This window comes from Perca flavescens, chromosome 20 (genome assembly GCF_004354835.1).
Source record: "Perca flavescens isolate YP-PL-M2 chromosome 20, PFLA_1.0, whole genome shotgun sequence".
NCBI classification, from domain to species: Eukaryota; Metazoa; Chordata; class Actinopteri; order Perciformes; family Percidae; genus Perca; species Perca flavescens.
Genome location: NC_041350.1, coordinates 19,042,523 through 19,181,852, shown reverse-complemented (window position 1 = coordinate 19,181,852; position 139,330 = coordinate 19,042,523). Strand labels below are relative to the sequence as shown.

General features: G+C 39.9%; 11 protein-coding genes and 1 long non-coding RNA gene across 24 annotated transcripts; 6 read left to right on the top strand and 6 right to left on the bottom strand.

Moving 5' to 3' along the window:
* Nucleotides 1–27,725: 27,725 nt before the first annotated feature.
* On the bottom strand, nt 27,726–30,165 carry LOC114546324 (uncharacterized). Of its 2 annotated transcripts, XR_003691034.1 has the most exons (3): nt 29,327–30,165; nt 28,633–29,045; nt 27,726–28,035 (listed from the first exon to the last, which is right to left on the bottom strand). It is a non-coding gene; the product is annotated as an uncharacterized LOC114546324 (long non-coding RNA). The 2 variants fall into 2 exon arrangements; XR_003691035.1 differs by having other exon boundaries at nt 27,726–29,045.
* Nucleotides 29,382–31,318, top strand: LOC114546849 (uncharacterized). Its single transcript, XM_028565960.1, has 3 exons — nt 29,382–30,192; nt 30,375–30,439; nt 30,892–31,318. Exons 1-3 carry the CDS (start codon nt 29,698–29,700, stop codon nt 30,992–30,994), a joined length of 663 nt encoding a protein of 220 aa, XP_028421761.1. The 5' UTR covers nt 29,382–29,697; the 3' UTR covers nt 30,995–31,318.
* Nucleotides 31,319–32,085: 767 nt separating this feature from the next.
* Nucleotides 32,086–38,183, bottom strand: LOC114547019 (kelch domain-containing protein 1). Its single transcript, XM_028566242.1, has 14 exons — nt 38,069–38,183; nt 36,869–36,985; nt 35,998–36,068; nt 35,617–35,734; nt 35,261–35,373; nt 34,532–34,619; nt 34,125–34,208; nt 33,892–33,972; nt 33,695–33,753; nt 33,476–33,585; nt 33,320–33,392; nt 33,147–33,231; nt 32,937–32,989; nt 32,086–32,475 (listed from the first exon to the last, which is right to left on the bottom strand). Exons 1-14 carry the CDS (start codon nt 38,177–38,179, stop codon nt 32,334–32,336), a joined length of 1,305 nt encoding a protein of 434 aa, XP_028422043.1. The 5' UTR covers nt 38,180–38,183; the 3' UTR covers nt 32,086–32,333.
* A 1,708-nt stretch (nt 38,184–39,891) lies between these two features.
* On the top strand, nt 39,892–45,656 carry pole2 (polymerase (DNA directed), epsilon 2). Its single transcript, XM_028566119.1, has 19 exons — nt 39,892–40,007; nt 41,163–41,263; nt 41,400–41,475; nt 41,586–41,663; nt 41,826–41,919; nt 42,041–42,115; nt 42,214–42,297; nt 42,388–42,444; nt 42,546–42,594; nt 42,948–43,020; nt 43,207–43,379; nt 43,468–43,557; nt 43,678–43,732; nt 44,162–44,221; nt 44,306–44,383; nt 44,551–44,659; nt 44,927–45,103; nt 45,281–45,348; nt 45,467–45,656. Exons 1-19 carry the CDS (start codon nt 39,937–39,939, stop codon nt 45,483–45,485), a joined length of 1,587 nt encoding a protein of 528 aa, XP_028421920.1. The 5' UTR covers nt 39,892–39,936; the 3' UTR covers nt 45,486–45,656.
* Nucleotides 45,657–47,077: 1,421 nt separating this feature from the next.
* Nucleotides 47,078–51,210, top strand: klhdc2 (kelch domain containing 2). Of its 2 annotated transcripts, none has more exons than XM_028566080.1 (14): nt 47,078–47,167; nt 47,817–48,101; nt 48,201–48,280; nt 48,368–48,485; nt 48,683–48,795; nt 48,923–49,007; nt 49,295–49,378; nt 49,636–49,716; nt 49,840–49,898; nt 50,256–50,365; nt 50,452–50,524; nt 50,691–50,778; nt 50,883–50,935; nt 51,022–51,210. In XM_028566080.1, the coding sequence occupies exons 2-14, from the start codon at nt 47,844–47,846 to the stop codon at nt 51,143–51,145; spliced, it is 1,326 nt and encodes a 441-aa protein (XP_028421881.1). In that variant the 5' UTR covers nt 47,078–47,167; nt 47,817–47,843; the 3' UTR covers nt 51,146–51,210. The 2 variants fall into 2 exon arrangements, with proteins under 2 accessions (XP_028421881.1, XP_028421882.1); XM_028566081.1 differs by lacking the exon at nt 47,078–47,167 and adding an exon at nt 47,198–47,580.
* A 1,523-nt stretch (nt 51,211–52,733) lies between these two features.
* Nucleotides 52,734–62,662, bottom strand: nemf (nuclear export mediator factor). Its single transcript, XM_028565428.1, is given in 33 exon segments — nt 52,734–52,956; nt 53,691–53,770; nt 53,855–53,898; nt 53,979–54,085; nt 54,297–54,332; nt 54,449–54,649; nt 54,836–54,913; nt 55,404–55,545; nt 55,722–55,771; nt 55,875–55,917; nt 56,054–56,318; nt 56,942–57,062; nt 57,141–57,199; nt 57,322–57,379; nt 58,130–58,242; nt 58,340–58,402; nt 58,502–58,605; nt 58,730–58,818; nt 59,033–59,096; nt 59,182–59,355; nt 59,447–59,655; nt 59,846–59,970; nt 59,973–59,985; nt 60,117–60,192; nt 60,288–60,358; nt 60,462–60,535; nt 60,656–60,745; nt 60,844–60,911; nt 61,037–61,185; nt 61,319–61,444; nt 61,779–61,881; nt 62,251–62,319; nt 62,436–62,662. Coding segments are annotated over 33 exon segments (3,201 nt in total). The 5' UTR covers nt 62,495–62,662; the 3' UTR covers nt 52,734–52,878.
* On the top strand, nt 62,650–69,404 carry mok (MOK protein kinase). Of its 4 annotated transcripts, none has more exons than XM_028565431.1 (12): nt 62,650–63,032; nt 64,840–64,954; nt 65,311–65,400; nt 65,509–65,579; nt 65,708–65,786; nt 65,895–65,925; nt 66,030–66,208; nt 66,491–66,592; nt 66,731–66,904; nt 67,084–67,243; nt 67,332–67,529; nt 67,780–69,404. In XM_028565431.1, exons 1-12 carry the CDS (start codon nt 62,852–62,854, stop codon nt 67,855–67,857), a joined length of 1,458 nt encoding a protein of 485 aa, XP_028421232.1. In that variant the 5' UTR covers nt 62,650–62,851; the 3' UTR covers nt 67,858–69,404. The 4 variants fall into 4 exon arrangements, with proteins under 4 accessions (XP_028421232.1, XP_028421231.1, XP_028421233.1 ...); XM_028565430.1 differs by having other exon boundaries at nt 65,877–65,925; XM_028565432.1 differs by lacking the exon at nt 62,650–63,032 and adding an exon at nt 63,263–63,472 and having other exon boundaries at nt 65,877–65,925.
* Nucleotides 69,405–70,478: 1,074 nt separating this feature from the next.
* On the bottom strand, nt 70,479–77,311 carry wdr20a (WD repeat domain 20a). Its single transcript, XM_028566549.1, has 4 exons — nt 76,951–77,311; nt 74,226–74,408; nt 72,195–73,538; nt 70,479–70,924 (listed from the first exon to the last, which is right to left on the bottom strand). Exons 1-4 carry the CDS (start codon nt 77,212–77,214, stop codon nt 70,871–70,873), a joined length of 1,845 nt encoding a protein of 614 aa, XP_028422350.1. The 5' UTR covers nt 77,215–77,311; the 3' UTR covers nt 70,479–70,870.
* A 605-nt stretch (nt 77,312–77,916) lies between these two features.
* On the top strand, nt 77,917–80,257 carry LOC114546969 (uncharacterized). Of its 3 annotated transcripts, none has more exons than XM_028566170.1 (5): nt 77,918–78,213; nt 78,418–78,473; nt 78,623–78,694; nt 79,068–79,160; nt 79,261–80,257. In XM_028566170.1, the coding sequence occupies exons 1-5, from the start codon at nt 78,174–78,176 to the stop codon at nt 79,897–79,899; spliced, it is 900 nt and encodes a 299-aa protein (XP_028421971.1). In that variant the 5' UTR covers nt 77,918–78,173; the 3' UTR covers nt 79,900–80,257. The 3 variants fall into 3 exon arrangements, with proteins under 3 accessions (XP_028421972.1, XP_028421971.1, XP_028421970.1); XM_028566169.1 differs by having other exon boundaries at nt 77,927–78,213; nt 78,620–78,694; XM_028566171.1 differs by lacking the exon at nt 78,418–78,473 and having other exon boundaries at nt 77,917–78,213; nt 78,620–78,694.
* Nucleotides 80,258–81,265: 1,008 nt separating this feature from the next.
* On the bottom strand, nt 81,266–114,126 carry dync1h1 (dynein, cytoplasmic 1, heavy chain 1). The gene is made up of 78 exons (XM_028565442.1): nt 113,734–114,126; nt 112,573–112,660; nt 112,199–112,372; nt 111,806–112,061; nt 111,506–111,692; nt 111,080–111,351; nt 110,669–110,896; nt 109,845–110,498; nt 109,291–109,713; nt 108,987–109,166; nt 108,414–108,563; nt 108,134–108,280; nt 107,771–107,911; nt 107,280–107,456; nt 106,911–107,021; nt 106,655–106,774; nt 106,295–106,534; nt 105,954–106,109; nt 105,663–105,776; nt 105,455–105,565; nt 105,139–105,348; nt 104,843–104,989; nt 104,585–104,751; nt 104,301–104,474; nt 103,795–104,149; nt 101,874–102,068; nt 101,492–101,774; nt 101,261–101,361; nt 100,959–101,118; nt 100,438–100,678; nt 100,166–100,349; nt 99,836–100,048; nt 98,205–98,443; nt 97,927–98,083; nt 97,611–97,835; nt 97,276–97,506; nt 96,999–97,139; nt 96,599–96,832; nt 95,007–95,213; nt 94,722–94,843; nt 94,443–94,608; nt 94,103–94,266; nt 93,762–93,891; nt 93,497–93,630; nt 93,268–93,382; nt 93,009–93,170; nt 92,647–92,861; nt 92,316–92,520; nt 92,059–92,232; nt 91,763–91,882; nt 91,425–91,545; nt 91,035–91,230; nt 90,169–90,286; nt 89,861–90,076; nt 89,548–89,760; nt 89,154–89,281; nt 88,860–89,013; nt 88,599–88,745; nt 88,261–88,411; nt 87,848–88,101; nt 87,547–87,681; nt 87,363–87,457; nt 87,092–87,266; nt 86,846–86,921; nt 86,552–86,712; nt 86,356–86,467; nt 86,201–86,261; nt 85,993–86,116; nt 85,750–85,863; nt 85,486–85,656; nt 85,035–85,252; nt 84,813–84,916; nt 83,235–83,443; nt 82,808–82,961; nt 82,504–82,646; nt 82,211–82,379; nt 81,884–82,008; nt 81,266–81,727 (listed from the first exon to the last, which is right to left on the bottom strand). Exons 1-78 carry the CDS (start codon nt 113,981–113,983, stop codon nt 81,599–81,601), a joined length of 13,923 nt encoding a protein of 4,640 aa, XP_028421243.1. The 5' UTR covers nt 113,984–114,126; the 3' UTR covers nt 81,266–81,598.
* Nucleotides 114,127–115,059: 933 nt separating this feature from the next.
* On the bottom strand, nt 115,060–119,665 carry tmem30b (transmembrane protein 30B). Of its 3 annotated transcripts, none has more exons than XM_028565440.1 (8): nt 119,384–119,665; nt 118,681–118,878; nt 118,283–118,390; nt 118,053–118,160; nt 117,679–117,769; nt 117,452–117,589; nt 116,953–117,159; nt 115,060–115,635 (listed from the first exon to the last, which is right to left on the bottom strand). In XM_028565440.1, the coding sequence occupies exons 2-8, from the start codon at nt 118,867–118,869 to the stop codon at nt 115,457–115,459; spliced, it is 1,020 nt and encodes a 339-aa protein (XP_028421241.1). In that variant the 5' UTR covers nt 118,870–118,878; nt 119,384–119,665; the 3' UTR covers nt 115,060–115,456. The 3 variants fall into 3 exon arrangements, with proteins under 3 accessions (XP_028421241.1, XP_028421242.1, XP_028421239.1); XM_028565441.1 differs by having other exon boundaries at nt 119,392–119,665; XM_028565438.1 differs by having other exon boundaries at nt 119,318–119,664.
* Nucleotides 119,312–133,946, top strand: kdm1a (lysine (K)-specific demethylase 1a). 4 transcript variants are annotated; one of them, XM_028565436.1, is made up of 22 exons: nt 119,312–119,833; nt 120,926–120,977; nt 121,536–121,826; nt 122,175–122,340; nt 122,835–122,968; nt 123,075–123,153; nt 123,267–123,359; nt 123,622–123,728; nt 124,017–124,098; nt 124,341–124,435; nt 125,371–125,388; nt 125,674–125,816; nt 125,957–126,047; nt 126,344–126,478; nt 128,292–128,365; nt 129,194–129,305; nt 129,511–129,643; nt 129,944–130,131; nt 131,524–131,638; nt 131,781–131,908; nt 132,456–132,602; nt 132,930–133,946. In XM_028565436.1, the coding sequence occupies exons 2-22, from the start codon at nt 120,933–120,935 to the stop codon at nt 133,128–133,130; spliced, it is 2,577 nt and encodes an 858-aa protein (XP_028421237.1). In that variant the 5' UTR covers nt 119,312–119,833; nt 120,926–120,932; the 3' UTR covers nt 133,131–133,946. The 4 variants fall into 4 exon arrangements, with proteins under 4 accessions (XP_028421237.1, XP_028421235.1, XP_028421238.1 ...); XM_028565434.1 differs by having other exon boundaries at nt 119,313–119,833; nt 122,172–122,340; XM_028565435.1 differs by lacking the exon at nt 119,312–119,833 and adding an exon at nt 120,065–120,083 and having other exon boundaries at nt 122,172–122,340.
* Nucleotides 133,947–139,330: the final 5,384 nt, after the last annotated feature.

Genomic DNA, 139,330 nt, shown 5'->3' with positions numbered 1-139,330 from the left:
TTTTTAAAGGGGGACCAGAGGGTGTGATCACAAAAAAGCTGGAAAGGAATCTTGTAGTATATTTCTTTTCCTGGATACTGGGAATTCCTGCTCTACATTATTTTTCCTTTGGTCAGTATCACACCTAAAGATACTGTGGGAGGTGCTGCGGGAGTATGGGGTATTTTCCGGGTTCTCATACATTCAATCCTGTTTGTAATATTTATGGACAGGATATCATTTATTCACTATGGCCCCAAGCAACAACACCAGGGAAAATGTTCTTTAATAAAAAAAGTGTCTGTCAAGTACCTTGGGGTTTTTCATGCAGTGAGGGGACAATGGAGGGGGATTGGTGAATGAATTCATAAAAACCATTTAATCTCCCTTAGAAATTGAGAAGCTAGCAATGCTAGGTGGAGGGGATTATATCTCAACCTGGCCTGGGAACATCTCGTGTTGCTCGGGAAAGGGAAGTTTGGGGTCCCCTGCTGGAGCTGCTCCCCAACCCGACACACGGATAAGCGGACGAAGATGGATGGATGGATAAAGTTATTGTATTTCTGTCTCTGGTGGGTTCACCAACTCTGCAGCCCCCAAAAGTCATGTTTCTATCTTTCTATCTCTTTATCCAGTTTTACTCAAATGTCATTAAGTCCGAGGCAGGATGCCGTTAAATGATCTTGCATTTATTTTTGACACACTGGCAGATGGTGATCCTGGTTATAGAATAAAGCTGACTTTACTAAAAGCTCAAATACAGAAGCTCATCACTGTGACTAATGAGAAAAGGTTATCGCAAAGGTTATACATGCAAGTTAACTTTTGACCCCTAATGCTGCTTCCATGTACACAAGGTTTCTACTACACATGCATCACAACCTTTTCTTCTTGTAGTCCATTTCTTTTTACTGTCTTCCTGCTCACATTTATTTTTTCCTTTGGTCAGTATCACAATGGCACCAAGGAAATATTTTATACATTCAGCTCATTATTCACTATGTCTAATTAATGCTACACTCGAAACAGGGAAAATGCAATTTAGCACCTCCTGTCTGTCCCTGTAGGGGAATCCATTTAGGTGCAATGTAAAATCCTCTTTGATGTAGAAATCTATTTTCATTGGTATCCAGAACTGTTGATGCATAACACAACAGCTGACCCTCTGTTTTATATCCCAAAAGGAATTCATATTTGCTGCAGCCCCTATGGCTATTTATACTTTACTTTTTCTTGGGTTTCATTGAATGGTTTTGAATTTGCTCTAGTATGCATTTACCAACTCTTGTACCAGTTGATAGATGTCTCACATGTTAAAGCAAAAACAGATCCACCATCAGGAGTATTTACAGCATGTTTTGATTAATAGTGTAATATTTAGTCTACAAAACAGAAGATAGAAATGTGTTTACACTTAAGCTGTCTCCTTAATGCCATTCAAAGCTCAAAATCGGTACATTAAGACAGTGAACAGTTAACAGTGGTGGCAGAAGTAATCAGATCCTTTTCAATAAGAGTGTCCCACTTTTTCCAAACCTCTATGATCAAAAGTATTAACGGAAAAATGAAGCACTCAACTGCAAGATGAGGATAAGTAAGCAGCCTTCTTGTTGTTGCATGAGCATAGCTTCGCCCCATAGCAGGCTGTGGTGTTTTAATATTTAATGATTTCCTCTGACTCCTGGAGCAAACCTTGGCAATCCCATCATATCCTTATACAAAGAACCCCCAATTAAATGCAATGTTGTTTGAAACTGGACTCTTATAAAAAATTGCGTCACATGAGAAGTCGATATAAAGTAGTTCTGGTGAGGTTAACAGCTGTTTCACATTCAAATTACAAATTGTGTTGGTTTTTAGAGTTTTTTTTCTTTCTTGGCCAACAGCGGTCCAGTGAAAAGCACCGATGACCCAGATCAGGGCCAGTGGAGCTGTGCAGAAAGCAAAGAATCACTGTGGATCCCATCTGGTCTTCTATGTGGACACATGAAGGACCTCAGCTGGATCTGAGTTTACTACAGCATGCAATCACAGGACAGCCAAATACACTAATTAGTGACATAAAGAGTTACTTTCCAAATATCCACCATCATACAAAGCATCGTTTATTCTTTCAAAACGATTGTTCCCATCGAAGTAGAACTCCCCGTGGAGGCTTATTGCAACAGTAGATGTCTGCTTACAAAAACGTGACATTTGTAAATATCAGTGTTGACATATTCAGCAGTTAAAACTCTACATTACTACTTTCTGTAGGGTATACAATGTGTGTGTGTGTGTGTGTGTGTGTGTGTGTGTGTGTGTGTGTGTGTGTGTGTGTGTGTGTGTGTGTGTGTGTGTACTTGTGTAAGTCTGTGTATATTCACAAGAGTGAATTAGCATGTCTTAGGCTTTACGGTCGCCTATAAAATAGTCAGCTGATTTGTTGTCAGAATAACTGTGGTACATCTGCATTTTCTTGTATGGACAACTGTTTTGCCATCATTTTGTTCACCTGAAAGCTGAAAATCCCATTAAATCTTTTTCAACATCTTTTATGTTAATGTCTGTGCCATATTGCAGGTCCTGCCCTAAATTCCTGACAGGCACTATTCCCAAGTAATTAGGCTGACGCCAGCTCAGCTATGAGATTCCATGTGAAAAAGTGTCAAAGAGTGTCAGGTATAAATTATATTTACAAATAAACTCAGCTATGTGGGCCACGTTACAACATAATTTAGTCTTTCCTGTCCCATAGTGCAACATGCAGCATTGACAAAGAAATTGATGTTTTTTTGTTATTTGGTGGTTTTTGGCCCACTTGTGGACATTTATCCATTACTAGGAGCCATACCTCTTTAGTCAGTGACTTCATTTTGTTTTAGATATTAATAGGAGTAGCTTTCTATTTGTCTTTTTCTGTCCTTTTATGTTGTGTCTTGTTTCTAATTGTTATGTTTTTGTTTGTATATGTGCAGCATTTGTACTTAATGCCTTTTTTTGTGTTTTACTATTATAAGCAAAAGCAGGGTGTGAAATCTTTGGTCTTTGTTTCAAGAGGTAAAACATTAACTCCCTGGTTCACATGTTGCCTCTTGTTGAACCCAGTGTTGTCACACAGCATTAAGAAGAAAATTATGTGATGCAGATGAAGCCTCTGAGAGCCGTCTCTATCAAAACATTTGTCATCCAAACTAATCAAGGCAAAGCAGCTACATTCATTAGCTCACCTCAGTTTCTTGCCCACTTATCGGCAGACTTCAAGCTCCATTATTGTTACGGGATAGCTTGGTGACATTTGGCTACCACTCTGAATATTCATAATGCCCAAAGTGGGCTGTGAATGATTAGCAGGCCTGACATGCTCAATGTACAAACATAAATTGTGACTGTGCTCTGAATTTGTGAATGGAATTTCAGTGAATGAATGACATGAATGGCATGGTATGTGTTGCTATTTCTAGAAGACTTACAATACATGGTGTTTGGCTGTGTGAGACTTTCTGTCTCCGAGAAGATAGAGAAGTTGCGCGCTAGAGATTGTCTGTTCCTTTAAGAGATTTTATTAGGTGCATTCTGTTCCAATTGTTTATTAAACAAATCAGGAGCACTTTTGCTCCACTAAATTTGAACCCGTCTTATCTTACACATGCCAGACAGGAGGAGACAGCGAGGCCATCCCAGACTACAGGACATTCTTATTTTAAACCCAATATATTTCTACACTTGTGATCCCTCACAACAAAGCTTGTGACCTCTCGTCACTGGCTGCATGTGTACCTGAACATCATGCAACAAAAAATAGAATTTTTAAGTGACTGATGTTTTTGTAGTGGAGATTTATTATTTACTTGTGTTACGATTAAGAAAATGTGATTTTCTTTTTTTTAATAGAGATTTTTCACAGCACAGACTAAACATTGCATTATCACTTGGTGCAATCAAGCAATAAAAGCTGTGGTTCACATTTTCTTAACACGAAAATAGAAAGGGAGGTGCCCATCAGACGTGTCTCTCAGTGGATGACTTGCTAAACACTGCAGAATTTCACAGGTGGGTGGGAAGCTGGTAAACAACAATAACCCCCCCTGTTCGTATAGTGAAGATGAAAGTAATTTTCTCTGTCAATATAAGGGGAGAGAGCCTGACGGTTTTCTTAGTAATGATAACTATCAATGAGATGTAAAAGATTAATGACAGGACCCTGTCGGTAACAAATCAGTCAAGTTTAAGCTCATTCATCACAGGCAGAATTGGTCTGTCTTTTCTTTTTTTACATCCTGCTTGTGGTGGAATGTAACTAAGTACATTCACTCAAGTACTGTTCTTAAGTACAAATTTGAGGTACTTGTACTTTACTTGAGTCTTTTCTTTTCATGCCACTTTCTACTTCTTTACTTTACAAATTAAGATTTTTACACACAAAACACATGTAGTTTATAAAATACGATGTTTTATGATAAACTGATCAACAATATACATGCCTACAAGTACAATTGAAATGATTAGCCGATTAAACACTTAGTTGATCAACAGAACTGTTTTGTCGTTTCCAGTTTCTAAAATGTATATACTTTTACTTTTAATACATTTTCCTGATGATACTTACCTACTTTTACTTAAGTAATATTTTTAATGCAGGACTTTTACTTTTACAGTGTGGTATTAGTACTTTTACTTAAAGGTCCCATGGCATGACAATTTCACTTTATGAGGTTTTTTAACATTAATATGAGTTCCCCCAGCCTGCCTATGGTCCCCCAGTGGCTAGAAATGGCGATAGGTGTAAACCGAGCCCTGGGTATCCTGCTCTGTCTTTGAGAAAATGAATGAAAGCTCAGATGGGCCGATCTGGAATCTTGCTCCTTATGAGGTCATAAGGAGCAAGGTTACCTCCCCTTTCTCTGCTTTGCCGGCCCAGAGAATTTGGCCCACCCATGAGAAAGAGACATCATGGCTTTCAAACAAGCAAAGTGGCAGTTGGTCCACTTCAGTCCCCCTACAGGTTGTCTCATTGGAACTACAGCTGTAGCTAAAAGTTACATAGTGTTGCTTTAAAGGAACACACCGACTTATTGGGAATTTAGCTTATTCACCGTAACCCCCAGAGTTAGACAAGTCCATACATACCCTTCTCATCTCCGTGCGTGCTGTAATGCTGTCTGACGGCTTCAGGCCAGCACAGAACATGCAGGTGAATGGTTCCAGCAATCCTACTGCTCCGAATAAGTGACAAAATAACGCCAACATGTTCCTATTTACATGTTGTGATTTATAAGTCTGGCGTGTACAAAAACAATGTAACATGAGACACAGCCGTCTTCTAACTGTAAACAAACCGGGAACTTTATTCTCAGGCGGAAGAATATAGTACTTGGGTGGAGTGATATGCTCGCAGCAAGCCTGTCTGAGAATATAGTTCCCGGTTTGTTTACTGTTAGAAGATGGCTGTGTCTCATGTTACGCTGTTTTTTGTACACGCCAGACTTACAAATCACAACATGTAAATAGGAACATGTTGGCGTTATTTTGTCACTTTTGTCACAATTTGGAGCAGTAGGCTAGTTGGAACCAGTTACCTGCAGGATCTGTGCTGGGCTAAGCTAATGCTGGAACCGTCAGGCAGCGTTACAGCACGCACGGAGATGAGAAGGGTATGTATCGACTTGTCTTACTCTGGGGGTTACTGTGAATAAGCTAAATTCCTAATAAGTCGGCGTGTTCCTTTAAGTAAAGGATCTGAATATTTCTTCCACCACTGCATATTAACAACTCTTTCATTCTAGTCGGTCATTCTGTGTCTTTTTTCAACACAACAGACAGGATGACGTCTCAACAATGACCACAAACTGCATGACTAATATACTGTACAAAACATGTACCGGGACCTCATGATGTAACCCTGCAATCAAATCCTTGCATGGTGATTGGTGTTATCCTGTGAAGCGACACACAGCGAAAGGTCAACCACGAAAAGTCCTAGACAGCATGCAATACTAAAAGGCTGCCATGACCTTCAGGCAGTGGCATTCTGGGAAAAGGAGAGTAGCGGTATGGGGGTAATTGAAATACAGTGCTGTGATTAGTGGAGGTTTTTATTTGTGACTTCATGATAGTGAAAGGTCACAAGAAATCCAAGGTTGTCATTTTGATCTTGTATCTTGCACAGCTGTAGCATCTACTGTATATATCACAGGTGGCAAAGACTGCAAAAGAATGATCTAAGTTAAATGTAGTCGTCAATGAAACAGGTTTTTTTTTTATTTAATGACATAGAAGAAATGTAGTTACAGGAAATCATCCATTTTCACTTGAATTATCGCGGCAGATGGTTTTTCAACCCTGATGTTATCACAGTTAAGAGGATCAATAGTTCACAGCTTGCTCCTTATCAAGAGATAATCAAGTAGTCTGAATACACTGGCTTTACTCCCCTCATGTTTTTAAATTCAAAAAAATTGTCCACAGGCACACACTATAAAATAAGGTGAAGTAAAGTTACACTACAGTAAGGTTAGTGTCTTTCAGATGGATAAACAACTTTGCAGATGTAGACAGAACCCTTTTCATTTTTCTAAAAGCAGAAAAAAAGTAATGACAACAAATTATTCAAACTGTGATAATTTAGTTATATAGTTTAGTAAGTAGTAAGTTAGTCCTTTAAAAGCTCAAATTAAAGTGTGAATATGCATTCAGGAATCTACCAATGTGAGAGAATGTGGTCATTTTAGTGAGGTTTTCATGTATGAGACCGAAAGTGTTCAATATTAAAACATAGATAAAATATAGACTTCATGAAATATGAATAAAACATTTGAACATGAAACTGCAAAAAAATCCAATAATTCAATATTAATAAATGTTATATAATTTATTATTTATTTAATGAGAATCTGTTACTTTAAAACGTTCTTTTTTCCAAGGTCTGTTTTTATATAATGCCGCTATTATTTCATCACCACTTCAACTTGAACTTTCAACTACAACTTTGATTGTTTTGACAGGAAGGACATTTTTCTTGTGGCCAGATGAAATACAAGACACGGAGACCATGCAAACAACCTATTTTCCCCATACACCTGGGGCTGGTTATGCTAGGATTTAAAGTGGTGAAGGTTTGTGGTAATTTCAATTCATTCCAGTGGAATTGCTGCGATTTACTTGCTGGGACGAATTAAATCCATGCAAACATTTGGTGTCAAGTTCAACTTTGGTGAACTTTGAACCGCAAGCTCGACCATTGACCAATAACAAGCTGTCTTGACAATACTGACCTTTGAGGTGACAGAGAGCCCAAAATAAAGAAAAGGAAGCTGTCATAGCTTATTAGCTGTGTTGCACTATTCACTTTTATTAAACCTCCTCTGTCAGAGTGAAGACAGCTCCGCAAAAGAGGAATAGTTTGCAGCCAGTTATGAGACAGGAGTAAATGTTTCAAAAACATCTTTTGAATAAACTGTGTAAACCTATTGTCCCATTTCTGATCTAAACTAATGTAGAACCCTGCTAAATTTGTTTATATATTGTTCTATATTTTAGTTTATATATATGGGCTGGTTCAATTATTCCTGGTATATAATAATTTTTGCATAAATATAGAGAAACACATAGTTTGGTAAGATACTGAAATGTCCTCTTTTGTAAGTAGCCCATGAACCTCTCAGGTGCTTTTCTTCTGTATTGGGTGCGGTCAGGTGTCAATATTGTTAATAGCCAATCAGAGAGGAGTCTTAACCTACCAGGTCACAAAATTACGAATCCCACTATGGCCACACCAAGACCCGCCCTACGAAGCAGCTTGATTGGTTGGGGTTAGGCTTTTCACCTCGAGTGGTTAAGGTTAGGGTTAGGGGATTGGTCAGGGGATAGGACCTGTACATGTAAGTATGGACGCCTGGCCAATAGTAGTGTGTGAACGCTATTGAAGGGCAGGTCTTGGCGTGGCCATAGTGGGATCAAGGGTTAGGGTTAGGGTTAGGGTTAGGGGTTAAAGAATTGGTACCGGGTTCTTTTTAGGGGGCGGGACTTAACGGAACAAGAAACAGACAAAAAAAAATAAAAAGAGCCAGAGAATCGGCGAACAGTCAGAGAAACGCGAAGAGTTGGTTGTAAGTTCAGTACATACATATATTCGGTTAAATTAATGTTCATTAAAGTTAAGACCGGGGGATTTATGTCAGTGTGTAACCCTGCTGAAACTGGAGCGTAAACTGTGGTTTGTAGCTGTTTCAATCAGCTGAAACCCATTTTCCACCAAGTTTCTGATTGAGTATGTACATTGATAACGATAATGATATGGACATTTATAGTTAAGCTTAGTAGGCTCATTAGTGTTTGTGAATTTCTGGATAGTGTAGGTTACGTCAGATGCTGCCACACGTGATGCTACAGTAGAGGTCCTCAGGACTTGCCGCTGCATGGCAGAAGAGCGTTATGCACACGAACAAAGACTCAGGATAGGTTTCTTCATCATGCAGCTTTCTGAGTTGCCAAGGAACAGTGAGTACAGGCCATATTTTCCTTGAGGATTTCAAATGAGCTCCAACAAGCGCGCCAACGTTGTGGTACAACAAACCCGGGTTAAAAACCCCAGGTGTAGTTTTCTTTCTTTTTCTTTTGGGTCATTATGACATTTTAAAATTGCCTGATTCTGGAATAAACCTTTTCTTGTATGGCATTCAATCAATGTAGTTTAATGTTTATTCAGGTATATTTAGGTTGCAACCTCTGGTTTTAAAACACTACATTAGATTTTGGCCTAAATAACAAAGGCGGATGTTGGGTTTTTTTCATCTCTAAATGTTCAACCAGAGAAATCTATGTACAAATCAAAGCCTAGATGAGTTGAACTACAACAGAAGGCCAGCTTGCTCTGTTGCTGCTGACGCAATTGCCCTGCTCCACTGCTGAAATGTCACGGCTGCTCTTATCCCAGGTGTGCTATTCCATCAACTAATAAATGCCATTGCCCCTCTCTCAGTACCAACACACCATAACATAATATGGCACAGCACTCGTAAAAATCTGCAGATGACACACACCTCACAGCAGATGTAATTAGCTGCACTTCAAGATTTAATTTAATCACTAACATTGGGACTAATTTGGTATGTGATTGGTGTTTTATTGCTCTTTGTAATCAGATAGCTTTAAGGGGATTAACAGGATTTTAAATTACGCAGTTTATCAATGTTAATGTTTTCATTTGCTCTTATATTCAATTCAATTCAATTTTATTTATAGTATCAATTCATAACAAGAGTTATCTCGAGACACTTTACAGATAGAGTAGGTCTAGACCACACTATAATTTACAAAGCCCCAACAATTCTAATAATTCCCCCAAGAGCAAGCAAAGCGACAGTGGCGAGGAAAAACTCCCTATTAGCTTATATGTTTAATCACTTTATGGTATTAAATCAGATTTTTCTGTTTAGGAATATCTTGCAATAGACAGAAGTTTAAGTAAACACTGCCATGATGCCATGATATAGTAGATTTCTACCTGTTTATCACACTTTGTTTTAACAAAGACAATAGCTGGGGCAAGTATAATCTTATAGTCTTTTAAGAAATACATTACATCAAGAAATCCCAGTCAATCTACTGTAAGGCATCACAATTTCCTTCCACGTGCAGACAAACTGTCTCCAAAGCATTATTATTTGGCTTTAATTTCAGCCAGCAATTACCGAAGACCTTATCTCATTTATATGGTAATAACACCTCTGATGTCAGCCCTGGCAGTGCAAATCGCGAGCTAAGCAGGGAGTTGTGGCCGGGGCTCGTTCACTTCATTCTCCTGCATGACTGCACTGACCGGCAAAGAGAGGTCAGTGTCTGAGAGGATCAAGCAGCAGCTCCAGCCTTTGTGCTAGGGGGAATTTAATTTACTGTGACATATTGTTGGTACCACTTACAGAGGTAATATGTAGTCTTTTGTTTTGGGATGCTGGCACAAGAAGTAGCTTGACCTTCAGCTGTGTTTGTTAGAAGCAGGGATGTTGTTATTATGGCAAAACAACAGTGAAAATGACATCACACCAGAAAACTTCATGAAATGCTAAAAGTTGACAAAAAACGGATCACTATTGTAATTGTTTTGTCATTGCTGAGCCATAAATGAAACCATACTTGCAACTGACTGCTACTGTAAACCGAAATAGTTTGAATAGCTATAGATATCTTCTGGGATCTGGGATTTGTTCTTTGAACAGAAGCTACACACACTCAAGAGTACTCTTATGCACAATTGAGAGCTAACATGTTTGTAGTTATAATAAAAATAAGTAGTTATGCCGTTTTCATCAGTTCTAATTTAAAATGTAATATTTCTCTCCTTTATAATTTTGTAACTAATTATTTTACACATAATGAAATATTTGTTTGTTTTAATAAATACACACTCCACTTACACTTCTGCTCATTTGTAAAGCACTTTGAATTGCCATTGTGTAGGAATTGTGCTAGGCCTATATACTTCATCAGTTCTGCGCCATTCTTCGGATACAGTGTTCACTGCATGAGTAACTGCATTCCAAGCAGTTTTATTTGCTGTTTTGTATCCACTGCTGATGCTACTAAATATGTCTTGTTTTTCGCTAACTTCTTGCAGCAGTATCTCTACTTCATAATTACTAAAGTTTTTCTTTCTTTTGGAGTCGAGGCCTCCACCGTCTTCACCACGTCTACACGGCCCTGCCATCTCATGCCTTTTTATGGGAATTAATGGGGCGTTTACTTAGAACACACCTGCGAACAATTCTGCTGTTTAAGAACACGTTATGAATCAGACGTAGACTTTTCTTAGGAACTTTCTTCAGAACAAATTTAAGAAAAACCTTAGGAAGATATCGGTGGATGAGGCCCAATGCTCTTTCTTTATATGGATCATCAACTGGTGAGGATGTTGGAACATATGCATCTTTAGACTTACTCTTTTAGCGCTATATCACGTATGTAGCCATCAAGTGCATCTTTCAGACCCTTTTACTGGGTTCTAATGTTAAAATGAGCCAGCTTAAAACATTCAAAGTCAACCAGAGATGGCGTTTCCAGCCAAGTCATGGCTTGCTACAGCTGTTAAAAACTGCCAGTGACCGTTGTTTCAACCGGCAAAATCAACAGTCACCAATTAGAAATGTGAAGCCTAGTTTTGTTTATCTCGGTTGGAAATCAATGACTCATTTATAGAATATTGAGTGACTTGACAGGCATAGCAACTGTAACTAAGAGGGGACTAATTGAGTGATCAATTGCTAATGGCATCAAAGGAAATTAAAAGAGAAAATGTAATGTCTCTTAGAAAACATGTTTCTTATATGAAAGTGAAAACAAAAACCATCTGTATTCCAGAAATCAAACATCTTCAAAGAGACATTTTCAGTTATATTGGGCCACCTGATTTCTAATTTCTCACTTCTAATCAGTGTTCCATAAAAAAATCTTGCAAGGGTCTTAGGAAAGAGGTTTTTTTTGGCAAATGGGGAGATAATTCTTTCATTTTTGCCTAGGATGGATCAACAGAAACTTGGCAGGGGATGCCACTCTATATCTGCGGTGTGATTTGAATATTGACCTGAAGCAGTGATATTCATGTAAGACAGTGATAGCTGTTGCTAATGGGAGATCAGCCAGAGGTCAAAAGAAAATTGGAACTGTGCTGCAAACATAAGAGGAGTTTGTTGAAACTTTTAAGTTAAAAGAACTCTTTTATTTTTCTCTCCTGTTGTTTTTATGGCAACATATTGTGTTGTTAGTGTATTTACAGCAAAAACTGGTGAAGCACGGACCTCTAACACCGACATAGACTGCACTCTCTTTCCGTCCGTTTTCCCTGCATGTTAAAAAATCTGACCTGTCTTCTACACAGCAGTATGACGACATTAATGAAAAGCACAGTATTGATTTTCAATGAAAACACTGCACTGCTTTGTTTCATTTCCTTAACCTTGGCTTCCCTGAACCTGAGTCTGCCCAATTACATTTTTCTTAGTTGGATTTTTCATCTCTCTCTCTCTCTCTCTCTCTCTCTCTCTCTCTCTCAGAAATTTCATTAACTCTTTACTCCGGTGCTTGGCATCTGTTGCTCCACCCTTAGTTTAGTTAAAAAAACAAAAAGCAAAACATGGGAAAAGTCTATTTCCTCAAACTGAAGTGCACTGCACTAAGTAATACATGCATTTACAATTCCAATAACGTTCCAAAACATGATTTTGCGTGACAGATCTGTACTGTCACCTCTCAACAACTCTTCAATCCGGAGCTTGTGGCGAGCAGACTCCCACTCACAGATGAGTGTTGACAGCCTGTGTTTCATGCTGCGTTTTAAGCTCATTTGGGCTCAACAGTCTTGGCAGGTCAAAGGAGAGCTATGAGCACCATCAGGCTTGTCACTGAGCTGAGCTTTCGGATGTTGGTGGTATGTTTAACAGGCGTAACATTTCTCCTTGTCAGCCTGGCAGGTGGTTGAACTAACACTGTGCCTCTGCATGGAGCTCAAAGTAAAGTCCTATTTGACTTCTGAAATTGTGCCGCTGTGACTGTCGTTTTTAGTCCAACTCTGACAGAGGGCATTACCAAAAATGTACATTAATGGCGCTACAGTGTGACACAGGATAATACATTATAACTTTAATTTACAAGACTGTCAAAGGCTGATCTTGTATACAGAGGGTTTTTTTTCAGACCAGGGTTGATAGCCAAGGCTACAGGGTGGTAAGTCTCCAGCCCCCTGCCCAACCTGGAAACTAGGTCAGTACGAAGAAAGAGTGAGAGAGAGAGCGGGGCTTCTGGGAGCATTGAATTATTCAGCCAGTCCGCTGAGCTCTGATAACACAAGCAGAACAACAGCAGCGTATAGAGCTCTGTGCAAGGCAGCCGGAAAGCCAAATCAGTTCATATGGGCAATACCTCGCACCCTGAGTTGGCTCCATTCACTCTTTTTAAATCAGAATATATGAAAAGAAGAAATGTCTTGAATGGCTGGCCATTCTTATAGGTTACATGGGCTCAAGAGGGACTCATTTGCTTCAAAAATTTAACATTTTTGCAACATTTTTGTAGGGCAGCTTCTTATAAAATCATACAAACATCTTTACATATATTTCATAAATCACATACAATATAATTTGTTTGACATTACAAGCTTTGCGCCAGATTCACATTTAAAAAATGTCATAAAGTGAAGAAATGCTTAAATCTTACTGCCCTCCTGCTTCCCCTCATCTAAGCTCCATCGGAGGGCTTTGATCAGCATAACCTGCCATATGTCAGAGTATGTTTACTGCATTCCTATTATATGCAGAGGTTGTTAACTTTTCCAACCTCTTTTGAATGACGGGGGAAGTGCATACGTCTCCACAAAAAAACGTTGAAATCTCCTTTTTTTTCATCATGGACTTTCTGCCTTGTCTGCCAGATCCAAGTGAATAAGATGTGTATTCAGACATGCTTATACATCTTACAGACACTGAGGTAACATGTTTCAGACTTGCTTACCAGGTGTAATTTGTCAAGAATGGGTAACTCTATTCCACACAGAGCACAGCCTTCTGCTTCAGTGGCCCGGTGCAGCCGTTAGGTTTGTTGTTCTGTGTGGCATCTCTACATCAGGCCATGACAGAGTTGTTATCACGACAGAGACAAGACAATGCAAGGTGTCTTTACTCAGAACCAATGCCACAAAAACGATAGCATGCCAATATTTTGTGTTATTATATCATGATGCTCGGGATCTTCACACAAATTGTGTACACACAAATCCTAAAATTCCAAGATGTACTGTATGCTTTAGATTGTAACCTGCCAACAGTGGTGGAACAAGTATATTCACTTAATTACTTAGGAACAGTTTTCAGGTACTTGTACTTTACTCGAGTATTCCTATTCTATACTACTTTGTATGGATACAGTACTACTGTACTTTTTACTCTACCAAAATTATTTGACAGCTATAGTTACTTTGCAAATTGATATTTAAATACAAAACCTATCATCTAATAAAATATGATACATATAGATAAAAGTAAAATATGTGAAACTTGCTTTACCTTGACTAGCTACATTAAATTGATGAATCAGTAATTTATTATTAATTATATTAATATATTAAAATATATGTGTGGATATAAAATAAATATAAAAAATTATAATTAATACTAGAATACTATATTGTTGTATTGCTTCTTTTACTTAAGCAATGGATCTGAATTCTTCCACAACTGCCTGCCAATGGACAATGAAAATTAGCTCAATAAGTCTTATTTCAAGTGGCAATGTTTACTGATAATATTGCATATGGTGAAAGTAATAATAACATAAATATATAACAACTTGATCAAAATGTCAGTGGAAAGTTTAAGACCAGATTTGAAATTCTAAAAGATGCAATTTTGTAATGCCAACACCATAAACTGCTCTTCCTCCAATCAGTCAATCAAAAGGTCAATTAGGAGGTAGATCAAAAGCTCATTACCTAATACAACTGTATTAGGTAATCCTTTTCTCGTCTGTATACAAAGCTATGACAGATAGCCTATCTCTATAAAAATGTATTTCTTTTGACTGTATAAGTGTGTATGCCAGCTTGTCAAGGATGTTGGAAATGAAAGGAGGGGACCAGCAGGGCTTATGAATGCTGCAAATGACAATGAGGTCTTATAGTTGACTTTAATTGCATGTTAATTAGGGGAAACGTTTAGTCAATAATGCTGCTCTAATCACACTTGAGTAGATTCCCTCCCCGGAATCTGATCTGTAAGCACAAGATGCTGCAGAAGGAACGAAGGATAGCCTCTCTCTACACAAGGAGGAATTACCTCACTGCATCCAGATGCTTCTACCTGATAGTAAAGGTTTATTTGTGATGTTTACAATGTCACAAAACTGTTTTATTTATTTTATTGTTCAAGTGAGGTGATCAAGAGGCAAAGTGGTGCAAATGCAATTAAAATGTTATTGAATGCTTACTACAGAGGAACTTGGAAGTTCGATTTTTCCCCTGAACAAGGCTTTTTCTAACGTAACTTGTAATCCCACTAAATAATATGCTCTTACTGTAGGCATCTTACAATTGTGGTTTATGTTAGAGTAGACATACACAATGTTTAATCATAGAGTACTTTTTTGCTAACAAGTCTTGAGATACTGAGTAATCCCTTAAATAAATATGCTTACAGTTTTTTTTTGATTGCTAAATGACAGTGGGTAGGCATCTTACAATTGTGGTTTATGGACCAAACTCTAGTTCGAGTAAAACATATCCCATGACAATGTTTAAAAACACTAGATTTACAGAACTTTGTTCAAATGCCTTACTTTTTAACCACTTGTTTTTTTTTGGTGCTATAAACACCAAATTGCAATCAAAAGCAATTTTACATTGTGAACATATATGGTTTTATTTAGCTCAGAAAGCCTTTTTTGTAAAACAGGAATAAACAATTATACATTGAGCAAAACAGGTAAAAGAGCAAAGATACCAGTATGTCCGATGTCTGAGGTTATGTACACAGCTATAAAAAAAAAGTGAAAAACACTATATCTTTACAATAGTAAAACTGCGTTCTTACTGTTTTTCAGAAAGTAATGGAGGTGAAAGCAATGGAAACACCACATTCATCTGTATTTAGAGATGATGCAGACATCCAATGTGATGAAGAAAACTTGCCACATGATGCTGGAGCTAGGCAGGATTAGTCACACTATTCTTTGTTACTGTTACGTATGTACCTTTAGTTTTTTCCCCCAGTAATTCCATAAATTACTAGAGACAAAATACTATATTGAAGAAAACTGCTGATTTTCATTCCTTCTTGTTTACCTTATGTAACAATTGGTATATTATTCAATCTGTCTTTTCCTTAAATAAACTACTGAGTAGTGTCAAGTCACTCAAATTGTTCAAACTGTAAAGATGAGAAAGTTTGTAATTTCTGTATTGGTGTTTGATGCTAGTGTTTTTACTCAGTGTGTTCTGAGTGACAGTGTGTGTTATCTCAGTGAGGCTTGTGCATAGTGTTTTGAGATGTGTGTTAAGAGTTGTGTTGCTTTGAATGAGTTTTGCAGGTGACGTGAACTGTTTAGCTCAGGTGACTGTTGGTAGTGCAGACTGTGGTTTGAGTTTTGCACATGTGACTCCAGTTGTGCCCACTGTCGTTTAGCAATCGAAAAAAACTAACGTGGAGAAATCAGAAGCTTACGTGCCTGCCGTTTCTAGCTATCGTTACTATGCTGTGATTTGGCAATCATTAGGCTCGTTCGAGATGAACTGCACCTCGCCTGTAAAGTGAACGAGAGCAGGCGGGAGCAGCCGGGGGCGGTGACAAAAATCCGCTCTCAAGTCGGACAGTTTTCCATCCGTTTCTAGCAACCTTCAGGCTGAACAGGAAGTGACAGAAATACTGTGGTCCAATTCCTATTTAATAAAATGTTATCAGACCCATAAATCTGCTTGTACACAGTCTCCAGTTGTTTTTATTATGACAGAGTAGCTGTCAAAATGCTCTACATGCGATCTGTTGTTGATTGTAATTAACAACACACTGTAGTTGATCAGTAATCTGAATAGATTTAGTCTCTCTGACTTCTAAACATAACTATAGTCACAGAACATGTGTTCTGTACAGAATAAGCTTTTAAATCAGACAAATCGCAGTTAAAATCCTCCAATTCAAAATCAATAAAAAGTTTATATAAAACGTCATCATGTTGAGTCGATTCTGAACCAATCAGCTGTTACATCAGCTGAGAGGCCGGCGTTCCCAGCATGCACTGGGTCCGCCTGGGTCTTGCATGGGCGTATAAGCATGTGAAGCATACTGTCTAAGGGTAAGCTTCGCTTCAGAACTCGAACCTCCTATGGCGCCATTTTGATGCTACCTAGCCATCACCTCCCGTTAGCATTCCACTGACTAGCATTCATTTTGATGTCACTTGACAGCGAATAACTTTACATCTGAAGCGTTTAAAGACTCTATTTGTCCATTGTTTAGTTCTAAAGAAACACAACAATGTATAAAAGGCTCTATTACCTTGTACCTCACGTTATGGCTCCATAGCAGACGTTTTTATAAAAATAGGCTAACGATTGTGTCACATAGTAGAATTACCGTATAGTACACGATAAGCTTGCAGGCAGTTTCAACTTATATGAGCTGTTTTGGTTTAATTACGAATGTTAACTAGCATTTTAGTTAGCAATAATTAGCGTGTGCCCATGTTATCTTCTTACATATACCTACACTCTCCATCTCTGTAAGATTGGGAATGATTGAGATTTCTCTTGGCACAGCTACCAGAAGACTTACAATTTTCAGACGCGTTGCTCACGTCACATTTACGTTGTCTCTCTCAGTTGGAGGCTGCTCAGTAAAGCTGGCCATCACCGAAAAAGTGCTTCTAATAGCCTTCACTGGTCTCCGTCCAGAACAACAGGGTCTATTGGTCCATTATAAACTGTCTATGGGGTCTTGCAGTCGGTGGAGACATAGACAGTATATGGAGTGGAGAGCAACTGCGGCGCCTGGCTCTAAAAACTGCGGCCGCCTTGATCTCGTGAGATTATCGTTGCTCAACGTGTGCATGACGTCAGAGCAAGTCGGGACCAAGTTGGACACAAATCTAACCGGCATGTGTGACACCCACAAAATACGTTTTGTGGAGATTATTACTTTCTGTTTAATTTCCTTCTATTGGAATAGTATTTTATTTGATTCTGATTTGTATAATTGATTACTAATGAGAAATTAGAGAAGAAGCACCCAATTTCATGTTCAGGTTTTCTTACGTGTTAGCTGCTAACTTCTAGCTATTTCTATTAAGAATTTCTTTTTGTTTCATTAGCAACTACAATAAGTGTATTAGTCAGCTCACATTTCCTCTTGTAAATCGGAAACCAAGGAATAAAAACCGGAGATTTCATCTGTTATTTCAACGTTTCCAACGTGGATTTATTGGACTGTGTTGCTGGGTTGCAATGGACATCGCAAAAGGGATTAGCTGCTTGGAACAATGTTAGACAGTTATTAGCGTAAGCCATTGCATATCTCAAGATTTCAAACCTCTACAGCCTGGTTTAAGGGTGCAGGCTACGGCCTGGGTTAAGGGCGGACGTGCGTTAATGTTACATCAATACAGATTCAGTTCATAGAGTTGAGCGCCAAGTTATGAGGCATATGTATATATATTATTGAAGTTTGTGTTCTTATAGTGTAATGTAAATGTAATACAGCTTAACTGCAAATGAGAATTATTCTGTTGTATAAAGTGAATACTTGTATTCTTGTACTTGTACTTGAAATGTACAGTTATTACAAAAATACTCTTTTGGTAAGAGAACAAAGATGACAGATGTCTAAAGAAAGAAGTGCAGATATGATTGATGATAGACCAAAAATGTGATTTAACGGGAAAATGTTTGTTTTTGGTTTCATACAGATTTTGGTAAGTTAACCCCTTAACGCCGACTGTCGCTAATTTGCATCAAACCCCTTCCATTACGACTGCAGGCGAGATAGCGTGTGTATTCCCCCCAATGCCGGTTTGTTTACATGCGATACAAACGATAGGAACCTTTTGCATGCACTGGTTTCTCGTAGGACCGGTCGGAGTGGGAGATACATCCGGTTCACGGAAGCGAAATTAACCCTAACCCTACCCCTAGCCCTAACCCTACCCCTACACCTAATCCTACCCCTAAACCTAATCCTACCCCTAACCCTAAAGAAACTACTGTAAATGTTAGGGAGTAGGAGAGTGTTTTCTTTCTTGCCGTTGTCAAGATCCATGTATTTGTCATTTACAGTTTAGAAGTTCTAACAACTTTGTGACATGAATGAAATCTACTATGTGTGTTATTAATTTTACCATTTTGTAAAGAATTTTACCATAATGCCTGTTGTCGCTAATTTGCATCATACCTAACTTTTAGGGCTGTCAATCGATAAAAAAAAATTAACTAATTAATTGCACAATTTGCTGTAATTAATCGCGATTAATCGCTTTTTAAATTGAGACTGAAGCTTGTAATAATGGATATTTAAATGCTAAATCACTTAACTTTGCAAATATGAAGAAAAAAACAAACAAGGAAAGGTTCTGCTAAGTTTAGAATGTTTAATATCTTTCAGAACAACAGCAGCAACAATTTGGCTTATTTAGTCCTGCTGAAGGCTGCTGGAAACGGTTAGAAACTGTGAGCTTGAGAGCAGATTTTTGTCACCATCCCCGGCTGCTGTCGCCTGCTCTCGTCTACTTTACAGGCGAGGCGCAGTTCATCTCCAACGAGCCTATGTTCAGTCGGTGGCAGGGCAGTCAATGGTTGGGACTCACCCGGAAATGGCGAGCGGAATGAGGTGGCTAGTCTCTCAAAATCTGACGAAAATCTTCTAAACTGACCTTTGTTGAGCTGAAATGAAGACAAATTCAGCAACTGCAAGGCCTTTTTCTTGCTTAATATGTTTTCAGAAACATGTTTCAGTGAACTATTTTAGTACAATATGAGATCGTATTCTGAAAGGCCGCCATGACAGTTTGGCTCTCAATATCCGGAGAAAACAAACCCATGTGACGCGTTCGTCCAATCAGCTGCCGGTTTTCATTACTTGGGCAACAATACAGATTAGCGCCGCCTGCTGTTATGTAGACGTATTACGTTTCTCTGCCGCCACATGAATTAAACAAACACAGCTGCGTTAATTTCGTTAATTTTTTTTAACAAGTTAAATATAAAAAAATTAACGCAAAATTTAACGCGTTAATTTTGACAGCCCTACTAAATTTATATCTATTCCATATGCTATAGACAAATTAACAATCTCAACTGAATTTAGCATCAGCTTGGAGCCAGAAACACACATAATATTTTGTTCATATAATTGTGAATAAATTCAGGCGTCAAGGGGATATATCTGCCAACGGAGACCTAGTCGGGACCCGCTACACATGCATTGGGCGCCGATCGCCGGCGATCGATTCTGCGCAGACCTGGCTCATCTTGAACAAGCCTTATGTTAAGGGTAGGGGTTTAGTGAACGGTCAATCAGTGCGGGTACATGCACAACAGTAACCAAGCTATGGTCTTACCCCGGTTAAGTGATTAACCGGGTTATGCCAGTTCTCCACGTATACATGAATGGGGAGAATGATAGGAGTAACTCCACCTCCGGTACAGTAGGTGGCGCTCTGCCAACACACAACGCTTTTTCTTCCGGTTGACCTATGTCAACAACACACAGACTGATCACTAAATTAGTAAAATTGAACAACTTAATAGGACAGCACAGTGTTCCCATTAAGAAGGAGTTCTACCTCTGTTAACCGGGTTATGAGAACTCCGATTTTAACCGGGGTGGGGTGTTTACATGGCGTTTGAGAGATTGTGGTACTGCCTTAACCGGAATATAATCTGTTTTTTTTAAACTGCATGTAAACGCACTGATTGAAGAGTTTTATTCTCAAGAACTCAGCTAATCTGCTTCATGAAGACTGTGTTGGTGTGGTGTTGTCAGATGTAATTTTTATTGGCCTGTCAACATAAACAAACCCCACAACTGTCAGAGTTTGAATCAAATGTTGCTCAATTCTGATTGGTGCACAGAGGTATGTGATATCACCTTTTTCCAAGCCCTGCCCACTTCAAACCAGTCAGAAGAATGAAAGCTGATTAAGAAAACATGTTGGATGCAGATTTATCATTGTCCTCTACCAACATTCAGGACTCTTCCTTTAATTTGTTAAACTTTACTTACAAGTTGAAATTGAATTGAATTCCACTTTCAGTTGAGAGTGCTGTTAGTATGTATGAATTGCATAAATGTTATTGGAATAAAACCTTTAAGGGTTATTAAATTAAACTGCAGAAGGCTGTTTATGTAACATAATTTTACCTTAGCAGAAGAGGAGCCACAGTTTGAAGAAATATGCTGCAGACCAGTGAATGTTACTTTGCAGGTGGCCCTGGCAGGTATATATCTAAAATGTGCATGATATTGGAGCTGAGGTAGCCTACCTCCACCTCCTCCGCACCTCAGCCACTACTCTCTCAACAACACCCCCCTTCCACACACACACACACACACACACACACACACACACACACACACACACACACACACACACACACACACACACACACACTCCCTCCTGCTCACTTTTTACTCCAGTCTGGATCTTTTATCCTCGCCCTGCCCTCTCTGTCACATTGGCTCTGGACTGTCACAGAAACAGCTTGTGATCCAAACCCCTCTCCTGTTCTCCTCAGTTACATTAATGCCACATACTTTTGGAGTGCTCAACCATATTTTTAGACTGGCATAGACAGGGCCGATAATGATGCCAGCCATCAGTAGTCCCATTATATAACATGGAGAGGGGTATGCACATGCATGGCACCTTTTTCAACTGCACACTTTCCCCATATCTGGCAGGCAGGTACAAACATTCAGATACACAGTAAACTTTGGGCTGTGTTTCTGTATGCCATGCAGTATGTCCATACTTGTTTTTGTAGTGAAGTATACACTTTCTACAACCCACCACCTGCTTTGTTGTCTGGCAGCTTTGCAAAAAAACCAAACATGGGTGTTTATTGTTTAGCCACCTGTGAAGGTTTTCCTAATACAAATCAGTTAGAAAGAAATGTGTTGCACAGAGCTGCTGTAGAAGGTTTCTAAATGTGACAATTATATAAGGTTATTGTAATCCACGTACATTTTAAAGGATTTGGGAATTTAAAAAGGTCTACACGAAATCCTTGACATACCCCAGGGACTTTATCAATTAAATAGTAAGGTTTTCAGTACAGCTGTCCATTCAGTGCCATCTGTAGCCTGTCAGCACCATGGATAGCATCACACTGGTGTTGCTTCGTCCTTTGGTCCTTCTGTATTTTTCCTCTGCCTTCAAAATGTTTTTGGATCTGAAATACCTAGGGAAGGAATCAGATCAAGTTTTATATTCTCTGTGTTGTTCTGACAGCGAGTAAAGGAGAAAGGACAGGAAATCACTAACAAAAACTGTTTGAGTTGCTGTTCAGCAGCTGTTTTTGTCACAGTGGAAACTGTATCTTAGCAGCATAGCTTTTTGCCATATTTTGTGGAACTGCTTGCTTTATATATTAATTCTTTAGTTAGATTTTTAGTCTAGATAATCAGAATTGTGAATTGTTTACAGTTATTAAAAGCTTGCTTTTGATTGCAATTTACCATGCCATCCACTGGGAGAAATCTACTGAAGCCATGAAGGATAAAACAAAACACGTGTGTTTAGGAAGTTGTAGTGTTCCTAAGTGAGTTTACTGAAAGCTTGATTGAGCACTAGCAGATACAGACATCAGCCCAATTAAAATGATTGCTCAGCAAAAACAGGACTAAGAATCTGCCTCAGCATGGCAGTATGCACACAATGACAATGCTAACATGTTGATGTCTAGCAGGTATAATGTTTATAATCTTAGGTTAGCATTTAGCATGCTAACATTTGCTAATGAGTATTAAACAAAAAATAATGCTGAGGCTGCTGGGAAAGTTCTGCAGGTGTTTAGCCATAAACCAAAGTATTGGAAATTTAAATATTGACCTGACGATAATGATACAGGAAAAGTAAAGTGATCACGTTATGATCATGATGGGGACTAAATGTCAGCACGAAATTTGATTAGTTGTTGAGCTAGTTCCATTAAAAACTGCTAATGTCAACCTGCTGGTGGCACTACAGGAACCGTCATCAAAGTCAGTAGGATTTATCCTCTGGGGATCATAAATGTGTGCACAAAACACATTTATCAATCCATCCAACAGGTGTTGAGACCATCTGGACCAAAATAGTGGACTGACAAACCAACATTGCCTCCCTTAAAGGACAATTCTGGCGCAAAACGAACCTAGGGGTTATTAACTGATGTGTACCTACTCTGTCGCTCTCTGGGACATGTTTTCATGCTAATCGAATGAGTTTGGAGCTTTGACGAGGCTACCGCGGACTGCTGGTTAGCTTACAATGCTAGTATTTGGGGCATGGGGACACTCAAATTAAATCGTTATTTACAGTTTTTTCCGATTGCTAAACGATAGTGGGCACAACTGGAGTCACATGCGCAAAACTCTTACTACAGTCTACCAACAGTCACAGGAGCTAAACAGGTCACATCACCTGCAAAACTCATTCAAAGCAACACAACTCTTAACACACGTCTCAAAACAGGCTCAGTGCAGCCAAACACTATGAACAGTCCTCACTGAGACAACACAACATGTCACTCAGAGCACACTGAGGGTAAAAACACTAGCGTCAAACACCAATACACAAATTATAAACTTTCTCTTCTTTACAGTTTGAACAATTTGAGTGACTTGACACTACTCAACAGTTTATTTAAGGAAAAAATATAGATTGTATAGCATACCAATTTTTACATAAGGTAAACAAGAAGGAATGAAAATCAGCAGTTTTCTTCAATAAAGTATTTTGTCTCTAGTAATTTATGGAATTACTGGGAAAAAAAACTAAAGGTACATACGTAACAGTACCAAAGAATAGTGTGACTAATCCTGCCTCTCTCCAGTATCATGTGGCAAGTTTTCTTCATCACATTGGATGTCTGCGTCATCTCTAAATACTAATGAATGTGGTGTTTCTATTGCTTTCACCTCCATTACTTTCTGAAAAACAGTAAGAACGCAGTTTTACTAATGTAAAGATATAGTCTTTTTCACTTTTTTTTTTTATAGCCGTGTATATAACCTCAGACATCTTATCTGGACATATTGGTATCTTTGCTCTTTTAACTGTTTCTCTCAAACACTACAATGTATAATTGTTTCATTCTTATTTGGTGTTTATATACAAAAAAAGGCTTTCTGAGCTTTCTCTGTATAAATACCGTATATGTTCACTAACTAGTCTAAAATAAGACACCTACTTAGGCTTTCAGCTAAAATTGCAATCAGCAGTGTTTGATAGGTACCAGACCGAAATCTATTCTGTTTTGAATGTGTGGTTAACAGTTTTGACAGCAGTGTGTTAGCATTTGAACAAAGTGCTGTAAATCTACAGTGTTGTGCACGTTGTGGTTAAAGTCATGGGATAAGTGTGTAGAGTTTTGAAAACTGTGTTCAAGCAATGAAAAACAAACTAGAGTTTGGTCCACATGAACTGCGGCTGTGCAGACTGGAGTTAGAGTTTTGCACATGTGACTCCAGTTGTGCCCACTGTCGTTTAGCAATCGAAAAAACTGTAATACCACTAAAAAGGCTCGAAATATCACCACACCATAATGTTAGCATAATGAGGGTCCCTAAATGTGAACCGAAGCATTGACAACATTGTAAGTGTACAGATAGTTTATTAAAAAGATAGATTATAAAGACAGTCGTGTTCATGTTTACTTGTGGGAGTCATCTTGGACACCAGTCATGACTAGTCGAAAAACGAGTGCCGTGCAAATGAGTCTGAGATTCCCATACTGTCTATGGAGATTCCACGTTGCACGGCGTTCAACTAGTCTTGACTGGTTTCCAAGATGGCTCCCGCAAGTAAACATGAACTATCTTTTTAATAAACTATCTGTACACTTACAATGTTGTCAATGCTTCGGTTCACATTTAGGGACCCTCATTATGCTAACGTTATGGTGTGGTGATATTTCGAGCCTTTTTAGTGGTATTAAATAACGATTTAATTTGAGTGTCCCCATGCCCCAAATACTAGCATTGTAAGCTAACCAGCGGTCCGCGGTAGCCTCGTCAAAGCTCCAAACTCATTCGATTAGCATGAAAACATGTCCCAGAGAGCGACAGAGTAGGTACACATCAGTTAATAACCCCTAGGTTCGTTTTGCGCCGGAATTGTCCTTTAAAGCTGCGATGCTAGCTTTGCTTAAAGTGCTCATTTTCAGGTTCATAATTGTATTTAGAGGTTGTACCAGAATAGGTTTATGTGGTTTAATTTTCAGAAAACACCATATATTTGTTGTACTGCACATTGCTGCAGCTCCTCTTTTCACCCTGTGTGTTGAGCTCTCTGTTTTAGCTACAGAGTGAGGCATCTCACTTTAGCACCATCTTTGTTGGGAGTTGCACATGCGCAGTAAGCTGCTAGCTTGTCAGTTGCAGAGTATGAGGGATTGCGATGCTAGCAGCTAGGCAAGCATTATAACGTGTGTTACAAAGTGATGCACGTTGGTCACGGAAGTAGGCTGGACTACAATACATGAAAACATCATTACAAATGCACAAAGACACACAATGCAGCCAATGACAACATAAGGGATTTCTGAGAAACAGCTGTACTACGGTTTTACTTTGGTGTATTCTTTTCACATCAACATTGGAGCCAGGACTTGACTGAGCCAATGCTTCACAGCAACTTGCTCTAACTAACATGACCCACTGTCTGCCAGAGCAGGGGAAAAAAAAAATCACTAAACAAAGGAGATGCATTTGAAACGATGTGTTGTGGAGGCAGAAACCAGGTTAGCACGAGCCTATGAGCAAACAGGTGAAATGAGCCTAAGGAGTAAAACGGGCAACCAGGATATACTTTCAAGTTTACGGTTTATTAAGTTACAAGAGGAAAAAGAAACAATAAATGCAAGAAAATAAATAAAGGCATATAGGTAAAGTTAATCAAATGTAATAGAACTGAACAGACCTAACACTACCAATCTGACAGATTAGGATGCTGACAAACAAGCCAAGTATAATGCAAGGATTGATTGCTGTGAGTTCCTCTCCAAATGAAGCCTGTTACCTAGTAGGTAATTAAGAAGTGAGCAGATGCTGGCATTGAGTGCTTTGAGCCTGCGAGAGGCAGTAATTGTTTTTTGTTGATTACATGGCCTTTTGACAGAAAAATGGGTCACTGCAGAATAGTGACCAAAGACTTGTGGAAAGTTGAGACTATTTATTTACAGTGTATATACTGTAACTGCATCCTCAAACTCAGGCTTGTATTTGTGCTAAAAAAATTAAATAAAAAAAAGCAGCTAAGATGGATATTTTTCAAATGACAATGTGAAAACAATGTGTAAGCTGTTGCTCGTAGTAATGAACCTACAGCAAATTATCACCTGAATCTGCAGCTCCCCTCATCTTTACAGATCTATTGCAAGTTTCAGTTCATTGTTTAGCTTTACTGTTTTGGTTCACTAACACTGCTCTCATAGCACCATTTTTGGCCGCAGCAGGCAACTGTTTTCAAATCCACTGTACAGTACTGCTCAGCACCAAACAGCAGACAGAGACAGTGAGCGACCAGCCACAATGGCTGCCATTTAACAAAAGTCACATAGTCTCACTTTAATGTGTATAGTGCTTTGGCTTTTGTCTCTATTAACACATTCTCTTATTTGTCTTGATTGATTGATTGATTGATTGATTGATGATTGATTGATTGATTGATTGATTGATTGATTGATTGATTGGTTGTTCCTCAGTGGATTTTAATGGTTACAGTGTGCTTCCTAGGTCATGTTGTCATAAATTAGTCCATTGCTTTAACCAAGTGAAGTCATGATTAATTACAAATGATTTAACAAAGTGTTACTCTTACATTACTATTCAAAATACTGACCAAAAAACACTATCAATACAGAATATTCTCGCTCAAACAACGCTCGTACATGGAGCTCTTTGTTGACCGTTTGGCTTACTTTTCTTGATTAAAATTGTAAGACCCCTAGTGAGCTCAGCAGAGCCTTTGTCACATGTTAAACCTAGAAAGTAAAGTTGTCCTTGCAGATGCAGTGCGAGCCACCATTGTCCTTTTCAAGGACCCTGGAGTCTCTCTACTGGCAAGACTCAGCAGGGGAGAGGTTATGTGGTTTTCTTTTCTTGAATGCTGCCGCCATCTGCTGGTTTTAACCTCAACACTCCTTTCACCGTGTGCTGCTTCGGCAACATGAACTAAATCATGAAATCAGAACATAAGTTGATGCCTCATCTCTTACAGCTGTCAGTGAGAATTATACTGGGTACGTCATTATAAATGTGGTGACTGGGAGTAAAAGGTTTGTTCGCAAACCTCCTCCAGAGGTCATAAGTTCATCTCTGTGACGTACTTTTAACGTCAACACAACTGCAAGAGCCTTCACTTACATTTAGTAATGCAGCAGATTAAGAGGGATAGCTCAAAGTTAAACAGGGTTGCCCCCGGTTCTTTTATTACAGTTGAACTCCTCCTAGCTGCACTGACTGTTGCCCTGACAACCTTATGTCACCGTGTCAGAGTTACAATATCCCTCTGTCTCAGCTTTGCTCATCTGTTCAGTTAATTACGTCTGTGCAGTGGCTCGATGGACGAAAGAAGATTTTGTGTCTTCCTCTGTAGGAAATGTCTCATGTACAGTATATTGTGTAAATTCAAAATTGTACATAACATCTGTAAAGAGAGGGGACATTTTGGATATTTTTTTTAGGAAGTACAGATCCTCACAGTTTTACATTTTAAGGTTTGGGTCTGAGTAGAGGCTAATGATGTACTAGTAAACAGAAAAATAGTACTACAGGATGCGGTGTGTTTATGTTGGTGTGTAATTCTTCGTGACACTGTCATGTTCATGTTTGTGTACCTGGCAGGGTAAGAGGCCCAGACAGTTTTACTGGAATGCCTATCAGCAGGCAGCTGGCTTGTTAAATACTCTCCAGAGGTTTCGCCAGACATATGGCAGAAATGTGTTTTTGACTCAAACATGACAGTAGTTAAATTTGTTGCCCTTCAAATGGAGCAGTTGAGTCATACTAAGAAGAAATGTTCACGTTTTTCTGCTGTTGGGAGGGTCAAAGGGCATTTTTATTCGTGACAGTTAAAGCAGCGAACACATTGTCCCAAAATCATTTCAATTCACATAGTTTTGGAGGATTTAATGCACAAAGACATGCAGAATCCAGAACAAGAATGTTCCCCAGTCTATCAAGTGGCATGGGAGGAGGAATATTCTTGAATCTGGGAGAAGTCAGAGAAGCCACAGTTATGCAGCGAGCTGGGCTGTGGCCTCCGTCTTGCGGCAGATCCTCCCCCTCGTCTGGAAGCTGTTGAGTTCTCTTCCAGATGTGGCCGCCTGATTCTTTTAATGATACACTGTTGCAGACAGAGCATAACAAAAATGGGGGTCAAAAAATTACAAAAACAAAACTCCATGAGAAGCAGGGATGAAAAGGAAGCTTGTTTGTGTGCTTTTACTTTTGGGTACAATCTAAAATTAGGACTTCTACTTCTTCTACTACTACTGGATTTTATTGGACTTTTGGAGAGGCAAGAACTATAGTATACATTTATGCTATTATTGCACAATCTGGAGGATGTCCCAGTTTTGCTCTGAAGCTCTTTTTCCTATAAGGCAATCTATAAGAAAACCTTTTCATAAAGAAATTATTATCTTTGGACTTTATTAAAATGGAGAGATTGGTTAGAGATAGGTATTCATATTGAAATGGTTATAATCAGGATAACACACTGGGCCTTTCATGAAGAATAACTGCTACTGAAAGTAGTCTTCAAAAGCATAAGCATCCTGTTTGAGTAACATTTAAGTAAAGGAACAATAGCGTAGATCTTTTCCCCGACATGTTCTCCAAAAAAAAGTAAAGCAGGAATTTCCTTGATGACACATCTGGGACTTGCAGGCTGATTTGTTCCCCTCTCACATTCACAGTTTGAAAAATGCCAGTTGCTTACACAGCAGGTGTCTTTGACTTGGTCATCCTCCAGGGAGAACAGGTTGCACAGCTGTCTGGCACACACACACATATGTGCACACACAAGCAAGAGAAGAGAGAAAGAGGCACTTAATGAAAGATAGCAAACAACTCCTTTACTTGGGTGAACTCTAGGTTCCTGTTGGACAGCTCTGGCAGGGAGATGCTCCCGCTGTGTCTTTTGTATGTCCAAGTGGATCAAACAAAAGCTTATTGAGGAATCTCTGGGAAGCCCAAGCTGTCGGAAAGGAATGCCCCCTCTTGTCTTGTGGCTCAGTGCTTCAGTCTTAATCAGTCACTGGAGGGGCTGGTGAGCTGGGGGCCTCCTGGACCAGGCGGGCGGACAGCAACTCACTCACTCCTGACCTCACTTGCCTCAATAAAATCTATTAGCTGAACACAGAGGGGAAAAAGGCTGATCATGATGTGATACAGATAAATCAAACTAATTGGCCCCTGTTCATGTTCCCACTGTCTAAATCCTTATGTAATCTCTTTCTCAATCCAGGGAATGGCTATATAGTTAAATGTTGTGCTTTTAAAAAAATATTTTTCATAAAAAAAATGCTTAAAGTCTATGATAAATAATAAAACCTGAAGAGGCAGATGTTCTAAAGTTAGTGGAAGTTATTTTTGCCCGGTAGAAATAATGGAAACATAAAGGGTGTGTTTACCGCTATGAGAAGGCGGAGTTTTCTCCCTGGGATCCTGAGCCAAACTGGTGTTATGTAACTGATACACTGCTTCTCATCCTGATGTGCAGTTAAAAAGTTTACAGGCAGCGGGTCTGCAAACATGGAGATCATCTCAGCAGTTCGTCTGCAGATCGGTAGCGGAACATTTTAAAGAAAATCGGCCCCTAGAGCTGGTTTTTAGCCAAATAACTGTCTTACAGCCGTAAACCTAATTGAAAACTGACCTTAAACAGGCTGCCAAGGATCGTTGCTGGTTAATGTTCAACTTCTGGAAGGTCTTGGTGTACCTGAAGAGGAATTTGGAAATGAAACTCTGCACTTAGATTTTGAAAGCAGTCAGACGGACGGACATGGGCAGCGGCACAAGCCGAGGGAAGAAAGTTGCACCTGCGTGTGTCAGCGAAGTGAACGTGACCAAAACAACTGGCGGTGTCACTTCACCCAAACAGGACAGCCGTCCATTCAAGCCTCTCAAAATCCATGCAATTTTGCGCAACACGCGCAACCGTGCGCAACCGGACTGCCACAGCGAGGGGCACGACTCTGACTTTTCTCGGGAGGACGATGACATTGATGGAGAGATGGACACAGTTCTTGCGGATTACGAGGAGCGAGGGAGAGCTTCCGTGAAGACAAACCCTCCCAAGAAGACGGTCGTCAGATCCAAAACATACGGACTGTGCCATTTTAGTCAGGAGGATGAAGAGGATTTCAGCTCAGCTCCTCGGTCCCGAGCCGAGGAGCCACGTGGCTCACAAGGTGGATCAAGAGATGTAAACAAGATGAGCAATGATGCTTTCACATACTCTAAAAAACGCACACCGGCGTGCCCCAGTCAGCACAGTGTAAGGACATTTATTTTTCTACTATTTGATCATTATTATTGGATGATTTCTCTGATTGTTTTTGTAACATTGTATTATAGCATTAACAGCAGGATGGTTTTCTGAATAGTAATAAGTCTGAATTGTTCAGTGCTAAGATGGAAACACATGATATCTCTTCTCTCATCTCTGGTTTATGTCAGTCCTCTCAGGGCTTTTTGACAAGAGGGGCTTTGTTGGAAGCTGTTCCCACATCAGAAAAACAATTGTAAGTAGACAGCTCTAATAAATAATGGATTTCCGAGTCAGTGGAGTAGTAAAAGCCGGCAGAGCCAGATCAAATTAACCTTAAAGGGATCGAACTACCAACCCATTATTCTCAGGGCAGATCAGATTAGTCAGACAGACACGAACATGTGTCTGTTGTTGCAGCTTTGTTCGAGTTGAGTGTGAAAACCGGAAGCACAACTAAGAAAAACATTTCCATAACATGCCTTTAGCACAACTAGGCAGAATATGTTTCACACCACTGGTCCTTGATGGCCCTTTAGAGCATCATATTAATTGGAAATTCATCAGTTGATTGTTTGATGTTGTGGGTTGATTTACTCAAAAGAATAATACATCTAGTGTGAAATTAACATCAAAATATAAAGTATCACTTATATTTCCTGTTATCTTTATTACTATATTGCTGACATGTTTCTCCACTCTCCCCAGGACTTTTGGCAGCTGCCATAGCTCCTGTCTCCCCATGCCAGTCACCATGTACGATGGGTCAGAAGAAGAGCTGATGGACACTATTGAGAAAGAGTTTAGTTGACCCCTAGCTGAGAGTGCTGCAGCAAAGCTGTCCTCATGGCACACAGCAGTTTGCAGAGGACATTTAAAAAAAAAAAAAAAAAAAAAAAAAAAAGGGAAGCAGGGTTACTTTTGACAATTTCCTGCCACTAAGGAAGGCTACATTCACTGTAATTAAGCAGAATTTTCAGGATACATTTAACATGGTTTGTGTTGAACTTAAACTGTTGCAATTCAAGCCTTTGCATTTACCCAAGTCTTATTTAACTACATGAAGCAGTGTAATCGCAGAGTTATAACACCAACTTGAACGGGTGCCAGGAGGTTCTCCTCACAGATCAGGTCAGTGAACTGAGAGAAGCCTCCTCGGTTTGTTATCTGCAGTGGTAAGGTGTCACTGTCCCTCCCTCAACGCTGCTGGGCTCCCGCAGAGCTCAATGCCTACTTATAGTTACCTATTATGTTCTTTACTTTAACTTTTCTGTTAATAGGAAAAGGAGAGAGCACTGACATTTCTCTGGTTGCTAAAACTGAAATCTAGCAGTAAAGGCACATTCTTGTGGCCATGCTATATGCATAAAATAACATTTTCACCAGCTGTTTGTGCGTGCAGCACAGTGTATATGTAGAATATAGTTTTTCTTGAGTGGCAACCCTGCAAAAGTATGAGCTGGGATTGTTTATTTAAGGTTTCCTTCCTGACCACAGTTTCTGCACTTTTCCACCCTTATGAAGAAGGAATGTGTGGCAGCAGAGACTTTCAGTCAGGCTCAGTTTGACCCTGCTGTGTTTCAGCCACATTCAAACCTAAAGGCCTGCTGCCACTTAGTGGTGGAACGCAGTAGTTGTGTGCATGAACACATACTTGAACACTGACGTGAATACTGTATGTGTCAACAAACTGCATGTGTCACTGTTTTAACAAAAAGTGAATTTCAACCATAAATGTAGAAGAAGAGTTTTGCAATTTTCTTTTATATTGCAAATAAAAAATTATTATTGCTTTATATTTCATCATGTGTGAAGTTTCTGGGAGAATCGATATGCGTGTGTCGACTTAGTTGGCCAATACTTAAAATACCTGTCTAGTCTAATAATCCACATCAGACAAAAACAGTTTGATGGGCCATTTAATCATCACAGAACAGTTTGTGTGTTTTAGCAAGCAGACTGTACAAAATAAAATGTGCATCTCTAAAACAATAAAATATAACACCTTAAATTATTTTGCACAATATATTTAAAAAATAAAAACACTACTGCACAGTGTGACTGAGATGTTCACACTGAAGGGACTACAGTATGTAATTAAGAAATTGTACAATACTGCATTGTTTTTGGCAATTAAGACATTCTTTGAACTAATATTTTTGCTTCTTTGAAGGCCTGTAGAAAGACATCCTCCTCTGTACTGCCGTCAGTAGTTTGGGAGGTAGGAGAGAAAGCTGATTTCTTAGCATCTCATAGTTTCTCACATTCTTTGCAATGTAATCCTCACAAATCCTGTTAGAAGAAAAATATGGTCATTTCTCATCTATTTTGGGAAAAAGATTACATAAACAAAGTAAATATAACCCTTGAATAGGAGATGACACATCACAAGGGGTTTATCCTGATGCAATACATTTGATTTATATCATGACTTATAAAGAAATTGACCTTTTTAACAGAAGATATTTTTCACTTGCAATAACAGGAGAAGCACCAGTGAAACAATATAATAATATAATTACTGATGGCTCTAACCAGTGTGCACATTATCAGAGCTCTGGAACCAACACGGCTAAATTCAAATTTGTAGCCCTCGTTAATTAATGTTATTAATTTTAACTATGTTTGACAAGACAGAATGTCTGTTGTGTACAGCTCTATCTATTTAGCTATACAATTATTTGAATTTTCTTTCTGTGATCGTATATATAAATTATATTTTTGAGATTTGTTAAATATAACAGTTTTTTTACCTGAATAGAGAATATGGCTGTGTTTGGAAAACAAGTGCATCATTGCAGTGACCCTAAAAAAAAACATGAAAGGTATGTAAAGGTCCATTGTGCCTGTGTTAATGTGAATTCAGCAGTTAGTATTAGTTTGTTGTGATGATATCAGGCCTGTAAAGTTAGAATAGTTTCACATCTCTTTTTCAGCTTCTAAAGTGTATCTGTCATACTTACGGTGTCGACAAGGAGGATGTAGTCACAACTTCCACCAAACACAATCACATCAGAGTCTTTGCCTGGACATGCTGTGTGCCACAATCTTAGACAGGAGAAATTATGCTATTTAAAATGTATCCACAATTTACAGTAACAATCTGTTACGTTTGCAAATATTCATTAATTGCTACCTAGGCTTATTCTTAAAGGGATGCTCGACTTCTCTCCATTTCTTTGTTTCAACATCAAGCAACCACCCATCACCTGATTGAGAAAAATATGTGAGAACATAAAATGACCAAAAGAACAAGGAGAATAAAAGTGAAGAAGTGGGTACATTCTCTTACTCATTGGTTTGCAGTCTACACTGAGACCTCCAAACAGGAACAAGGTGCCGTCTGATACAGCTGTGAGCGTATGCCACGATCTGCCCACAGGAGTGGTGGACACTGGGATTCTGGAAAACATATTTTGCACTATGCTGTCAAAGAAAAACCTGGCAACAGTTTGAAATATCAATGACAATGTTGAAATAGAAGTAATTTTGGCACACTTCCCATACGTACATTTCTGACCACGTCCATGACTGAAAGTCTAGGCAGTGAATGTCACTCGTCCTGGTTTCCTGCATTTAACAAAAAGGGGCACAATTTACTAATGGCCAACTTTTTTTGTGTATCTGATTTGTGTATCTGTGCTTTTAACTTCTTGTTGCCTACTTATGAATATATGAGAAGAACTGAAAACCATGTAGAGCTCCCACCATGACTCTGCCTCCACAAATGTATCCTCTACATCCCATTGTGGCACTGGCGTGGGCGGCCCTGGGGGCTGGAGCAAGGCCCTGCACACAACAACTGTCACTGTAAAATCATCTGAGAATTTTGAAATTGTAACAGATTTCCAAAACTGTGAAACTTCCCTTGTCTCTCAAATCACTAATAAGAATCTTTGCATTGCATTCAGTGTATAAACGCATGAATCACACTGACTCACATTAGTTTGTGGTTCTCTCCAACTGACTTGCATGGGGTCAAATATATGAACCTCGTTGTTCCATCCCCAGAGGACATCCTCCACCTGAAAACAAAATTTTAAAATACGTATTCATATTTTTATGAAGCAATTTAAGGGTATTCTTCTTCAGTACCAGTGATTTAACAATTGTGTCACCAGATGCTGAAATTTATCACTTTCCGGCCTGACACATTTTAGAATAAAATCTCATTGAAATGCAGGAAAAAATAACAAGAACTCTAAATTACTGAATATGTGTAACTGATGTTGTTTTGAAAATATATTCAATGCCTATGCTGCACTATTGGGATAGCAAACCATGGATGTAGTTGTAGCAAACATCTATGGACATCTATGACAGACTTACAGTCAATAAAAAACATTACCCATGATGCTTCATCTACAATGAAGCTTCTGTTTCTGCTATCGACGTTAGTCAGCAGTTTGTGACCATATCCTCCAAAGTAGATGATCCTGGAGAACATTAAACAAAGATGATTACAATTACTATCATGCAAGCACAGACAAAATACCATTTGGATGTTTAGTCATTACAGCAACAATGATTAAAGAACAAAGCTAAAAACGCTAGCAAGGATATTAAAAATGTAAGCTTATGACTTTTAATTTACTGATGTAAAGAAAGGGGGAATGGAATATATGATATATACATACAACCACAGTTGGGTACAGGTGCAGGACAAAACAGCAGGAAAAGGAGAAGCTGTCCGCACACTGAAATGTTCATGCTCCCAAGTTTTTTTAGTGCAACATTTTGACCTGCAAGGTCTTCATCGGGCAAACTCTTGAAAATATCAGTGTGCGGACAGCCTCTTCTTTTCTTATATCAAAAATAAATCCACACATAGAAACAATCAGTATGCAACTGAAAAAAAAAACATCAGAAACAGAAAGGATACGGAAGCCAAATTTATAGCACACAACTAGCCATTCCCATAAAGTCAGTGTCCAACCCTCCAAATCTGGGTTTTGTCCAGTAATAATGAAGCAGTAGTTTATAAAGTTACAACCACAACTTGCCCAGCAGTGCATTATACAGTCATACAGTCCTGGAAATAGAAGTCAGTAAAAATTCACATTTTCATAGTGCTTACTTTCCATTGTAAACCCAGCAGGACAGTTTGTCTCGAGGCGAAGGAGCAGAACCGGTCTCATGTATGATCTTCCTCCACGTGTATTTACCGTCTGTCAGGTTGACACAATAGATCTGTTTGAAGTCAAACACTGATCACTTCTTCATGTTGACACTGCTCAGTCTAAGCTGTGACCTTGTGTGTTCACATTGATTTATTGTGTCAGTGTACTCGCACCCTACAGGATATTTTACACATACTTTGGGGTTCATACTTATTATTTAACCATAGAAAAAAACAATTTAAAAAGCATGTAGTTTATGCAAAGTAAACCATAATTAAAGTGTCATGTGTGGAGCATCAGTTATCAGCCTCACCTGATTGGTCTGTCCATTGTCATTACAACCTCCAAATATGTACAAGTGTCCATTCAGAGAGCAGCCGCAGGTCCCGGACATAGAGGGAGGGACTTCCCCTGACATGTGAAACACTTCCCTTCAAAAACAGAGTGTAGAAAATGTGGATAAACTACTCACATTTGCTTATTTAATGACACTTTATTTTTACAATGCCAACTATTCAGCAGAAAGCTTCTGGCAAGTGCTTGTCATTCTTAACATAGGAAAAATGTGACATGACAGGGCTGTGTCAAAATTAGTGGGGAAATCACCAAAAAGCTGTCAAAACATCATTTGTCATTTTCCTTTTCTTTGTTTTGACCACAAACAGGCACATTTGGAATTTTTTAATATTCTTACCATACACCTCGTTCTAAGTCATACACCCAGATTTCATCATTGGGAAGGAACACTTCATTGTCAGCAATTGACTGTAGAGAATACAACATAATTATCTATTATTATTATTTTTTTTTAAATGTGTAGTAGCAATACGCAAGTCTGTCATAGCTACAGAAATATAGCCTGTCAATACAAAAGAAAATAATTATGACCAATGCAAAAGCATGTAAGTAAAATTCTGAAAATGTGCTCTAAACCACATCAGCATGCTAACTGATGGTTTGCTCAGTTTCGTTTATTTACTTATAAGTAGCCTGTATCTTTCGTAGTGTGTGTATATATGTGTATTGCACAAATGTGGTGGAGGAAGTAGTCATATATTTTACTTAGGTAAAAGTAGTAACACCACCTCGTAAAAACTACTGTGACAAGTAATAGTTCTACATTTAAAATGTTAGAGTACAAGTACAGAAGTATTATCTGCATTGTACATAAGTATCAAAAGTAAAAGAACTTGTTATGCACAATGACCCGGGCCATTTCATTATATTTATTCTATTACAGTATTATTATTGACGTATTATCAATAATGCACCAACAAGCAGCATCTTGTAGTGTTATCTGTAACCATGGATCATATTTCACAAGCTGATCATATTTTTGCAGTAACATTTTAATCAGAAAGTTTAAAAAAAACATAAATGTAGTGGAGTATAAAGGGCAATATTTTCATTTGAAATGTTAGTGTAGAGTAGTACTTCAAGATTACTTTAGCCAGTAAACTTGAGTAAATTTTCTTATTTCCCTTACATATATGACACAGAAATTGGCCTTGAGCAAGCTGGTTAAACAGCTGTTTTGGTAATGTGTGTTAGTTTGTTTTTCTCACCATGTAACCTCCCCACACATACAGCAGGGTTTCCTCCACCACAGCCGTGTGTCCGCTCCTCTCCCGGGCCACCAGCTCCGAGCAGTGCCTCTCAAATGCAGAATCCATGACTGGTTGCTATTAATAAAAAGAAAGTGAAAGAATGTGCCCTTGAGCCTAAAATGATTACAAAAAATTCTAATGTCACCTAAATTCTTAGCTGCAGTTTTAATAGTAAGGAAGGTAACATAATACAGAGTAGAGCTGACACAATAGCCTACAGGCTTTCAATTCCCTGATGTTTTAATCAGTTTAAACATAAACATAGATGAACATGATGCATGATGCAGGAGTCCCACATAGCCTATGCCTTCTCTGTTTGTTGAGAAACTAGATTTTAAGGTGACAACATGCACAAACAAATTTATAAGGGGTGCCCTTACATCTGGATTATTCCCTTTATCGTTGCAAAGAAAGAACTTACTTAAAGACTATCCTGAAGAGATTGTAAAGAGAAAAAGAACAAGGTACCTCACTCATTTTTAAGTGTTGAATGATAGGTTTCTGAAACAAAGATTTAACATTGACAAGAATAATTGTACTTTTTGTAATTCAGATATGGATACCTTAGAACATTTCTTTTTTGAGTGTAGTGTAACTAAATCTTTTTGGGATTTGGTCAGAAGTTGGATTTCTGAAAAGGATTCAGAAGCACCGTCTTTAAGCTATGGGGACATTAAATTGGGAGTGTTAATGGAGGACAAAAAAAGGGACCAGATGTATAACACCTTGATTATTTTGGCTAAACAGTTTATCCACAAATGTAGAGATTTTTGAAGGTGAGACCTTTATTTTGTGTGTTCATGAATGAGTTACGTATTTATAAGAAATCTTTGAAGTGTATAAAAACTAAACAAGCAGTGGATGTGTTACAGATCATACAAGTATTGGTTGTGGACTAGACCTCTATTTATTTATTTATTCTTTATCTTTTTTTTTTTCCTTTCTTTTTTATAATTCAATTGTCTCTTTGTTATAGTTGGATACCTGTCTGTATTTGGTATGCTACTCGTATTAATCGTTAAAGGAAGTTTGTAATGGCCTGAATTTGTCAAATAAAGGTTGGATTGAAAAAAAGCAGATACAGCCACTAACTAACGGTGTCCACAATACAGGAATATTTTGAACATTTATTTCCCACAAAAACAATTATAAACATACTTGCGTGCTGCAGTACGCTTTTAGATGTGGTATAGTTGTTTTCTCATGTTGTGAACGCCAAAACACCGAAGCGATCGTCGTTCCACTAAGCTCAGCTGTCAAAAACAGCATTAAAAAAAAACGACTTCCGGCCTTTTTTGCTTGTCAAAATAAAAGCTTTCTGCCAGGGCCACTGAGATTAGTAGCAATGTGGATATACAGTGCTATTGGTTCTCTGATGTACATTACACAAAGTGAAAAATACAACGTTGTATTTTTCTTCTAAATAAATTATTGCTTGCGTAATGGTCAGTGTGCGGGATTTTCTCTAAAAATAAGCTCTGTAAATACTCAAGCTACAATACACTTACATTTGTATGTTGTTAAACCCATAACATCATGTAGCCATGCAGGCTAGCCTACTGACCTAACAACAACAACAACAACAACAACAACAACAATAATAATAATAATAATAATAATACATTTTGTTCATTCCAAACTTTTAACCGAGGGAGGATTTTTGTTAAATATATTTTTTATCTTCACTGAAAGCAAAATGCAGGACTCACATACATGCTTTTCTAATGATAAAACGGTAAAAGATGCTAGTGAATTAGATTAACAACACCCAAAGATAAAAGGGTAATACAGGTTGAAAGCTCCTAAGGAAAAAAATATATAACATGTAGGAGGAGAGTTGAAAAATTGTACATTCAAGTGATTCGTTTTCTGGGGGTCTGTGAGGAGTGTGTGTAGGATTATTCAGCGACTTCACCCATACATTTAATTTCCATCCTCCAAGAAAAGAATTTGATATTGTAACCAGAGCTATACCCCATGGGATCATCACCCTACTTAGAGAAGAGACCGAGTTGGATCAATTTAATATATCTCTCTCCAGCAGTGTTTCAATAAATGGTCTATCTTTTCTAGACAGAAAAGTCAACAACAAAGTAATAAAAAAACTTTTATGTACAAAATCTATCCCTGCCTCCAGATACAAATGGTCCCCCTTATATGAAAGTATTAACTGGAATAGAGCATGGAGCAACCCACATACATTTTTAATTACAAACAAAGTAAAAGAAATATCATTTAAAATTCTTCACCATTTTTACCCCTGTAACAAGATTATCTCTAAATTTATCCCTACTGTAGACGAAAAATGCAGCTTTTGCTTTATGGAAACAGAAACGATAGACCATTTATTCTTTAGCTGTTCACATAGCTCTTCTTTGTGGAATGATATACAAGGTTTCATTAATGGACAATTTGGCTCAAACATACATTTATCTAATTTTGATATCTTCTTTTACTTTTCTGACTCAAACTCCTCTGTACAATATTTAGTCAACCTAATAATTTTGCTTGGAAAATTCTTTATTCATAAATTGAAATTTATGAAAAATAAACCTCTTTTCAGTGTTTTTAAACTTGACTTAAAAAATGATATAGATTGTTTTTCTGGATTAGAGGGTAAATTAGCATCAAAATGTATGCAATGCTTATCTGATTTAACTTTATAATTAATTTAACTGATATTTACTGTCTGATACTCTGGCTATTTACTTTTGTTGTTTATAATTTCTTTACTGACTACTTGTTATATGATATGTATTTCAACTGTCTATCTATTGATTGATAGGTATTATTATTTTTTTTTATTATTTTTTTTTTATTCATTTACTTTCTTATCTGTTTTTTATTCTTTATGAAAACATGTTCTGTAACGAAATGAGTTGTGTTCTACAAGTTCAATCTCTTTTTTTGAAAATTGTAACAAAAATATTCTGCAATAAAAAATAAATTATTCAGCGGAAGTGATGAAACATAGGCGGAAGTTGACTTGTATTTAGCGCCAAATCTTGAGTTGGACTGTAATAGCCATGGATGTTGCTCACAAAATAAAGACAAAAGTGTCCGCTGGATTCAAAATGCGGGGACTTATACTACGACCGTATGTATTTTAATAATAGTTAAACGTTGTTCTAATGTATTTTTATGTTGTAACGTTATTGCCATTCGTGGAGCAGGAGAGCTAACACTATGTCACTTTAAAGGCAGCGATGGTCTGGACGCAGTACAGGAAATAGTATGGCGCAGGCTGTGTTTCTGTTTAGATTTTCATGTTTTCTTAATTGTTTGGTAGTCCACTGAAGCCTGGAGGTACCTTGTTGTACCTTTAATCGCTCAACATTACACTTGAACTGACCATTTAACTAACGTTAACGTTACTCTAATTGATATTTAAACTGCTTTAAATAGTTATTAGTTAAAAATGAATTACTGCAGGCATTTAAACTAACTTACTACGGTATATCCAATTCCAGGACTTTAACTTCAACTGAATCATCAGCTGGTTGCAGGGATCATACACATTCTTTCAGATTGCATTTTCGGATTGCCACAAAACATACCTCTCTATAATGCACCGTCTCTGCCCTACCATCAAGTATTTTATTTTGTCTATACTTTACCTAATAACCTTGGTGAATATGTAGAAGTTTCAGTTTTCTAGCAAGACGTTCCTTTTGGTCTGCCACAAAATGTATCCCCTCTCTATAAGTATTTTATTTTCTATATACTTCAGATGATGCCTAATGCCCTTGGTAAATTTGGAGACATTTCTAGTTAGTTCCTAGCAAAAGTCATAGATAGGGATACACATGCTTGCCCTACTATGAAGTATTTTATTTGGTGTGTTCTTTAGATCATTCCTAATTACCTTCTCGCTGTGTGTGTGTGTGTGTGTGTGTGTGTGTGTGTGTGTGTGTGTGTGTGTGTCTGTCTGTCTGTGTGTCTGTGTGTAACAGTGCTTACTCTTGAATTGTGTAAGTTAGAGCCCTGATTAACCTTAACTGCATTCATTAAATAGGCTACACTTTAACTGACCCTTGACCTCCTTTCATGCTCATACTTAAGGTGACACTTCAAATCCTTATGTGCTCCAGCTTAAATTGAAACTGTTGTATAATATATAACAAGCAAACAATTGGCATTTTAAAACATTGTAGGCTGTTAATATTATTTCTAAAGTTAAATGTTCTAATATCAACAGTCAAAGGGAAGAAACAATAACAACATTTGCATGTTTCCTTTTTTTGTGCTCCAGTGACGCCAGCAGATACCTTGTGGAGGCCCTGGAGTCTGTCAATGCCTCTGAACTGGATGATATTATTGAAAAGGTCCTGGATGCAGTTGAAAAGCAACCATGTAAGTACAGTCCTATGTGTCTCTACAGATCACACTGTGTTTCGTGCGCAATCTGCTGAATGCACTACTTACTGTGTTTCTGTGTATTCCTGAAGCGTGCTTGCAGGTTGTGACCACAGGTTGTGTTTTCTAACAGTGTCCTCTAGTATGATAGAGCTGTCTGTGGTGGAGATTGCTGTTCAGGATTGCACTCAGTCTTGTGATGAAACCATGTAAGTGTTTTTCCTATTGATTTGATCGATCATAATGCAACAGTTTCACTACAAATTACATTTTGCGAGGTTGTATAGCTTTAGCTAAAAGTTGTTTACCTCTCTTCCAGAGATAATGTTTTCAACATCATTGGAGCTTTTGATGTGCCCAGATACATTTACAGTGTGGAGCGGAAGAAATTTGTACCGTGAGTAAAGGGACAGTTTCTTTCTCGTTTGTTTTAAAATAAACCCAGAATTATTTCAATTATAAATGCTACATTTTTGCTGCTGGTGTTAGACCAAGTGTATACACGTACTTGTACTGCAGACAAAGTTTTAAAAGTTTTCATTTTGGCTTTTTTATTCAGCATTAGTATGACGAGCCATTCAGCACCCAGTCTGTGTGGTTTGGCCAAAGACAAAGCTGAACTATTTAGGGAGCGCTACACCATCTTACAACAGGTGAGTGAGCACAGTTCATTACCAAATTTACAGACTGGCGAACTGACCCACTCTCTTTACCTCTATGCCCAATATGTGTGTCTTGCATTATGTTGTATTTATACAGACACATTTTTTGTAGCGTATACATCGGCACCAGCTCTTCACCCCACCTGCAATAGGTGCTGCTGTTGAAGAAGGTCAAAACAAATTTCAGGTAACGCATCTTAAAACATGAATTTAAATTAAACGTATCTTACTGTTTTGCATTTGGCTAACTGATTTTTTTGTTTGTTTGTGATTTGTCTTTTCTAGCTCAAGACAATTGAAGCACTGCTTGGTAGCACATCTAAACTGGGAGAGGTGATTGTACTAGGGATGGTCACGCAAATGAAAGAGGTGAGTTCATGATGAAGAGCTCTTTCCTGTCTGTTTTTCAGTACAATGTATATTTCTATCTAGTTTCTGAAACATTTCTTATTTTTTAAGGGTAAATTTTTCTTGGAGGACCCAAGTGGAACAGTACAGCTCGACATGTCCAAAGCAATATCCTTTCATATATTTGTTGAAGCGGCTCAAAAAAACTACTTTATATTATACAATCGTGTTGCTTTTAAAGTCGATGTATTCCTTAACTAGATTCTCACCAGTTTCATAATGGCCTGTACACAGAGTCCTGCTTTGTACTGGCAGAGGGTAAGATAACACCTACTACTACAACTGCAGTAAAGCAAATTTAAAAAAGATGCAATAAGATTTTTATTTCACCTTTTATTTTTACAGGCAAGTCATTAAGAACAAGTTATTATTTACAATGGTGCCTTCACAAGCAAAAAAAGCCACTTAGGAGAAGGGAAGGAGGGCCAGGAGATAGAATTCATTAGACATGCATACAGTTTAAAATGACATAAAATATAATTTGATGGAACAACAAAAATTGGCAATAAGAACACAGACAGCAGTCAACAAGTATAACAAGAGAAGTGCACAGGTACATGGGTGGATAAGAAATAATTGATATATTTATTAAAGTATTTTTATTTATTAAGGTTGGTATGAGGACTCGGTTTTCCACGTCAATGGCTTCGGGTTTCCACCAACAGAGCCATCATCAGGCACAAGGTCAGTATTGAGTATCCAATTAAAATATTATATATCCATTTAAAAATGATGTATTTCAGCTTGAAGTTTAGCATTAGGTTACCTTTTACAGGATACTTAACTCTTGTAGAAATTGTTTAGTTTATAAAGGACACAGCTTTATGTAAAAGAACAGTGAGTCACTGACAATCCTTGCTTTATTGCCAGGGCATACTACGGCAATCTGAACTTCTTTGGTGGTCCATCCACCACTTCGGTGAAGTCTTCAGCCAAGCTGAAGCAGCTGGAGGAGGAGAATGAGGATGCCATGTTTGTAATTGTTTCTGATGTGTGGCTGGACAGCGTTGAAGTGATGGAAAAGCTCAACATCATGTTCTCAGGTCTGGTATTGCACCATAGTTTTATTACAGGCCAAGAATATGCACTTCATGAGACACCAATTACATTTAGCTTTGATTTTTCCTACAGGCTATGCTTCGATGCCCCCCACGTGTTTCATTTTGTGTGGTAACTTCTCTTCTGCCCCGTATGGAAAAACCCAGATCAAATCACTCAAAGGTGAGACTTTTGGGTCCTCATCACTCATAACATACTGTAGATTTTGAGATAAGATAAGATGTGTAATAAAGGGATAAATGGGACAGCATTTCAAAATCGAACTAATTTTTCTCTTTTCAGAGTCATTGAAGGCTCTTGCTGATGCTATATGTGCATACCCCAGCATTCACAACAGGTAGGATTATAGAGCATTGTTACTCTAGTCTGCTCTGGTTTATTCTTAAAGCATGAGGATGTACATGCACACGGGTGTCCCAATACACATTTCTGTCCATGGTTTCACACTATTCCACTGATCTACGTGTGGCAGTAAAATGCCAAGATATGCTGCAATGCGCCACCAAACTGCAAGCTAGTTGACATGGATGTAAACAATTCTGGATTTAAATGTAAACTTAATAAATCAGCTATTCAAATGTTTTATGAGGAAGGAAATGCAATCAGTGTGTTTGTTAAAGCTCAAGGATACACACATTGCATTTGGAGAGTAACAATGAATGTTATCACAAGTTTTGTTTGTTTATAAGAAAACTCCACAGGGCACCTTTTAAATTATTCAAGTTTCAATATGGTTGATTTAAATGTATTCACTCTTATCCTGCAGTTGTCGCTTTGTGTTTGTTCCTGGCCCTGAAGACCCTGGTCCAGGCACGATCCTGCCACGGTAAACATTAAGAGGCATCTGTTTTTTGACATAATTATGTGAGTTTTGTTCGGTGACAAATGTGGATAAATATGTTTTTCTTAGGCCTCCTTTGGCAGATCACATCACGGAGGAGTTCCGACAGAGGGTGCCATTTTCAGTGTTCACTACTAACCCATGCAGGTAAACATTTTTTATTAATGGCAAAATATTTGTTATGGTTCTGTTGTAAACAAGATTGATTTGTAAGCCTTTGAGAAATTAGTGAACTGGAGTCATGGCATTGTCTTGACATAGTACTTCTGTTTTGTTCTAGAAACTAAAAGTGAACTGCCTTGTTTTCCTGTCAGGATCCAATACTGCAGCCAGGAGATCGTCGTCATCAGGGAAGACCTGGTCAACAAGATGTGCAGGAACTGTGTCCGGTTGCCCAGTAACAATCTTGACATTCCAAACCATGTGAGTTTCAGCTTCTCTGAGCCAACCTCCATACCGAGTGAACGTCCTCTCATCAAACTGTTGTGTTGTCAGAGGTTTTACTTGCCTTTGTACATAGTATTTCAAGTTTTGTCATCCTTTCTAAGTGCTCCTTAAGCAAGGAGTTGTGGCTGCAAAGATGTTGGTAAACTACATAGTCTAGTCTAATTTCTAACAAAACACAATGTGAAATGTCCTTTTTATTTTTGTAAATAAATGACCTTGTCATTTTCATCCTCCTCTCCGCAGTTTGTTAAAACTATCCTATCCCAGGGTCACTTGACTCCACTGCCTCTGTATGTCAGTCCTGTATTCTGGGCGTACGACTACTCGCTGCGTGTTTACCCAATCCCTGATGTCATCGTTTTTGCAGACAAATACGACCCATTCAGCATCAAAAACACAGAATGCCTCTGTGTCAACCCGGTAAGAAACAGAAACCACAGTGAGGGAACTTCAAATTATCTATCGGCAAAAATGATAACAATGGTTGTTTTTTTAAGTTTGCTGTATATCATGGTATTTTCTCAATATGGACTCATGTTGTATTTGTCACTAATATATATATATATATATATTTTTTTTTTTTTTTTTTTTCTACAGGGTTCATTCCCAAGAAGTGGCTTCACATTCAAAGTGTACTACCCATCCAGCAGAACTGTTGAGGACAGGTAGGATGTGTTCTGGGGAGGTTTCACTTTTCTCTCCTCATCATTCACATACAGATAACTTTAATTTCAACCATCACTAATGCTCATGCTAATCGGTTGTGTTCTTGTGTGTTCACAGCAAACTTCAAGGATTGTAAAGGAAATTATGGATTTGGAAATTGATCCGTTTCAATTGTCTTGTACATTGCTTGAGTATGATACTGTAAGCTTAAAATGGATTGGTAATCAAATCGCTGTAGTGTTTTATTTTGTATGTATCTTATGTATGTTCTGTCATGAATAATAAAGGTTTTATTCTTGGTACTGAACATCCTGACATCTTTGTGCATGCATAATGATCAGACCTACTTTGAGCATGTCTTCAAAGTTAGTTTTTGAATTAGATTTCACTCATCATAGAGTGCCAAATTAGGATTTTTATTCTTCATATTTGCAAGCAATGGACTGTTGATGTATTTAAACTGTTAATGAAAGGGGCAAAGTAAAGACTAGTTGTTTTTATATGAGAAGTGACAACCTAGGAGGTGTTAAAAACCACCAGGTAGAAAATAAAAATAGGTATTTAACCACCTTGGCTGAGCTGATGGTGTACTCCCTTTATATAATGCATCCATGTGTACTCCGCTTACGTATGCCAACCTTTTTTCTCCTACTTTATTGAAAAAATACATTAAAATATACAACATTTCAGAAACATAATCAAAATAATGATCCAGATAAACAATAATATGACTTTAAATGAATAAAAATAGTGTTAATAACAAAAACAAAGTATATAGAGGGGGATGAATAAACAATAATATAAAATGACAAACCAAATACATTATTCCTATAAAAGTTCACCGTACAGTATAAATGTTTTGTTACTTTTTTTAGTGTCTTTAAGTTTTAGAGACTTAATATATTCCTTGAATTCGAATAAAAAAAACTGTGAAATTGGGAGTAACATTTGTTTTGTATTTATGTAAGTACAATTTGCAAGATAAAACCAAAAAGTTAACAATAAATATTTAATACATTTTTCATGTTCAAAATAAAAAATATATATTTTTACATTCAGTTTTGACATTATTATTGGTTTGACACAATATATAATGCATAATTCGAGTCCAAAAAGTAATTGAATGTATAGAAAAGTAAAATAAATGTATTATAGATTCTGGTTCATCATTGCAAAGCCTGCATTTGTTTTCAATATTTAAGAATTTAGAGAGATTTGTTGGATATATATATATATATATATATATATATATATATATATATATATATATATATATATATATATATATAAGGAGTTTCTTTGCAAATTAGATGGGATAAACCCATTCAATTGTCTGCTTGTTACAGGAAAGGATTTAACAAGAAGAAATTGTTCATAACTAAACATTAACCCAGTGGTATCAAAGAGATCGCTTACATAAACAACACCTTTATCAACCAAATTTGGCTTAAAGATAGTTTTTTTTTTCCAACAGTAATGTCACCATTATTCCATATGATGTTTTTTTTATGGGGAAAGGATATGTGTGTAGCACAATTTCCAAGCAATGAGGGACAGGCTACCTGTTGATCAAATTTAGATATCTGTATAGGTAATTTGTTAATGTGAAAAGTTTCAAGAAATTAGAAAATAAAATAAAGGCCTCTTACTTTCTTTACAATATATTTTGGACTAATATGAATTTGGGGCTGCTGTATGCCGACCTTATCAAGATGGCGGATTTAAGAAGTCGACAACTTCCGGTCGTGCCCCCAAAATACTTCCGTGACCTCATATACATGGCGTTTTGAAATTTGCAGGAAAAACAAACATCTCAAGGTAAAGACCTTATATACTGTCTATGGTAAAGACGGCTGCAATTCATTTATACCCAGAACTGCAATTGCATGTTGCAGTTGTATTGGACACTAACGTGACCAATATAATTTTAGAGCATGTTTTGTATTTTCAAGTTTACAAACGTTCTGTAACATTAGCTAGCCGATTTAACTGACGAACAGCTGTGACCAGTTAGTTTGGGGTATTTTAAACACATAAATCGGTTGTTCTGGACCTTCGCCTTCTTTCTAAGACAAAGACTAAGCTAACTGCACGTTGTTATAGTAACCTAAATAGATGAGCTAGCAAAGTAGGTCAGCAGTTATCGTGCTGCCAGCTATCGTTATCTGTCCTGCATTAGCAGAATTCAAGCTAACACAGTGACTGACTAAAAGAAGACCAAACAGTTGAAGGTGTGGATGTTACGTTAGTATAAACTCTACCTTACTTACACAGAGAAAACAGGTCGATGTTGCCTATTTTCATATGACTAGCTGAACATAATTTCCTGACATCCAGTGTTTTGAATATGGGTATTTTTTTTCTCTTAGCCTAATTTTTTATTAAAAGTAAAAACTAGCTAAGTTATTTAAATAATCCTGTCATTAGTAACTTGTTTTCTCATTCTCGCTTCTTGCCATGACTGCAGACAGAAGAGACTGACATAGCAGAGATAATGGCAGAGATGGAGGAAGACATTGGAGATCTGCCAGCCGAAGAGGATGACAATGACTCCGACAGAGAAGAAGATGACCGACTGTTTGCTTGGATGGTAAATGACGATATGGATGAAGATGAGGAAGAGGAGGTGGAGGATGAACAGCCCTTGGACACTGAAGCATCTGAATCATTTGAGTTAGATACCCCAGCTGAGCGCAGTGGTCATATAGCAGTGGTTGACAGAAACAGCATGTATGTGTGGGGTGGATACAAGGTAAGGAGTTTATTAGCTAGATACATGTCTTAAACATAACATTTTTACTATAGTCTACATATTTATTTGAATTACATAATTTTTCTCCCTCTGAACAAGAATGCTCAAAACCACGGCTTCTTTGACTTGTATCTGCCAAGAAATGAGATCTGGACGTACAACATGGAGTCAGGAGTATGGTAATAGCTGTTAAAATTAAGTTGCATTTTGATACCATTGTCATCACCACTAAATTTAAATTAAAATCAAAACCTAAATGTTCACAGGACAAAACATTTAGCCGGAGGTAACCTGCACACATCCATGTCAGGCAGCTGTGGGGTGTGTGTTGATGGAGTCCTCTACTTATTTGGAGGTCATCATGCCAGGGGAAACACAAATAGGGTACTGTGTGTGTGTGTGTGTGTGTGTGTGTGTGTGTGTGTGTGTGTGTGTGTGTGTGTGTGTGTGTGTGTGTGTGTGTGTGTGTGAGACTTAACATCCTCTGTTATTTTCAAATGATTACCTTATGGCTAATCAGAACACTGAATCTTGTCAGTCTGCGATTATATTTCAGAACTCCTGTATGCTGTGCTTTGCAGATCTACCGCCTGCCCCTGAGAGCTCCCAGCCTAGTTTGGGAGGAAATGAGGGATCTTAAAGGACTCCCTCCATCCTGCAAGGACAAGCTTGGGTGCTGGGTTCAGAAGAACAAGTGAGTAATGACTACCTTTTATTTTGATGTTGAAGTAAACATGAATGTTAAACATCTGGCACACTTCAGAAAATGTTAATGTGGCCATCAAGTTCCAGCCATGTAATCATATATATTGTTTTCACAGACTTATATTCTTTGGTGGCTATGGCTACGCTGCTCAAGAACTTCATCAAGGGACTTTTGAATATGATGAATCATCTTCACTTGTGGTCTGTAAACAAAAATCCTCTTCATGTGATAAACACTGCTTTCAAGTGTTACATCTTTTTATTATTGTATATTTCTAAATTGTATAAGTTTAAAGGGAAATCTTTCATAGCAAGTTATACAAAACAGCTGGAGTGTCTATTTCCTTTAAAGCAACACTAGAGAATGTAATGGACAATTCCGCTTCCAACCTGTAGGGGGACCGAAGCGGGAAAAGTTCTTTAGTGTTGCTTTAATGTCAATTTGATTACATTTGACCTAAATATATTTAATTTGTTTGCTGCTGCAGTGGGACAGCTCTGGACGAGGCTGGAACAACCACATCCACATCCTGGACCTGGAGACTTCTACATGGAGCCAACCCAACACCAAGGTAAACACATCCACAGACACTACCAATATCACCTCACACAATGTAATCACACACATCGCATGCGTGCACATGTTGAGAGCCAACCCACTGCCCAATAGCAACAAAAGCCTCATCCACCTAAACCAGTCTCTCCAATTTTCATCCATTGTCCCTGCCTTTATCCTGCCATAATCAGAGCTTTTCCTTTGACTCTTGAGGATTATTAGAATAAACACTGAAAAATGATGCATTCTCTCTGTTGGTATGTCCTGATGTAGGGGAACACTCCATCGCCCAGGGCAGCTCATGCTTGTGCCACAGTTGGTAACAGAGGCTATGTGTTTGGGGGAAGATATAAGGTAAAGAAATTTAAAACTAGGAATTCAAGATGTTTTTTTTGTCAATTCTTGTCATACGGTTAATATTACCTACCTTTTCACTATAAATGATTGTTTCCTATTCCCATCTCTTTTGGTCCACAGAACTACAGACTAAATGACCTGTACTACATTGACCTGGACACATGGGAGTGGCATGAAATGTAAGTATTGTTTCTTTTCATAATATTAGGAATCATCTGAGCAGACGATAGTTTAAACTAAAAACCATCTTAATGTCAGCTCATCTTTTGCGAATGGGCGAGTCTAACATGCTTCAAAAGTTATACATTTTTCGTCACTTGTTCCATTGGAACATACTCACCCTTATTCAACATTTCAATGAAATACGTACTAATAAAACCATTCCCAGTTTTCCAACTACTCTCACTACTTCACCTAACTATGCAATTATGCCAGCAATCCAATTTAGCTTTTCAGCATTCACAAGCATTTTCTGCAGGAAATGCATTTTCTAGTAGTGTTTCTTGCTCTAATGTTCCCCTCTGACCTGGTTGCAGGAGCGTTCCCCAGCAGGGTCCTCTGGGCAGGTCTTGGCACTCCTTCACTCCTGTGTCACCAGACCACATCTTCTTATTTGGAGGTTTCACCACAGACAGAGAGACACTGAGTGAGTCTGACACTTGTTCTGGAGTACCAAATAATCCCTTGCCACCTCAAAATGGTCGCTGGTTTTATGGAGTTATCTGTTTTCAGGTGATGCTTGGCTGTACTATGTAAGCAAAAATGAATGGAAGCCCTTCAAACACAGTCACACAGAGAGTCCAAGGTAATCCTCTCGTCTTACTGTGAACACTGTTAGTGTGCTTGAAGATTAAGTTTCAGCTAAATGACTCTGAGGGATGACCACTAATTTGGATGTGTGTATGAGCAACTGTTCCCACTGTCTAGGTTCTGTATGTTGACAATTCTTGACATTGTGCTGTGTATTTCAGGCTGTGGCACACAGCATGCTCTGGTCCTGATGGAGAGGTGTTTGTGTTTGGAGGGTGTGCCAACAACCTGTTGTCTCATCACAGAGCGGTAAGCTGCAAGTCATATCAAAATATAATAATCTTTTTTTTTTTTTTTTTACATGCATTACAATCTATTTTACTGAATTTGATTCCTTTATGCTTACTCGACAGGCTCACAGTAACGAGTTACTGATTTTTAATGTTCAGTCCAAATCACTAGTACGGTAAGTGTGAACTTATTTTATACCTGAAGCTGTTCTCCTTTTTTTTTATTATTTTGTGCTGATATTTTTCTGTTCCCACTGTCTAGGTTCTGTATGGAAGCTGTTCTGCAGCACAGGGAGCGTTTGTCTAGTTACTGGGACTGCTTGCCTAAACACCTCCTACACAGCCTCAAACAGAGAATGGCACGTGTTAACACACTGGGCTCCTAGGCTAAGAGGTGTGTGTGTGTGTGTGTGTGTGTGTGTGTGTGTGTGTGTGTGTGTGTGTGTGTGTGTGTGTGTGTGTGTGTGTGTGTGTGTGTGTGTGTGTGTGTGTGTGTGTGTGTGTGTGTGTGTGTGTGTGTGTGTGTGTGTGTGTGTGTGTGTGTGTGTGTGTGTGTGTGTGTGTGTGTGTGTGTGTGTGTGTGTGTGTGTGTGTGTGTGTGTGTGTGTGTGTGTGTGTGTGTGTGTGTGTGTGTCTGTGTGTGTGTGTGTGTGTGTCTGTCTCAAAGCAGGTAGTCCTATTTGAGCATTAGTTAATGTGTGTGGACATATTTAAAAAATCTCAAGCAATAGTGAACAGCTGTGTAACTGACAGTGCTAATGTTCACAGGCCATCCTTTTCCTGTTTATTACGTGTTTTTGTTTATTATCTTATAGGTCAAACTCTTGCAAAGCCAGTATAATCTTTAGTGGTGTGGCAGTGCATACGATGCACAGCATATAAAAGAGAGCAGAAAATCTAGAAAAATCCCATTTCTTTGCTAAGCATACATCCTTCTGAAAAGCCAAAATATAATGGCATGGTTTCTATTCCTGCATTCCAAGATAAATGGATTGATACTTCTGTACTGGATAAGAAAACTTGATTAAGATAAGATATTTTTGTCAGCATTTAGTAACTGCAAGTACATTGAAGTTATGACAGTGTTGTTTTAATGATCACAAAAATGTATTTTATCTTAATACAAGGTGTTAATATTGTACCAGCCAGTAAAGTAGTGGATACCTGCCTAAACTTAAATTATGAACAAAAAACACAATCTCATGATCAGCTTTTCATGAAAACCATAGAAAGAAACCTGTGAGAAAATATGGTGTGTTATGGAGGGGGGAAAATATAGTTTGGAAATTGTGCAGGACTTTCCTTTCCTCCACAAGATTGTAGTGCATTGTGTAGGTATACCCATAAGTCAAGGAGAGAGTCTTTTAGAACAAACGCCATACTCCAGTCGCTTGTTGACGTAGTTTTCACTAGTCTTCCTCAGAAATTGAACCAACTGAAAATATTAGTCTAATGTCTTAACACTAAACACAGTGGTGCAAGGCTGAAACATGTTTGCTTTAACAGTGCAGAATTTTTTTAGGGAGCCTGTTGCTTTAATGATTGCTATAACTGTTTGGCACAATCTTTAATACAGATGTTTGCTAAATCTTGTAGTTTAAGTTCTCACAGACCTAAAACTAGTGCTTTGTTACGCAAGACTATCTCCTTTGAAGCCCCAGAAATGTTAATTTTTATTTATGTGTATTTATATAGTTGAGGAAATGTATGGGTTCTTTATTCTGAAAGAGGCTTTTAAAGCCTTTTTAAATTGTCATGAGTGGCTCCTGTAGCATTTAAATCTTGTTTTAACAATAACTTAAAATACTACCCTAAGTGTATTGGATGTTGAGCCACGTTGCACTGAAATGCCTAATGTCAGTAGGGCTTTGTTTGTATTGGCCTGGTTTGCACAATGTTCCCTTAGTGTGTTTTATTGTAGAATGCAATGGATATTGTTATTTCGTACTCAAAAGAATAAACACATACCATAAGTTGTTTTTTTCAGCTTTGTATATTTAAAATAAAATTGATATCCAACAAGGGAACTGTACGCTGATTATCAGATCTTAACCGGTACCGCTCATGCTTGAAATGTAGATGAAGTCAGCCGAGCCACACAAGTCTGTGTTCACCCGTCTCATTTCTTCTTGGCAGCCAGCAGGTTTGGAGCAGACACTTTAACTTTGCCTGGCATGTTTCTGGATAGATCAGTATCCTGCAACAGGATATTAGAGGGGATACAGTTTAAATTAAATTACAAAGAAAAACAAACTACCCTGTGATTAGTGCTGCAACTAATGTTAAAAAGTCATAGTAAAGTATGTCGAAAAAAAGTGATACAATAGTCATAGTATAGTACGTCAAAAAATATAAAAAAAGACATGGAATAGTATGTTGGAAAAAAAGTCATTAAAAAAACCCATAGTATAGTATGTTGAAAAAAGTTATAAAGTCATAGTATGATTGTTATAAAAAGTTGTAGTATGGTATGTCATAAAAAAGTCAGTGTACTATGTCAGAAAAATATATAGAAAAAAATCAAAGTACATCAAAACGTCATAAATAATATAGTATGTCATATAAAGTCATAGTGTAGTATGTCATAAAAATGTCATAAAAGAAAAAAATTCTAAAGAATAGTATGTCATAAAAATTCATAGTATAGGATGTCATAAAAAAAGTTGTAATAGTATAGTATGTCAAAAATTCCCAAAAATTATAGCATGTCAAAAAAAGTCTAATATGTCATAAAAATATATTTTTTTTAAAGTCAAAGTACGTCATAAATATGTCTGAAATAATTTCATACTATAGTACATCATAAAAATATAAAAAAAGTCATAGTAAAGTACATCATAAAAGTCATAGTATAGTATGTCATAAAAAGCCATAAAATGTCATAGTATAGTAAGTCCTAAAAACTCGAAGAAATGCAGTGAACTTCTTTACCTTGACACTGCGGAACAGGTCTTTCTCTCTGGTAGAGGCATCTCTGGCTTTCATGAAGCTCAAAACTGCAGTGCGTGCAGCTGGGAGAAATAAAAAAATAAAAGCAATTCTAAAAGCAATAATTTTCACTGTAAAAACATGAATATTAGAATAGATATTCTTACCTTTTCCTTTCTTCTGAGAACCTGGTGTCAGTTTCACCTTGTGTCTGTGAAAAACAAATGACTCACTTAGCCCCTGCAAGCTTCGCTTTGTCTCTTAACACACCAAAAGGTTATTTGCACATACTTGTAGTTCGACAGGGCGGTGTATGGAGCACAGACTGGCACAGCAAACAACAGCACATCTTCAGGATGGGGCTGGCCCGACAGAGAGGTGAGCAGATCCTCTGCTTCCTGAGGCAGCACAAAGGAAAACTCAAGACTCATGCAGTAGTAAACTTACTGGTGGGTTAAAATGAATGATGCAGAATTAATGTGCATTTATACCCAAAATGTTCTTTGAATTGTTAAGAAAAAAATACATATATCAAAGAGGGAATAATGATTAATTTCTATTAACTATTAGAAATATTTATCCACAGTCAAAAGTACATTAAGAACCCACTTCTGCTCCAGGATTGTCTTGGTCCACATCATCTTCCTGAAAGAAAAAGAAATAACATATACAATATAAGGTTGTTGGTTGTGGCAGGTAACTTCGTAAACATCACCAGACCAATATAGACACGGGAAGTGGATCTTGATTGTGTCCCGTACCTTGTCCTCCTCGGCAGGACCGGCCTCCTCTCCAGGCGGCTTCTCCTCATCACCCTCCCCTCCTCCTGTCACTGCGGCCTCCACATTACGAGGTTTCGGGGGTTGTTTCGGAGGGGCTGCTTTCCTGATGTGTTCGTCTCTACCCTTCCCCTTCTTTCCTTTTTTCCCCTTATCCTTCTCCTCCTTAGTGGAACCAGCTGACTACAGAAGAAAAGCGCTTATACTGTTATTTATTGTGTTAGTCGCAAGGACTGTGCACATGACAACTGTAGACCCCAAGTTGCAGTTCCTACTAAATGTTGCAGATGGTGTGCTACCATGTGTCACTGTACAGTACATAGTAACAACTCTGTGTCGAGGATCATTTTTTTTTTTAGTCATCCTCACCCCGAGCAGCTGCATCATGAGCTCCCTGTCCTCTTCATCCTGGTCCTTGTACTTCTCTTTGATCTTCTTTAACTTGTTCTGCAGTGACAACAGGCACAAATTACACACAGAAACCAGACTGCTCCATCAAATAAACTCACTATGACATGTAATGCAAAAGGTAAAGTTACCAAAAACTTTGGCTTTATCAGAGATGTTGTTTAGTCATTTCTTGAATAATTATTATATTTTGTTTCAGCTTTTGATACTGTTTACATCCATTTTGTAATGTGATATTGTAGCTGCAGATTATGAAAATAAAAACATGTTCCTACTCATGCTTTTAATAATTATACTGGTGTTGTTTGCCTCTGAGTCTCTTGTACATTTACTTTGGTTTGTTATAGGTTTTATTTCTTTTGTGTAGGTTTTAGTCTTGGATTTTAGTTTTCTCATGTAAATTGTATCTCCTTTGGAAAGATTTGTAAACTTAAAAGCATGTATGTATGTATTGGCGAAGGTATTATTACTTTGTTTTAGATTTGGTCTTAAGTACAGAACGAATGATCTTATCAAACTCCTTTCTCACCTTTTGGCCTCTCTTCGGTGGCTGCTGGGAGGGGCCTCCTCCACCTTTGGATCCCTGATCGACTGCTGATCCAGCAGATGAAATCTCAGTCTTCTCCTCAGTGTCGCACCCTTCCGGTTTCTGTTTCTTCTTCTTCTCTTCTCTAAAGATAAAAAAAGGATTGAATCAATGACTGAATGATCAATGATACGTTTTTTTCTTAAACCAACCAAATGTCTCAACACTACCTGTTAATGAAAGCCTGAAAGTTTGTGGTATGGACTTAACAGGAAGAAGTACATGCTAACAGTGTGTTGTTATTTTATACCATTCATTCACCTTCTCTGCTTGGCAGTCATGTGTTTCCTCCCTTGTGAGTCTACCTCAACCTGTAGAGAAATTCATCAACATGAGTTTGAAGTATTATACCTTTATGTTTTCACTTAGATGAAATAGCTGCAATGTATGTGGCCTAAGATGGCGACTAATTACCTGAGTGGTCACTTCCTTTTTGAAACCAGGGTTTTGAGTATTCCTAGTAATAGGGAGAGACACTTTTATTAAGTACCATTTATCGTTGGGTGCTAGGATGGATGGAACTATAAGGCGTGTAGAAAACAGGACAAGGCCTTTCCATTATTATAGTGTTAGCATTGTAGTGGTAACATTACCTGCTGGGCTGTAAATGAGAGAGGGAGATGGTCGTATCCGGAAAGCTGAATTCTTCACTTTCTTCATTCTTCATCTCCTTTTCCTCCCCGCTGTCTTCCTCTCCATCCTCCTCTCCCTCTGCCTCCACGTCGTCCTGTTCAGGAACAGCAGCCAGTTCTCCTCTCGCACCATTCTCCCCCTCAACCATCTTTTTAATCTGCTTTACTGTCTCTCCATGTACTCCCGCCCTTTCCTCACCCTGATCTTCATTACTGCTTTCATCACCTGCAGAGGCAACAGAATCAGTACCAACACCCAACTGTCGTCGTTGCATACAGTACAGGCCAAAAGTTTGGACACACCTTCTCATTCAATGAGTTTCTTTATTTGTATGACTATTTACATTGTAGATTCTCACTGAAGGCATCAAAACTATGAATGAACACATATGGAATTATGTACTTAACAAAAAAGTGTGAAATAACTAAAAACATGTCTTATATTTTAGATTCCTCAAAGTAGCCACCCTTTGCTTTTTTTGATAACGCTGCAAACCCTTGGTGTTCTCTCAATGAGCTTCATGAGGTAGTCACCTGAAATGGTTTTCACTTCACAGGTGTGCTTTGTCAGGTTTAATTAGTGGAATTTTTTCCCTTATTAATAAAAAAGCAAAGGGTGGCTACTTTGAAGAATCTAAAATATAAGACATGTTTTCAGTTATTTCACACTTTTTTGTTAAGTACATAATTCCATATGTGTTCATTCATAGTTTTGATGCCTTCAGTGAGAATCTACAATGTAAATAGTCATGAAAATAAAAAGGAAACGCATTGAATGAGAAGGCGTGTCCAAACTTTTGGCCTGTACTGTACACAGTAAATGAAATCAATCATTTTGGTATCTGCTACCTATCAGCTCCTCTCCCTCCTCTAACAGCTCAGCAGTTCTGGATGTGACGTCCTCCATGTCCTCCTCTACAGTCTTCACCTTTCTCTCCCCTCGGTGCCGAAACACACTCTGCTCATCGACCTGCACAGACCAGCATCAAACGTCATTGCTTTAATACAAAGAGTTGAACATGAACTCACAGCTCATGATGATATTTACCTTGAAGAGGAATCCGAAGCCCATAATCAAGTAAGAAGGTGGCAAAAAGTTTTTCTTTCCTGGAGAGAAATATGTCAAATGTTAGGCCCTCTGTTAGACATCATCATTAGCAATTACACTTTTTACATTTTACTCTGGTGCCTTACAGAATGAATACAACGGAAATGTTAGTGTTTCATACCTCTGATCATGAAACTTCCAGTGGTCAGGTACTCTCCAGTGGGAGCTGTTTTAGACACCTGAACACAAATAATTGATATAACACTGCTAATTAGGAATAAATGCCAACATTTCTACTCTATCAATGTGATTAAATAATTTTGCTGCTTGTAGTCAATTTTTTTCCGCCCATGTCTAATAACTCTAACACTCTGAACCTGTATGTTCAAGTTACTCTGTGGAGTTTTTATCACTAGTAGCAATATGGAGCAATAGCAAGTTGGTCCCCTGTTTTTGTACATAACATGTCAAGAAGACTTAAGAAGTCAAAAAGGAATGTAAACAATGCACAATTTATAATATAAAAAACACCTTTACAAATGTTTGATGAGAAAAATAATATGCATATATTAGGCATCAAATATACACACAATGTGTTTTGGTCAGAAACACTGAATGTGAATATAACTCTACAGGGTACTTAAAAACTTACAGTAAATTATGGCACACAGTTATAAAATATGTTACAGAATAAAAACATTTATACAATATGATGGTTATAAAGAAACAGCAGACATATCAAAATATATTTTGCCTTGTGGCTTGTTAGAAGCAAAATATGCTACCTTGTTTTAACCTAAACTCTAGCAACCCCTTTAAGCCAGTCATTGCATTTTAAATGTATGGAACGTGGTAGAATACATCACTCTCCATACTTAATTTTATCTAAATATAGTGGCAGTGACTGAGAAATAATTTGTATTAAATATATATACATACATGCATGCATACAAGGTAGCAAATTTAGTTGCTTGTTATTGATAACTCACCTGATGATGATGAACCCACCAAGCGCTGGTGATGATCTTGGCATCCCAGGCAGCACTGTAGCACACAGCCATAGTGCCAGCTTCTGTCAGGGTACGAGGAGGGACGGGGTCACCTGGAGCAGGAAGATGGAGAGGCAGAGACACAAACAAATGAGAGGAAAAACTAACATCTAGTATGTTCACATAGCGGATGGAGATGCGCAGGTTTACCTGCAGGGTTCTTGATGACACAGCTAGTCGCTCCATGGAGGTCAGCATGAACATAGACATCACCTGACAAAGTAAAGGCACACGTGAGGGGATACACCAGCCCCGTTTTGAAGGTGCTTACTTAGTAAAAGGTAAGAGTGTGTGTATAAGTTCTTTCATTACCTGCCCGGAGGTAGCGTTTGACAATTATCTCGTTCTGCTGCTGATCCCTTCCTGCGATGACGAGATAATTCTCTGAGCTGATGAACCACAAGAACTTCTCAAACCTGCCAAAAGGGGAGAAATGGTTGAGAGAATGAAAGGCTCCACTGCGCGTCATGAACATATGTGCAAAAATACTGCATCAAAGTCTGAATATGCATAGGCACAAAATGGTGATGTGTGTCTTACCAGTAGACTTTCCTGGCCTTCTGAATGGTGGTCACAGTCTGAACCTCTTTGAGTGTTTTCTGTGTTTTTTTCTCTGCAGATTTCATAGCCTTGAATGACATGAAAATAAAAGCCCATTCAACAGTATACAAAAGTACGACGACTTGTCAACTGGACTTGTACAATGCAAGCAATGTTCCTGAAAAAACACAAAAACGGGCCTTGCTTCAATCTTAAAGATGTCCCTTGCTGAACATACAATAATTTGTGACGGCAGGAATTTCAGAGTTTGCATAGGGACAAAGGCTGAAACAGCTTTCTTACCTTATCTGCTGCTTCAATGGTTTTATGTTCCTTCTTTTCAGCAGTGCGTTTGAAGTCATAATACCTAAAAAAAGCACAATGACAAGCATCAACTGTAAAAACAACACCTTCTCCACATAATGCTCAATTGGGATTACATCTTAACCTACTTTTTGGCATTGGCATAAGCCGACAGGCCAAGATCCACGTCCACTAACGTGGGCTTGTTCCTTTGCACCTTCTTGTTCTGTCCTTTGTCTTTATTTTTGTTTTTCTTCCCTTTCTCCTCCACCACATATTTTTTCTCTTCCTCTTCCTGGTCTTCCTCAGAAATATATGGATTTCTAGAGGGAAAAAAGACACACATGAGCCAAATGCTGTAACAAGGAGCAGAGTGGTCTGAGAGACTTAAGTTTCTGTATCAGATGGTCTCACTTTAAAAGCATGGTGATATGATTGGTCTGCAGCTTCAGCTCCTTGATGGCACAGGCCACCGGGTCTCCAGCAGCTTGTGCGTCTTTGACGATAATACCGATCTCAGTCCAGTCCACCTGATTTGCCAGTGCACTGCGCACCACCTGCAGCGCCCTCTCTACCACAGGTAGGTTCATCTCCACCAGTTCTCCCTTTATTCTGTCCACCTCCTGCAACACACAAGACAAGATTTCTTGTATTTCAGCTGATGATTTGCCTGATCTGTGTTTGCAAGTTTCAGTTCATTCTTGTCAACAGTGCCAACATTAACGTTCCACAAATACATACATATGGAAAAGCAGGAGCCATTCTGTGCAGCGCTTTGAGCACACAAACCTAAAAGTTGACAGAAACGCTGACCTGTACTTGGTGCAAGGCCTCCAGTCTCTGCTCGTGGTCCCTTTTAACATTCTCCAACTTCTTCAGAGCCTGTTTCTCCTGCTGCAAAGCCTTCATGTCAATCTTCTGACTCTCCATCTTAGAAAAAACTCATCCACTGCCTACATGAGAGGATCACATTAGATTAATATCAAAAGGGTGAATTCACATTGTAAAGGAGAAAAGATCAATATTCTTTCCTAAACAAAGCATCAAGAAATAAAACCAAATAAGCAGCCATGTCAGTATTTACCTTATCAAAAGTATCAAACTCCAAATAGGGGCTCTTTGCATGCTGGGCAAAGAGGAATGGGTGGAATTCATCATATCTGTAAGTAGATATTATTTACATGAATTAATTAACCATATTATAAAAAAGCAGCTAAAAAAAATTATGTATAGTGTTAAACGAAACTTGACATACGTGAGCAGTTCTTCGCTGGGTTTGCCAGGAGTTAAGCTTGGTTTCTTCTCACTCTTTTGTATGATGTAACCCTTGAATTAAACAAAGCAGAGCTTGTGAATATAACACATCTATTACAGCATCCTAAAGAACTTGTTTCCTCAAAATAAAGACTGCTTATGAAAGAACCCTTACTTTGCCACTGAAGTTCTCTGTTTTTTCCATATAGGTTTCTGCAATCTGCATAGCTTCCAGGATTTTAGGTGCAACTGAAAATCAGTCAGATCAAATACAGTTTTATGCAAATAAACAACCCAAAATTCAAAAACAAATCTTAAACTTGAACCACTACATCCACTGGTCTGTTACTGCAATTAACTCTTCTATACCTTGGGCAGCATCAACTTGGCTGTCAACTTTGACAGAACCCGGCAGTCCCACCTCTATCAAACTGTGTTCTATCAGAGTGGATCCATAGGCTGGAGATGTGTTTGAAAAAGACAAAAAACCTGATTTAGTCTGTTCATTTACTTGATAAATTTTTTTTGGATTGAGAACTGTTTTCCTGGATACTTACGAAGGTGAGGGTTCAGGACCCTTTTCACTTGCTCTCCATTCGGTGCTTTGCTGAGGATTTCAGTCAGTCTACATAAAAAAGCAATAGGAGAGTATTCGTTTTCACTGGTGTAGGAATAATATATGTCTATTGAAATCTGATGGATGTCCATCTGGTCCACAAAGTCAACAAGCATATGTAAAGATGGAGTTACCGCTCTAAACTGATGAGAGGTTCAGGCGGTCGGGCGCTCTCCACATGGTACCGCTCTCTCACAGCAATCTTAACATCTTCTGCCTCTGCTGTACGAAACCGCAGCAGGTTCAGGATGGTGTACTCATGGTCTGCAAGAATGACGTTACCCTGAAGATGGATAAGAAACAGACCAACAAATGCACACATACACAAACATATTGGCATGTATGAATGTCCTGGTTCGGGATCAGGGCTGATATGATCAGAAGTTTGATATACACATCTCACAATGTTTTCTCACCCTGTCATACAGTTCAATAATCAAATGGTAGGCAGCCTCATCTGAGCCAAACTGGATGTCAACAATCCTGTCAATCCCGAGCTGCTTAACTTGCGTCAACCGCCGTGACTTCAGGTGTTTTCGACACTACGGACAAAGTTGCTTTTAACATTCAGTTTCATCACAACTAATACATAAATAAACCAATGCAAAAAAATCACAATAACGAGAAGCTTGTACTGATATTGACATAAATATCAAATCCCTTTAGGTATAGAAAAGAAACATGTCAAACTGTCTGGTTAATGTTCCTCACACTGGACTTCAAGGAAACTACGGAATGGAATTCTCAGTGAAATGTGACTTGAATCACAAATCAAAATATTTTAAAAGCCTAAAATACAGTTAGAATTATACAGTAATGATAAAAAAAAAATTGTTTTAAAGTTGGTCAGTTATTCAATAAACAAGATGTTCTTACTTTCATTGCGAAGCCCGAAGGCATCATGTTCTTGGGCCATTCGAAGTCTGTGGAGTGAATACGACTCCCAGACTCAATCAGGAGAATAGCTTTGCTGTCAGGCCTGAGACAAAAATATGACACCGAGTTATACACACTGACTGAAAGTGGTGGATATTTAGTAAGTACAATTTTGAGGTACGTGTACTTGAGTACTTCTGTTTCATGCTTTTTGTTTTTACTTCTCCTCCACTACATATCAGAGGAAAATACTGTACTTTTTACATACACAACATATGGTGAGCTAATAAAATATCAGTGGCCCTGTCAGTTAATAATACTTTTGTATACTTGAATCCCACGTTATGTATAATACTTATTTACTAATTATACTCACAATGTTGCATACAGAACTTCTATTTGTAATGGAGTATATTTATGCCATATCATTACAGTGAAACTTTTGGAGGCAAGTTATTCAAACTGTCCTTACTTCTGCAGACGGATGAGATACGTCTTGTTGTCAATGTCGTACACGTTGTTTACTCTCATGCCAATGTAGCTGTGATAGAGTGAAGCAAAATAAATGAAAGGCTGATCATTTGTAGACAAATCCACATTACCGATGGTTAGCTTATAGCCACCAGGCTGCTAGAGGCAATAACACATATCACCTACTTGGCATTGATCTCGGCAATAACTGCCCTGATATCCACGGTGGTGAATCTTGTTTTCATGGTGATCGAAAAGCTGACTACTAGTAAAAAGAAAGGTAAACGGTGATAAATTCACATTTCTGGTGCAACATCAGCAAGGAAACCATAAACATGCAGGGAATTACTGAACATGCGCACAAGTGATAGGTTTTTACGGAAGCCGACGTGGAGCAAAATAGACAGGTCCACGCCTTTTCCACACACTAGACGTAGCGATAAGTAAATAGAATGCATTGATTGTGTATGGGATGCACTGGTGCTTGGTAACGTTATGCTATGACATGAATGCAGTGGACCAGTGGTGCTCTTCAAGAGACTGTTAGTTTTTCTAGATATTATTAAGCTCATGGTAGGCTCTTTAGCATTACAAGTGCACTAATGATGCACTACTCAAACTGGCTTATTGGCGTAAAAGACAGGGCAAGCCTTCGAAATGCATGCAAAACACCACCTAACGTCGACTGGAACAGCAGGGGAAATGTCGACATGCAGAACAACAATCCGCAGCCTAATGAAAAGACATCCGAGCTAGCGGTCGCCACCCACCTCTGGAAAAAAGGTAATAAGGTGAATTATGCAGCTGTAAAAACACCGCTGCTTCAAATATCTGGGCCTGCAGCGAATAAAAACCTTGACTGGCATTTTTTTTATATGAATGGCAGGGCATATTGTGCTGCATTGTTGCTTCTCATTTCGAATATTTTCTGCAGTAAGGCCAGAGAGACAGTCAAACATTCAGTCGGAGTTTCCAGTTTCCTCCTCAGGTCAGAGTGGAGGGCGAAGGCGTGCTCCGTTACCAAGGCGACGGTCAGCTAACAGGGCTAGCGGGGATAGGCTAGCAACCTTAAGGCCAGTTTCGTGTCCTTTTGACACCTCGATGCGCAAAAAAAACTCACATTTTCAACCTTCGCATTGAAATGTTTTGTCCAGATTTTTCCAGATACGCATGTTATGGATAATCGACTTACATGCAGCGGCTGAGACACAAAGGGATGCATTGTAAGTTGTGAGTTAACGGGTGAGCAGCGTGATGACAGGTCTGACAGGCGGCGGTCGAAGTTTCTCTTCAAAGATTCTTATGTTTTGCTAACTGTTTCAGCTGTTTTAACCTCTAGGAGTAGCTAGCTGTGAGTTCATTACGTCTGTTCAAATAACTCACTCGTGCATGGTTTTGACCGTTATCCTTTATAATCATGTTTTTATTTTTTCATTTAACGCTTAACGTTAGCCTAGTTTTAACTAGCTAGCTAGTAACGTTATTGTTTTGAAAATGGTGACCGTATATGAACAACAATGTCATACACCTGGCCTTACTTATTAACTGTTATAGTTCTGCTTGTTAACGTTTAGCCTGTTAAAGGGAAAATCCACACATAAACTATATATTCTGCTTTGTAAATGCTTTTGGACACAAGCCAGTAAAACTCTGTCTGAAGTCACTGATCAAAGATGGTGTTGTCTCGTGAGAATTTACACTAACAACTATAATCTATTTTATCTTATTTTTACCTATACTATATTATCACGTTTATTTTATTTTCCATCTATGAAAATCTATCCTTTTTTTATGTTCATTCTATGATTCATTCCCCTTATTGTAAACACTTTGTTTTTATGGAAGGTGCTATACAAATAAAGTTTATTATTATTATTATTATTGAACTGTAGGCTTTAAGAGATAAGGTTAAAGCTGCAACAATTAGACGATTAGTCAGTGGTTTGGATCAACCAAGAAAATAATCAGCAGATAATTCAAATAATGGTTAGTTGCAGCCCTGTTTCGAACTTTTTGTGAAGTATTTTGTCAGAAGTATCTAGCTTATTGAATGTACAGCTAAAATGATTCATGGATTAATCAAATAGTTAGGGTTAGTCAAACTGCAGACAACTAGAGAAACGTGTTTATCCAAAAATGCCCAAAATACAATATATATCCTGTCTCTAAAATATTAAAAGGTCTATTTGATGCTTTCCTTAGTCTTCTATGTTAATAAACTGAATTTATTTGGGTTTTGGACTGTTGGTTGGACAAAACAAGATACTTGAATATATCAGTTTGGGTTCTGGGAAATCTTTCATCATTTTCTGACATTTTATAGACCAAACGGTTGATAAAGAAAATACTAAGCAGACAAATTGTTAATGAAAATAATCATTAGTTGCAACAGCCCTTTATGAATGTAGGGCTTTCAGCTGTAAGTCAAAAGGTCACAATTTCCTATCCCAATAAATCATCATGGGCTTTAATGTTCAGTGAGGGAGTTCAGCTATTCACAAATTTCAACTGATATTCATTAGTAATATTATATAAATGTGTTTGTGCAAAACCTTCCCTATAAGTCTTTGTATTTTTTGTTGTTGTGCAGGCTACAAAACTATCAAGAAAATCGGGGAGGGCACATTTTCAGAGGTGGTGAAAACTCAGAGCCTGAAAGATGGAAAGTTCTACGCATGTAAAACCATGAAGCAGACAATTAACAGGTATGTATTCTCCAACTAAATGTTGTCCACCATGCTCTGTTGTCAATGCACCCTTGTAACTGGAGTCAGCAGCTTGACACCCCCTTTGCCTTAAGTATCCTATTAGATGTCAGCTTACTCCACCTTTGATCTTGTAGTGATGAAGTAGCAATAGACATCTCTGCTTGAAATGTGAGTTGTCAGTGCACTGGTTTTTAACATTAACTGTGCCCTTTTTAATCTGTCATGTATCTTGTTAAATTGTCCATTGTCCATATGTACAGCAGATTTGCCATGTAACTGTACAATTAACAATATTATATGTATACACCTGTCAAATCAAATGTACAAATTGTCATCTGTTCTCTGTCATCAAGCCTGGAGCAAGCCAACAACCTGCGGGAAGTCCAGGCAATGAAGAGACTGAGCCCGCATGCAAATGTTATCCAGCTACATGAACTGATTTTGTAAGTACTAGAGTGTTGTTGTTGTACTAGAGTGTTGTTATGAAGTTATTGTATTGCCTCAAGCTAGTTTCTTGTAGCACATCATATTAATCTAATACAATGTTTCAGTGACAAAGAAACTGGAACTGTGTCTTTGATTTGTGAGCTGATGGAGATGAACATCTATGAGTTCATACAAGGTAAGTGAAGTGTATGAGCATATAATAAATCCTTATAAGGATAAACTGGAATTTGAATATGTACATGTAGTCTTTCTGTAAATGTTTGGGTGAATTATGGGCTGATATTGGTACTCTATTCCTTACAGGAAGAAAAACGCCACTGCCTGACAATACAGTAAAGAACTACATGTACCAGCTTTGCAAGTCACTTGAACATATGCACAGGTAATTATGAAAAAGCAGTTCAGTTCACATTAAATGTTAAAATAAAACATAATACAAACTATGTCGAGATTGTTTTTTTTGTTTTAACAGCTGTGGGATCTTTCACAGAGATGTGAAGCCAGAAAACATTCTCATCAAAGTGAGATGCATCATTATCATAATAACATGCTTTACGGAAACAAAACAGTGGTAATCTGGTTTTGTGTCATACGCATTTTTAAAATGATTTTGTACAAATTACAGCAAAATGGTCTGAAGCTTGGTGACTTTGGCTCATGTCGGAGCGTGTATTCCAAGCCCCCGCATACAGAGTACATCTCCACACGCTGGTACAGAGCCCCAGAGTGCCTCCTCACTGATGGGTACTATGGCTTAAAGATGGACCTGTGGAGTGCTGGTTGTGTCTTCTTTGAGATCATGAGGTACCTCTGCAGGGGAAGGGCACATTTCATCTGTAGTACCTAAATAGGACAAGAGTTTATAAGTTATGAGATGGGATAGGAACACTCTTGTGAGGTTATACACATGTAATTTCACAATTTGGGTTGTACTTGATTAAATGTGCAATTACAATGTTATCAGTCTCCATTCAGTTTTCCTCTTCTATTTGATCAATCTTGTCTGCCACCACAAGCACGAACAAATGTCAAATAAATGCTATGTAAATGGTTTTGTTGTGGCAGTCAGATACCTGTGTGTTTCAGTTTGAATCCTCTCTTCCCTGGAACCAATGAGTTGGACCAGGTAGCCAAGATCCATGACGTGTTGGGCACACCGGATGAAAGTATCCTCCAAAAGTTCAAGCAGTAGGTGTTCTTCCTCAAATATGTTGTTTGAAGAGTGTGTGTCTTTGTTACAGAACTTGTACAAACAAATTGTGAATATCAATTTTTGTTCTGTGCTTAGAAAACAAAGGCTTCTCATGGTTTATTAATGTCCGGCAGGGTTAGAGCGATGCATTTCAACTTCCCCCCTAAAAAAGGCAGCGGTATCTCACGGTTAGTCCCTCACTGCCCGGCTCCAGCTCTGTCACTGCTCTATCAGATGCTCGCCTATGACCCCGATGAACGCATCACTGCTGAAACAGCCCTGCGGCACACATACTTTAGGGAAATCAGGTAAAAAAAAATTAAAAAACATAAAGAAACAATTCATCACCTAGTAACTTATTAAATCAAATTTAGATGAGAAAATTATTGGTAAGTCAAACTGTGGAGACAAATGACTTTTAATTTAAATACCCACATCCTGTCATTTGTAATATAAGTCTTGCTTGCTCTTGCTTTTTTTCTACCAGGCTGGCAGAGAAGAAAGCCGAGACTCTTCACAGAGTTTCTAGGACTATGGATGGACTAGAGAGTAGTGGGTCACACAACTCATTAGACCACATCTGGCGCCCAACCAGACTTGGCAAACAGCTGAGGGGAAGACACACAAGGCAAACCCCTTTAATAAGCGTAAGTCAATGTTCAAGTCAACTGAGTTGAGAAGTCCAAAGAAATATGAATACAACTGCTACCATCTTAACAATTCCTCCCTCTTCAGCACAACATGAAGCATGTAGCAGAGCCCCTCATCCGACGGAACATCCCTCATTATCCCACAGAGCTGCCCAAGCTCAACATGGTTGTACCAGGACCACAGATCTCCTTCCCAGTCTCCACCATACCTGCATTTACTGTCACTCACCGAGGCACACTGCCAACCATCACGTCAAAGAAGTGCCAGTCACAGTTGGCCAAGGTAAACACAGGAGTGCTACACAGACATCAGGCTTTTTACATGTTTTGAATCATTCAGTCATTTAGGGGGAGTCACATCTACCAAGGGCAGTGTGGGAATTAAAGTAAAACACAGCTGACAGGTTTGTTTTGCATATCAGATGTTGCACGACAAAAAATGCAAGAGGAACCATACAATTATTAAGTGCCTCAGTAATGCTTTCATTAAGGGATTTGATTTGGCATTCAGGCTGTATTTCCTCTCTTCACAGCCCCGGGATGAGTCACACCGCGCAGCTTTCAAGACATACTACATTCCACCTCTGGATAGGAAACATGGAGGCTACTGAGAGCCAAAAACCCTTTTGTTTTATTAAAAAATGCCTCTTAAAACAGGATAGATCGGTTACTGTTAAACACATTGTTGAGAGAAAAAAGGATTGGACAGGCCTGATGTCAAAATCTGTAAACGTTTGACAAAAAAATGCCACAAAGACCACCAAGCCGGTCATCTTACCAGTTATGACTGCTGTATCAAATTCAATGTGATATCTACACAAACAATATTTGAGTCTGTCATATTATGTTGGATTGAGAGTGCGTAGAGTAGTTATGACCTCAGTTTTCCTTGACTTAGTCAGGTGTTACATGTTTACAACGGTTTAGAAATATATTTCAATGTGAGTCTATTATACAAGCAATAAGATATGTTGGCAGCCATTCACCATTGGTGAAAGAAATAGAACATCTTTGATGAGGAGCAGTCAGCTTCCTAAAAAATAAGGGCCGTTAAAAAGTCACACCCTTTGGACTTGTTCTGGTTGTATTATTTTACAACTTTAATTACAAATGATTAAATAAGCTCCTTTTTTTTTTTTTTTTTACACTGATCAACCAAAAATACTTTGTCAAAGTGAACACAAATGTCTACAAACTGATGTGAATGAAGTGCAACTATAAGTATATACTGTAAGTATTCTTCACCCTTTGCTGTGACGCATCTCAAATATTAAATAAGTAGAGTGAGATCATTGTGGTTTGACAAGTAGGGTAAATCTGGAAGATCCAACAGCTGATTAGTCAATGTCCTGGAAAACTATATCATGAAGACAAGAAGAAAGATTAAAAAGTCAATCATTCTGGCATAGGATACAAGAAAATTGTAAACTACACTAGATGTTAGTGTCCTGGAGCGGCCAAGTCAGAGTCCACACCTAAATCCAATCTAGAATTTGTGACAGGATTTTAACCAATTACTACACACAGTGACTAATAAATTAGCTCCAATTAAAAGTTGTAGAGCAATAAACATGAAAAACTCCAAAGGTGGGGTTGAATACTTTTTATAGGCACCGTATACTTGTTATAGAGTCTCTTTTCAATAGCTGTGAATGAACTCCTCGAGACAAACTGACTTGTAGGGCGATAGTCTTCCTGTGCAAAAGGAACGCAGCAAAAACAGTCACTTTAAGTGCTTCACAATTATTCCACAGTAAGCCACAACATTGTCTTTGGCGAAGTATTTTAAAGGCACATTCCATGATCCAACTGTAATGTAAATAAATAGCCCCCTGCAATACTGCTGTATTTTATATAGCCGTAAGAAAGTCTAGATTTTTTTTTTTAAGTTTTGTTTAGAATGTAGCTCAGCCAGTACCTTCAATTAAAGCATTATGGCTCAAAAAGTATAATTTAATTCAGAGCTGTAGCTCATTACAATGGACTGTGACCTGACTGTGACTCAGTCAGCACCTTGTTGGTTATTGTGACACATAATCAAAATAAAAAACTGAGGTGTCATTTGTGTGATGTTGTCATTAGCCTGCAATACAAATACTTAAATCGCTTTCATAATGTATGTACAACCTCCTGAAAAATCATTTTTTAATAAATAAAATAAATGTAAAATGTTAATCACTTCAAAAATGTTTTCACAACATTTCTGTCTAGCGTAAGGGGGGGGTGTTGCTGAACTCTTCGTGGCATCAACAATAATTGGTTATCATCACACAAATATGACATGCATACTGCAGTAGTGTTGAATGGGAAAAACTTAGTGGAAGTTTCTTATCTGAAACTTTCATGTGGCTTTTGTTTGGATATAGAGCTCCATGTTTTCTCCCTGGTATTTTTGTAATTGAAGCATAAAGCGAGCATGTATCAAGTCTTTTGAGATTCAATCATTGTCTTCCTGAGCTTCAAAGACTTGAATACTTGACCGCTTCTATTTTGACAATGTAAACAATTTCCATACCATAGAATTACAGCTTTGTTTTGTAAATACAAACCTGTTGGTGAACAAAAAAAAAGGAACAGAAAATGGTGTATTCAAGATTATTTTAATATTATTAATATGTATACTTTAGGCTTTAGAAATATAACTATCAATGACAAAACTTCCACTTGAGTAATGGTAGTTTGCTTAGGCCCCCATCAAATTAATTACAATATACACATTATGATACAGAGCAGATTTGAATCTGAAATAATATTAAAATAAATGCTCAATAGATAAAAGGTTTTAATATTTTTTATCATTTTTCTTCACCTACTGTTATTAGCCATCTGTGAGTTCTGAGCACACCCAAAAATGTAAAGCAATTTTCTTCTAATAAACTAATTTAAGTGCAAACAAATTTTTTTTTTTTTTTAAAAAGACTATGATTGCAGCATCCAACTTTATAGATTCAGATTTCAAGACTGAGGATGTTAAAGCCGAGTGCAACAAGGCAGTCCTCAACCCTCTTTTTTGATCCATTAGAGTAGTTATAAAAACAAACAAAATAACAAAATCAGTGCAAAGTCGTTGATGGGGAGATTCTACTCAAAAGAGAAGTGGTGGGTGAATGTGGATGGATGCAAAATTTTCAGATGCTCACGCACTTGGGTCTCAAACGGATAGTTCATCCAAAATTCATATTTGAGTCAGTAACCCTGAGCCGAGACTGGGCTACATACAAATTCTGAAAAGTAAATTAACTATCCCTTTAATCTCAAGCCACAATTGTCTGGTTTGCATCTAACAAAGCCAAGCTTCATTTCCAGAGGGGACAAAAGTCTGATGAGATTTGACATGAAAGAAAGATTTTTAAAAATCTAAAATGTGTTAAAACTCCAGAGAACAATAGTACATTAGCGCAATAGTCCACAATTGCACCACACCTTTTCTTACTTCATTCCTCCACTAGGTCAAGTGAGTGATAAACGAAAAGAACAGAAAAGCCATTAACACAATCGGAGGGGGGAGGGGGGAAGGGGTATAAAAAAAAAAAAAAAAAAAAAGGAAAACTTGCAATGCTTGCAGGGTGAAGAGCAGCATCAGACTCTGGGTTGCAGGGTTCTTTAGCAGCAGAAATATTGTGGCTATACTACTGTTCCACTGGGAGAGCTGGCTTGGTTTTGGGATGACAATAAACCCTGGAAAAAGGAAAACAAGGAGATTTGCATTGGGAAAGTTCACATACTGTAGCAAAAAAAAATCAAGCAACAAATAGCTCATTAGAAATTAGCCTCTAGCCTCTTCTTTTCATATCCCGGTCCCTTGCATTTCATTAAAGCCTGTGCACAGCAGTTAAAGTGTATGCCAGTATACAGTGCAAGACTAATGTCTTTGAAAGGTTTGCTTGATCAAGGCACTTTTAATGTACATGACCAGATAATTAACTTGTTTTTCCAGAGGGCTTTTATAACCTCTTGATCTGACCTTCGAGGGCATTTTTGTCTTTTAGTTGTTTTTTTTTTTTTACAAGGCAGACTTAAACCGTTGAGCATGCACTTCTGCTTTTACACTCAATACCTCAAACATAAAAAATGGGGGTTGTTTGAACTTATTTCCTATTACTGAATTCTAATAGCACTTTAGTTGTATTAAGTGGTTTGTATTCATCAGAATTTGTACCCACTACAGGCTCTGTGGGGCCATAATCTTTTTTTTTTTTTTCTTCAGAAGATACAAGTGTACTCCTAAATATCATGGCATTGTTTGTTTTCTCATTTTAACTTATGAGACATTTGAGTAAACGTCAAGAGCATTCTTGCCTCTAAGCGCCTGTTAATGTAGTAACTCACTGGACTAACTAGCCTTCAGACGTACAGTATGTTCCGGATCCAGACTATCATGTGCCTTGTTCTGGCAAAGTCTCTCGAAACACAGAGAAAAGGGAAGTATACAAGGGCGTATACACATATTAAGCAGTAAGCATGTGAGGAACTACAGAGATTATTTGGGCAAATACAGAGCTATTTGCATAAAAGCTGAAATGTGAGAGTGTATGCAAATGACTTCTTGGCTATGCTGCTATGCATTGTGGAATGATTATGATGAACCAATGAACACACTTCATATGGATTATCGTCCTCTTTCCCCTCACAGGTCTACACAGGAAACCATCCTTATTAGAATGTATTATATAACCAGACTATTAATTTTATAGCATTGGATATATTTGAAACTTAGGCATAATAGGTTTTTCCATTGGAAAGCAGGTGTACATTAAACAAAGTCTGATATGTTACTTGCCTGCCTGCAGAGAGCGACAATCTGACTAAAAATGCTATTCCTAATGGCCATACTTTTTCAGAATATGTCTTTATGTTAAGTTACAGCCCACCAACTGATTTTCGGACAGTTTAAGATTGAAAGACACTTCAATTTCCCCCACATTTTCCTACATTAAAAAGAACTTACCACTTTGCCTGGCCTCGCCCATGTGCAAATAAATCCCTCCTGACAAGCAGTCACTAAACAGTCCTCTAAAAATATGAGTACAGTCAGTCTCTCGTGTGCTATCTTTTTACAGATGAGAGGCTCAAGGAGGGGCACATCCTCCATACGCGGGCACAGCAGAGTGCCCAGAGTCTTAGCAGGGTCTGTTTTGGTTTTTGTCAGCAGGTTGAGCTTGTCGCTGCTCTTGCTGCTGATGTGACCCATGCTGTGGTTGCGTTTGTGGTCCTTCTCGTGGTGGCGTTCCTTCCGATCATGGAGTGAAAGCGTGGCAAACTTACTCACACCTGTAGCAATCGCACTGTCCATAATACCACTGCCGATGCCACCACCACTGCCAGCCTTGTTGGTATTGTTTGCCGTTGTTGTTGTGGTGCCGGCTGAATGGGGTAGGCTGTTGGAGCGTGGTAATGTAGTAGAGAGGGAGTTAATGCCAGGAGTATTGGCACCACTGTTGTTTCCATTAGTAGTGTTACTAGAGGCGTTAGTGATTATTGTAGCACCCGCAGGGGGGCTGGTAGCATTCATCACGTTAGTGTGTGTCCGTGTCCGTGAGAGCGGAAGATGGGGGAAAAGGATGTCCTCAGTGAGGTCCCATAGGCACAGCTGAGTGTCCTGGCCCACTGAGCCAAACCGGTATGTGACACTAACAGGCCGACTGTCCGTGGAGTTGCGCTTGGAGAGTCGGGACTGCGTACTGTTGGCCCGGTCTCGTCCAAAGTGGATCATCTGATCCTGGAAGTCCTCATCGCTGCCACTGAACTCCATTGGGTCACTCTCTTCCACGCTGGTGGTGTAATGGTCAAATGCCACCACACTAACCCATGACTTGTGCCCATGACCTCGGGCGATGACTCTGCAGTCCAAAAACGACCACACTGTCACTAAATCGTCCTCTCCACCTGCAACTATGTACTTTCCATCAGGGCTCCAGCACACACACAACAAGCCACCAAAGTAGCTCTTCATGGTGCCATGAAGTTCGACCGCGTCAAAGTTAAAGACTCGTAGGAAGCCGTCTTGGCTAACGCAGGCAAGGAACTTCCCATCTGGAGAGAAGGCAAACTCATTCAGAGCCCCCTCACCCACTGTCCATTTAAGGAGAGGGTTCCGCGTGGATTTACTCTTACAAGTGTGCACAGAGTAGTTCTCTCCCTGTTTAAGCAGCTGGTAGTGTGGAGCTGTGGTGCCACAAGTATGCTCCACGTTGTACAGGTACATATTTCCACTGGCATGAGAGACCAGAAACAGGCTCTCAGAGCCTGGCACCCATTTCACACATGTTACTCTGGACTTGTCTATTAGTCTCTGACAGGAGAGAGGGAAGGTTGAAGTTTGAGAGGCAGACAGGGGAGGAGAGAGTGGAGGAAAAAGGGGAGTGGGAAAAAAAATAACATCAGCTCAATGCCATCAATAAATCAATAGTCTGAATATGTTGAAAGTCTTACAATTTAACATAGAATACTCCTAATAGTCCCAGGCCACTTGTTAATATTCTGTTTAATGGTGTTGGGCAGGAAAAATACAAAAAGGAGCATAAACTAAAAGAAAAGCTATCCTTTAAAAACACATTAAACTTGTTACCATGCAGATGCCTTAAATCATCTACATAAAGGTGGAAGAGTTTACTACAAGGATAAATAGAAAAATGTAATTACAGTTTAAGAACAATACTGAAATATTATTTTAGACCAATGAGGGATTATTTTTAATACTGCCCAATCTGTTGTGATTTGTAGACTAATTCATGGTTTTCATGCGGGGCATATGTTCACTTGTCTCATTGGGATGCAACAAAAATAAGTACCCTTTCACCTGTAATTGCAGAAAAAAAAATAAAAATAAATCTGATGTCTTTCTGACAACAAGGCTCAACATTAACAGTAATACGGTCAATTTGGTGAAAAATTCTATGTGAAAATCCACCGTCTCTCCCAATTTTTCCACCACTGGCGCAATACACAGAACTCTAACCTCTGTCCCACATAGACCTACCTCCTCATTGAAGAGCTTGCTTGTCTCCTTCTTGATGGGGTCAATGAGCTGTACCTGTCCTGCAGAGAAACCCACAAGCAAGGACACACTCTCTGCTGTGGCTGTGAGGTGGTTGAAGTCATGACAGGTGGGCTGCGTTCCCTTGTAGATACGCTTGTCTATGGGCTTGCTCAGGTCAGCAGCCTGAAGAGAGAAAGCACGAAAGCACATGAAGTGAGTGGAGTAACCTTTAAATAGCTAAAATGACTATGCACTTTATGCATGACAAAGGCTATCGTTGGTCAAACTTGTTAGTTGGAGCAGAGTGTACAGTTATATTGTTTCTTCAATCACATTGACACCCACATTGACACTGACTATAGAGGAGCTGAAGGAACACTTAATTCCACTAATTAGGAAGAAGACATTCAAGTTGGTCAAATCCTTCTTAAATCAAGTGACTTGCAACCAAAGTGTACAAGATGTGACATCTGAACTCAAAATAGTTATGTACGACATTTAACAACACATCAGAAAGCCGTCAGTCACTGAGTGTATGATGTGCAGTTTTTTTTTGATGTTAGGGAAACATTATTTTACTGCAGTAAACTAGACACCCTGGGCATATACTGCAGATAACCAGAATAACAACAGTTCCATTTATTAATTATTTACAGGAAGAATTGAAATTTCTTTGAAGATGATGACTCAGGGCTTCCCCCAATACTGTCAATATCTTCATCAGAGACACAAAATGTCAAACGAAATCCTACAAGTAGTTCAAATCAAGAGTCCAGTCAAAAACACAGCAGCTATACTTCATAACAACATACACAGTATTAGACAGTGCTTTGATGATTGACATTATCAGCAAAAAGGGTAAATAATAATAAGCCTATATCAACAGTGGTGCATGATACTTTGAAGAGTGTTTACGGATATACACGTACAAGAAATAAACAGGTCCTTGTGAGCTGCTAGATTTGTTAACTGTTGGCTGTAACAATAGTAAGGACGGTCTTGCTATTTTTGCTGTAAACATGTAACCAAGTATCTGCTCCAGCAAAACATACCAGAGTAGTAGGACAAATAATCAATCTGGTGATGTATTGTGAACATTGTCTTAGAATTTGTTATTAATACACTGAAAGCAAATATCATTGTCTTTAACAGGCATAGGACTATGCTTGTGCCGTAAGAACTTGCCATTTTCACATGTCAACCTTATATTGCCAGGATTAACAATACTAGAATTACTATTACACACTATTTCTTTTTCAAGTTTTTTTGTAATACCAACTCTAGGATTGTTCTAACTTCTGGTAGTTCAGCCTTTTTCCGTTTGCCATTGCTTTCCCTGAGGTCTTTTAGAGATGGTCATTCCTATACTTCTAAAGAATTTTAAATCTGTTTTTTTTCCTTTCTCTCTTTAATGACCGGTTGTATTTTTAGTTTAATCTGTTTTGTGTGTTTATGCTCATGTAAAAACACTTTGAATTGCCTTTGTCTCTGACTTGTGCTATATAAATGAATTGCCTTGCCTTACTTTAGCAGGTCTAATGTGGCTTTACACCAGAATGATGACACACATGACATGTTTCAGTGTGAATAATTAAAAGGCTAGTACGACACATTGCTTCTGCTTCTAACTTGATGCTGCAAGCTGATTCCTGTCAACTTGTGATGTCAAGCGGGAACCACTTTATATATATCGTTAGTGACTAAATGTATACAACTTCTTTGTTTTTTAAATGCAGCATGTGGCAGAGCCTGTAGCACTATAATCCAGCATATTGTAGGCAACTATCCATAACTCCAGATAGTGAATTATAATAATTTTCTAGTTTAACAAAAAGGTGGGGAACTAGTGGAAATCACATACTTGTCAGGACCATAGACTGTTAATAGTTACAGTCTATGGTCAGGACCCACGATCACCATGAGTTGCGCAGTGACAGAGCCTTCAAAAGGCGTGTATCCCTTGGAATTACAAATTATATAACAAACTAAAAGCTCCGCCATAAATGTCACAACAAACTAGCTAACGTTATAATAATATCACTACATGCCAAGAAATTCATTAAAGTGTGTGTTGTTGTATTTTGAGAGGCTTGACTACAGTGTGTGTGGTACCGGTGTAACGTTAAAGGAGCTGAAAAATAAAAATGTGTAATGTTATAATTTTTTATGTAAAAAAGGATTTTATCAAATTGGTATCGAAAAAAGTATCGTTAAGGAACCGGGATCAATATTCTCTTTAACTACACCCAGCCCCAACCGGCATCATTGTGATTTGTCCACATCTGTCAGTCAAAAGGCGTCGACAGGTGTTATGGGTGGCAACGTACGAACTGTCACTGTCATCACAAACTATAGCTAATCGTTGCAGCAACAATGTCAGCCCTGACAACTTAAATCAAAAGGTCAACTTTACCCTCGTTATCCAAACTCACGAATCCTACTATCCAGTAAAACAAAAAACAGCTTGACGGACTGGGGACGGAATTTAGCCACTGGCCTCGGAGTAGCGTCTGCTAACGTTAGCAAGTTGCGTTGGGCTAGCTTCATCGTAGCTTCTAGCTAGCTAGCTGCCAGCAAATTTCAAAGTCAAGCACCTGCCAGAGTTATTCAATACAGCCAACACAAGCCCGAAGTTTAGTAACAGCTAAGTCAGCAGTGATGTGTATTAACATGCAGTATCACGAATTTCCGTTTACAATAGCCACGTTAGCCAGGCTAACATTACCTTTCTAACGCCTTTGTAGATGTAGAAGTAGAGCTCACGGCCCACATTGAAACAGATCCTGTCGCCGTTGCCCGACTGGTCGTTGACGTTCACGAAGGAGACCTTGACGGGGTTGGAACCTTGCGAGTTGAAAGGCACCCTGTTAGGACGGCTGTATTCGGAGTGAGTGAGGAGTTTGTAGACGCCTTCCCGAGTGGTGAACTGAGTTTTAATTTCGTTCATCTCCTTCCCTCCTCCCTCCGCCGCCATCTTTGAAATTAACATTCATCCCTTTCCCCCAGGCCGGATCTTACGCACGGAGGGGAGCGGGCCGTATAGCGGGATTCCAGCTCTCCCGTTCCCCCTAACGGTTCACGGGGGAACTGATAGAGCAAGGAAAATAGAAAAAAAAATGAACAGTCAAAATGATGTATACAGCTGGCTAACGTTAGCCCTCCTGAATATTATTAACTATCATTAACAGTTCGATGGTTGGTTAGTTCGGATAGCAAAGATGATCTATTACAATCAAACACACGGGTTGTTTTATAGTTAATGTCGTAGGGATGAGCATGGTGTTGAGTAATGACAATGATCCTCACTGGTCATGACAGCTCCTTCTTTCTATTTTCCTTGTAGGAGGATACGACAGTTGCCACAACTTTGCACTTTCCTAAAACGTTGCAGCATTACTAAGTTTAGATTACAAATAGTACATGTGGAAAAAACTAAACATTTACAACTGTGAGATATGTTGTTATTGATGAACCAAACGTTGATTTGCTTTGAAGTTATGTAGCCTACCGCTTCTGGCATGTGCGGATTTAGAAACTCTTTAAATACCATATTACAAAAAATAACGCTTCAAAATATACATATGAAAAAAACAGACGAATCAAGTTGGTCAGGATCATAGACTGTAAAACTAGGTCAGGATGACCACATTTAAAAACTAGCATTTAGGCTGTGGTGCAGCAGCAAGGTCAATGAGAGTTTTATTTTGAAAAATAAGTCACCGGACGTATTATTTTGTTAAAATCTTGTAATTAGCAAGCTAAGTGGCGTTTTGAACTCGTGTCAATGCTGTTTACCGTGCGTAGACTGCTCACCTGTTTCCACACTTGGATGCATCATATCAAAGGCACCTGATACACTGCTAGTTAATTAACCTACTGGCTCAAAAAAGTTCTTTTAAGTATCTTCTACTTTATCGTGGTCCAAAAAAGTTATACGCGGTAAATGCCATGGCATATAGAAGAAGAAGACGACAGATCATACTTCCAGGTATCAATATTTGTATTTATTTAATTTAATTTTTTGGCAGAATTAAAAACAAACCATACTAACGTTAGAATTTGTAATATCGTTTGGGTAACTTTTTCTACATATAGTTTTTAACCAAAAACAGATGTATTTATGTTTGGGGTCTTCTGAATGTGCTGAATTGCATCAATGCGCATCAAATTCACATTTATTGTCTCAAATTAGAACACAGGAATAGACATGTGCCCAACAACATGGACCAGCTTGCTTTCAAATACATGGTGAGATCAGTTAGCCACATTTCATCACCATATTGAGAGTGCTCTTGTCCCTTTTTTCAAATCTGAAAATTCAAGATCACTTGCATTTTACTGTTTTTTCTCTTTGACATACAAATGTGGACCTTAGTGACTCTGTTTTCTTTCAGGAGATGTGTAAAGTGGAGTCCAGCACCGATTCTGACTCAGAGATTAGTCCAAGATGGTCAGACACCAGCACTATGGTATTGCTTTACGTCTCATTGTAAACATTACACACACAATAAGTGCAAGTGACAATATAAACTTGATTGTAGTATACATATTTTAAATAAATTCAAATAGATTACACCCAGTCCCAGACTATTTTTCACTGGATAGCTTCATGAATTTTATTTTTAAAATGGGATCAAATTGAGTCAATTCCCCAGAAGACCACTGGACACTGCACACACACAAACCCTCTTATGTCCACAGACTTGTCTTTTGTGATGTCAGTAACATCATTTGGGAAGGGCACGCTGGAATGGGCTCCAGCAAGCATAGAGCTTTTAGGTTTAAAAATGAATAACTGTTTCGTCAATGCAATCAAAAATCACTGAATTCCTTGTTGAGCAGGGATGTGTGAGCAGTACACCAGAGAGTGGGACTTTTCATCGGACATTGCCGTTAACACATAAGCCTGTAGGAAGGCATGGTTGTTATTCTTTGGTAAGCATTCTCCTTTTGTCTAATCCATCTACTTCTGCTGCAGAAGCTTCCTGCTGTTCTTTGTGTTTATGAATGAATGCATGTGTCCTTGTGACTGTAGTTCTTGGACCCATACGATGGGAGCTCTGAGGATTCTGACAAGTCAAACATCGATGTGGGTGTCTCCAGCAGGCGAACGAGGCCGCAGGGAAAAAGTGGAGGCAGCTGTCGGTTCTCAGGCAGGAGCAGGAGGTTTATCCTTCATCACCCTGCTTCCGTTTCCCTCAAGGAAGTGGTGAAAAATGGGAAGCGAGATCCTGTAACAGAGCAGCAACATCTTCTGGATGTCCAGATGAAATGTGAGAGTGACTCTGAGCTGTGTCTCTCTGAGCTTGACATTCTGCCCTCCCACAGTGACAGGGATGGTCTTACAAAGGAAATGGCCAATGATTCAACAATGCACACCCAAACCATGGATATAGAATTGCATTGCCAATTTGACGATTCAGACTTGCATGCTACAAGATCCTCAACACCTCACACACCTGGACCTCTAAACCCAGTGGGAGGAAGTTCGTCCCAGATGCTGGATAGCTCCTCTGAGAGACCCCCCTGCCCATGTAACCTGCGATTGCTTTCCAAGAGAAAGATGGGTTTCCCTGGAGCAGAAGTGGTGGAGCTGGGGCAAAGAAAGAGGCAGTGTGTTGTCAACATGGAGGACAAACCAGAAGAAAGGGACTCAGCATCTGAACCATGTTAGAGCCATCTAGCCTTTGACTGACCAACTAACTTACTGCAGTCTTATTCAACGCCTTAACAATTTAAGGTAGAATGAAAGACTATAAATAGTTACTTGGCAATGCACTTTGTTTACGGATGTATAGATAAAATGGTGTTGAGACCTGAGGGTTTGTATTTCTACCTCCAGTTATTTTGAGTGTCTCACAGGTGTCACATAATGTGCTGATTGTCTTTAAGCAATTATGTTTTTTGTTGGGAGAATTGCCATAGTAACCTCGGTCTCAATAATAGAGCAAAGTACAGCCAATGCACTGGCAATGAAGAAACTGTATTTTCCAGACCAATAAAAGTGAAACGTATTTCAAAAAGAAAATTAATACATGATACTGGTTGTTGTTTATTGTCCACATAAGCTAAATAAGTATCTACTACTACACTGGATAGTAAAGTTTGAGCACCTGATTTTAATGATTAAGATGGCTATGAGCAACTCTAGCGCCACTGAATTTTAGCTACAGGGGTTTCATTACAATCTAATTTTGTTAAAATTATGAGCTGATCAAATTTTACTTTCTAAAAATGTATCCCAATGAGAAATATTAAGATTGCAAAAGTACCATATTCTCCAGGCTGAAGCATTGTTTAAGCCATTCCTGTGTAACTTTGGCTTTGTTTGGGGTTGTCTTGCTGAAAAATATTTGTAGTTCTCTTGCAGACTGCAGTACTGTAGGATACTGCGTAAATTCATCTTGGAAGTCAATGATAGTATCTATTTCTAATTTGGGTAGTCTTGAATAACCGTTATATATTCCAGGTTTTTGCCACAGACGAGAACCTAAATCTCATATCCTTATGTCTGACATGTTACACATAAGTGTTGTGAAACTTCTTCATTTTCCTTAATATCTTGTAGAAGTTATGGTTTTATATTTTTAGCAAAAACAAGCTTATCCCTCCAACCGGCAAATGGATGAAATACTGAAATGTAACTTTCACAGCTCCTAATCTGGTTCAGTTCAGTGTCTTTGCTGATATTAGCTAATAAAATGTTGTACAACTGTCATAAAGACAGAGGGCAAGAACTGAAGTTCAGCACAAAGTTAATGTCCAATACCATGTCCAGAAGTCATGAAATGATCTGGGCTAAAACAAGAAACCATCTCCTGGAAATTCCTATGAAAGTCAATGGTTATATTATGTGTGATGCTGTCCACTATTCCAGATTGCTGAACTTAATTTATATAACACAAAGAGTGGGATTCCCCTCAGAAGGGTCGTTAATGACAAAGGTAATCAATTCTAACAAATTGTTTTTAATTAGGACAACCTGTTTTACCATTTGTGTCAATTTCATTTATCTTGAAACACCACGCTGCAGTCATTAATGTAGTTCATTTAATTCCATCAGACTTTATTCAATCTAAAAACCTACAGTTTCCATCATAAAAACATCTTTCTTTCACTTTCCTTTCCAACATTTCATCTTCTCTTCATCCATCTGACAACATTCTCTTGACCTTCTAAGACACTTTCCAAAAACACTAAGAATGGCGACATGCTAATTACTGATCCAAGAATATTCGTAATTCCGTTTCTATTGGAATGCAAAGCTACAAACTCATTTTTAAATTGTGGTTAATAAGCAATGAATGCAAGGGATTATGTGTGGTTTAATAATCAAGACTCTCTGGTCTCTTTAGGAATGATGAATGTTCCATCTACTCTGTGCACAAGACAGCAACGCCACGCTCATAGAAGCTATGTGGATCTTCCTTGGTGGCAATGTCAAAGTCAACAGTGAAGATGAGGTCAGACCTGGTGAAGTTCAGGTACACGGGAAGAGTCACCTGCAATGAGAAGAAGAAAAACGGGATGAGACAGCCAAAACTATTGCAAAAGGTGAATTAAAGGCATTATTATATATTTTTCTAAATCGTCTGACTGTATAGATTATTTGATAGAAAGATGCAGTTTTATATTGTGTATACACATCTTGTTCATACCATGTGTCTCTGCTCAGTGTTGCTTTGCTTGATCCAGCGGAGCTGAGTGAGAGGCAGCTCAGTGGAGATGGAGGTGGACAGCGACAGCTTGTTGTTGGCACATGTAGCTCCCTGCAGTTTCAAACCTGAGAGAAACCGTGAGCACATTCTGCATTAGAACCCTTGAATTTATTTATCTTGTTTGTTTTTTTACACAAATCCACAATATATATATTAGAACACATTTATTTTGGTGACAACTGGATTCACATTTTCAAGAGTTATGGGGGTATTTGCCACACTCATGACTAGGGCGGTAAATAATTAGTGGGACCCTGCTCGTCTGACCTTTGATGCCGAAGCTGCAGGCATCCAGTGCGGCACCCTGGGCGGTGGTGACATTGACCTCCAGACACAGCTCTTCCAGGGACCAGCTGTTTGCCTGGGCCACATACTGGCGTGTAGCGGTAATGTAAGCCTCTGGCACAAACAGGCCGCCGAGGCACACATGGATGTTCTAAAGAGGAGAAAAATAAAAATAACAGTACTGTAAGTGGCTCTGCCAGTGTTTAAGGAACCTATCAATACTATTTAGCTACAGGTTGTTTGATGTTGTACACAAACTGTTAACCAAACAGTACCTTCAGTTCCTTAGCACCACCACTGGCAGCTCCCTGGGAGATCTGCTGCAGCTGTTTGATTCGCTCACTGAAGTCTGCCACCCACTGGATCACAGTCATGGAGGCTGGAACTGTGTAGCGACACCAGCTGCGAGGGAGGATGCCTGAGAAAGAAAAACAAGTGTATACCCGTGTTATTCCCTCAAAGTATAATCTGTTCAAGGACATCCTGGTGAAGACCGACAATGAGGATTTTAAGTGTGCAGGGATTTTCCTATATTCACAAAACGCATGAATAAATCTGAGTGAAAAAGTAAGATTTTACCTTTAACAAGTTCGCTAATGAGTGTGCGCAGGTCGTTGGTCTGCTTCTTCTTGCCCTCGCACACTTGCACCACATCGGCTAGATCCTGACGGACCTCCTGCAGCATATTGCAACCCATCTTCACCTCACGCTCGAAGAACCTGAACAGTGGGTCCTGGTGTGCGTTTGGACACATTGGACATTAAATCAAATATAGAATGACAAAAAGAAATGAAGTACATGTTCACCTGCTGAAATTCAAACCTGCGATTATAGTTGGTTTCATTTTAACTTGTTACTTCACAAGTCTAGCACAAAAACATAAAACTGATCAACATAACAGTAATTGCCAAAAATGTTGTACAGCTTCTTGTACAGAACACAATATTATAGGTACGTCTCCTGAAGTCTGCTTGCCAACCACCTTCCTTCTTATTTCTTCCATTACCTTGATGTTCTCCACTGTGCGTTTGAGTGGATTGACTGTTTGGGGCATGAGCTGCAGCCAGTTGCAGGCAGTGGTGTGGAGGGTCCTCATCCAGGCCGGCTGGGCTTCAGGTGTGGACGAAGCGCGCTCCTTTATCTCTGTCTCGTAGGCAAGGTCATCCTCATCCTCCAACGTCTGCATTTTCAGCATCTTACCCATCATGTCAATGCCTACGCAGCCAGGTGGAGGGAGCAGGGAGGGAGGTGGAAGACAAGGCCATGGTGGAAGGTAGGGGGGAGAAGAAATTAATAGTGCAACAAGGACACAAACAGCTTACCTTGAGGGTGTGTTAATAAAAGGTTTGTTTTTATCAAAAAAGAAGTTTGTTAGAAGAATAAGAAGAAACAAATTAGGATTACACTGGGTAGGACACACAAGGCTTCAGGCAATATTTCCATCAAGTGTACATTCAACAATCAAGTTCCCAAGTGGACAAATGAACTGCATTCTTGACTGTCTGTATCTGTAGAAGAAATGAACATAACCAATGTAGGGTAACATAAAGTAAGGAGTAGGAGTGAGGATGAGGGAGAGGTAGAGTGTGGCCGGTTGGCCAAGGGGTGGATGCTTCGGCAGCTGGGATTGTGGGAGTTTGGAGAGGGTTTGGAAATCAATCCAACAAAAAAGGGGAGTGAGGGTATGATTGAGGGGATGGGGAGGAGTGTGGTTGTTTTGAATCTTGAGGGTGGGGATAATATTTTAGCAAAGCGACATGATGGATGTGAAATACAGCTGCTGGAGGGTGAGGACACCCTTCCTTTGGACAGAGCACCTTCTAAAAGTATGATGGCTATGACTGCTGAAGGCTACAACTACAGAGCTAAACTGTGTGACTATGATATACAAGACTGATACTAGAAGCTACTTGTGATATTATAGAAAACTAACTGGTGAATTGAACCCATGACAAGATGAGGGATTAGTAAAGGGAGCACCCTTAAAGAGAGATTTTGTGTCATGGCAGTGTGTTTAGATGAAACAGTGTTTGGCTTTCATGGTGCTACAGTGCTGGTTTTAAATCAGCAAAGTATCCCTTCCATATATTCTTCAACACACACACACACACACACACACACACACACACACACACACACACACACACACACACACACACACACACACACACACACACACACACACACACACACACACACACACACACACACACACACACACACACACACACACACACACACACACACACACACACACACACACACACACACACACACACACACACACACACACACACACACACACACACACACACACACACACACACACACACACACACACACACACACACACACACACACACAGCACACACAAAAATACAAGATCTTGACCGCTCATTGCACTGTGTCACCCTGTCAAAATAAAAGTAGACACTGGAACAGAGAGAGAGATGGTTAATGACCCGCTGTGAAAACATGAAATCGGAACGGATGGATTAAGGAATAAGATTCAGGATGTGTTGTGGTCCAGTTACTGTGACAGAACACCGAGTACAGATCATGAAGATGACCGGCTGTGGCGTACCCTGAGTGGTGAGCAGGACCTTCTCAGCATTGCTAGGCAACCCGAGCCAAGATGGAGTCTGAGTGTCGGGAAGCATCTCCACCCAGTGAATGAATTCCTCGCGCCTGTAATAAATCAAAATCATAAATCATAAACCATTTCCCTGGTTTAGGTCATCAGGAAAACATCCTTTCAAAATAAATATATAAAAGTGAGGTAATTCTCAGAAAAGACAGTACTGACCTAATGCCATCGGGCATCTTGATGTCCTTGTGCCCGTCAACCTTGAGAGCCAGTTTGAACTCGCTGTCGAAGCTTCGCTTGGTGAAGATGCGATCCAGGAAGGTGTTGAGCAGACGCTGGTCAAACTCATTGTCAATGCGGCCGCCATAGATGGACTGGGCCATCAGGGTTTTTAGAGCCGCCCAAGGGATCTTGTCTGGTGCAATATTTTGACGGCCCTGTGTGTGGGTGTGTGTGTGTAAAGGTAAAGTGTGACAAGGTTATTATACAACATATTAACACACTGAACAAAATTCTAAGGCCAAGTAATTTATTTGATGAATTTACTGTTTGAACTGCATGAATTTTTGGGTAATTGAATTTATGGGTAGTTGATATAAGTCAATATTGGCAACAAATAATTCTTATGCCGACACATTTAAAAGCACTGATTTCTGAAATAATCTCCAACCTTAGCAGTGTCATCCAGCCAGGTGTCAACGGTGTCGCAGGCAGAGCGGAGGTCAGACTCTCCAAACTCATACTTCTTGGACCAGCCCAGTGGTGCATAGCGCAGACGCTCCTGAATGACTGCATGGAACCAAGCCAGCAGGAAGTAGAGACGAGCACGCTCGTTGGGAGCCTGCAGAGAGATGGAAACATTTATTTTAGATAGCAAGTGCAATCAAAAGCTTTTGGCGTGACTGTATGCGATAGTAATTCCAGATTAAGTCACCTTGCACATGCGAGCCACAGGGATGCTGCTGAAGGTTCTGAGCATGTTGGCCTTGACACCAGGAGGAGGCTCAAACACAAAGATACGACCGGCGCGAAGCAGATTCACTGGAACCTGGCGGGAAAACACAGTACTGAGATTTTCAAGGAGTGAAAGAAAAAATGAACTAGAAAATGGCTAGAACTCAGAATTAATTTACAGAATTTGTAATATGGAAAAGAAATGACAAGTGATGTGGTTTACCTTAGGGTTGATCTCCATTGTTAAGAAAAGCCTGAAGCTGGCATGAGGCTGCATGGAGTGGAGCTTCTTTTCCAGCTGCATCAGCCATCCGGGGGCCAAGTGGACGTTCTCCAACATCACCCACCTGCAGGACGAAAACAGTCAGGATACCAGCACAACAAAACAAATTGTTCATGCTGAGAAAATACACAGAACAAACATTACCCACCTGCCAGACTTGACAGCAGTGTTGATGTCTCTGTCTGCCTTATTGAAGCCCTCAGCCGAACCTGTGGACAGTGTAGGGACATTTATCATCGATATCCTCACTAAACTTTAGAAGATCATTTATGAGTCAATATTATGAGTTTTTTCTATCCTAACCAATAGAGATGGAGGTGATTTGTTGGTTCTCCTCAACAGCCAGATCTCGGACTAGGCCGCTGGCATCGTAACCTGGTACAGAACACATCAGCACTGGAGTGCTGGGCTTCACCTACAGACACAAGACAGATTAAACAACACTGACAATGGCAAACGCATCTGGAGAGACAATGATCGGAGAAATATTGGTTACTACCTCGCTATCCACAATATGAGCCAGGTCAAGAGGTTGCTCGATGATGTTCATGAAGGTCTCTCCCAGCACCTTTGAGACAAAAATGTGGGACATAGCCAGCAGACGGTCGGGGCGGAAGGCCTGAATCAGCAACAGCTGGTGCACTGCCTGGCCAATGGCAGCTGAACAAGGAAGAGCAGAGCAGGTCAGGTATACAGAGAATATATACATTTAATTTACAGTATATTTAAATCCATATCTGATTGGCCTTAATATTCATGCATCATTTGCAAAATATGACAAATCTATACTTACTGGACTGCTTCTCCTCTGACCACAGATAAGGAACAGACAGATCTGGAGTGTTGCTCTCAAGCCACATGAAGAATTGCTGAAGTAACCAAAAAAACAAAACAACAACAAGGATCACTGATACAGTCTGTATTGAAAATAAAGTATTTAATTAAAAGGTATGCCTATTAATACATGTTTGTTCATATGCAGCTTCCATTTCATTATTACAATATACAATAAGTTATACCAGACCGAGTCAATACTCACCTCATCTGCCTGAACCTTTTCCACCAAGTCGCTGAATGCTGGCAGGCGGCTGAGGCGAACCATGGCCTCACTCTGCTCCGTGGTCAGACCTTTGACTTTGGGCAGTGTCATGCCAGTCAGAACAATCTCCTTACCACGCAGGTAGTGCTGGAACTCTGCATCATAGGAGGGCTCACTGGAAAGAAATGCACGATTTATGTTGTCTGATATTACTGAGAAACCTTGCTTTATGTAATACTACCACTGGCCGGACATTAGTCTAGCATCTTACCTGGTTATGCCCTTTATGCTGATTTTAGCCAGCAGCATGGCAAAAGAGATGTGATCCAGGTGCAGCATACCTCTGGCTGCTCTGTTGAACACCACCTACATGAAGAGACATGACCAAATGATGTCTATTACAATAATACCACCAAAGGAAAAGGAGTAGTTTTTTCAAAATATGTGGTGCAAACCTGGAAGAGGTCCTTGGTGATGACATCGAGTCTCTGTGTATGATCGGTGATGCCCTTGAGGTTGGGGTTCTCATACAGCACCGTGTGGTAGGTATCCAGGAAAAAGTGAAGGGAGTACTGGTACAGGAAGTGCATCTGGTGAAAGATACAAAAAATGTGTGTTGATTAAATGGTTGCTTGGCTGGTTTACAAGTATGCACATAGTAGGCAGAATAATTTAGTGTGCATGTGTTTAGTGATACGGAGATAAAAAAAAAAAAAAAAAAGATTGTGTGAAAGAGCCGGTAAGATATGTCCAGACCTGGTTGAGAGATTCCATGGTGAAGTAGATGCTGCTGCAGGCAGAGGACAGAGACAGGTATTGCTGTGACACTGCCTCCACCTCTGCCATGACAATATCCGTCTCCTCCACCTTCCTGGTCACCTCAGCAGCCTCCTTCTTCAAGTTCTCCAGCGTGGTGATGATGGTGTCATCATCTAGGATGCGGCCTTTAACCTCATTGAGGGCCTGCAGCAGCGATTTCTCCAGCTGACGCAGACGCAGCTGGAACTCACCTACAAGAGACAGAAGGACAGTTGTTGATCGGCTTTATCATATCAATGAATTGTTTTTCCACCGTGAAGTCTAAATTATGTTGCATCGTGTTCATCGTCCTCATCAAACCCAGCTGTGCCCTGTCATTGTGTTAGCACATCTGCCATTTTCTGTCTCACCCTGCAGTTTGAGGAGGTCGGAGCGTTTCTCATCCACATCAGGCCTCTCAGCCTTCAGGACCTTGTTGAGACACTGGCTCTGAAGGCTGCTGCGTGTCACAGTGAAGTTTACAAATGTAACACGAGAACACAAGTCTGGTGGGAACTCAACCTGCATACAAAAGAGACACCATATAACAAAGATTAACCTTATTATATAGTAGTTTTAATAATGGAAATGTTTCTTTCAAATGAAAGCTAATTTTCTTTATAATATATTTTGTTAATAGACTTATACCTATTAAAATTGGTTAAATACTGTAATGATCTTACATTATCTAGAGATAAAATCTACTCACCGTTGGGTCTCGTGTAGAAAGGAAGATGACGAACGAAGGTGACAGATCGATGTCCTGGTCTCCCAGGGTGATGAGGACACGTCCTCCAGTCCTGCGGACTTCTCTGTTCAGCACCGGATTTAGGATGGGGTCGTAGCTTTCTACATCCTGAAGGGCAAAAAAAAAAAGAATACATTATTATAAATAAGCAAATCCTTGATGACTATGTGGGCCTTGGACATTGACAATTTTATGTTGGCACCGAGAAGTAGTCGTTCATACCTGGACCAACAGTGGGTTTCCGAAGCGCAAGGCACTCTCCAGGTTCTTCCTGAAGGCATCATCCAGGAAACTGGTTCTGGTGATCTTGCGTTCTTTGTACTCATTCATTATGAACTCTGTGGCTTGGCCTGATGGATCGATGATTAGTGGGTACCTAGAGAGGGGAATGGTATAGAATAGATGAACATGGGAGGGGAAATCAACACAAGGCTAATTAATACTAAGGAATGCTTAGTATTTTCACAATAGTAATACAACCTAAAAACATTACCAGAAGAAGAGAAAGATACTGACCTGTTGTACCGGTTGAGCATGATGGCGTTCTCAGTGCAGAGGTCATCAGCTGGGAGGGAGTTGGCTTGCCAGCGGAGCCTTTCATCAGCATTGGACAGGTACTCAGTTCTGGCAATATCAGTACGGAACTGGGGGAAACAAGTGTACATCCATGGGAGTTTATAATAAAACATTTATTCTGATATCAGATTAAAATAAAAATGCAAAGTGTGGTTGTGCAAATGGTAGGGTATGTGGCAGAGGAGAATGTGTGTGCCTTAAGACAAAACAATAGTCAACAAAAATATCGTATTAAAAGGCCTGATCCATAATTGGTCAACAGCATCTTTAAATTCACTAATTTTAGTGGATTTCTTGGTGTGATGGTCAAAAATGGCTTCAGAGCTTTAAATACCTGAATGTTGGCCTGCTGCAGGTGGTGAGACCAAGTAGTGAACAGGTTCTGCCTCATCTTTTGTTCAAAGTAGCCAGCATAGGTAATGAAAGCTGCAGAGAGCAGACAGTCTCCAGCGATGGTGGACATCTGGTTCTTGAAGGTCTCACTGGTCTTTTCCCAGCGGTCCCTTTCAGCTGACAGACTCTTCAGTAGGGCTGTGCTGCGATTCACCTGGGAGAAGAGAGCAAGAGTTCAGAAAAATGTGCTGCAAGATCCTTCAGTTTAAGATGGATTAAAAGAGACCGATTCAGAGGGTTTGATGACCAGTTACCTTCGCCTCGACAGCGGCCAGGTCGGCCTTGATGGCCTGGGCCTCTGAGATGAGGATGGCGTATTCCTCCTTGTAGCGAGCGATGCTAGCCTCCAGGTCTCTGATCATCTGCTCCACCTCTTCTGCCTTTGTCTTGTTGTCCGTGGCGTCATCCTCAAGCTTCTGCAGTTCATTACGCAGAGGCTCCACGCGCTTCAGCATGTCCGCATAATTAAGCTGGGGGAGTGGAAGAACATGGTATACATTAAAGGAGTACCCTTTTTACCCAATCATTATCTTCCATTATCATATTGTTTAGGCTTCCTTACCTGAGCAATCGCCCATTTGACCATAGGTCCACAAGCCAGAGATGCCCTGTTGACTTGTTCGTAGTTGTAGCTTGGGTTGGAGAGGTAGTTCTTCTTCATCTTCTCACGGATGGAGTCACTGGATGAAATAGAAACCGGCCAAGAAGTTAGAATATAGCAGGACTTTACTCAGACAAATACTACAATGTGAAATGTAGAACAATGATCATGAATCACAGGGAATTAAATAAGACATATTGCAGAGGATCATTTAAATTTAGTTTGGGGAGGGGAAGGGGGGCAATTTCTACCATCTTCACTGTGAGAAATGCAAAATCATGACAACAACCAAGGATAGTGGTCATTGTTCCCATCAACTAATTTAGCTAAATTAACGATAAGAATCCTAAAATCAATTTCTGATCACAGGTGCCACTTGATTAATATACTGATTAATATAATTTGTGCTTCCATTAAAGACTAGACAGACGTTCTGACACCGGTACCTCATTTCCTCAGAGGAAAAGTTGACTATGCTGCTGATGAAATTGTCACTGATAATAACTTGTCTGATTTTTTTCCAGTCATTGGTCTCCTCGCCAAGCATAAGGCAGATAGACTCCAGGGCCAGCTTGACTGCAGCTGGGGGATTGGTCATAGCCCGCACTTCTACTAGGTGATGCCGCTTAATAGAACTCACCGCTAGTTAGGTGAAAGAAGGAATGCGTTTGAAAGAAAGTAGAAGTAAGAGGGGAGGGAGAAGGGGAACATGTAGGGCAAAAGAAGGGAGCAATTTGAAACAGACTCAGGGGTTGAAAAGTCAGGGAGAGACAGAGAGGGAGAGAGCTTTAGTGAACAATCACAGAATACATTCTTTCTTATTTCACCTGATCTCTTCAGCAGAGAAGTTAACAATAGTTGGGATGAAGTTCTCCCTCATGATGATGGAACGGATCTGCTTCCAGTCAGTCGTGCTCTCTCCCAGGAGCAAGCAGATGGACTCGAGGGCCAGCTTCACAGCCGCGGGTGGATTGGCCATGGAACGCACCTCCACCAGGTGCTGCTTCTTAATGGACTTAACAGCTATCAATCAGGTGAACAAGGATGTGGATTATGACAAGGAAGGGGCAGTGATGAAGGGAGGATGCAGGTAAAGATCAAGTTGTTAACTGGAAGCCCATAAGTATTTATAACCTTGTAATATAAAACAAGAAAAAAAAAAAAACTGGAAAAGGTTTGTACAGGGATGAACAATAAGTGACAATATATCACTGTACCATTCTGAGCCTCAATAACAGCAGGCTCCACTTGGTCCAAGTCCTCTTTGACGTTCAGCTGTTTGTCCTTGATCCGCTCCTGCTGCTTGTACACAGCTTCCTGGATCTCCTGGCTCATCACCTGGTATCACAATAGTAACAGTATAGGATTAAGGGTTTTGATTCAGTCCAGATAAGCAAGGCTAAAGGGATCATTTTACAACAATTAAAAAAAAAAAAAAAAAAAAAAACATGACCAAGGAGTTAGGTTTGTACCCAAAAGAAGAAAATTACTCTATTGTGATTTTAATTTTTCTTCGTCTTGAAGTGTTGTAAGTGTTAAATTCCTTCCTGTGTACCTTTTTCTTTTCTGCCTCCTGCTGGTCTTTGACCATCTTCTTCAGTTTGTCATTGGCAGCAGCGTTCTTTGCCTCCAACTCCTGGCTCTTGATTCTCAGGTCACGACGAAGCTCCTCCACCTTGATGAGAAGGCACAAGTACAATCAGGGAGTCAGACAAGAACAAGCAGCAGTTGAAAAGTTTTTTTTTTTATTATTATTATTTTTTTTTTTTTTAAGAGACCCAACTCTCCTGGGGTTTTGAGAAATATGTGAATAGGTGGCATATTAAATAAAATAAAATGCAGTTACTTTACCTGATCGACAGTCTCCTTGATCTTGCGGAGACCAACATTGAGGTGCATCTGCTGCTCCTCCAACTCACTGCGTTTCTCATTGAACAGGTTGGCATACTGGTTGATGAAGTCCAGGTAGTGGCGAGGAGTGATGGCCATCGTATGGCCACCTCGCTTAGCCAGACGGTTGTTAGCCTGTGTATAATTAACAACAACATATGAAGTATACCACACAATGACCTCATTAACCACCACTGCAAACTTGCAAACATCCCTACCTGGTGAAGTGTCTGGTGTACAAACACACAGCCATTGACAATAGCCTCGCGGTGAGATGGTGGCTGGGGCAGCTTGTCATAGACGATGGGCATGTAGTCTGGCACTTTGTAGTTTGGTTTCTCCAGATCCATCTTGCTGGTGAACTCCTTACCCACCTGATAAAGGGCCTCTGTGGACCAATCTCCAAACCAGTTCAGCACACACCTAACACAGAAAAGTGTTCAGATAGCTAAGAAACTGCATCTTGTCATTTTAACGTTGTAGTATCTATTCCCTGCTTGTGATGTAATAAATTAATTCATGCTCAGGGTTCAGCATGTGTCTCTATACCTGTTGAAGAGGGCAGGAGATGTGGCAGCCCTGTCCTTCAGGCCCTCTGATGAAGGGTTCATGGTGAAAACAACATGAAGGTTCCTGATAACCTGGCTGGTGAACCATTTGTACAGCTCCTCGTGTGTGTCGAGCATAAGGCCCTCTTTCTGGGCTCCCTCCTTACACTGAGTCATGAGGGTGGCATACTCATCTCCCTCAAACAGCCCAGGAACCTACGAAAAACAGGTAACATTAACATATTAGGAACCAGAAAATTAGGCACGCACAACCCAAATAGATGTTTTATCTCAGAACACTAAAGGCAGTGTTGTCATTTTTGATGTACTGATGTAAGACTGATCATGATGGCAGCAAGTTACCTCTCCGTTGGCAAGCAGTGTGTTCATTCTCTCAAGGAAACCAGAATCTAACACGTTGGACTCATCCATGATGAAGGCAATCTTCTCGTTCTTACAACCTGAGCGACGCAGCACTGTACGCAGGTCCTCATCAAAGTCCTCTCCCGTGTATTTTCTGTGAACCTGAAACCACACACAAAAAAATAAATAAAAAAAAAGATAAATACAGACAGGCAATTGTAGTGATATGGCTGCAAATATCTTCATGTGTTGTACCAACCTTGATCTGGTATACACTAAGTCCGTTCATCCAGGCTACAAAGCGAGACAAAGTAGTCTTTCCTGCTCCACTCACACCAATCAACAGCAGATGGCCCTGAGGCTGCCGGAAGATTCTGGAGGAGGAAAGGCAATTTTATTTAATTTACTCCAAAACAATTATTTCAGACCTGAATATTTCTACACCAACACCATATGAGAAGTCAATGTGCTCAGAGGCTGTTACTCACCGGTCAATCCTGAGGACGTGATCCAGGACCTCATTGAAGAGCACCAGAGGGACGTCCAGCTCCTCTTCATAGAAGACCTTCAGACGGGCCTTCACATAGTCCCTCAGCTCCTCCTGTTCCACTGGGATGTAGTCCTGCATCCACAAACAACATGCTCAGTAAAAATAGAAATCTAACTGCTGAAAACTTGAGGTAAATTCTCAATATTTCAGCACCATTCCCAAAGCAGGAATATCACAGCATGGTCAACCTGTTTCTGGTTTACCTTGGAGAGCCAGTTGCTGTAGAGGATAGGCCTGTTGAGACCCTTCTCCTTATCAATGTTGGGAAAGTGTTTGAGAGCAACAGTGTCAATGTTTTCATCTGTCCATCTTCTCTCTTCATCATCAACCAGCCTGGAAAAAGGTGGAAGACAAGTAACATTATCACCAATATTATCATTATTTGAATACTTGTCTTAGTCTTTATCAGATTAATCAGTTAATAAAAACCAACACATACCATATATAGACCAATGATCTTATAATACTCTACAGACTGTACACAAAACTCCCTAAAAACTATCAGAATAGCCACTTCTTCAGCCTCCCAGAAACATGCGCTCACCTGTCCTGGAAGAGACGAAGTGCTTCATGGGCCCAGATGCGGATGAGCCCCTCCACAGGTAGAGTTTCAAGTGGCCGCAGGGCCTCGAAGATACCCCTAACCCAGCGGGTCATCTCTCTGGGAGAGTAGATGTAGTGAGGTTGGGTGTCCTGGGTGAACCGCTCCTGAATGGAAAAAGGATGGAAATAAGATATCCGAACAAATTAGTAATAGTGTGAATATAAGGACTGAAAATATTATCAATACAACATGCGTCTCATCTCTCATTTGTATACTAGTTTCCTGTGACAATAGATAGATCGATAGATAGATAGATAGATTATTTAGTAATCTCCTTTACCTGAGACATGGTGTAGAATTCAACCATAGCAGCAGTAAGAGGCTCAGCATAGGTACGTAGAGAGGGGATGAGGCGCAGCATGGCACGGTTGAAGGTTCCATAAATCTGAGTTAGAGAGGCTGGGCCTGGATAGTCCACATACACGACAGGAACATGACGCAGGAACCTAGAAAGAGTAGACTACAACAATCAACTTGCCATATGCACTGCTCATTCCTTTTTTCCTGGTAATCATGGTTTTCAATTCTATTATTGTTCTAAAAAGTCTGGGCACTGTACCTGTGTGTGAGAGGCTTTCTGCCAGGGTCAGTGGGAGGATTACAAGCTCCAACAAACTGGATCCTCTCCAATTTGACCCAAGTCTGGTCTGAGGTGCGGTAGAAACCTCCATGTTCCACCATCTGCAAAGAAAACAACACAGGAGCCTTTAACGTATAAGGAGGGATACCACATTTTATGCTTCAATGATTTCAGTTTGCACACTTCAATGTTTGATAAAATAGACAGGCTGTTGCTGCAAAATGCAACAAGGTAAAATAAAACATTGTAAACAATGGATCATACCTGTCTGAGGAAAGAGATGACTCTCTGTGTGCCGTACTTGTCCATGTCTGGCAGATTGATCTCATCACAGAACAACACCAGCCACTTGCCCAGCTGGACAGGGGCAAGGACCACACCGTTGGGAGTACGGCGGTACTCACAGTAATGATCAAAGGTCTTCAACAGCAGCTCTGGGGTGGTGGCACTGGAGAAGTTCAGACCCACAACCTGGTAGAGAGTAGGACAAATGTTGACAATTACAAAATATTTTCCTCATTCCAACTAAGTGTTTTTATACTCATTCAGTAGATTAGGACATGTAAAAATAAAATTTTAAAAAGGAGAAGAGCTTTCTGTTAAAATTCCTATAGTGAACAAAAATCCTTAAAAAGAATACAAAAAATCCTATTGTGAAAAATATGAGTGTAGTTTTGGCATCAAGTGTCTTCAGCCCGATATGGGGAAATGACTCCTTCCCTCCAGGAAAAACAGACGGGGGATTTAAATCTTGGGCTACTAAGGGGCTGGGAAAATAGGAGACATTTACGATTCCCAAAAGGTGCTGATGACATTTGGAGAAATGGTTGATAAATGTAACATACCCCGTAATAATTTTTATAAATACCTACAGTTGAGAAATTTCATTAAAACACACCAAAATCAAACATTATGCATCCCCGAAATTCCGAAAGTCTACCATAGAAAAATTAATGAACGTGAATTGTTTAGGGAGGGGTTTAATATCCAAAATCTACAGATGTCTAGTAGATGGAAGTACAGAAACATCTGCAGGACAGCTGGAGGCATGGACAGAGGATCTACAAGAGGCAATCCCAATAGAAAAGGGGAGGAGGCATGCTCTAAAGCACAATCGAGACCTACTAACACTCGACTGAAATTACTACAATACAACTGGTTGATGCGAACATATATCACTCCGGAAAAACTTAACAGATATAACAATGCTATACCTGATGAAAATTCTGGCAAGAAATAAAACTATGTATTCAAAATATTTTACAGATTCAAATACCCTTAGCCCCACAGTTGTTTATATGGGGTCTCTACCCAGATAATTTGAAGATTAAGAAATATCAATGAACATTTGTAGACTTAAGTGTGTTAATGGCAAAGAGAGTAGTAGCCCTCTCATGGAAAAATACCAGAAGTCCAAGTGTAAGCAGGTGGTTGTCTGAGCTATCTACAACTCTCCCCTTGGAGAAAATTACATATACAATAAAACAGCAACATCATAATTTTCACCAGATCTGGGACCCCTTCATTTGCTATGTATTGAGAACGGATTTGTCACATGTGATGGAAGAGCCTGGGGACATGTAAACAGTAGCACTTTGCAGTATCGAAGATTACAGAAATATGCTTATTTTTTCTATATAATGGACCAAAATGGACTAATTCATTGGCCTGATCCCCAACCAAGATTTATAATTACTTGAGAGGGTGGGGGTGGGGGGTTAGACATGTAACTGTATTTCTCGGTTATGTTGTGAAAACAATAAAAAGAATGTTGGTAAAAAAAAATTCCTATAGTGATGTAGAATTATTAAAGTTAGAGAATTATTAAAGTTTAGAATACACTTCCAGTGGCTCACCTCCATATCAGGCAAGGCTCTGAGGGCGCTAAACAGAGTCATAGTCTTTCCAGAGCCGGGAGGTCCACACAGCACCAGTGGTTTGTGCTCTGCCAGCCATGTGTAAAGCAAAGCCTCATGGCGAACAGTGTCCAGGGTGGGAACCACAACATCGGGAGATGCCACTTTGTGGGTCTCTACCTCAATCTGGGGAACCTTGCCCTGCCAGGACTGCCATTCACCAGAGATGCACACCTGTACAACGCAAAAAAAACAACAATGCAATGGTTATTCTGAGATTACAAGACTGCAGTAGTTCTGGTTTGCTTTCAGTGACTTGCAGATACAGAGAATCAAACATTTTCTTTAAAATTTACCCAAGAGAACAATTAATATCGGTTTTAACACTAAGAGGCTGTACCTCATAGTCAATGATAGGGACATTGGGAGCAGACGGGAGGGGTACAGTGGTGATGCGACGGATGTATTCTCCAAGCTCAGCCCTCATCTTCAATCGTCCGTCACCAGAGAAGGACCACAGCACAGCGTAGATCAGATACCTCTGTAGAGAAAGAACACCACAAAATGTATCAGCTTTAAGAAAAAGCATATATTTTTACAGTGATTAAGTTCCAAGTTTATATAACAAGAATAAGACATGTATGATTCTTTCAGTTATATGGAGAGCAGGACATTACCTGCATGTATCTTTCCAGCTGATCAATGGGCATGGGGAAGTCAGGATGGTTGTTGTTGTAGAGCGCCACATTACGGCAGGCCTGGTGCAGCATTGAGAACAGGGAACCCAAGCAGCGCAGACGGGTGAAGTCCATGATGTGCTCCATCTTGGAGGCATGCTCTAAGGCCTTGATCACCAGGCCTGTGGAGGTGAAGTAAGGCTGCAGGACAGCTGCAGTATCACGCTGAATCTAGAGTAGAACATGCAATAGGACATCAGTTAAGACAAAATGTCATAATATTCTTCTTGAATGAACTGCTGCCATTTACCTTGTTTTGTATTTCCTTTAATTACCTGCAACATTGGTGATGCAGCCTCTTCCTCGTCTTCTGTGCCCTTCCTCTGGCGCTGAGCTTCATCCTCTCCCTCGTCCAATGGGATGCTGCGAATGCGAGCCAGGAAGTGGTTGAAGATCATGTCGGTGCTGAGTACATCCTCACTGAACCAGACCATACCACAGCGAGAAACAGTGGCCAAGGTGGCGTACTTCAGGTCCTGTACTTCAAACATTATACGCACCTGGAGAGAAAGGGAATAATTCCAGGTCAATACAACTTAGACTATAATGAGACAACAACAGACATGAGTGTTTGAAGTGCTATGCTCTTACATTTGGTGGCAAACTGAGACGCTCTCCATTGGGAAGGGTCAGCAGCTTGTTGTCATCCAGGACCGAGTTAAGATTTTCAACCCACTCAGGGTCAACATCACCATCGAAAATAATCCACTGACGCTTTTGCAGTTCACCTCTAACATTGTCAATAATCCTAAAATTGAAAGAAACAATATTTTACAACAGTTATTTTTTTAAAAGAGTCCTGTTTAGCAAGATAAAGCTGAACTGAGTTGATTTATACCCTTAACAATGAAATGTGTTACAGAACTGACTTTCTAAGGATGTGTGTGAACAAGCCATCTGTCCATTCACGGGTGTTGGGGTCCAGGGTTCCATACAGGTGGTCCTTGCTGATGGCCTTGGGGTCAATGATGTGGGCCACACCCTCAACACCCTCCAGCCTCTCCAGGGCCTTGAGCAGCACCCTCCATGCCATGGTCTTCCCACTACCGGAAGGTCCCACCATCATCAAACCGTGGTTGATCTGTGTGATTTGGAACAGCTGGAGCACCTGCAAGAGGATGAATGACAAAGTTTCAGAAAATTTGAGTAACTACTTACAATGCAAGCATCTTAAATACTTCGCTGTCAAGCAGGGATTTTACCCCAGCAATGTTGGAGACTTCTGTGTCTCTAGGAGATAGCAGGACTGCATAACTCAGTATGTGTGGGCACACTCGATAAAATACAGTATACGTTGACTCAATTCACAGGGCTTAAAGTGAAAAAACATCCTGAGCCTGAAACTTTTTTTCTTTTCTTCAATATGCACTCATGAATTTCACTGGCAAAACAGTTAAAGTCCTTCTGCCATTACACAATAATAAAAGTTATAATTTTTCAAAATTAAAAAGTTTTGGATCAATTTTGACTTCTTCCAACCATATGTTAAATTAAGAGTCAATGTAGATTTACATTTTGCAATAATATCATAATCCTTTCTAGATGTTGTGTTATTTTGGCCAGGTCATCATCAAAACAGCAAATTAGTACATTCATGATTTTGTCCATGTTGATATTAGCTGCTTTATTTACATGTATTAAAAAGTCGCATTGTTTAGCTTTGATATAGCTAGACGTCTAGACTCTGGGACAAGGCCATTATGCCATGCTAATTCCAGACAGCTTTGTCAAGGCAGTTTGGGCTTTAGATAGCTTTTACACAGTGGCTATCATTAATGACAAATCATGTTCCGCTATGAACGTGCACACACATATTGTTTGTATCACGGTCGGTCAGTAAAGGAACAGTCGCAGCGGTAGCGGTCGTTGCTGGTAACGTACTCGTATGACAGAGTGCACGGACCGAAGCTTTGTGACTAGCAAGCACTTTCTTACTGCTGCTGCCGTACGGTATCTTCCTTGAACATGCGCTGCAGAAGTTCCCGTCTCCACCCTTTTCCTCTTGTCCTCTATTCATGCCCAGCGCCATTTGTTCGTAACTACTTTCTTAACTAAAGCTGTATATAGATGCTCCAAGTCTGATAAATTTCGCCTCCATTGTTTTTAGCCGCATTACCACGGAGACCACACCGGCACCACACTCTCACATTTCGGCAAAGACCCGCCCTACTTTGCATCTGATTGGCTAGAACTAGTTTCATTGGTAGGTGGAAGTTCGATGATTGGTTAAATCCAGCGCATCAAAATAAATCCCATGTGGACTTTTTAATGCATTTATTTTTCTAAAATAGTCAAACGCCAGAAATTGGGCACCAGGCCCGAGTACTTAAGCCCTGCGTTAGTTAGAGCTGCGTTCCTCTCATATGATTGGTAGGTGAAATCAACTGACTCAAAAATAATAAGCTGCATGCAAGTTCCCACATTTTTTTCCCCTCACGGCCGCATGCCGGAGATCTGGCACGGTGCCAGAATACTTTAAGCCCCAAATTCAGCTACATACCTTCTCCACCCAATTGCTGCCCACATCGTCACCATCTCCGTAGGTGAGATACATCTCCGCGCAGACTTTCTTCAGCTCCTCCCTCAGTGCAGTCATCTCTCCACGCATGTACTGGACTCCAGGGAAGACATCTGATAGCAGGCTGAACAGCAGAGGGATGTCCTCCGCCACCAGCTTGGGAACCATCGTCTCGCACACACTCTGGATCAGGATCTACAGAAACAAGACATTCAAGCTCCTCAAATCTCTAGATCAATTCTAAAAACTAATTTGCCAATTCAATAAAACAATACAGAAAAAGCAAGTTCTACAATTTCAAATTTTCTATACCTCCTGTTCGGGAAGGTTCTCAGCGATGTCATTCTCATCAACAACCTCTCCGCGCTCTAGCTTCTCTCTTTTGATCTTCTGGATGCGCTCACGCTTGACATTACCAGCACTGATCAGCACGCTCTTGAGAGCTCGCAGGCCGAAATCGTAGTGACTCTGGGATGACAGTTGCTCATCACACAGTCTGAAACAGATGAATGGGATAAATTCAAAGAAGAAAGACATCTCAAATTTCTCTCAAACTATGTAAATTCTTCTTAAAAAGTACATACTTGAAGAAGGGCACAATCTTCTTGGCCAGGGTCTCGGCTGTGCGGAAACCTTGAGAGTAGAGCATGACCTGGGCGATGAGCTGGCGGTCGGGCTTGGTCATGGCCAAACTGCGGAACAGCTTCTTCAGATTGTCTGGCAGGTTGGAGCGGCCAGCATAGCCAGGGTTCATGGTAATGAAGATGGCCATGTCTGGACTGACCTTTACCTGCTTGTTCAGGAGCTCGGTGGTGACTGGCACACCTGAGGGGTGAGAGATGTGTAGTTATTTACCATGCAGTTCTCATTTAAAAAAAATGTAAATGGTGTTGACAGACTGATTGGCTGTATCTCATCTGAATTGTATGCTTTAAACATTGTAGTCTGCAGTGCTCTTTTTTAGTAAGCTATTTTGTTGAATTGCCTTTCTCTTTCTTGGCAATTGGTGCTAATGGATACTAAGTTGAATCACAACATTTTCTTTAATAAAGTGCAGTCTCCTTCCATATCATGACACCTAAGTTTCCACACATATTATACATACTCCTGTCTCTGTTGGGGTTGCTGTGCTCCCTCAAGGCCACCTGGATGTACTGGACCTGCTGGGATACAGCAGAGAGCATTCTCTCCTCCAGACGATTGAACTCGTCAAAGCAGCCCCATGCTCCCACCTGGCACAGACCCACGAAGATACGACCCATGGCCTAAAAAAAAGACAAGGTCAACAAAAGAGATTTGTAAGTTAAAGGAACAACATGAGAAACGGGTAAATATTATAAAAAAGGTTGTGGTTGATGTCCTGTCTAAAATAGCCTAGGAATGAAGAATCCGTGTGCGGTTATGTACCTGGAAGTCAAATGTCTCATCACAGTTGAAGACCAGGACAAAGCGGCCAAGCTGGTGACCAAGAGCTTTCACTGACTCAGTCTTTCCTGTGCCAGCAGGACCTAGATGTAAGACAAACTCAGTGAAGTTGATCGTTTTATATGTCAAACCTGTAATTTTCTTAAAAATCTAAATCTCCATTTCTTACGTTTAAAAAAATAAAATAAAAAAAAATAAATAAAACTTCCATACCAAATGGTGACCCTCCAAGGCGGGCCTCCAGAGCCTGGGTCATGGTGAGATAGCAGCGGTCTGTCAGAGGGGTCTGGACGAGCTTGTCCTGGACACCCAAGTACTCAAAGCCATAGTTAAACTTGGCATTGGCCATCTGAATGGAGAGCTGTTGCAGGACATCTGTCTGCTTGGGGTCAAAATAGAAGCGCATCTGGCTGAGCCACTCAAAGGACTTGGGGTTGTCGATCTTGTTCTTGATTAGAGACCTGGTCACATCACGTTGGTGCACCAGCTCGGTGATCTAAGATGGAGCAGAAGAAGGATTTCAGACACACTTTTTTTTTTTTAAATGTCTTTTTTAATAAAAATAAAAAATACAAAAATAAATATTAATTCTAACCAGGTGCTCCAGTTTCCTCCTGCGGAGTGGAGGCTGCTCCATCAGCACGGTGTCAGCCAAAACGTTAAGGGTGGCCTGTACATTTGACAGCACTCCCTGCATTAGGTTAACATCCCCACCACTAGAGATGGTGGTCAAGGCATAATCAATGTTCTCAGACCAGGCGATCTGAGTGGATAGGACCACCAGCTGGGCCTGTGATGAGACGAAACAGATAAAATGTAATTAAATCAACACATTGCCTGATTTCCATATACAGTGGTGTGAAAAAGTGTTTGCCCCCTTCCTCATTTCCTGTTCCTTTGCATGTGTGTCACACTTAAGTGTTTCGGAACATCAAACCAATTTAAACAAAAGTCAAGGACAACACAAGTAAACACAAAATGCAATTTGTAAATGAAGGTGTTTATTATTAAAGGAGAAAAAAAAATCCAAACCATCATGGCCCTGTGTGAAAAAGTGATTGCCCCCCTTGTTAAAACATACTATAACTGTGGTTGTCCACACCTGAGTTCAATTTCTCTAGCCACACCCAGGCCTGATTATTGCCACACCTGTTCACAATCAAGGCATCACTTAAATAGGAGCTGCTTGACACAGTAAGGTCCACCAGAAGATCCTTAAAAAGCTACACACATCATGCCGAGACCCAAAGAAATTCAGGAACAATTGAGAAAGAAAGTAATTGAGATCTATCAGTCTGGAAAGGGTTATAAAGCCATTTCCAAAGCTTTGGGAATCCAGCGAACCACAGTGAGAGCCATTATCCACAAATGGCGAAGACATGGAACAGTGGTGAACCTTCCCAGGAGTGGCCGGGCCGCCCAAAATTACCCCCAAGAGCGCAGCGACGACTCATCCAAGAGGTCACAAAAGACCCCACAACAACGTCCAAAGAACTGCAGGCCTCACTTGCCTCAGTTAAGGTCCAGCGTTCATGCCTCCACCATCAGGAAAAGACTGGGCAAAATGGCCTGCATGGCAGAGTTCCAAGGAGAAAACCACTGCTGAGCAAAAAAGAACATCAAAGCTCGCAATTTCTCCAGAACACATCTTGATGATCCCCAAGACTTTTGGGACAACATTCTGTGGACCGATGAGACAAAAGTGGAACTCTTTGGAAGGTGTGTGTCCAAGTATATCTGGCGAGAAGGAACACTGCATTTCATAAAAAGAACATTATACCAACTGTAAAATATGGTGGTGGCAGTGTGATGGTCTGGGGCTGTTTTGCTGCTTCAGGACCTGGAAGACTTGCCGTGATAAAAGGAACTATGAATTCTGCTGTCTACCAAGAGATCCTGAAGGAGAATGTCCGACCATCTGTTCGTGTACTCAAGCTGAAACGAACTTGGGTTCTGCAGCAGGACAATGATCCTAAACACACCAGCAAGTCCACCACCGAATGGCTGAAGAAAAACAAAATGAAGACTTTGGAGTGGCCTAGCCAAAGTCCTGACCTGAATCCTATTGAGATGTTGTGGTATGACCTTAAAAAGGCCGTTCATGCTCGAAAACCCTCTAATGTAACTGAATTAGGACAATTCTGCAAAGATGAGTGGGCCAAAATTCCTCCAGGACGCTGTAAAAGCCTCATTGCACGTTATCGCAAACGCTTGGTTGCAGTTGTTGCTGCTAAGGGTGGCCCAACCAGTTATTAGGTTTAGGGGCAATCACTTTTTTTCACACAGGGCCATGATGGTTTGGATTTTTTTTCCCTTTAATGATAAACACCTTCATTTACAAATTGCATTTTGTGTTTACTTGTGTTGTCCTTGACTATTGTTTAAATTGGTTTGATGTTCCGAAACACTTAAGTGTGACAAACATGCAAAGGAACAGGAAATGAGGAAGGGGGCAAACACTTTTTCACACCACTGTATGTTGAAATGTGTGTAGAATGAATGCTCCTAATACCAACCTGGTAACGATCAATCCAGTTGATGTACTGGCTCAGGTCAATGGCGGCGCCTTTGTTGAAGGATGTGACCTCTGTGACGGACTCTGCCAACAGCTTGGCCAGCGTCACCCTCATCTCTTTCTCCACCAGCGTCAGCCACTCGTTGATCTTGGGGTGATCTGTGATGGAGACTGGTGTCTTGTAGTGAATCTCCTCACCCTCGCGGGAAGAGATTCCCAGCACCACAGTGTTGTCCTCGTTGAGCAAGATGCTGGAAACACCTGCAAACATCTTCTTGAAGTGCTTCTGCAGTTTGGCCACATTCTTGCTGTTGCCGATGATTTCAAGCAGGTCCTCATCTCCGACAAAGTAAAACCTGGAAACAAAAAGAGTGTGATGGATCAATTAAGGATACTTAATAAATTAATGTATTGATCAGTGAACGGATTTCTGAATATTCAACATAACCATGAACGTCTAGGCTATGTGTTTTGTATGCACATATAAAACCCATATAATCGTCTTACCTTGGGAATGAGGATCTCTCTCTCTCCAAGTATTCTCCGAGGGCTTTCTGGATTTTTCCCAGAAGGTCAGCCAGTCGCTCCAGAGACCTCTGCACTCCCTGTATGTTCAGCACATCCATCACTAAAGGAGACTTTGTCACCTTCTTCATCAGGGCCAAGAACTCCGTGCTGATACTGTGGAATAAACAGAGGCATATTAGTAAGTTCTAGTAAAAAATATTGGAATTTATAAATAAATTCTGGTTTGGTAAAATAGAGTGGAAAAATAAGGGCCCTTCATTTACCTCTGGAATCTCTGGGTTTCTACAGGCAGCAGATGTTTGATGTCAGCACTGCCAGTGAAGATGCCTTCCAGATAGACCCAGCGACGCTGGACGTCAATCCAAACGTCAAACAGAGCCATGATGCGATTCAGCTTGTCCTCCCAGCTCAGGGCATCTTCCTCAAACACCTTGGGGAGCAGAAGAGCATGGTGTTGATGCAGCTATCCAAACATAAATATTTGTAAAGTCTAAGTGAACACAACAGGTAATTGGGTTTACCTTGTAGTATGGAGACAATTTCATGGCAGACACACTGTTGATATGTTCTTTGACCTTGTTAAAGAGGTCATCCCAGCCTCTAATTAGACGACACTTGTTCTGGTAGTTCACCAGGTCGAGCTCATACGAGTTCCACACTTCACGAATCTGAGGGCCAAAACCACAGAATTGTTATTATTAGCAGGTCTACAAACCAGAGTAATTTATAATCATTTGGAGTGGAATCTGTAGATATGTGGCCTCCCATGAGCATCACAACTACATTGCATGATCTTTTAAAGGCCCTCTCTCTTCACCTGTTTGAGGAACTCCTCCAAAGCCATCTCTCCCTGGGCTACGAGGAGGACGTCCTTCACCACCATCTCGTTCCTCTGCAGATCCACGTCCCAGATCTGTCCCAGGGTCAGTTCTGACGGGACCCAGTTTACATGCAAACGCTTCATCAGTTGCTTCCAGTGGCGGTCCTTCAGAGCCTCTGATTTCAGCTCAATCACCAACATGTTAACCTGGTGGGAGAAAGGAATAGGTAGAGCATTTAATAACCCATTTTTAAGTTTAATTCTGAGTCAAAATGCCTGCCTAGTAGAAAAAAAAATAAAAATAAAAAACTACCTTCAGGTATCCTTTAAGCAGCCTCTGGACAAACTCGTAGGAAGCATACTGTCTCAGTCTTGCTTGGAAGTTCTTCAGCTGGTTCAGAAGACCATCCAGACTCTGGCGAAGCTAAAAACACACAACACAAGAATAGTTATACGCCAAGAATTGTTTTGAATAAACCGTAGAGATTGAATGATCTGAAAGATTATTGTGGATTTGTTACCTTGCGAGGCTGTACAGACACCCATGGCTGCTCTTTCATCTGGTCGATCTGCTCCCAGACCTTGGACAGCTCGGACCAAACCTCCTTCAGGTCATGCAGCTCCTCTAGTGCCACCTACAAGTTTCCACAAAGACAGAAATTAGTCCAAAGAAAGCTGTAACTTGTGTATAATGGGTTAAAGTCCATTTCAAATTTGTGTCCATTAGATGTTTTTGAGATACTTGCTGTCTTTTACTTGGTCTTTAATTGGTGATTTAAAAATGCTTTTATGTGAATGTTTGCTGGCATTACCTGCACCCTCTCTTCACTGCCGCTGAGTAGGCCAGTGTCGGTGAGCTCCAGAGCTTCTTTTGCTCGGGCACACTTCTCTCTTTCAACCTTCAGACGGCCAAAGTTGCCCTCATAGATCGTCAGAGACTGAAGAGCCTCCTCTGGACGCAGGTTACCCTGTTGAAACACATTATCAGTTAGGCATCAATAAAGCTTGATGAGGTTATTTCAGTCACAACAGCTAATGCTTCCAACTGCTAATGGTATTCTAATTTAACAATTAGCGGTCATCAGTTCAATCAGAATCCATCTAGGGGGGACTGTACTGTATTTCAAATTTAATTTCAATCCATTTCTCTTACAGCAACTGGTTTGGTCTTCTCCCAGTCATTGAGCAAGTCAGTGGTGCGGTTTTCCACAGCTTTGTCCTCCTGGACAATCTTCATCTGCAGGTTGGCCACCTGCTGCTGGATAGCGGTATCCTTGCGCTTCATTATGTCACTGAAGGCCCCCCATTCACCTTCGATGTTGTCAATGTAGAGCCAAGATGGAGGGAACTGGAATCTCTGCTTCTCCAGCAAACGCTGTCCATTACGGAACAACTATGGATGAAAGGCGGGAGAATCGGATTAGAAACCTAAACTGTTTTTAATGAAGCATGCAGTGATGCAAAAGAATAATGAAAAAAATAATTGAATGAATGAATGTTTTAGAGTACTTACATCCACATTTTTCTCAAACTGTTTGATCTTGCGTTTCAGCGTCTGGACATACGTTATGAAGTTGACAGCATCTGAAGTGCTAGCCGTGTCCACAGAATGTTGCTCCAGTTCTTGACGGGACTATTGTGGAAACAAAAAGAATCGTGATAAGAAAAAAAAAAAATCCAGTTCATTCAATGTTCTGATCAGTGTCTCTTTAAAGTCAATGTTACTAAACTGGTCGAAGGAACAATTTCTCCATCATATTATGTGTTACCTTGGAGATCTGGGAATGGAAGTCCTGCATGTTTTGGCCAAGCATCTGGCCAAACTTGCTGAGCACTTCTTTGTGCCAGGAGTCGTACTTCAAGTTCACCTTGGACTGGACCTGTTATACGAACATTTGATAATAAGACAAAGACATACAAAAAGGAAGTTCATTGTAGAAGATAGAGCAGTAGAACATACATTACAAACAAAAAATATGCATTGTAATGAAACTAATTTGCACAAATAAGGGGGTTTAAGTAAAAGATTTCACACTTAAAATAGCATTGTGCCTTAAAATAATAGTTAAAAAAAAGAAAAGATGACCCTTACATGTAATCTCTTAACATGAACACCTGGAACTGTCAATAATTATTACCTTGCCATAGTCGATGACCACAGGTCCAAACTCTTTCCGTGTCTCTGCATTGTCAAAGGTTCCACGTGCTTTGCGGATCTGGACCAGCAAGGCCTGCCACTTGGTGAGGTCTTCACCCAGACGGTTGTAGATGTTCTCGGCTTGCATGTCCCACAAGCACTGGTACTGCAGCCACACCTGCACAGGGGCGGCAAAAGAGATGGATTCAAGATTCAAGATGATTTTATTGTCATTCCAAAAAACACTTCAGGAAGTGCAGTGTAGAACAAAATTACGTTGCATAGGACCACCATAAAAAGAGACTAAAACAATCAATCAATCAATGTACATGAAAGTGTATTTTATGCATGTTTATGATATAAAAACATGGCAAAGAAGTACAAAAGAAAACCGTAGTTTAGCATTTCATTTCTTTAAATTTGGTCCTCAAACAAAGTAATTCTATGAGAAGTAAACCTAAGATAGGATAACACACTGTAGATGACTCTTACCTTGACATACTGCTCCACCTCACTGACAATGTCTTCGACTGCATTGTAGGCCTCCTCTAAGCCTGCAGGGCCATCTGGCATCCTGGTCAGGGCATTTCTGTAGAACTTCTCTTCCTCTGACAGCTCATAGTGGACTCCCACCTGGTGAGGAAGGACACATTTACTTAGATCAATGCAACAGCACAAGTGCAATAAGACACAACATCAATTCTTCTCTCAATGCACCATATTTGAACTAAAATAAAATAGCTTATTTTATGTTTGGTAGATACAGACATTCAGACACCATGACATTCATGACTTTCTGCAGTTGGAATCAAAGTCCTACTACTCAAACTGTTCACATAACAGTGAATCCCTTACCTGGTATCTCTGGCTCTGAATCCTGGGAAGAGAAAGGATGACCATCTTCCAGGCAAACATCTCCTGGTAGAGCTTGTAGCGACAGTCTTCAATCGGTGGGTTCAGGTAGATCACCTGGTTAGTAATCCTCAGCTCATGGACAACATTCTGGGAAAAGAAAAGAACAAAATAGTTTGTTATAAGAGATAGTGAGCTGTGTCCAGAAATCTAAGGTTTCATAAGAAATATTTAAATCATTCAAAAACAAAAAAAATGGCATAAGGCAACATAGTCACAATACCTTGATCCTGGGCTCCCCTCCAGGTTTGTGGCTCACTTGTGGAGCCTCTGTGTCCATGTCCACATCAGCTTTGTCCTCTACCTGGCCACGGAGCACCTGGGTCCAGGCCTTAAGGCCAGCCTGCAGACGCACTCCCAGGATACGTTCAATCTATGAAACATAACAAAAATCCAGTTTGAAAACCTTTCAGACCAACCTTATGTAAAAAGAATCAAAAAGTTAACCCTCCTGTTGTTCTTGGGTCAAGTTTTTTTTTTAAAGTTTCTTTATCAGACATTTGGGATGGTTCCCTACAATACTTTGGAATTTGGAAAACGCTTCAAAAACTTGGGGGAAAAAAAAAAACCTGACAAAACGTCGGGAAAAACAACAAAAGTGTCTAAAAAGACGACCAAAATGTTGAACAAAAGTTTAAATTTTGAATTATGACCCAGAAAAATGAAAAGTTGCATGGACAACGGTAAGACAACACAAGGGTTAAAATGTTCAGGGTATTTCCATTTGGACTCAAACAGTCCCAATCCAACTGAATATGAGGAACAAATAATCCTTGTATTGCTTTGTGGTGCCAACCTCAATGTCGAGCTTGTTGACCCAGATGGGCAGGTTGGAATAGGAGTGGAGATTGAGGTCGTCAACAGCCTTCTGGACTCGGTTGAGGATGTCAGAGAAGGTCTTGTTCTCGAACATGCAGGTCTCCAAAGAGCGAACCTCAAGATCTATTTTCTCCTCAATCAGTAAGAGGTCGTCCACCTGGAAACAACATACAACAAAAACATTAGAATGACCATTAGGGGGCAATCAAACAATACCACTAGTTTCATTCTAAAAATGACACTAAGGAGAGTCTGTAACCCTTTTATAGTGACACACTGACCTTTTCCTGGAAGTTGAAGACTGTCTCAGCCAGCCTTTGAACATAGGGATCCAGCTTGTAGGACTCCCAGACCAGAGTGATGCCTTCAGTAACGAGAGCCTGAACCTCTTTCTTAAGCCCAGCCACCAGCAAGGAGATGGATGACCTCTCCTCCACCTTCTCACACGTTCGCTCGTAAGTGCGCACACTCTCGATCAAAGAGATGGCAAATGGGTACAGCTGGTTAGCTTGGTGGGCTTTGTTGACAATGGCCAAAGGAACACGGAAGCTCAACCACTTGAGGTTGCGGACCTCTTTGGACAAGGTGATGATCTCTGGAAGGAAGTTGACTTTAAGTTTGAGCATGTTTCCGGTACGTCCGCGGGCACGAGTACTCTCAATTGTGAAGATGCGGCCAGACACACCAAGGTTACGCTGCTGCACCTGATTTACAACAGAAAAAGAGTTGACAAAACAATGAAAACATGCATTGTAATTGGCAAAAACTTTAATATTTTTACAATATTGGGAGGAAAAGTGCTACATTATATCAATGTCTATATTCAGCTTCATACCTTGCGAGCCCAGTCATCAAATATCTCTTGAGTATTGAGTTTTGCCCTGAAGCTATCTCCATCCTGCTTCAGCTTCAGCCCCTCCACATGATTCTCCCAGCCTTTTCCCAGAACATCCTCCACTCTCTTCATATACGCAGTCAGCTGACGGTCGATCTGCTTGGCCCAGATGATGGAGCCAGACACAGGTGGCAGGTCTCGGACATGGCTCATCTTACAGGCCTGGCTCTGAGGGTACTGCACTTTGAACTTATCATGCAGGGACTCAATGTCATCTTTCACACGCTGGATGAGCTGCGTCTGGTACTCCCGAATGGCACCACGGATGTGGGGACGCACAAAGAGAGCATTGAAGCGGGAGAAGATGCGGAACATCTCGTTGGCGTTCTTGGCGGTTCCCAGCTGATCACGCAGCCGGGCAGTGATACGGGTCTCCACGCGGTCAATGCGTTCATCGTAACGCTTCATGGCGGCTTCCCAGGCTTCCATGCCTTCCTTGGACACATCCAGACCATCGACCTCTTTGACATTCTCATAAGCCAGGTTGACCTCCTCGATAGCATTGGCATCAGCAGCATCAAAGAGAACTCCAGCTACCTTCATATCTTGAGGCTCAACGGTCTCTCCAGGGGCGTGTTGTGGCACAGCAGAAACCTGGAGACAAAAACAATTTTAATCTCAATCAAGTGTGGACAAAACTAGATAATTCCATTTTTGTCAGGATCTACAGGAAAACAACATTTAAAAAGGATCATGAAGTAAATAATGGCAAGACATGCTTGCCAGTTTAAGCATGTCTATTACAGATGCTGATGGTACTTCACCTGAGGCCTCAGCACACGGACGATGACAGCCCTCAACTGCTCGTGCTGTCTTCTGAAACGTCTCATGTGATCCAGACGTGATTGGAGCTTCCTGTGAGCTGGGCTCAAGCGCCACACCATCTTCAAGTTCTCCTCTCTCTTTCTCTTCACAATGTCCCTCAAAAGCACCTGCAGTTTCTCATACTCATCCTCCCAGGTCTGGAACACCTCGAAGCATGCCACCATCACCTGCAAATTGATGTTAAAAGGACATTTAGGAAGATGTATTATTTTTTGTGTGTACTTAGACCCCAGGCAGAGTAGCTTCTGTTTAAGACAGACAGAAGCTAATGGGGCTCTTAATAAAACACACTTCTTAGGGAATAATAAAGGGTTGGTTTTAGTTTATGCTAGAGACCAAACCACACCAACCTTTTCAAATTCCTCATAGGCAACATGCATGAGCTTCCTGGTACCCAACACCTTGAGGAGCTGGGAGCTCAAGTCCCTGGAGATGGCCTCTACAAGACGCAGGGCTCTCTGGATAGGGTACTTTGTGTTCCTAATCTTTTTCAAGTGAGTGAATATGGCCATCAGGGCCTGGCGGATCTTATCAAGCTCCGAAGCAGAGAGTAGGTCATTGAGAGGGAAGTCCTTCATCAGAGGATTGTAGTCATTGACGGTTTCTACAGCCTGTTTCAGACCTGTGAGAAGTAGAAAGGATAAACAATGAATCATACTGTATAAACAATACGCCAGAAAAGGCAGCAGACGTGAAACAAGACTAGGGTTGGGTATCGTTTGGCTCGTTATCGAAACAAGACCAGGAAAATTTTGTTTCAACGGGTTGTCACTCACCAGTGTCGGTGTCAAAGCTGACAGTAGCATGGAAACGTTTGCCGTGTTTGAGGATATCCAGTGTGAGCAGAACCTCGGGGCTCTCTCTCTTCTCCTGGATCCTGTTGAGTGCTCGCTCCAGATTCAGCCAGAAACTGATCTCCTGCAAGGCTGTACCGGAAGCTGGGTCACGATCAAGCTTTGTCACCTGATAAAGGGTGGGTGGAGGAGACAAATAAACCCAGTGGTGAGTAAAAAAAAAAACAACTTTCCATACAACCGTTATGAAATTTGAAAAACAAATATGGGAAAGCCTTTTACCTTCTGGATCTCCCTAATCCAACGGTTGACTCCAGATTGCAGCTGGTTAAGGAAGGTTGGGTCCTCCACTTTGTCGCCAAAGTCTGTGACCTTGGGCTTCTCCCCGCGCTCATAGCACTGCTTGGCGATGTTTGTGATGATGGGGTGGATGAGCAGGCTGATCTCAGGAATCTCAATGTTCTGCTGCAGGTGGAGAAGGCCCATCTCCAGCTCAGCAATCTTTTTCTCCACTGATGGAGCCATCTTATCCCCATCTCTAGAAGGTTAGGACAGAGATGATATTGCAGATGAATTCTCCCATCAAAGTCACATTATTTCTCCAAACAGAGTTCATGATCCAGTTTACTTGAGGAAAGGTTTTTATTTAAATACAAGACACATTTTGAGGATTACCTGTCTGCCTTGCCAGACTCGCGGATGTAGGACTTGAAGAAAGGAGCGACAGCATTGCTGATGAAAGAATGGAGTGTCTCGTAGGGAGAGTCCTCACTCAAGGTCAGAACTCGAACTTGGGTTGATATGGGCTTGTCTGCATCAATGACGATTGCCCTCTTGATGAAAGCCAAGCTGCAGGGAAGAATATTCAGTTGAGAATTAACAGAACTTAAGTAGAAGCGGAGTGATATGCAGTAAATAAAAAAAATTATCTTTAGGAGTACAGGTAAATATAAAGAAAGGGAGACTTTTTTAGTTTTACTGATGAAATCAAATAGAATTGCATGGCTGAAAAGAAGACCTATGTTCAGTGCATTAGATGCATCATTTACCTGTTGGACTTTATCCCGTAGTGTATGTCAGTGCTGATATTATAAGTAATGCATTCCTTCTCCTCCTCTCCTTCATCTCCAACATCCTCTGTGTGAAGAATACATAAAAATAAGTCTTATCTGAACAAGTTATCAACTCATAAAATAATGAAATATTCTTCACATTGCCGATTTTAGCAGTAAGGACTGATTGCTCAAGGCAAACAAAATGAATCCGCGGCTATTGATGGTAAAAAAAAAAAATATTTGGATGCTAGACAGGAGTCGAGTTTATCAGAATATAATGAGCTATGTCACAGTAGGATGACAATCTGACATCCATCCCTCCATCTATGTCCCCACCCTTCTTTGTTGTTCATGGCATGTAGGAAAAGAAACAGCACCTTCTGCATTGCAGCATCAGTATTTTCAGTGCAAGAAAATGGATAGAATCCAAACCCTGCAGGCTTAGACTCAGTGGCTCGTCATGTGCAGTATCAAGGGATCAATGTTCAGCACTCATAAAACATAAGGAAGGGGCAAGCGGCTCTAAAGCTCAGGATTAATTCGCCTGGAGAAGACTGAAGATACTGTGTTCATTGACACAAGCGGTTTCACGTGATAAACACCCAAGAAGGTGCACACAAAATGACTTGCAGTTATTACAAATAATTCATTCTCTTTGAATGTTAAACGATTTGGGGGGTTTTCTTTTCAAATTAGGGCTTGTGTTGTTATAAGCACTGTGGCACAGTCATTGGTCAACAAGTAACTTGCATTCAATTCTACGCTACCATAGCACAAATTATTAAATATGTATTAACTGCTGCTTAAAATGAAAGCAAACATTTGGACACCTTCATTGGAGTGCGTTGTGTTGTCATTGGCTCGGTTATCTCTTGCCCACCTATTGTGGCGAAGTTGCCTTAAAATTTAACAATGTGATGGATTGAGAATGCAAGCTAAGTTAACATTGCTGTCAAATAGGCTAATACCAACTCTCATACAAAGTCAACTAAGCTAACACTGGGTTTAAAGCCATTTTGTTGGAGACGAAATTAACAGCTAGTTAACGTTAATGCAGACTCATTGCGTTACGTTTGCACTGTACGAATTAGTAATAGTCCGGTTATTCAAATAATGTTGTTAGCCAGCTAGCTGACCACTTATTGCTAAATGTACCTTTAAGAGCACTTCGCTCTACCAATATGGTGTGCACTTGGGGATCGGCCAGAAATTTCTTCATCTGCTCCACTGCGCTCTTCTCCTCCAGGGCGGTTTCCAGTGCGGCCGGGGCATCGCCGCCATCTTCCAGGAGCAACGGTACCAATTTCCTCATGTGCTTCTGCAGCACCGATGTATCAGCGACCGTCTGAACGGCCGACACCTCCATGGTGCCTGAGTTTTCCTCTGTCCCCCCACCGTCAGACATTCTTTGAAGCGGTCAACAACGACCTGTAGCCGTGTGAAAGTGAACAAAGAAGCGAGGCTAATGTTATGTTGCTGGCTGCAGCGTCTACCGAGCTGCTCAGAGACTGACTGCCGCTGTCAAAACGCCGCATCAGTGGACGTCTGGTTTATTTGTGCAATGGATTGTGGTACTTGTCGTTTGAGAGGTTGGGTACATCACTGGACTATGAATGCTGAAAACTACAATACCCACAATGCAATCGAATGAATATTGTTTTCTCTCTTTCGTTTTAACCGTGTATGACAGATAGGGGGGGAAAGGGAGTTGCCTCCAATGATTCAGCTATAAAGATCTTTAGCTACAACAATACAGATTTTACAACAGTTAATATGAACAGTGATAAACCTTTAATAATGGTTTTACTAATTCAGTAATAAATTATAATATACTTAGATTTGCCTCAAGATAATTACAACTTCTGTCACAATTTGACTGGCATTAGCATTAGTTCACTTTTTGCAGACTCATGCTATCACAAATGAATGCTATTAATGTATGGATTTGTTATGCATCTTATAAAAGGTTGTTTATTGCTTCTACATATTTTACCCAAACATCCAACCCATCCAGAATAAAAGAGCACATGGAGCTTGGACTTGAGTCAGCTGAGAAAGCAGACCAACAAAGCCCAAAAAGCTTGCAGAAATGTACTAGATTTGAAAAACTGAAATTGAAGACCTCTAAAATCTAAATAAAGACGTTAGGATAAAACTTTGCTTACTGACAGTGAAAAGCCCACATTTCCATAGAATCCAGCATAGACGGTTACAAATTATGTAAACACAATTGCAGTTTCCTGTGGAACTTAAATGTCCTAATAAGACAGAGAGGAATGGTTTTGATGTTGTTTTATTAAATAAATATCAACATGAAGTAAAATCTCTAAAACAATAGTAAGAGTTAAAACATAAGCTTGCATAGCCTGTAAACAAGATCCCTGAGTTAATATTCCCACATTTTACAGCATTATTTCCAAGCTAAGCTACACATCTCACAATCAAGTGTAAAGTCTTGTTCAGTATCATATGGCTTATCAAATGGTTTATAGCTTTAATTGTATTACTGACATAAAATGAGGAGGCAACTAGTTGTGTGATGATGTAATGCACTGATTTAAGAGACACCTCTTGCAGCTGCTTACAGACAAGTACATGTACCCATATTGGAAATCATCCCATTTTGCAGTCATGGGGAAATTCCAGTGTCAAGTCTTGTCTCACAAAAATAACACCAGGCTTCTTCTACACCTTAGGATACATCTTCATGTCCAGAATAACACGTGTTCTTGGGTGGAGTCCAGCTCTATGCTCCCCTTTGTGTGAGCATCTGTACTGTGCTTTAATCATCCCATTAAGTAAAAAGGGAAAAAAGAAGAAGAAAAACTGTTGATAAAGTAGATAAACCTTCAGCAAACAACAGACAATGACCAGGCACTCAGTCTTCCTCAGGAAACTTGAATTTAGCATAGACGATGAGCATGACTATGGACATTAAGACGCACAGTGAACCAATCACAAGGTAGGCAATGCCCAGGAACTCATTCTTGCCACCCATCCAGGACACGTTGCTGAACACTACCTTCTTTCTCCCACCAAAGCTCAAAACAGGATAGTCTGGGGGACAAATGTTAAGGATTTACAGCAAAAATGGAAACACGTAATTTCAGAAAAAGAAGTGACCATGTGCCAATACTTCACTGTAGTATTAAATATACAAAACTGTTAAGATACTGTATAAAAACTACCACTGGTTTTGTATGTTTTAACCCATTTACTACTAATCATGTACATTTGACTGTGCTTTAATTTTGAATACATTTAAGTATAATCCATCCAAGTTTACATTATTCTAATGACTTATTGCAGTGTAAACTTGTCAAAGCAATATGTTTTTAAACTGCCTGTGATAGATGACAACTGAACCAAGGCTCAATATTCAAAGAATTGATTTCTAATGTTTACACAAAAGAATAGAAATGGTCTGAAACTGTAGAAAAAAATTAATCCAATCAACACAAATTGTCTGGTTTGCCTTAAAATTGGTAATATTTACAAGTAGTTAAGGTTTAAACTTGGAAACACAGTGGTATGATCCTTAATGCAAATTCTAAATGTCTTTGAGGTATTTACATAGGCCTTCATGGCTTCAGGTAGACCGTGATTAAATTACATGAAGATTATTTGCGTAGTACATTTACATGTGTCAGAAAATTTGCCTTGTTTTTCCTTAACTTTAGGAACTGCTGAATCATTGCATTCCCTCTGCCCAAGTTAAAACAGGACCACACCCAACCTGTGAAACAAGTTAAACCAAGTTGCTGTTGTTCTAACATGACACAAAAAACATGTGACCAAGTCCATGGCTGACCCCTTTATGTAGATTTCAAGCTTAGTAAATCTCATGAGGATGGAACCGTTTAAAACTCCTTTAACCACACATGTTCTTGTTTAAAGCATAAGATTAATTACCCAGACTTATATGCTGTTTAAAATAAGTAAAAAGCATCCTCTTCCACATACCCAACACAAGGAATGGCACAGTGTGTCATACAACAATGTGAAAAGGACACATTTACACAGTGATGCCTTTGAATAACTTATCACCCCTTTCATGTGAATAATTTCTAAATATTGATTAAAATACAATTATTTTAAAAGTGGTTTTGCAAGATATTTGATTGCTCACTCAGTGATGTATTTTAATAAAAATAAAGATATATATGAAAATAATTTAAGATAGGCCTTTGTTTAATAGTTTTGATGGTCATTCACTTGGCACTACTGACAGCAGCTGCTGCTGCTGCTGCTGCTGCCTACATGCCCCAGTGTTCTTCAAACACAGGACTCACGCTCAACAAACATAACTGCCCATACATCCAAGCACCATCCTCAAAATCATCCCAGAATCTGTAACGTGTATAAAAAGGATACTGTAGGTAATTGCAAGGGAGTAACTTCCAGCTGGAAGACCCTGTGCATAAACACCCTCGTCGATACGCCCATAGAGCTTTCTGAAATTTGGCAGGGCCGCCCTCCTCATCCACACCAGGAAATTTTGATTGATGAAGCCATTGTTAGCAGGATCTGATGTGTCCAACTCATACGCAGGCTTGGACCAAAATATGGGTTTCACGGTACCTGGAAGTCAAACTTTTAATCAGCGGTCATGTTTTTCAAACATAATTTTAAATTCACGTTATATTAAATGTGATTTCATCTAAAAAGGACCCCTTATTCACTGCACTAAACTAAGTTACTCCTTTCATCCACAATACTAGGCAGGCTTCAATAAAACTCCTTTACCACTTTGTAAAATCCTTGTGAGCACCAAATTATTTTTGAGCAGACTGGGAACCCCTCATTAAAGACAATTAATCTGCAGACTAGCACTACTTAAATAGAACAGACAGCAAGTAAAGTAAGTAACTACTGTTGAATGCGTTCTTCAGAGGTGTGACGCTGGGGTTTCTGTATTTGATGTTGTAGTCGGTCCACCAAGCAATCCCTTTTCCATCAAAGGGCACCAGTGTCTTTGTTCCATTGATTTTTTGAAATAGTTGGAAGGTGTCTTTAAAAAAAAAACAGTACAATAATTAGTACTTCCATAACACAGCAAATAAAACTTAATTCCAAATGAATTTAAATGTTTTTACATACCATTGAACATGCTGTTTGCAATTGATCCACACGGTACAATTGGTTGGTTGTTGCGGTCATACACATAGGGTGAACAGGTGTCACTGGGACTCTTCAAGAGAGACAGAGAACAGTGTTTTTATTGCTCAAATAAATATTCAGATATTTAGTTTATATGACAGATGGGCAACGGCATGAGATACCGATATGTTGAAGCAAGGGGACAACTTAGCATATTTGTACTCCATTATGCTTTCCATTCCTTTAAAGTATTTTTATTCCAACTGAGAACAAATTTAGTTTTTCCCCATAGAAATTAAAACCAGAGTGGTGTGTGTGTGTGTGTGTGTGTGTGTGTGTGTGTTTTTCTTCAATATCCTAGGTTGTTAACCCACTTTAAAGTTAGTCAGGTCTCCAGACAGCTGCACGTCATCTTTGGACACACCGTACTTTCTGAAGTTCTGGAAGTAGTTGGACAAACCATAATAAAAGAACACGGTTCCCTGTGGAGAAAAACAGAATCACAAAAACACAGCCGTCAAGTGTTGGCAGCAGGAGTACACTTAAACTGTATTACCGTTTGTATGTATGCGAGTGCGTTTGTGCAAAGCTACAATGCTACTACCTTAAATAGACTGTCAATCGAGAAGTCCAGGTCGCACACACAGTTTGAGACATTTGGGTAAGTGCACTTAAAGCATGGTGAGTTTTGCTCAAGCCCAGTGTAGTCGAGCTGTGTAGGAAAGAACAAAGAAAGGTTATTAATTATTGATGGCTACAACACCTATCTCTTTGAACTCAGTGTGATATTGCTTACAAGTGAACAGACAGTGTACAGTTCAGTTTATCTCAACAATGAAAACAGGGATTGTTTTATTAAGGTTTGTTTCCTTTCAACCCCTATGTTTCAATCCAGTTAACACATGTTTACTGTCTCTTCCTCCCTTTTTGCTGGTGATGTCTGACCATTGATTTCCAACATGCCCCCTAAATGCTTGGTGTGTTCGGTGGTCACAGTCATACCTCCAACACCTGGATGCTCCGTGAAGTGACAAAGAGAGCGACGCCAATGCCAATGAATGCCAGGCCGATGAGGACAAACCCTGGGATGACAATGCCAGCGGAGAGCATGGGCTGCCATGCCGGAAGCCTCTGCTGAGTGAAGGCCGTGTTGTCAGGCCGGTTGGCCAACTCCTGCTCTTCTTTGACCATTTTTTGGTTCTGTTGGATAAATTGTTAAACAGCTCACCATTTTGTAGGCTACTTTGTTTGTAGTAGCCTAAGCAGGCCTATGTACATTACTTTAAGTGTATTAGGCCCTAATAGCCATGGGCAACATACGAAACACTCTAATGAGCCTTTATTTACACTAAAGAATTCCCCATGTCTGCTACGTCAAGTCCTTACTCTCATTTTGAATTAGGCTACGAGATTGCATTATAGTTTAAATGCCCCACCCCTAAAAGTCTTTATCACACAAAAAAAAATCTTGAATCTTAACTAGCTACCAAAAAGACAAATAAGCCAAGAACAAAACACATACAGACTTTTAGCCTATGATTTTCGCTCACTTTAAAACATGCTGGTAAAGCTAAATGGTTAAGGTGAGGCACAGACGCCTATATATTCACGACATCTAGATTTTAGTTGTTATACTTACACACAGTCGGCTCAAAATGGAGGAACAAAGGAGTCAAAACGTCGTAGTAGTCGCGACAGCGCTCACCTTTTTACCTGTCTAGCTAGGTAGATCCCCACCTCCCTGCACACACCGTTCTTCCCGTAGACAGTAAAAGAAGGTTCTTCCTCCAGACTGACGTCAGTTTGTTTTCAGAACTGGGAGCAGTTTGTCGACTCGATAGACTGAAGATAAGCGGTTCTGATACGCTGAATCCCAATCCCGATCCCCAGCAACAAAAGGGAAACTTTAAACCAAATTGTTTTACATCTATATCCTGAAAAACAAAGCCGATAAACTAAAAAAAAAAAAATAGATTCATTGCAGTAGCTTTGAGTATTAAATCCCCGCCTACTTTTTGATTGACAATAATTCTGACCAATCGTTTCGCTGAGTGGTACAGCGTAACGTTTTCGATCCACCAATCACATCAGAGTTCATTGAAAGGAGACCTGCTACTGTGCCGTCTTTGTGTTGACATCTTCGGAGGACTTAAAGGTAATATTAATATTTTCAATATTTATGCTCGCATTCATAAAAAAACAAAACATGCTCCCTGGTGTAGGGAAGTCTGCCTAACATTCGGTCAGTTTAGAAATGCAGATTCCTTTTGGAAGCGAAGCCGGTGCACCTGCTACTGTTGCCAATGTTGGTGCTACATGTCTCATTGTTAGCGGCGTTAGCTAACATAGCATGGTCTCGTAATGTAAATTCAGAAGAAATTTCATTTAGAAGCGATCCAAACAATGTGTGTAATACCGCTTTGTTGCAATCATATTAAGTGAATATAATATTATATGTATCTGTGCTATATGCAAGTCGCTGTCAAGAAACAAAGCCACCGTTAGCTAACGCAAGCTAACGTGGATAGCCATAGCTAACGTTACCATTCTGCTGCTAGCTTTGCAGCTTGCTAGCTAACAAAAGTCACATTTGATCCGGTTGGCAATCTAGGAACTACTAGCAATAACAGTCTTGGCACAACAAAGGTGTCTGACGAACGGCTGTCCTGTTTAAATGAATTAATCAAATGAACACCAGGGTTCACGCGTTTAGCTCTTTCAGGTTTTCTCGAGTGGTTATTCTCACTTCTGCCAATCCTGATAAACCACTGAGCTACGGCGAAACACATTTGATGTGATTCCCTTGTAATATTCAGGAAAAAAAAAAAAAAATATATATATATATATATATATATATATATATATGTGTGTGTGTATATATATATATATATATATATGTGTGTGTGTGTATATATGTGTGTGTGTGTGTGTGTATATATATGTATATGTGTGTGTGTGTGTATATGTGTGTGTGTGTGTATATGTATATATGTGTGTGTGTGTATATATGTGTATATATGTGTGTGTGTATATATGTGTATATATGTGTGTGTATATATATATATATATATATATATATATATATATATATATATATATATATATATATATATATATATATATATATATGTATATGTTTTCAAAAATGTTTAGCTAAATCTCAATGGATGTAATGTGAAAGGCCAACATGTTTTGTCCAGTTGGTCCTGTTCGTAACTCTATTTCTGGTTCTGTCTTCATTTCTTAGTGTTTGAATGGATATTACCAGGTGCACGGAGAAATGGGTAAAACAAGAAAAGGTTACTATAACCATGGAGTCCTCATTTCATAAACCATGACATTCATTAGCTAACGTTACTTAAATCATCCAGCGAAGCAGATGTGACATTTTTGGGTGGAGCATCTCCCAAAGGCCGACATTGTTTGGTGGACGTTAGCCTTTTGTTGCAGGTGCATTCACTGCCCCCAAAAGCAAAGTAACCAGCTGACATAGAGGGTTGTAAGCAAATCTTTCTGCTTGGATCTAATTTGTATGAAAACCACTAGTAAGTGTATGTAACCATTTGGCATGGAATTTGTAGATTTTACATTTGAACTATTGTAGCCTATACATTTCAAACAAATTTAGAAATGGGCACAAACATAAATAAAAAATAAATAAAAATTGTTTGGCTGCCGCACAACCCACACTTGATCATTTTCATCTTTTCTTTTAGGAATATTTTGAAATCTTTTTTTCATTGATTTTTCTATTTTGAACATTCAAATTTCGACCATTGACCCTACATTCTAACTTGGGATTATAGTATGTTTTATTTTGGTGAATTTCATCAAATTTCTGTTCCTCCTTTGTTCAGGAGAGGCCTCCAACATCCTCCATAATGCTGTCTAGCAAGAAGTCAGACGCTGGCTCATCTTCCTCCTCTTCATCTTCTGCGGGAGCAGCGGGAGGGGATAGGGCCCCGGTTTGTGATGCCCAGACTGGTCCATCGCCCTCAGCGGCAGGCCCTATGGATGTAAAGAAAAAGGAGAGGTCATCCCCTAGTGGGGAACCTGGAGGAGCTCCTTTGCCTCACCAAGCAGGCCCGGGGGGGGCAGACCAAGACTCAGCTGAAGTTCGCAGAACAAGTCGTCGCAAGCGAGCAAAAGTAAATATTTTAGGGTTGTGCTTCCTCCTGCTTTGGGAGGACAAGATTCTGCCAAAACTGATTTGATGAGTGAAAATTGAAATGGAAAAGGATTTTTACAGTTTTTCATGACCATTTGTTTGCTTTAAAGGATCAATACATGTATCATCATTAAAACCTTAGGTGTAATATTGATCTCAATCTAAATTTAGCAAACAGAGGTCATTTCTCATCATCTTTGCAGCATGATGTTTATGATATTTGTTTCCTATTCCCAGAAAGGTTTTGGCACTTGTAACGTGGGAGCACACCGACCAATTGATGGCAACGCTGGTTTTAATGATGCTTTTATTGTGCCTACCGTTGCAGGTGGAGTACCGCGAGATGGACGAGAGCCTGGCTAATCTGTCGGAAGACGAATATTACTCTGAGGAGGAGAGGAATGCCAAGGCAGAGAAAGAGAGGAAGCAGGTCATCCCTCCACCACCTCCACCACCAGAAGAAGAGAATGACAGTGAACCAGAGGAGCCATCTGGTGAGTCTGAAACTTGATTAATTATAACAAAGCAGTAAAATGAATCTGATGTTTTTGTTGAGGAAAGAAACTCAAAATGTGTAATAAAAAGCCTGATCTTTTCTTTAGGCCAGAATGCAGAGATTCTTCTCTACTAATGTGAAGGCTGTGTCTTTCACAGTTACCCTGTGTTTGATTACATTTTGGAGTTCATTGCACACGAATGCTCTCATCTTTTTCTATTTTTTTTTTGTCTTGAATTGATCATAAATGACAATTCAATGCTGTTAATAGCATAACAATAGATGTGGCTGGGTTGGATCAGTGGGTAGAGCAGGTGCACATATACTGAGATGTTTATGCCTCGATGCAGAGGTCCAGGGTTCAAATCCGACCTGTGACAATTTCCTGTATGTCTTCCCCCCCTTTCTCACCTAGCTGTCCTATCAAATAAAGGCAGAAAGGCCCAAAAAATAATCTTAAAAAGAATAGTGATAGATATGTTTTATTTTTAGGCGTAGAAGGAGCTGCTTTCCAGAGCCGTCTTCCTCATGACCGTATGACATCCCAGGAGGCCGCCTGCTTCCCTGACATTATCAGCGGTCCCCAGCAGACTCACAAGGTCTTCCTCTATATCCGCAACCGTACAGTAAGTGCAAGTGTAGACACATTAGTTTGTGTTAAAAAAACTAAGGACTATGGGATCATAGTTTTAAACCTACATGTGTGCCTTAATTCATTTTAACCTCGTGCAGCTCCAACTGTGGCTGGACAACCCTAAAATCCAGCTGACCTTTGAGGCCACAGCACAGCAGCTTGAAGCTCCATACAACAGTGAATAAACATTATCTATATTTTATTTTTCTACATTTTAATTCTATTTATTTTTACAAGAATAATGTAGTCATACAGAAGTTGAGATTTGTGTGCTTTTATTCTCTTTTTAGGTGATGCTGTGCTGGTCCACAGAATACACAGCTACTTAGAAAGGCATGGTCTCATTAACTTCGGTCTTTACAAGAGGGTCAAGCCTTTGCCCAGTAAGTTCACTTCATGTATTGCAGTGGTAAAATAACACTAGCCAATAGCTAAATGTTAGTACAATTTATGTTTTCTACAATTTACTTTGGTCTGAAGGCAAAGTATCTTGGATTTATACCCCAAAAAACTAAATCTGTTTTGCTAACGTTGGGATTTAGTAGCTATTCTTGCTTGTAGATGCAATCATTTTAAGAGAAAGTGACCTGGGAATGGTCAGTAGTAAGGATACCCAGGTAATGTACTCTCTGCTTGTTGTTGCAGCTAAGAAGACTGGGAAGGTTATAGTCATTGGTGGAGGTGTGTCTGGGCTAGCTGCAGCCAGGCAGCTACAGAGCTTCGGGATGGATGTTACAGTTTTGGAGGCCAGGGTAGGTCATCAACAGGGTTTCTATCAATCTGTTATTTCAGGTATATTTGTGTTTTTTCTTAACCAGCTATTGGTATAAATCATTTTAGGAGTGTAAAACATTTACTGTATTTGTATAATTGATAGCATAGTGAGATTAGTGCCACCCTCTATACACTTTATATAATACAGTATAAAGGGTTTAGATGTTAACCAATTCAGTGACCTTAACTTACCTTGTGTTTTGTAATAAAGTTTATAATTGGCACAAGTGTATCATATTACAATAGAAATGTTTTTTTCCATGCAGGACCGTGTTGGAGGCAGAGTGGCCACATTTAGAAAAGGCAACTATGTTGCTGATCTGGGAGCCATGGTGGTGACAGGGCTGGGTAAGATTCAGATCCAGTTTATTTTTTATGTGAATACTGAAGTCACAACCGTGACAAGTCAAAGCATCCTATAAACCTTTAGTGTCTTCTCATGACAGACCATCATAGACTCACGCTTTGAGGCAGTTGCTTTTAACAGTCAGCTAATATTCTACAGTTACTTAAATCTACCTGTAGAGGGTGTTATTGTCCATGTTTATGCTGTGTCATTGTCAATTGTGTGTGCGTCTGTGCTTGTTCAGGAGGGAATCCCATGGCAGTAATCAGCAAGCAGGTTAACATGGAGCTGGCCAAGATCAAACAGAAGTGTCCACTGTATGAAGCCAATGGCCAGGCAGTGAGTATAACGACATTCCTTAATCATTAATTCAATTTATTTATTTATTTATAGTATCAAATCAATCAATCAATCAAATATACAGAGATTTGCCTTTTGTACAATATCCTGCCATAGCCAAGCTCCTGGGGGGTTCCTATACAAACAAGTGGAATCCAGAGTTACCTTATGAGTGGTTCAATATTTACAGTAGTTGTAAAAAGTTTTCATTTTCTGTTGATTGTCATTTGCATAAATCCAAGGTTTACTCTGAAAGCCAAGAAGTTGTTAAAACAGTGGCAAGAGGTTAATGGCAGCAGGGCCATGCTTGTTATTTACTCCAGCCAGCTGATGCCTGAAAACTGTCTACCTGCTTCAGTCCTACTCACATTTTTTAGCTATGATCAAACAGCTAACCTCTGGCTACAGCTGCGTTAGACATGTGTATCCAAGTTACATTTTGGCATAGAAGTGCTCTGTGTTTGGGTTTATTGTTGTCCTGAGGCAGGGATCTGGCTTTCCATGAGCCAAAAAAACACAATGGATGGTGGATTCATTTAACTGCTTACTGTTGCGTGTCCTCAGCAACAGCTCCAGTTCCTTTTAGAGCAGAACAGAAAACAGATATAGCCTAATGTCATTTAATTAGAAATAAACAGAGTTTTCCCCTCTCATTTTTGTTCTGTCCGTCATGTGGCAGCAACAGTAGTAGGATGTTTAGGTTCATGTTCGGGGCACTTCTATTGAAGTAGAGACTAGCCAGCAGGGCTCTTGAAGCATCCACATCATGTGTAACTGGTTTCCTCCTCTGCAGGAAAAGGCAAATTAAATGTACATGTTTTACTTTTGTGAAAATCTGTTTGAGGTTGAAGTTGTGTTTACTTAATATGTTCTCTTTCTCTCCCCTCTTGTCTTCTCAACCGCTTCCATGTTAATCTTTTGGTGAACTACTCAAGGGTGAACGGTGCACCAGTGTATGTATTGGTTTATTTATGTAATACATTCCTTACCTATGCTTCTTCTGCTCATATTAGTGAATCAGTGACTTAAATTCATGTCCCAGTAAGAGAAGTAGACTCAGTTACAAGTTGGATCCATAAATGACATCAAAACAAAACATCATACATTTTCTAGTGAAGTTCTGCATATTGTACCAGTTATAATACTTCTTGCGTCTTTAGCATGCTTTTCCTACTGTTTCTTTTTCCTATCCCATCACTTCTGTCATTGATTGTGTGTATGTGTCTGTGTCCGTCCAGGTGCCAAAAGAAAAAGATGAGATGGTGGAGCAGGAGTTCAACAGATTGCTGGAGGCCACCTCCTTCCTCAGTCACCAGCTGGACTTTAACTTCCTGAACAACAAACCTGTTTCTCTGGGACAGGCGCTGGAGGTGGTCATACAGTGAGTACATGGTGTACACTACATGAGCTCACACACAGGAGATGGTGATAGATGTATTCTGCATGTGTGTACCCCTAAAAGAGATGTATACAGATACACACAAACATTCTAATTGTGTGTGTGTGTGTGTGTGTGTGTAGGCTTCAGGAGAAGCATGTAAAAGATGAGCAGATAGAACACTGGAAGAAGATTGTAAAGACTCAGGAAGATCTCCGAGATCTTCTCAACAAGGTGAGCACACGTCAAGTTTTTTGGGGGACCAGCAGTAGTCCCAAACACATTTTATAATGCCATCACATTGGTGGTGCCAGAATCTCCCACAGTGCCACAAGACTTAACTTGCAAACCACATATTTGTAGTGAATTGCTGACCTTGCAGATCTGATGGCAGTCTAAAAGTTATGGTATGAAAAGCAGGCTTTAGACTGGAACGCTACTGGTTTCAATTTCAGGCTGATATGCATCCACCATCATCTCGTGACTTCCGGCTTACCCTCCCTCTCTTTTCCTCCCTCTCCCTTTTTTAGATGGTGACCACTAAGGAACGGGTGAAGGAGCTCCATCAGCAGTATAAAGAGGCCAGCGAAGTCAAACCACCAAGAGATATCACAGCTGAGTTCCTTGTGAAGAGCAAGCACCGTGACCTCACAGCGCTCTGCAAAGTGAGCTCAAACGCTGTTTCAGATAAAAGAAAGAGAAATGTTATCATCAAAAGCTAGAAGAAAGTTACAAATATTTACAAGCTGTGGGCAGTTATCTAGACTGATTGTCGCCTAGAACAGATTCTTATGTGATGCTTTCATTTTTCCAGGCTGAAATCAGCCTTTAGGACTTAGAATACTCTAGTGAAGACAGTGAAGTTTAAAAGCTAACTATTTCCAACTGTGGTTGTTGTGTTGTGGGCATTACGTAGTGTGTGCTTTCAGGTGCTGTAGTTTGAACTACTTTGAAACAATATTAGATTTTCTTTGTTGATTATTAGGTGTATGTGCAGGTCTCAAGGTCAACCACCACAATAGAAACATTGTATTTGTTCTGAAGATCAAATCATGTGTAGCAGTATTATGCAGAAGTACTAGCTTGTACGATGTATATTTTATGGACTACTTGATATCGGGTGATGATTCAGAAATGATGTTGGGAGACCTCAAAGATGACGACCAGTCCGATGATTACAAATCAAGTGCAGCTTTATTCAAACAGTGAACAAACTTTCATGACACTGGAACAACCATGAGCATACAGACACGTCTGCCCAAAGATGAACCCCATGTACATCATAGTGAATACCTTTTAAACACTTTTCGTGCTTACACAGCATGAGACATCTATTTCAGTTGGAACAGTTTACTCTTAAACTACACCTTTTATGGCACGTGCTCCTAATAGATTCTCACATTCCTGGCTCCAATTCCTCTCTGTGAAAGTTGTACCCAAACTCATAATAGATTCTACACATTCCTGTGGGTGAAGGTTGTCCCCAGACTAACCTTCCTGTGTAGTAACCTACATACAACATATAAAATACACTTGAAACATGTAGGCTGAAATATCCAACCTATCACTACTAGGTCAGGATAGCTCACAGAATTGTAATGTCATGCTCTTTAAGTTAACCAGACAGGCTGTGTTTAAGTGGTTTAATGCCTCGGTAGGATGTATTATTAGTGAGCGCTGCTGTTTTATTTTTGCTTCAGATAAATCCCCTCCACTACTGCTAGGTGTGTATTTAAAAGGATGTTTTAGTTAGTTTAAACACAGCTGGTGTCAAACTGAATTTGTCTGCTACCCATCCACTGTCTGAGAAACCACTTCAAGGCTTTGAATCACGGTCTGACTGTCTTTATGTCTGCAGATGTACACACACACACTTTCAGTAAGACAGAAATAGCATTTAAGATTGTGTGTGTTCATGACATGCATGACTACACCATATACCAAGATTTTAAGGCTGTGTCAGGATATTTTTGCTAGCCTATTTTCCAGCATTCTTCATTGGGACGTAAAGTTTTCTAGACTTGACTCAGTGTAGCTGTGTCCTGGGGCCTGGCGTGGTAGGAGGTATTACCGGACTCTGCACTGCTGCTGTTGTTGGTTATATTGTGGTGAACTGATGAACAGGTTGACTCAGCCCATTCTGTCAAAACTGCTTGTCCTTTCTGCATGACCTGAAACCCTCTGGGTGCACACACACACACACACACACACACACACACACACACACACACACACACACACACACGCCTACCTAGTGAAATACTTCACCAGCTCAAAGTGTTACAAAACAGTTTTGCATCTCAATTAATTTTCTCATTAGTTTTAGCTCATTAGATTTCATTGAGATAAATATTCAGTATCATAAAATCTTGAAAATAAAAGAATTCTCGTTATATCCGCATGTTCCAGCAGCGATACTACATGGATGAAATGTAGATGTTTATACATGTCCTTGCTGTCTACCTTGTCTCTGTGTAGGAGTATGACGAGTTGGTGGAGATGCAGGTTAAGCTGGAGGAGAAGCTTCAGGAGCTGGAGGCAAATCCACCCAGGTAACCAATACTTCTGAAGTTTCAGCATAATCTCCTAAAAAAAAAAAAAAAAAATATATATAATCCTCATTTTATTTGGTATCACATTAGTTAAAGTGCCATGACAATTCACTGTGTGTTAACCAGTAGGGGTGGATGAGGGTGTAGTGGCCAGAATAAAATTGAGCTGGTCTCTATTTGTTGATCCATCTTTTCTTAACATTCTTTTGTGTAACGGTTAAATCACAATTTATTATGAGCGGGAAAACTATATACATCCATGGGATACATGTCATTACTGGACAATAGTCAAATCACTACATAATATAATTGTTTGCTCTATTTTGTCATTAGAAATGCCCAAGACTACATCTTTAACATGTGTATCTATTTTGTTTTTTCCAGTAAAACTTTATTTATTCAAACTATGTTTGAGACCCTAAGGCAAAAACATCCCAGGGTCGGGATTGGTTCGGTTTAATAGATAACTACATGAAGCACTTATTTGAATAGAAATAGATAGGAACAGAGGCTATCCATGCTAAGTATGTTGGACTGGCTATGTTGAAGCAATATTAGCTTATGTACGGCAGTGAAAATAGTCCTTAATGGTAATAAAAAATATTTTTTATGTTGGAGCCCTGCATCCCACACCAATGTTTACCTGTGTATGCCTGTGGCAATTTGCCTATTTTTTTGTTTCCAGTTAATGCTATGTATTCAAATATGTATAATGACAGTTTTGAGTTAGGCTTTTTCAGCTTGTGCATGAGTAAACCTGTCCCTCCGATGTCGGAATAGCTGTCAGTATACATCACCATGTCTCTTTACTTCCCTTCTTTCCCACAGTGATGTTTACCTGTCATCCAGGGATCGGCAGATCCTTGACTGGCACTTTGCCAACTTGGAGTTTGCCAACGCTACGCCTCTCTCCACCCTTTCTCTCAAGCATTGGGATCAGGTATATACATGTACCCATTTTGAAATGTCATAACTGTGTAGTCCTAACAATGGTCTTCCATTGCAAAGACCCTGAGGCCTCTTACAGTCCCATGTGCATAACAAGTTATTGCTAATTTAACTGTGAGATGCTTCTGCCAGTCTGTTTTAGGACAGTAGGTAGTTAATTGTGCCACTGGGGTGACAGGTTATTAATTTATCCACAGGATGATGACTTTGAGTTCACTGGCAGCCACCTGACAGTAAGGAATGGTTACTCTTGTGTTCCTGTGGCCCTGGCTGAAGGCTTGGACATCAAACTAAACACAGCAGTGCGGCAGGTCCGATACACAGCCTCTGGTACGTTTGTCTTCTGCCACTTTTGGCCACAAGTTCTACTATGGATTTTGTGATTGATGTACATGGGTGGCTGTGGCTCAGAGGTAGAGTGGGTCAGCCCTCAACTACGAGATTAGCGGTTCGATCCCAGGCTTCGTCAAAGTGTCCTGAGCAAGACACTGAACCCCAAGGATGCTGAATGTTTGGTTGTCCACTGCTCCTGATTGTACATTGTACTGTACGATGTGTATGTGAGGAATAATGAAGTTTCTTCTTTCATATAGATGTACAATGAATGTTCTTCATCTGTTTATTCTACAGGCTGTGAGGTGATAGCGGTCAACACTCGTTCTACAACCCAGACCTTCATATACAAGTGTGATGCTGTGCTGTGCACCTTGCCTCTCGGCGTGTTGAAGCAGCAACCGCCTGCTGTGCAGTTTGTTCCCCCGCTGCCTGAGTGGAAGACATCGGCTATACAGAGGATGGGCTTTGGCAACCTCAATAAGGTACGGTGCTAAGCATTTATCAGACCTTGTTTCCTTCTGTCCTGCTATCACTAACCTCATTCTGATTTGTCCATATTTTAGTTGTAAAACCTGAATATGTTTGATATAGTGAAGTAGGGCTGCAACTAACAATTATTTTCATTGTCGAATAATCTGACGATTATTTTCTCGATTAATTGTTTGGTCTATAAAAAGTCAGAAAAAGGGTGCCCCCGGATAGCTCAGTTGGTAGAGCGGGCACCCATATATAGAGGTTTACTCCTCGAAGCAGCGGGCCCGGGTCCGATTCCAACCTGCGGCCCTTTGCTGCATGTCATTCCCCCTCTCTCTCCCTTTTCATTTCTTCAGCTGTCCTGTCAGTAAAGGCCTAAAAATCCCCAATAAATAATTCAATAAATAAAGTCAGAAAAAAGGGTAAAAGTCGGTCAGTGTTTACCATAGCCCAATATGAAGTTCTCAAATTTCTTGTTTTGTCCACAACTCAGATTATTCAGTTTACTGTCATAGAGTAATGAAGAAACCAGAAAATATTCACATTTAAGAAGGTGAAATCAGAGAATTTTTATAATAATTATAATAATTTTTATTTCTTCATAACAAAAGGACTCAAACCAATTAATCAATTATCAGAATAGTTGGTGATTAATTTAGTAGTTGACAACTAATCGATTAATCTTTGCAGCTCGATAGTGTCGATTAGTTTTTTTTCTCCTTGCAGGTTCATATATCATTGTCCATTAGGGTTAATAATTGATAAGTCAGCAGCAACCAGCATGAACTCCTTCCTGTCCCTTCCTTCCCCAGAAAAATCTAAACAGGTATTCGCACAGAGACAGTGATTCAGGCCAAAGGAATTCCCTCCTTCCTCTAATCTGCCTAGGTGATGCTGCCTTATCCTGGTTTACATCTGGCCTCAGACGGAGGATGGGGAGTGGGAATCTAAGGGTGGCATGGGCAATGTCTAATGTGTAGGAGTGGAGAGGCAGTCGGAGCCTGATGGCGTGCGAGTGAAAGGTGCTTTTTGCCAGCGTGTTTGTAAGCGGATCATGTGGGAGTGCTCATCCTGCGTCACTCCTGACCCACCAGCTCTCTCTCTCTCTCTGTTGCTGAGCATCATCTGCAGCAGAGTACTTTATCTCCTAATTCTACTGCAGCACAGAGGAGAATACTGCATTATTATGCAATCTGAGCTGTTACTAATGCTGTGTCTCCAGCAGAGGGCGCTCTACCATTCATACATGCATAACCATAAAGCAATGGCAGTCAATGTACTGAACCTGAGATGTGCTTCACATGCCATTGAGCTTTTGATTAAAATAAGCACTTTGATTGTTGTGTGACTGTTTGTATGTTGTGTGACTGTTTGTATGTTGTGCTCCTCCCTGTTTGAAGGTGGTGTTGTGTTTTGACCGAGTGTTCTGGGATCCCAGCGTCAACCTGTTTGGTCATGTCGGCTCCACCACTGCAAGTCGGGGCGAACTCTTCCTCTTCTGGAACCTCTACAAAGGTGACACGAGATCCCTTTTAGTTTGACACTGCAGATTGATGTGGTATTGAGATATTTTCCTGTCCATGTATAGTATGCTCTTTGCCTCGCTTAATGCATTCATATAAAGACTGTAACAAATAGTGCCTTTTTCTCTTGATAGCCCCAATCCTGCTAGCTCTGATGGCTGGTGAGGCCGCTGGCATCATGGAGAACATCAGTGATGACGTGATTGTGGGACGCTGCCTGGCCATTCTCAAAGGAATATTTGGAAGCAGCGCTGTACCACAGGTACATGTTTGTGCATTATCTGTGACAAAGACTTATTTCCAATCCATCAATGTTCACTGTGACGTTTGTCAAGTTTTGTCTTTCTTTGCCTTGACCTTTTGCTTTGAGTTACTCTTTAACTTGAAAACAAGTCCACATGCCACAAACCCGATGTCTACATAATTCAAGAGTTTTGTTCGGTTACAGCTTCATCATGCTTGTTGTTTACAGCAAAATAGTGGTTGATTTATATTTTTTTTAAGCTCCATCGTTAGTGTTTTCTGTTTTTTTCCACTACTTTGAGTGGAATGTGAAATCTGTTTCTAAAATCGACCCCTCCCCCCATAACCAGCACAACTTTACACAGCGAGCACATGTGAAAGGCACTTACAAGTGGAGTCGTATCCAAACCACCAGTCGTTATAAATCATTTGCTTATGGTTTCAAATGGGATAAAATCATATGCATGGAGGCCAGCGTTGGAACTGTTCCATCCAGCTGTTTACAGGTCCCTCTAATATCATCATGGAAACTCCTAAGAAGTATGTGTTGTTTGTCGTCATGGCAGCCAAAGGAAACTGTGGTCACTCGTTGGCGTGCAGACCCCTGGGCCCGGGGCTCCTACTCGTACGTCGCAGCAGGTTCTTCGGGTAATGACTATGACCTTATGGCACAACCCATCACACCTGGCCCTGCTATACCGGGAGCCTCACAGGTAAACACACACTCTAGTGTTGAGTTTGTGTGAGAATGTCAGTTATATATATATATATATATATATATATATATATATATATATATATATATATATATATATATATATATATATATATATATATATATATATATATATATATATATATATAATGTGTTTTGATGTTGACATGCCGATTGAATCATATTTATGTGTTGGCTGATGAGTTCTGACAGTTTACTACCACACTTTTTCTTCTCTCACCAATCCCCTACTTTCTTATAATTCCTTATTATGTTGGGACAATCCAACATTGATCTCAATGTGGTTATTCTTTTTTCCTCTTAGCCTGTCCCTCGTCTCTTCTTCTCGGGGGAGCACACGATCAGGAATTACCCCGCTACAGTTCACGGCGCCCTGCTCAGCGGGCTCCGCGAGGCCGGACGCATTGCAGATCAGTTCCTGGGTGCCATGTACACACTTCCCCGACAAGCCACTCCCACAGCTGCCAGCAACCCTCAGCAGGCTCAGCCCACTCCCAGCGTCTGAAATTGCCCCTCCCAGTTCCTGCCAACTCAGGACCGCGGGACCAACTATAGCAGTTAATAAGAAAATACAAAAGTTTACCCACAAACTGCTGATATTTCTGTACGTGAAAAGTCTTGGAAGTCCCTGACAACACTTTGCATCATTGCCTTTATGCAAGTACTGACACAGAATTTATTTTCTGGCTTTAGGTATGATGTGAAATTGAGTTTCCTTAACTGGAGCATTTCAGTTCCTCAGACTTATTTTGGAAAGCTAGTGACTGTTTACATTTCCAGCTAAATATGGAGACAGATACTACAAAGCTTCTACAAAGACTGGGCTATGCTAAAGAATAAATCCCAATTTTGTTACATAGTAATGTAATATAACTCTTCTTTAGAAATGTGTGATTTCACAGTCTTAAAAACAGAAGCATGGCATTATATCTATTTAATTTGTGGAGCATGTCTGCAAAACCCAACATCTATTTATATGCTCTTGTCTAAATCCTTAATGTACACAGAACCTAGAGCCAGATATATAAAACAGATGACCAACCTGGTAGCAATTTCAATCTCAATGCCTTGTGCTGGTTGTGTTAATTCTTAAAACATTGCTATGTACTGTAGCTGTATGCCTCCTACATGATTTAGGTTGCAGAGTGTAGTGAAAATAGTTTGTATTAAAGGTTAAAAACACAGATATGTTGAAAGAATTGTGAATGTTTTTGTTGCCATAGCAGTTCAAGTATTTTATTATGGTTGTCACCACATACTTTTTTTTTTTATATTGTCAGTTGTTTTGTTATTAAAAGAAGACAGAAATTGTATCTTGAAATCAGCGTGTTCTCCTTGAAAGTGATGTGGTGTGTATGCAGCCTAATTCTGAAGGTTTTTAAACGGAACAAAGTGCTTCCTGCCCTATCACCTACACATGTGTAGTTTATTTTGTACATGCATGTACAAAAGTAACATGGCTGCTTCTGCTTTGACACTCCTTCATTGCTGGTCTGGCTGATACCGTGTGTGTGTGTGTGTGTGTGTGTGTGTGTGTGTGTGTGTGTGTGTGTGTGTGTGTGTGTGTGTGTGTGTGTGTGTGTGTGTGTGTGTGTGTGTGTGTGTGTGTGTGTGTGTGTGTGTGTGTGTGTGTGTGTGTGTGTGTGTGTGTGTGTGTGTGTGTGTGTGTGTGTGTTGAGGGTCCCTGGCCGCAGCTCCACATGGTGGAGGACCTTATGAATGAGGGCGGAGATTAAAATGGTCAACCATGAACTATGAGCTTTTCTGTGGAGTTGTATTTCAGGGCTCTGTGCCCCTCTTTTTCCATGCACTCTCGAGTGCCACAGGCCTTGTATTCCTCCAGAGATGCGGTTATTATTATCGTGACCAAAGGAGCTGTTTGATGTAACAACAGTAACTTGAGCTGAGGTTTTGGACTGCAGCACTCAGGTATTTTCACCTCCCTGGTAAACCATGGGCTCAGAGCAATGTGTAACTGTTGACTGGTGAGGTTATTTTTCATAATAGCCTTAAGCCCACATCAACTGATTACTTGATAGAGGCAGAGACGTAGAATGTTATTAGAGTCCTTGGGATGAGATACCACAGCGTGTCTGGGCACATCTCATGTGATTCATAGGTGTGTGGTGGAATGTACATCAACACAGGTGCTAACACCTCCCACATGCTTTTTCAAGCATTTTTTTTTACATCATCCATTATCAAATATAAAATAAATCCAGAGATTACATTTTGACTGTAGAATGGTTTCATTTAATGTCAGTAGGCTACAATATTTTAGCTATTCGAGCTTCATGGCTTTATGGATGGTAATGTTGGTCCAGACTGAAATATCTATAGCTATTTGATAGATTGTCATGAGCGTTTGTACAGACAGGCCACCATCAGCTTAAAATGTATGTGTGTCCAATACCTGTTGTTAATGACTAAAACCCCACAAAACTAATTAGCCTCAGCTGTACTTTGTGTGTGCTATTTAGCAATTGTTAGCATGCTAAAACGCTAAACTACGATTGCGAGCACAGTCAACATTTTACCTGCATAACATCAGCATGTTGCTGTTGACACTGTGCAAATGTTTGCATGCTGATGTTAGCAACTACAACCTCAGTCACTAACATGCAGGGTTCCAAATTAGCACCATCTACTAGCCAAATGCTGGCAAAATATGCAAGTGGCTGGTAGATTAGCTTCACTCACCAGCCAAAAAAACCCAATTGTAATCTATTTAGTTTCTGGTCAAATTTGAACATTCACTAGCCATTTGGCTGGTGGATGAAAAGGTTAATTTTGAACCCTGCACATGGCTGTAGACTTTAGTCTTGTTGACAATCAGTTTTCTAAATTAAATAACATTCCACATGCACAATATTTAACCTAGTGTCACTTCTAAAGTTATTCAAAGCTACAGGCTCGACCTCAGTGACCCTCTGCATGCATTCTCACATTCAACATCCTCCTCAGTCTTTCCAGTGACACCTGTTTTAGGCAGTGAGGCCTCCTCTTTCTCACGCTCACTACTCCATCTTCCTCCACTCGCCTGTGCCACTGAATCATTTCCACGGTTGACTTCACAGCACTAATTCAGGTCAGGCATCGGCGCTGAGGCTCAGGAGTACCAGGGTCTAAACAGGCACCGGTGTGTTAGGGTAGCACCTCCCTGCATCTGAACTTGGGACAGATTAAACCACACAAGTAGGAGACAGTGTTAACCCTTGCCTCTCAACCATTTGACTCATGACACCCCACAAACAAACCAGGGCCTACTCTGGATTCTCTCAACTAAAATGGTGAACTCTCATGATAAGTGATGATTTTTTTTCTTGTGCATCTACTCTTTACTCTTAAGAACTTAGGAAGCCTTGATACGCAAGCATTTGTGATTCATAATAGGCCTTTTTCCACAGCATTTGACATTTTAACTGGTCATTGTAAGTAAAGCACGGCTGTTACTGATAACATTAACGATGGCTTTGTCCTATTCAAGCATGCATAATGTCAGGAGCCTGATACTGAAGCAGCAAACTCCATCCATCTTCGTCCGCTTATCCGGTATCGAGTCGCGGGGGGTAGCAGCTCCAGCAGGGGACCCCAAACAAGCAGCAAACTCGAATTCAGCCATCCTTTATTTTCTTCTTTTGCTTTTCCTGCTGTGACATGCCAAAACGTCAATGGGGTCTTGTATCAGGAGTAATATAGTTGATAATAAATGTGTGTAATATACAGTTTGATATCATTGGGATTATTAGTGTAAAACTCATTTTCAAATCCAAGATCAGGGGGTGTTGTCCACTAACAGTAACCTCAATAGACCAGAATATTGCATTCTGGTCATTTTGAGGCTACGAAGCAGCTGAACACCAGGACTCACTTGTTCTCAACCAGAACATGTTGATCCTTTGCTCTAGAACGCTCTCCACCTACACATAAAGGCCATGCAACTGAATTCAACACGTTCAGGCTTGTTCTCTGGAGTTGTACAAAACTGTTCTGTGCAATGATGGAAATTACTAGGCAGCTTGTGGTGAAAAAGTTGAACCATAAAAAAGACCTTTGTTGGTTATTTTCAGATTAAAAGTCAGATATATCAGACTAGATTGTGTAGATTAGATGATTTAAAGCAACCTACCGTCACAGGAACAGAAGTGCTGGCTTTCACAAAGTGAGGCAGAGCTGTTTAAGAGAAAGTTGTGCGTGCTGACTTTGCATTCCACAACAGCTTGTGGTTTTCCTCTTTGTACCTGACCAAATTTGCCTCATTTGTCTGCCTGCTTATTTTTGCATACCGTCAGCTGCTGATCTCCCTGCCACACACACACACACACACACACACACACACACACACACACACACACACACACACACACACACACACACACACACACACACACACACACACACACACACACTCTACAGCTATGAAATCAAAACTTGCTGAGCTTGTTCAGTAAAAAGCATGAAAGAGATTAACATACGTGGTTGAGTTTTACGCACACACATACTGACACAGGTTCCAACATGGAGACGTGTTACAAACAGGTTGGTTTTTATTTTTATTGGAATACATATGGTCTGCTGTACAGTTGGCAGCTTCAAGAGACCTACATGCAGAGTGCGCCAGCCACAGTAAGGTTAAAACATGCACAATGTATTAAGTCTAAAACAGAAAAAAAAACTCCCCACACAGTCCACTTGGCATTGCTGACAAACTGAGAAGCAATATTGAATCATAAAACACTTTTGATCTGATTTCATTACATATAGTTTTGTGTTTGACACCTCTGTCAGTCTCCTTCTTCTGCACACAAAATGAACTCAAACACTCAGCAATACAAACAGTTGATTGTACAGGCCTGAAATTCTTGTATTTGTGCATGTATGTGTGTAAGAGAGATGAGATCCAGTTATATGTTGCTTTTTAAATTCCTCTCAGATGATATGTGTGTGTTTATATATACACACACACACACACGTGTGTCTGGGGCCTGCACGCTTCTTTCTTTGGCAGCACTTACAAATACAGCACAGAAGATGTACGAACCCTGAATTTATGAGCGAGGGAGAACAGAGCAGCGTAGAGGCCGGAGCACAGAATGGTCCCCGATAACAACGGGACGACACATGGTGAACCACTCAGCGTTGGGAACCTGCTAAGCTCTGATAAAACGCACATGGCTCTCATTCTTCAATGACTATGACACAACTCTGGCCTCTCTCTCTCTCTCTCTCTCTCTCTCTCTCTCTCTCTCTCTCTCTCTCTCTCTCTCTCTCTCTCTCTCTCTCTCTCTCTCTCTCTCTCTCTCTCTCTCTCTCTCTCTCTCTCTCTCTCTCTCTCTCTCTCTCTCTCTCTCTCTCTCTCTCTCTCTCTCTCTCTCTCTCTCTCTCTCTCTCTCTCTCTGATCCGTGGTGTGTCATCATAGCTCCAGGTTGTGAGAAATGTCTTGCATTAAAATAACAAACACAAAATACAGGAAGAAGTACTCTCCAGGAGTGTAATTACAATGAGGAAGATACATTATCTTGCAAATACTTAATATATTTCAATAATAAGGCCCACTTTACAAAATTACAAGAGATTCCTTAAATAAAATCTATCCAATATAGTTTCCAAAATAAGACATCTTTTGTTTAACAAAGAAATAAAAAACAATTAAGCAGAAAACAAAAAAAGGAAAACCCTCAAATTGAATATTTCCCCTTAATTTCAGTATTTTAGAGACAGGGTGACCATCTGGGGAAGCATTAGCACTGTCTCTAACTGTAAACTGGAAATACTGTGGAATGATTTTGGCACAATGTTAGAAGGCTGAGATGCAGGCATAACAGGGTGCCATACCTCAAAAGATATGTTCATTTTGTCCACTGAGTGCATGCCAATTTCCTTTCTTTAACTTGCGAGATGATTCTTAAATACTCTAACTTGGCTGGTGCAAAAACACATATCTGTCTGTGGCACATTCAGCAAACGGCTACTAAAACAGAGTTAAAGTACAATTCTGGGACACAACAGAGGAAACTTTTTGACTAAGGGGGCATTAGTCGTTTGAGGTCTTAAAGTTAAGTGCTGGTTAAGTGCAGATTACAGCCTACGCCACCCAATGACACCATGACCCTGGCTTTACAATGGAGGCCTTTGAGGACAAGGGCCTGTTCGCTGCCTAAGAGCCATTTCTGCATTGCCACTCTAATCTCTACTAAGTACATTCTAGTCTACTTTATAAAAAGGGAAAAAACAATGACTTGTAAATAAAGGATGTTTATACATACACCACCAGAGCTTAAGAGGATTTCTGCTAATGCTTTAGTTGGTATTTGAGCAGGAAAGCGGAAGCAGACGCTTTTCTCTCCACTGCTTAACCACTTCATGTCCTTGTAGGAATTTGCTTTTGTATCATTCGCAACCATGTCCTAAATATTTTGCTCCAGCAACAGCTTTCATACAGATTATGTCATTCAATAAATGTTCTGCCATCATTCAGGGAGGAGAGAAACCGACAAAACCTCGGAAACAGCCCCCAGCGGTTTCTTTATAGCGCCACAAAAACCATAGAAGTCTTGAAACCTGTAAAGTCTTCACTTGAGTCCCAGATGACCAGTCTGTACATTCCACCATGTCAACACTATACAGGTTCTCGTCACTGGAAGCAACAAATAAGAGCTATAATATGAGTGGCATGTAGCCCAAAACCCATATAGGTAGAAGCT

What these genes read in the sequence shown, in the direction of transcription:
- LOC114546849 (XM_028565960.1), top strand. Translation starts at nt 29,698, where the DNA reads ATGGGCAGCGGCACAAGCCGAGGGAAGAAAGTTGCACCTGCGTGTGTC. An exon ending in CGTGCCCCAGTCAGCACAGT is followed by an intron (nt 30,193 to 30,374) that starts GTAAGGACATTT and finishes GGTTTATGTCAG; the next exon opens with TCCTCTCAGGGCTTTTTGAC. An exon ending in CCCACATCAGAAAAACAATT is followed by an intron (nt 30,440 to 30,891) that starts GTAAGTAGACAG and finishes CACTCTCCCCAG; the next exon opens with GACTTTTGGCAGCTGCCATA.
- LOC114547019 (XM_028566242.1), bottom strand. Translation starts at nt 38,179, where the DNA reads ATGCTGTTTTTGACAGCTGAGCTTAGTGGAACGACGATCGCTTCGGTG. An exon ending in TCATGGACGTGGTCAGAAAT is followed by an intron (nt 33,586 to 33,694) that starts GTACGTATGGGA and finishes TATGTTTTCCAG; the next exon opens with AATCCCAGTGTCCACCACTC. An exon ending in CCCTTTAAGAATAAGCCTAG is followed by an intron (nt 33,232 to 33,319) that starts GTAGCAATTAAT and finishes CTCCTGTCTAAG; the next exon opens with ATTGTGGCACACAGCATGTC.
- pole2 (XM_028566119.1), top strand. Translation starts at nt 39,937, where the DNA reads ATGGATGTTGCTCACAAAATAAAGACAAAAGTGTCCGCTGGATTCAAA. An exon ending in CAGTCTTGTGATGAAACCAT is followed by an intron (nt 41,476 to 41,585) that starts GTAAGTGTTTTT and finishes CCTCTCTTCCAG; the next exon opens with AGATAATGTTTTCAACATCA. An exon ending in GAGCCATCATCAGGCACAAG is followed by an intron (nt 43,021 to 43,206) that starts GTCAGTATTGAG and finishes CTTTATTGCCAG; the next exon opens with GGCATACTACGGCAATCTGA.
- klhdc2 (XM_028566080.1), top strand. Translation starts at nt 47,844, where the DNA reads ATGGCAGAGATGGAGGAAGACATTGGAGATCTGCCAGCCGAAGAGGAT. An exon ending in TGCTGGGTTCAGAAGAACAA is followed by an intron (nt 48,796 to 48,922) that starts GTGAGTAATGAC and finishes TTGTTTTCACAG; the next exon opens with ACTTATATTCTTTGGTGGCT. An exon ending in AGTCACACAGAGAGTCCAAG is followed by an intron (nt 50,525 to 50,690) that starts GTAATCCTCTCG and finishes TGTGTATTTCAG; the next exon opens with GCTGTGGCACACAGCATGCT.
- mok (XM_028565430.1), top strand. Translation starts at nt 62,852, where the DNA reads ATGATGCACTACTCAAACTGGCTTATTGGCGTAAAAGACAGGGCAAGC. An exon ending in ACATACTTTAGGGAAATCAG is followed by an intron (nt 66,905 to 67,083) that starts GTAAAAAAAAAT and finishes TTTTTCTACCAG; the next exon opens with GCTGGCAGAGAAGAAAGCCG. An exon ending in GCCAGTCACAGTTGGCCAAG is followed by an intron (nt 67,530 to 67,779) that starts GTAAACACAGGA and finishes CTCTCTTCACAG; the next exon opens with CCCCGGGATGAGTCACACCG.
- wdr20a (XM_028566549.1), bottom strand. Translation starts at nt 77,214, where the DNA reads ATGTTAATTTCAAAGATGGCGGCGGAGGGAGGAGGGAAGGAGATGAAC. An exon ending in GCAAGCTCTTCAATGAGGAG is followed by an intron (nt 73,539 to 74,225) that starts GTAGGTCTATGT and finishes CTCTCCTGTCAG; the next exon opens with AGACTAATAGACAAGTCCAG. An exon ending in GGGCGAGGCCAGGCAAAGTG is followed by an intron (nt 70,925 to 72,194) that starts GTAAGTTCTTTT and finishes TCCTTTTTCCAG; the next exon opens with GGTTTATTGTCATCCCAAAA.
- LOC114546969 (XM_028566169.1), top strand. Translation starts at nt 78,174, where the DNA reads ATGGCATATAGAAGAAGAAGACGACAGATCATACTTCCAG. An exon ending in AGCTTGCTTTCAAATACATG is followed by an intron (nt 78,474 to 78,619) that starts GTGAGATCAGTT and finishes GTTTTCTTTCAG; the next exon opens with GAGATGTGTAAAGTGGAGTC. An exon ending in GGTCAGACACCAGCACTATG is followed by an intron (nt 78,695 to 79,067) that starts GTATTGCTTTAC and finishes CTTGTTGAGCAG; the next exon opens with GGATGTGTGAGCAGTACACC.
- dync1h1 (XM_028565442.1), bottom strand. Translation starts at nt 113,983, where the DNA reads ATGTCTGACGGTGGGGGGACAGAGGAAAACTCAGGCACCATGGAGGTG. An exon ending in AGAACCTTCCCGAACAGGAG is followed by an intron (nt 100,049 to 100,165) that starts GTATAGAAAATT and finishes TTGTTTCTGTAG; the next exon opens with ATCCTGATCCAGAGTGTGTG. An exon ending in TCTCCTGCCCTCTTCAACAG is followed by an intron (nt 92,521 to 92,646) that starts GTATAGAGACAC and finishes TTTCTGTGTTAG; the next exon opens with GTGTGTGCTGAACTGGTTTG.
- tmem30b (XM_028565440.1), bottom strand. Translation starts at nt 118,869, where the DNA reads ATGGTCAAAGAAGAGCAGGAGTTGGCCAACCGGCCTGACAACACGGCC. An exon ending in CGATTGACAGTCTATTTAAG is followed by an intron (nt 118,161 to 118,282) that starts GTAGTAGCATTG and finishes TTTTCTCCACAG; the next exon opens with GGAACCGTGTTCTTTTATTA. An exon ending in GAGACCTGACTAACTTTAAA is followed by an intron (nt 117,770 to 118,052) that starts GTGGGTTAACAA and finishes TCTCTCTTGAAG; the next exon opens with AGTCCCAGTGACACCTGTTC.
- kdm1a (XM_028565434.1), top strand. Translation starts at nt 120,933, where the DNA reads ATGGATATTACCAGGTGCACGGAGAAATGGGTAAAACAAGAAAAG. An exon ending in CATGGTGGTGACAGGGCTGG is followed by an intron (nt 124,099 to 124,340) that starts GTAAGATTCAGA and finishes GTGCTTGTTCAG; the next exon opens with GAGGGAATCCCATGGCAGTA. An exon ending in ACCTCACAGCGCTCTGCAAA is followed by an intron (nt 126,479 to 128,291) that starts GTGAGCTCAAAC and finishes GTCTCTGTGTAG; the next exon opens with GAGTATGACGAGTTGGTGGA.